Source organism: Camelus bactrianus, chromosome 20 (assembly GCF_048773025.1).
Source record: "Camelus bactrianus isolate YW-2024 breed Bactrian camel chromosome 20, ASM4877302v1, whole genome shotgun sequence".
Taxonomy (NCBI): domain Eukaryota; kingdom Metazoa; phylum Chordata; class Mammalia; order Artiodactyla; family Camelidae; genus Camelus; species Camelus bactrianus.
Genome location: NC_133558.1, coordinates 31,455,710 through 31,577,605, shown reverse-complemented (window position 1 = coordinate 31,577,605; position 121,896 = coordinate 31,455,710). Strand labels below are relative to the sequence as shown.

Here is a 121,896-nt window from a genome sequence, read left to right as displayed (position 1 = left end):
AGCCCATCCAAGGGAATGCTCTGGCTGTTCCTACTTCTGAAGCTGCACACTGCCTCCCTTTCTCCCCACCCACATCCCACAAAGGCATTTGGAACTCAACTCAATTTTTTTTTTAACACTTTTTTGGAAGAAGGGTGTTTCTTCTCTCTGTGATAATTTGATTCAAAACTCTGGGGATCCTTTATTTAGAAAAATGCACCTGCCCACATATTTCAAGGATTTCCAAGGCCTCTGGAAGGTCCTCCAAAGACCTAACTCCGCGGACTCTGGGTTTGGAATCTTTAGTCTGGATTTCCTTAGGTGCATTCTTTGGCCCAGAGGGTTTCAAATTTTGCCACACGATCTCCCCAAATCATCAGGAGAACTGAAAAAAAAAAAAAATCCCAATGCCCAGGCTACACCCTGTTCCGATTAAATCAGAATTTCTGAGTGTGGGACCACGCATCAGCTTATGTTTTAGACTCTCCAAGAGATTGTACTGCGCACTCAAGTTTGAGAACCAACTCGTGGTCTCTTCACGGCACGCAGTAGATCTAAATGTTTTATGTTCTTTGGCTGTCTTTAATCATTATGCCAGAAACAATAGAAAGGCGTCTGTCGCAGAAATAATTTACTGAGAATCATCTTAGAAAAAAGAAGGAAATTTGGGTCAGAAATACGTATGCATTCAGAGCGTTTTCCCTGGGTCATTAAGCTGCTGCAATCTCTTCAGCGAACGGCAAGGGGCACCCTCTCCCTCCTCGCTCCACCTGGAACGCCTTCCCATTTCTGATCGCACAAAGAGCCCGGCCTCCTTCGAGGTGACATCACAAAGGGCCGATCCCCCGCCCCTTCGGCGCCACCACGTGTGTCCCCGCGCCCGGCAGCCACCCGACTTAGTCCCTCGCCGGCCGGTCTAGGCAGCGGAGGGTGGTTGGCAGTGGCTGGAGGCTTCGCTATGGGAAGTTGTTCCTTCGCTCTCTCGCGCCCAGGCCTCCTCCCTGGTTCTCCGCAGCCGCTGTCGGAGGAGAGCACGGGGAGGCGCGGGCTGCAGCCGCGGCTGCTTCTCCCCGCCCGGGCAGCCGCGCAGCTGGGCAGGTGCTGAGCGCCCCCGGAGCCTCCCTCACCGCCTCCCTCCTCTGCCCGGCCGTCCGGCTGCCGCAGTGCACATGGGGTGTTGGAGGTAGATGGGCTCCCGGCTCGGGAGGCGGCGGTGGATGCGGCGCTGGGCAGAAGCAGCCGCCGATTCCAGCTGCCGGGGGGCCACTCGCCCCGGGCGCCCCTCGAGCTCCGGGCTCAGCCATGGGGACCTCCGCGAGCAGCAGCACCGCCCTGGTCTCCTGCAGCCGCGTCGCCGGAGCCGCGATGATCGCGGGCTCCTTTCTCCTGGTGAGCGCTCGGGGAGGGGGAGATTCTGGGACCGCGGCCGCGCCGGAGCAGAAGGCGGCGGCGAGCCGGGAGCGGGGCGGCTCCCCCGGCCGGGGCTGCGGGGGGCTGGGGTCGGGCCAGCGGGGCGGCGGGGGTTGCAAGCAAGGGAGGGCGACACAGCCGAGGGCTCCGATCGGGTCATCTGGAGGAGCTGCGGGGCTCTACCCGGACTCGGGAATGAAGGCGAATTGTTTTCCTTGCAGTCCGGCGGCGCTGCGAGAGGCGCTAGAGGTGGCCGCCGGGCTTCCTGCGCATTTCAGGGCTTTCCCCTTCCTCGACCCCTCCAGTGCCCCCATCTCCTCCATGCACCCCCACAGCCACCAGCCGCTGCCCCCTCCGCGTGGCGTGGGGCTGGGGCGGCGGGTGGGCGCCGAGGCTCGCGGCGGCCGCCGCTTTGTTGCAGCTGCAGTGTCATGTCGGGATGCTACCGCAGTGGGGGACCGGTGCGCGCCCGCCACCGAAACCGCGGGGTGCGTCCGCGCCTCGCCCGCCCCCGGGGCGCCGAGCCCCCTCCCCCATCTCTCCGCCTTGGCTGGGTGGGTCCTGGTTTCCGCACGCCCAGGGAGGAACCCCGAGACCCACTCAGGCGCCTCCGAAGCGCCTGCCCACAGCCAGCCAGCCAGCGTGCCGGCACTTGCGTGGGGGGAGGGGGACAGAGCTCTACATAAAGGAAGCTGAATTTTCCAGTCTTTGCCATCCCTCGCTTACCTGTGGCCAGGCAGGTGAGCCTGCAGGGTGGGGCAGCTGCCTTCTTCTGCACCGTGGCCGCATTCAGCTCCAGGGCGTGCCCTATAGCTAGTCCTCTCCATCACTTACCTGGTCAAAGCCTGAACGCACCCTTGACCCAAAACTTAGGCCCAACTTCCCCAGATCTCTTCCGCTGCTTTTCAGATGTTGGTGGGGATGGGATGAATTAGGTGGAAGAAAATTTATTTGGTATCAAACCCAGGAGCTGCCCTAAGCTTCCCGTGCCTTTTTGTCTCCGCAAGGAAGGTAAGAGATTCTTAGCTAAGAACCAAACAAAAACAAAAAGCAAGAGCCTGTTTTCAGAGCAGGCCTGTGTCAGGGGAAGGCAGGCTTGCTGTCTCCTTCCCGAAAAGGGCTTAATGCCTGGCCAGCCAAGAGCTCTTAGATCCCAGAGCACTGTAGTTGCTACGGCCTGGGAATTCATCCTACAGACACTCTGGTTCCCTGTGTGAGTGTGTGTTTTAAGGGGAAGAGAGAGACTAAAGAAAAGTTTGGTGCTGTTAGCATTTCTAATGAGGCAAGTCCCAGTCTCCCTTCAAAGCTGCTTTCCTGCCCGTTTTATAGTAATGGCAAAGTCAAGATTTGTATGGGTGAAACCAGGGTGGTGGGTGGTGAGCAGTAGAAGGGGACAGTCTCCTTCAAGCAGTGAACCTGCATTGACAGTCGTGGTGGGGAGAGAAGACCAGCTAAGTCCAGGGGAACACCGATCCTAGTATCAGTGGAGTTAGGTCATCCTTGAGCTCTGTCCTTGCAGCCTCACATCTACTACTGTACCTCCCCTGTTGTGTGTTGAGTCCTTTCAGCACATCTGATTGCTACGCTTTCCATAGAGTTCACTCCTAGGTTGAATCTTCAGTCAGTGCGATATTTCATTAATTTTATGTTTCTGCATGAGATAGTTGCTTAAAGTAAGGTCTCCATGTAGTCAAAGCATGGGTCTCTTTAACCAACTGAGAAAGAGGATTCTTGTTCTTAAATCATTAAGTTCAGTTGACCTAAAAATTGTGCCCTGCATTTACAACTGAAGACTTGAGAATTTAAGTTTGGCTATCTTTTTTTTAAAAAAGGAAATTTACAGTGGAATTTAGAAGCAATCTCCAGGTGTTAACTAAAATCAGAATCCTTATTCTCCTGATAATTATAAAAGAAAGGTTGCACTTCAGTTCATGGAATGGCCTGGAGCTGACCTCTTTGCCCTGAAGGGAAACTGGAGGGGGTGGGCCAGGGGTCACCAGGGTGGGAAGACAATGCCTTTTATTTTTCCTGCTCTGCAAGTTCCAGTCCTCAGGACAGGCATTGTTGGCGTATAAAAATGATGATTTTATGACGTTGTTATAAGGATTCTTTATCCCACTGGGATTCTTGGCCATGTGAAAATGGCAGACGCCAGGTCCTGGAGCCCAGGTAGGCACCGCAGTGTGTGCAGACCGCTGCTGGGGCCAGTGGCGGGTGGCGACCTACCCCGTCATTGCAGTTAGCTTAACAAATAATAAACCCAATAAAATGTCCTGTTTATTATGGCTTTCGGTTACCCCTCTTCTCTCAAATATCTCCTTTTGGTGTGACAATATTTGTTATTATCCTCATTTTGGACACTTTTTTCTTGTGATGACAGGCTAACTTAAAGAACTTACTATAAACTTTAAAAAACTTACAGAAGATATGATATATAAACATAATATGATATTATATATGTGTGTGTGTGTGTGTGTGTATATATATATATATAAAACCATATGTCAGGTGCTTTATACAGAGTATCTCTTTTACTCCCAACATCTCTGGGAAGCAGGTGGGATTAGCTCCATTTTACAGATGAGAAAGTGGAGGCTGCAAAACTTCATTGTCCTGGGCCACCCAACTCTCAAGTGATAATGGCACTGGCACCTAGGACTGCCTGCCTCCCCTTCACTCCTCACTCCTGGGCCACTCTGTGATTTCACAACTCCGAATTGCTGGATGATGAAACGTAAGAGCAGAGAAGGCTTTCTGGGGGAGAGTTGAGGTGGGTGGTTTGGCTCGCTGTGGAACGTTAATGAGACTTACATGAGCGCCTTTGGACGAAAGTGTTCTTGCTGCTTGCACTTCTGGGTCTGAGGCGTGGAGGTGTCTGCAGGATACTGGAGAGTAAACCACAGACTGAAAAGCACAGCATCGTGCGTTCCAGGCCAAGAGTCTGGAGAGCAGATAAGTGAGTCCTTGAGGTCTGTGCCAGTGTGAAGGAACGCCCTGGAAGGGCCTGCCTGGTGTGACACACACACTCAGACATGCCTGCTGCCCTCAGGGAGCTTGCTTTGCCTGGTCAGATAGAATATTGGCAGTGGGGCAGTCAGAAGGAAAAGAAGTCACCACTGATAGGGAAATGAGGTCTGAAATTTTGGAAACCACTAACCTGCACGTCTTATGAATTCCAGATAGAAGGACAGTTGTAGTCTGAGCCTTCAGCTGTGTGCCAGCCTAGAAGGTCCCAAGTACCAATGTTTGTCACTGTCATTGAGACTTAGACGTCGAGCTTAGTGCCACCTCCTGACCTTTGCTCATCAAAGTTATCTAGTATGTTGGCATTTGACTTTGGCTATTTGGGTAGATGTGGAGGGGCTGGTCAGGGCTGAAGTCCTGCATGGACTTGGTGACAAGTTCAAGGAGAGCTCAGAATTCAAGCCGACGTTCTGTCCAAAAGATTTTCTCCTTTCTATATACCTTAACTCCGCAATCCTAGAATGTGAAAGCCGGAAGGGAAAACTGGAGGGAATAAAACAGCCTAGATTGGGGAAGTACATTATGTTTTCATGTTGACAAACCTATGTTGAGCGCTTACTCTGAGAGAGGCACTGGACTAGGTGGGGGCACACAGGGATGAATTAGTATTTGAATCTTGCCCCGCGGATACAGTTTATCTGCTGTATGAAAAGTACATGGCTATCAGTTGTGCTGGTTGGGTTTCTCGTGTTTAGAAAGAATCAGTGGATAAATGTACTACACTCAAAGTAATACACAAAATGTAATGGATGTTAAAATCTTTAAATTATTTGAAGTAGTTTTGGCTTTTAGCCTGAAAGTCTGAAGAAGAAAACTCAGTGCCAAGACTCAGAGTAACATACATTAGCCTCGGTAGGAAAAGTGACTTACAAGCAGAAGAATGGGGTGTGCAGACTTGAACTGGGGGGCAGAGTTTCTCACTTACCCCGTGAATCTCCCATCTCTGTTGTCAAAATGTTTAGAATGAGATTGAACTTTCTCATCTGAACTATTTCTAAAGGCATATGGCTGAATCGGCCTCAGGTTTGGTCCAAAACAAATAACCTACAGTATAAAGGAAATACACAAACACACCAAATCAGCAAGAAAAAAAAAATTCCTTGTGATGGAATGTATATACTACCTTAAGTTGAGAAAAAAACACCTGAGACTAAATCAGCATAGATCCACCAACTGGCTAAATTACATATTTTTGTGTGGCTAAATTTGGATGAAGTCTTTCCAGTGGGATGCGGCCAGCACAGTTAATGCTGAATTTGCCAGCACTGTTTGCAGAAGGCCCTTCGCTCCAGGTGTGCCCTTAGTGGATGGGGTGAGCGGCGTGGGCTGTGGGACTGGCTCCAGCAGGTGCTCTGTGTCCTGTCTGCTTATGGATCAGAATGCAGAGACTTTTTTTTTTACACTTGACTCCATCTGTAAGGAAGAGAGGTAAAGTCTGTTTGGAGATTCCATAGACAAGTTACAAATTGATTTTGTCCTCAGCTGACCCTCTGTGAAACACGTAAACTCTAATTGGCTTGAGTAAACTTTTCGGGGGGTGTGTGTGATGGGAAAAGGTCAGATGCATCATTAGACTATTCGGGGCCAGTGTGAATTGAGTGACTTTTCTTTTTGTAAACAGCAATGCCTGTTTTCCAGTAAGCACTAGCACTCAGCTGGCCCTCTTCCCCCAAGCAGGCCTGGCAAATTCCAGTGATGCCAGGTCACTGGCAACTTCCTGGAAAACTCAGATGCTTCTCTTGGATGACAGGTGTCTCTCCTCAGCTTTGGGCGTTTCCTGGATGACTGTTTGGAGCAGATGCGGTCTAGACCATCAGGCGCAAATCTGTCTGCCTGGCCAAAGGAGAACTGAGGTTGCAATAGGAGTCAGCTGGTCCCCCGGACTGAGTTCCCGTTTAGTGATGGCAGGACACTGGGCTTTGTTGCTGCTGGAGCGGCAGTTGCTGAGCTTTGCTTCTTTAGGAATGAAGTGACATCATGAATGAATCCTGGCCTCGCCCCCGTGTTTGTATTTGTCAAGTACCAAAAAGTTCCCAGGCATCCTAAGTGGGCTTGTGTTATGCTACCTGGCTTCTCTACCCCCTCCCATCTCCAGCCTGAGTCCCAGAGGAGAGGAGCCGGGCAGCGGTTAGAAGTAGGGAGGAACCTGGCAGACATCAGTGTGTGCTGAACACTCACGGGGCTGCAGAGATGTGGGGCTCACGGGGATTTAGACTCTTAATTCAGAGCAGTGGTGACCTCACTCTTCTTGAGGGATGCTGAAGGCCGCCGGGAATGGTCCATTCACTTGGATTCTGGCTATCTGGAGTTTTCCCACGTGTCAGCACTCTGGCCTTGGAGTGACAGATGTGTGCAGTGGTGGGAGAGTTGTGCTAAAAGAGCCCTCAGGCAGGGTGGGATTGGGCAGGGCGTGGATGGGTGGGTGGGTAGTCAGGGCCCCGAGCTATAGCCCCATCTTCTCTTGAGACTATCCAAACATTTTGTCTAAGGTGCTGTTCTAAACTAGAAACTGAAACAAAATTTAAAGAAAGGAGAGGGGGCTTAGTAAGCAAAATCACAGCAAGCCTCATATATGATCGTGATAAAATCTCCCATTTGCTCTTCTGCCACCAGGACTGCTTGGGGGCTCTGTCCCCGGGGTGGGTGCCATTTGCAAATCTGTTTTGGGAGAAGGAACATGGGTTTCATGGATTTAGGAGAGAGGAGAAGAGTGAGCCCTTGAGTCCTGGATCCAAGTGAGAGCAGCTTTGCATTCAAGAGGGCTTTGGCCCTGATAGCCCAGAGGGGAGGAATATTAATGGCTGTTAAATTAATCATAGATGGATACTAGTAAGCTCCTCTTTCCTGAGCACGTGCATTGACATTTGGTTGAACGCCTTCCACCAGTGATGGCAGGAAATCTTCACGTCCATGAGGTAGTGTCATTAGCCCCATGTTACAGGTGAGGAGATGAGGCTGGGGAGAGGTTCCAGTCAGGCAGTTGGCAAGTGCCAGAGAGAGGATTCAGATCTTGGTCAGCATGGCTTTGTACACACCACTATGCCTGCCAAGGTGGGGGGAGGAGCCGAGGAACCTGCACTTACTGGAATTCTGTTTCCCGTTCAAGGAATGATTTTCCCTGAGAGTTGAATATTCTCTTTCCATCAGGTGAGCAATTCTGCTCCACTGGAAGATTATAAATTAAGGGCAGCGTGCGTGTGTGTGTGTGCGTGTGTGTGTGTGTGTGTGTGTGTGTGTGTGTGCGTGCGTTGACGGGGGAGCGTGGAACTACTGGCATGCGTTTTCCTCTGGCGTGACTCTACGGGGCCATGGTGCCATGGCTAAGATGGAAAGATACTCTTGCAAATTGAAGTGTTATAAATAGGGAACAGAGGCTTTGCTTTCCTGCTACTTGGGTCATTTTGAAAAATATTTGCTTAGTGAGTAAGAGAATGACAGGGTTTCTGCTGAGCCGTGTAGTTTCAACTCATCCTCAGAACCTGAGGGCCTCTCAGGCTATCCTCTGCTGCCAGCCTGACTATTTGTGTAGGATTAGGGCAGGGGCTTGCATCATCCGTGACTAGTCTTTTCTTTGTGAACTTCTCATTGCGGGTGTCTCAGAAGCCGGCTGAACTCCATGATGTGCACAGTCTGATGTGGGATGCGCCTGTGTGTGGCTTACCATGCCGTAGCGCTCTCGGGAGCCGGCTTTTCAGCATATATCTTCACAGACTGTAGAAGCTGAGGAGACCTGAGAAAGGCAAAGGGCGAGAAGAGATTTCATCATTGGTTCTGGTTCCCTAAAGAACCCTTCTGAGACAAGACCATTATTTGATTTCATCATAGGTATGTCCAGGTCGGCTCAATCAGGCTTAAGAGAGGCAGCGGGGTTGAAGGGGGCAAAAGGTTCAAAGGCAAATGGTGATGGGTTCCCAGAATAATCTAACTGGTTATTAGTCACTTTTTGTTCTTCCTTTACTTCTGGAAGTCCACGGCCCCCTCTCTCCTCTTTGGTTGACATCCTGTATCCCTGATTCAGGAAAAGTCCCAAATCGGACAAAGTTTGGGTGTGTTTCCCTTCTCACATGGAATGCTTAGGGCCAACGGTGTTCCTCGGTTTCAGCTTCTTACAGACAACGGACAATGTGCTGTTCATCTTTGCGTAGCTGGCTCAATGCCCCGACATGTAGTAGTTAAGCAATAAACGATTGTTGAATGAATTCCAGAAGGATTTTCCTCTCAACTAACTGTTCATTCATCCCAGGCAAGTGGGGGAGTAGTGGGAGCTTGATCTCCTTTTCAGTGTTTGAGCTACAACTCGAGGGCATTGCAGTTTTTAACGAAGAGCATTTTAAACATAAGCAAGTTGACAGGCTGGAGGAACCTAGCGGGTACAGAATTCTCTTTATGTGTCTTCCCAGTTCATTCTTATGCTTTGATGGTATACAAACAGTTCTGGATGGTGAAAACTAGTATGTATATACTTGCCTGTGCCCTGTGTTTCTTTGTGTAACTATCTTCTGTGACCCTGCGGACATACAGTTCTATTTTTTATTCATTTAGTAAATATTTATGGCACATCTGTTAAATGCCAGGCATTTCTAGACTCTGGGTTTATGATAGTGAAAGGCTAGTAATGGTCCCTCCCTCTTGGAGTTCATACTTTATCAGGGAAGACAGAAGGGCTGATGTTTAAGGACTGAACTTAAAGAGCAGAAGGAAGAATATTCTAGGAAGGGGGAACAGCACGTGGGATGGCCCAGAGGTAGGAAAGAGGCTATGTGTTCAGAGACTGGAAGGAAGGCCACTGCGGTTGGTGCTTAGCAAACAGAAGGAGTGTGGATTGGGGTTGAAGAGGTAGGCAGGGGCCGGATTGTACAAGACCTTTAAAGATGTGACCACGTCAGGATATTATTCAGAGTACAGTGGGAAGCAGGGTTATAATAGTTTAAAAAAAAAAAAAAAAATTTAAAGATGACCCTGGCAGTTCTGTGGGGAGTGGGTTAGAAAGAGGAAGCATAGATGGAGGAGACTAGTTGGAGTCGTTTACCATAGTTCAGGGGAGAGATGATGGGTCTGGGCTGGTGGCAGTGAAGGTGGGGGTCATCAGATTTGGGATTTTGGAGAGAGTTTACTGATGGTGAGATACAAGAGATAAGTGAGGTGAAAGGAAAGGAGTCATCAAGGCTGACTCTTGGCTTTTTTAAAAATTAAGTTGAAAAAACTTTTTTTGGGAGGGGGAAGGTAATTAGGTTTTTGTTTATTTATAATGGAAGTACGGGGGATTGAACCCAGGACCTCATGCATGCTAAGCATGCACTCTACCGCTGAGCTATACCCCACCCCCCGACTCTCTGCTTCTTGAGCTGAGCCTTTGGTGGTCTGATTACTTTAAAGGGGAGACTGGGGAAGGGGTGGGTGGAATTGGGGAACCCCAAGTTTGGATGTGGTTTGAAGTCCTTTGATTAATGTCAGTTCAACCCTCATGCCTGCCATTTTTTAATGCCACCTCGCCTCTGGTTGGCAGCGCGTTGAGTCATCCTACTGTTTGTTGGACACTTGGGTTGTTGTCATTGTCTTCCAACTGCCAGTAAACAACACTAACAAAGTTGTCGTTGTACAAAACAATTGCTCTTTTTCCTTTTGGGTTGTTCCCAAAACTGAGGTGTATCTGATGTGTATTCCCCAAAGCGGGATTGCTGGGTCACAGGAAATGAATGAATGGCTTTCTGACTCTTGCTGTGTGTTGCCAGACTGTCTTTAGAAAGACTGAATTCATTTAGAGCATCACAAGCAGCTTGTAAATGTTCCTTCTACCCCACAAGCTTGCCAACGTTGGAGTTTATCACTTTAATTTATTTATGCTGCTTTAATATAGATACGGAAGTGTCTTTGGTTGTGCAAATTTACATTTCAGTAGTTGCTAGGGATGTCGTAAATGTATTCACGTGACAATTGCCTTTGTAGTTACTCTGCCTGAACTATTGAGTGGAATTTGTGTTAATTTTATTTGTATTAATTCTTTACATTTTCAGTTATACGCCTTTAAAAATTAAAAAAAAAATTTGATTGAAGTATATTTAGTTTACAGTGTGTCAATTTCTGGTATACAGCATAATGTTTCAGTCATATGTATACCTCCATATATTCTTTTTCGTGTTCTTTTCCATTATAGGTTACTACAAGGTATTGAAATAGCTCCTTGTGCTCTACAGTAGGAGCTTGTTGTTTATCTATTTTATATATAGTAGTTAGTATTTGCAAATCTCAAACTCCCATTAGTTATAAGCTTTTATTAGTTGTATATGGCATGTATTTTTGCAACCTACTTTTAATATTGTTATATTTCATAACGCAAAAATTCAGGTTAAGATTCTTTTTTTAATTGAAGTATAGTCAAATTACAATGTCATGTTTGTTTCTGGCGTACAACATAGTGATGCAATTATACATATGTATCTTTGCATAATCTTTTTCATTAAAGGCTATTACAAGATACTGAATATAGTTCCCTGTGTAGGTTAATATTCTTAAACCCATTTTCTTTTTTATGTCTGAGAGTATCTTCTTTTTCGTTGTTGATTTTAAGAGCCCAAAATTGATCTTCTTACAGATGGGCTAAATAAACGATTCTTATTACTTTTCTGGACTTCAGCATGGGTGGTGTGAGCACTACATCACTCTGTTCTACAAGATGGTCATATTCCTTGTGTGAGTGAAGGGTTTCATGGTCAGATAAGTCTGGGTCCAACTGAGTCACCGTTTTTTTTTTTAACGAAGAATAGTCAGTTTACAATGTTGTATCAATTTCTGGTGTACAGCACAATGTTTCAGTCATACACGTACATATATATCTGTGTTTTCATATGTCATCTCTTTCTACAGCTGTCCTGCTGGTCCTCCTGGACCCATCATCAGGCCACTGTGAATTGTGTCTCTCCAAGAGAGGGCTGCAATTAGAGCATTTCCTAAACTTTTAGACGAGGGGTTGATAAACTTTATCTGTCAAGAGCTTGATCATGTTTTTGGCTTTCTGGGCCCTGCCATCTCCATGGAAACCACTCAGCTGTCACTCTGTGCTTTGAAAGCAGACCTCGGCAAGGTCCAGAAGAATGGGCGTGGCTGTGTTTCCCACTAAACTTGACTTGTGGACACTCAACTCTGAATTTCAAATAATTCTCATGTGTCACAAAATTTTATTCTTTTGCTTCCCCCCCAACAACTATTTAAAATGTAGAAACCATTCTTATACTTGTGGGTTATTTAAAAAAAAAAAAAAGCAGGCAGCTGGCCGGAGTTTATTCAGCCGTGTTTTAAACCCTAGAATCATTAACATCTTGTGGGACTAGATCTGGGGAACTCACTCTGGAAAATGCTTAGTTAACTTCTGCTCCACTTGTCTACAGTGTACTTATTAACAGCACATCCTTTCTCCTCTTGTGTTTTCTCATTTGCCATCTACTAAGTTTATATTCTAAATCTACGTGGAAATGCCAGTTGGCCCTGGCTTGTCTTTTACCGCTGTGCTGTTCAGTCTGTATTTTTCGTTTTGTGATGGGCTCCAAGCCTTGTAGCGTATGTTGTTAGGATTACAGTTTTTTAGAATCTGAAGTCTTTGACTCCCGTGTCAGGAGTTGGATATTTTGCGTTTTTAATTGGGCTGTTTTAAAAGGTTGTATCATCCCAAGGGAATGAAGCTGAGATCGGGTGAAATAATAAGGAGAAGGAACGATGATTAAAATACATTCACGGAGAACTTCCTTGTGTCATGTATGTTCTACGGGCTTTATCTGTTGTCACAATTAATTCTGAAAACAGTCGTAGGATTGTTATGCTAAGCATTATTTTTATCATATTATTATTTTAAATTATCTATGTAATCTATTATTTAATTGTGTTATTATTATATCCATTATACAAATAAGGACCTGGAGATACAGATCAAGTCCCCTTCCCCCACGCCCCTCCCCTGTCCCCTCCTCCCCAGTGAGAACCTGGTAGAGCTTGGCTTGCTTAGCACACTTCAGACTAAAATAGGTTTTGTTTATACTTTCAAGCTGGAGTTGCTGCCCTGGCTGGTGTCGCCAGTTTTGCCTTGGTTTATTTAAGGATTCTATAAATTCTTGGCAAGCACAGAAGTGTAATCTCCTCACACCTTTACCCCTGTCTTCTTTATAACATGGCTTCTCCATGCAGGTGGAGTCTTGGCCTAAGCAGTAGCCATGGTGATGGATGGAGGGGGATGCAGTTCTGTGGTCCAGGGCCCGAAGGCTGAGTGCACACACTCTTCTGCGTGGTAGGTTCCAGGGAAGACAGCATCTGGCTTAGTTCCATCTTGCCTGTTTTTTTCCCGCTTTTCCCCCGTGTCCTCATAGCTTGCCTCCCTCCAATCATGTCATCAGCACGTTCCAGCCTTGGCATTCTCTGTCTTCACCAGCTTGAAACAGCAGTCCCTGCTCTTGCCCTAGCAACAGAGGCTTTTTTAAATCAGACAGGAGAGTAGGAAATGCCAAAGCCAACCAAATTTATATAACATAACTGGAAACAGCCCTGCCTGTGCTTTTGTAGAAGCTTTCTCTTGGGCGCCTTCCTCTTCGTGCATTCTTTTCTCCCTTCGAATCTAGAGAATTTCCAGCAGCCGATGCCTTGCGATGCCACATTTAATGCAGTGCTAGAAATAAAATGGTCAGAAATTCTGGAGGTGTCTACGCCGCCTGGCTTTTGCCTTTTGATCATCTATTAGCAGGTTTTATCATCACCATCTCAGGAATAACTTGGTTCCCTTTTCTTTGTTATAATATCCACAGTAACTGAGATTCCTTTTGACCTACTAGTTTCATGCAGCATTAAAAAACTCTCTATCTCAGACTCGCAAGCGGTCTTCCTGCTGGTCCATGAGGAATAGACAAAAGTTGATCACTGCCTTGAGTGGGCTCATTTTCTATTAGAAATGATGGGAATTTGGTAAGGGACAGGAATGATGTAAACGTGTTGTACTTAGAAACGGCACAGGATTTTTTCCCCCCATTTATTTGAAGGATGAGGTCATGGGATAAGACTTGTTAAGAGAGAAATAGACAGCAGCATCCTACATTGCGTCAGCACATCTGGGGGCTTCAGTCAAGTCCATCTCTGTGCCCTAGAGTAGAGGTGATGTAACAGGACAGGTGTGGTCACCAAGGTGAGTGTGGATACCTGGGAAGTCTTTATTGCTGGTCATTTTGGAGCTGCCCTTGGAAATTTGCTTTCTCCTGTGTTTTATCTTTGACTCACTCACTAAGCATTTGTAGTGCTCCTATATCCCGCACAGTTTGGGGTGGTACACTTGATATTTGTTCATTTATCCATTGTTGTTGGTGAAATAAGTGTCCTAAGTAAATGAAATTTTTCAAATAACTGAAATTTAAACTAGGATGGAATGTAGATGACTTCTGGAAAATAATCTCCTTATACTGCTTATAATTCTAAGCACCAAGTTAGGGTAATCTTTTTTTTATTTTTTATTGAAGTATAGTTGATTTACAATGGTGTGTTAGTTTCAGGTGTACAGCAAAATGATTCAAGTATACATACATATTCTTTTTCATTATGGGTTTTTATAAGGTATTGAATATAGTTCTGTGTGCTCTACAGTAGTTCCTTGTTTGTCTATTTTATATATAACAGTTAGTATCCGCAAAGCCCAAACTCCTAATTTATCCTCCCCCATCTTCCCCTTTGATAACCATAAGCTGTTTTCTATGTCTGTGCATCTATGTGTTTTATAAATAAGTTCATTTATATCATTTTTTAGATTCTAAATAGAAGTGGTATCATATGATATTTGTCTTTGTCTGGCTTATTTCACTTAGTGTGATAATCTCTAGGTCCATCCATGTTGCTGCAGATGGCATGATTTCATTCTTTTTTATGGCCATGTAATATTCCATTATACATACCACATCTTCTTTATCTAGTCTTCTGTTGAACATTTAAATTGTTTCCATGTCTTGGCTATTGTAAGTAGTGCTGCTATGAATTTTGGGGTCCATGTATCTTTTTGAGTGTAATCTTTTTTATCAAATGAGAGGGGATATTTTAAATTCCCCATTACATTTGCTAGTCACCTCAAGCTCCACACTGAGCATAATTCTTGTAAGCCAGTTATGGTTCTGTTAAAACAGAGTGATATCCTCAGAGTATTTGGAGGTGAAATTCTTTGCTTTTACTCTGAAGGATCCCAGCCTGCTGAATCTCCTACATTATTGTGGCTACATGATGGTGGCCTTTTGGCTTCCTCACACTTGCTTCTATACCTGTGTCATCCCCGGCAACCTCCTCCACCATCACCCTTTAATGTGCTGCTTCTAATTAGTGATGGTCTGCAAATGCATTCATTTATTTTGTCAGCAAACCCTTGTCAGTTACACTATGCATCAGATACTGTACTCGAGGGCTTGGAGAGCATCCGTAAAGAGATTCTGTTCTTATCCTCACAGAGCTTGTGCTCCAGAGGGGAAGACACACTAAGACAGATGATTGTGTAACTACAAAATTATGGTAGTCCTATAGGAAAAAATAGGGAATGAGGGGAGAACGTGACACCTGCTTTAAGTTGGGGAGGGGAGGGCAGGGATGGCATTTCGGAAGAAGTCCTGACTCTAGTGAGATTTTGCATTTCATCCTAAGTCATGAGTGAAGCCACTGAGAGTTCTACGCAGGGGAGGAAAGGATCAGATGTGACGTGTGAGTTGGACTGGGCATCAAAAAAGGAAGCCACAAGCTCACTACTCTTTGCTAGACTCTCTGAGGAGGTCTGAATGTTCCTGTGCGTGAGCTCCTGGTCCCTGCATATTTTGACATTTTTTTTTTGACTGCTCAGCACAGGTATTAGCAGGCTTTTTTTCCCCCTATAAAGGGCTAGATAGTAAATACTCTTGTTTGCAGCCATATGGTCTCTTTTGCAGCTACCCACCTCTGCTGTTGTAGCGTGAAAGCTGTCGTAGACAATACCTAAATGAATGTCTCGGTTCCCATAAAACTTATTTACCAGAACAGGTGGCGTGCGGGATTTCGTTTGCCGACATTTGGCTCAGAGGATGCTTTGTTTATCGTTTCTGTGATCTTCATTATTGAGGTGCTTGAGCAAGGGAGGAAGTGCAGTCTATGTGGTTGTCCCTGGCCTGGAGCTGCTTATAATCATTACGGGAAGATAAATATATACAGTTATGAAGCCATCAACAGACATTACATGGCAATATGTAATTAGGCACCAAAATGATGGACAAAAACAGGAAATATGATGGAGAGTTTGCTCATTGGCTTGGAATCTGAGTGTCTAGAAATGGTTGTAAAGGCTGCCTGGAGAAGATGGAACTTGACAAATGATCACAGATACCTGGAAGGTTTGAGTTGAATACAACCTAGTCCAACCTGCTAATTTAACACACATGTAAAGCCAGGTCCATTTGATCTTAAGGCAGAGAGTCTGGATAAGAATATAAGTCCTCTTTTCTCTAGATCTTTGCCCAGTTGTTCTTCTTATTTCAGGTCTGGTCCTCCCGCAGGCTGGAAATATGTATCTAGTAGAGTCATAATAATAATAGAGGAGGAGGGAGAGGTTCCAAGCTAAGGGTTGAATGGAGACTTCTTTTGTTCTTGAAGGAAAGGGGTCCTCAAAAGACTGAGAGCAGCCTGGGTGTAGCTGTCATTTGGGATGAGAAGGAAAGCAAAGAGAAGCTGGGATGTAGAGTGGGAGCAGAAGGAAAGCAAACTTATTTTATAGAAACATTCCTGTGCACACCAACACATGGACAAGGAAACAATCCATGGGGCCTCAGGAGGAAGAAGCTCTAAATTCTTCAACATGGGCATGTTCAAAGTCATAGCCATACTATTTATAACCTGACTGTTATAAAGAAGGAAGTAGCCTCTGTGTTCCAACATAGAAAAGTTTCAGTGATGTAGTATTAGGAAGTGAACAAAAGCAGATCACAGAACAGTATGTATGACCTGTCCCTGTTATATGTGTAAAACCAAACCAAACCAAGAGTGGCTGGAATGGCCAACCGGAAGTGTGTATGTGTGTTTTATGTGTAAATGCTCAGAAAATGGTCTGGAAAGATGCACAGTGAAATGAACAGTGAGTTTCTGGGGAGTGGGTACATGTGAGCAGAGATTTAAACATTTTTACTCTATTTCACAATTAAGAGAATTGCTACAAGAATGTGTATTTTTGTTATAGACATGATAATTTAAAAAGAGCAATATGAAAACAGTAAAAAGGTCCACACTGGGTGAGAGGCAGAGGGAGGGGCTCTGACCGTGGAACTGGGCTCTGATTCCCAGAATCAGAGGTCATTAGAGACCGAGGAGGGCTGTCATATTAGTTCAGGGGGGTCCCAAAACTGAGTTGGGCATCAGAATCACTTGGAAAACTTAACAACAGAACAAACCAAAACCCTGAATTCCTGGCCCCGTTGCAGAGTCACATGATCTCAGGTGATGGGCTGGAGATGTGGATGTTTAGAAAAGCTTCTCAATTTTTTGAATCTGCATTTGAGGCCTGAGGCTTTGTTTAAAACTCTGGTTTAGTTTCCCTGCCTCTGTGCAAAGGAGGAAGCAGGGCTCTTGATCAGGCAGAACGAGCTTCAGGAATTCTGATTCCTATTCTCTTGAACTTTTTTCAGTGGCTCTATCTCCCGATTCAGGTTTGTTTTCCCCAAGATTAGCTTTTAAGTATCATCTGAACTTGTTTTCACATTTTACAGGAAATGTTCTTCAATATTGTTTTTGACCTTGATTGCTGTCCCCCCATCTCCCCATTGTTCACCCTTAGAATCGTCTTTGAGGATGATTTTTTACATCATTTTGATTTTCTTAGAAACCAGAGGGTTGCCACCCATCTAGTGGGAAAATCTCTAATTTTTTTAACTGAAGTATAGCTGACTTACAATGTCATGTTAATTTCTGGCATACAGCATAGTGATTCATTTATACACACACACATACATATACATATATTTCTTTCATATTCTTCTAATTTTAAATTGACTAAAAGGCCTTAGGAAAATAACTTTTCTCGGGTGCCACCTGCATCTCTGTTAAGAGAAGGGGACATTGCCACCTCTTCGTCTCAGCAGGGTTTCTGTGACATTGAAGAGCCCAGGGAGCAGTTTCTCTAGCTTTGTAGCTCAGATGGGTTTAGCTGTTAACATTGAAGCTGGGAGAGCTCTTAGAAGTCTCTCCAGGGCAATGGTTTTCAAACTTGTTTTAGGACTGAACCTTCCTTCCAATGAATTCTTACTTGGACCCCCCCCCCCCCACCCCCGGCAGATTGGTAAATCAGAGCTGCTGTGTCTGAGGCAGAAATGGGGGCGCTTAGAGCCCTCCTTCCCGTCCCCGCCCGAGGGAAAGCCCTGAGAGCTGTGCTCTGCGACGTGCTGTCTTGGGTCCAGCTTGAAAACCGGTGACTTCTTCCCCTTTCTTCTTCCATTGGCCATTGTTCCCCATATCCAGCTGATCTGACTTCTCAAGCCTGCTGCCTTCGCCTCTTTTCACGGCCACCACCTGAGTCCAAGTCACCCCCAACTTTCACCTTGGTCTCCACCTTTTAAGTGGATTTTCTTATCTACTCCGCTCACCCTAGAACCCCTTTCACCCTCCTCTTTGCAGCCAGATAGCATTTTTATTCACAGATGTGATTATCTGCCACTTCCCCCCATCCTCCAATATACACATGTCATGACCTCATTGCATTTTGGATTAAGATCAAAATGTGGAACCAGGGGGAGGATATAGCTCAGCGGTAGAGCGCATGCGTAGCATGCACGAGGTCCTGGGTTCAATCTCTAATACCTCCTTTAAAAAAAAAAAATGTGGCACTTCTCCAATTTTAACTATGGCCACTGTAGTGCATCTTGAGGTTTCCTCAAAGGCTTTCAGAAATTTCCTTCTGTTTCAGACCTTCACTCTGAGGCTCCTTCTGCCTCATCTCCTCTGCTTCCCCTGCCCAGAGTTAGGTACGGCTTCTCCACCCTGCAGCTCCGTAAGTTCAACTCCATAAGGGCTGGAATAGAGTTCTCAAGATTCTGTGGTCAGCTCGTGGGCCCGGTGCCTGGTACACACATAGTAGGTCTTCAGTAAATATCTGTCCAGTGAATTAAGTGTCCAGTTTTTACACAAACCTCATTTCCAGTGTTCAGCCCGGGTTTGGCTGCATCTTAGCTCTACTTGTAGGCGCTGGATTTGCCTCCGGTAGCAGGAGGTGATTTAAAGGTCCGTTTTTAGAGCCACGTTGTCTAAAGTGGGTTACCTAGTGGGATGCAGTTGAAAGATCCCTGAGCTTTGCTTTAATTAGAAACTTACCCAGTTATTCTAAATGAACAAAGAACTGAAAAATCCATGGAATTGAGTGGGGAAACGTGTGGGTGTATGGGATCTGGAGGTGGGTTTTGTGTGGGGCGAGGGCAACCTCTGGGAATCAGACATCAGGAGACTGATGCAGAATCTAGTAACATCCCCGAGACTAGGTTTAGATATGTGTACCCTGGGGAGACATACAAAGCTGCAGGAAGCCTAGCCCCATCCCCACACCCAGGCACACCTGCAGTGAACTCATGACCTCTGTGTTCTGCCGAGCCACCCCCTGGGTGTGTGACTGGCTGACTATCCAGCCTTCCTGCTCAGATAGGGGGCCAGACTCCAGTCCCACAATGAATCAGATTGATGTTGGTCCCCGATCACTGCTCTCTGACCAGATTGGCCGTTCCATTCTCTGCGTTCATGTAATCTGCGCAAGTGGAATAACCTGTTATTTTTACATGTCTCAAACTTCCAGAGCACTGTGGTTATCCAAAACTGCTTTTACACTTAGAACTAGATTCTAAGCGGCTAGCAGAAGTGCGGCACAGAGCCACTCTTGTAGCCTCTGGATTGGGTCCTTAGATTTGGGGAGACTGGGACAAGATGTGTCCTCATGGACTTGCCAAGTGGCACTTGGGAGCCCAAGCTGGTAATAGGTTTTCTTCCCTCAATCTCATGCGTCTGCTGTGCCCAGAAAGGGGAGGCTGGGGCTGATTTTGCAACTAGAAGGAGCAAGATAAAGAAAAGATAAAGCCAGAGAAAGGGAAGATATTATAGAATTTATTTATTTATTTATTTTTAAACTTTTTTTTTATTGAGTTCTAGTCATTTTACAATGTTGTGTCAAATTCCAGTGTAGAGCACAATTTTTCAGTTATACATGAACATACGTATATTCTTTGTCACAGTTCTTTTTCCCTGTGAGCTACCACAAGATCTTGTATATACAGGATTTATTATGATCAAGCAAGAGCAAGATCCTTTTTCTTTAGAGCCCAAGATGAAGTTAAGTTTCTTACCAAGAAAATCAGCCACTGTCCCTTTTTTTTTTGGTCTCAGTTTAAAGAAAAGATGAATCTATGTTTATCAGCCGAAAATTTGTTTTTAATATTGTCATTTGACTGGAGGCATTGCTGGGACAGGCCGAAGGACTTCACGGGAAAAATTTGGGGCTCAAATAGTTAAATTTTGAGGCGAAGGGGACTTGAATCTTGGGTTAAGTTTCAGGTTGCTGAGAGGACAGAAACTCTGTTCACTTAAAAATTTTATTTTTATTTTTTGCTTTATCCTCTCAGTGGCTGGTATAGCGGCAGATTTGGAAGGAATTTGCCTCGTAGGGTGGCAGGCAGTTTGAGACAGGCATTATTTTCTTGACATATAACCTTTCTCCATTTTGAAAAGGACAGTGCAGACTTTCTTGTTGGAACCTCTCAGTCTTCACTCATGCAGAAAATCTCATTTTTAATATTCATTCTTAAATGTCTCCCCCGCCCCTGCTCTGCAGGACCTCAGGATTTTGAACCACAGATATAATTTCCTTTCCCTCAAATTTTCTTTCGGGAAACTAGTATAAAATCCTGTCTAGCTGATGAAATTTCTGTTCTATGAACTAAATCGAAATATTTATTGAATTCTTGCCGAGCCCAGTTTTGGGCTTGGGCTCCTGGGTAGCTGCAGGTCATCCACACTGATGACACGGCCTTCAGAGGCTCGTCAAACAGGATGTGCTTCTAAAAGCATTAATTCTGCTGTTTAAAGCACATTAAGAATGCCAAGGGGCTGCCTCTGTTTCACAAAATAAAAGCAAAAACAAGCAGGATTCAGCTTTGTAAAGATGAAACTTTTGAAAAAATCCTGCCATGTCTATTGGGTAACTCCAAATGGGCCACCTGGTCTTATGGAAGCAGCAGCTCAAGTATTTGCCATCTTGCTTCTTGGTTGATTTGTCCTGGTATCAAGAAATGGCAAGGCATGGGGGGAGGGTATAGCTCAGTGGTAGAATGTGTGCTTAGCCTGCACGAGGTCCTGGGTTCAATCCCCAGTGCCTCCATTAAAAAATGTGTGTGTGTGTATCTATCTATCTATATATATAGATATATAAACCTAGTTATTTACTTACTATATTTATATTAAATAAACCTAATTACATCCGTCCCCCACCAAAAAAAAAAAAAAAAAAAGAGAGAGAGAGAAGGCAACAGTTGGGCCACGGAAGGAAGACCCTGTTTGGCAAGTTATTTTCTCTTGCAATAGGATTTAACATTAGGATTAAAAACGTGTAGCATTTTTAATGTAAGTCACAAAGTGCTTTCACGTTCACATTCTCAGTTGAAATTCTAATTAACGTGAGAGGTACCATCCGCTTCATTTTACAGACTGGAAAAAGGGAAGCGAGGCTAAGGTCGAAAGGCAACAAAACCAAAGTTCCACAGCCAGCAGTTCAGGCCCCATATGGAACTGGGTGGAATTTCTGTTTCTCGCTTTCTGTTTTGTTGCAGCCCTAGTGTCAAGAGGGTACGGTCCTGGTCAGACCTTTAGTAGGAAGGGTGATGGTAGGGTTGGGATTGTCCCATCTGTCCTCCTCCTCTTCCTGTATAACACCTTCTTGGGTTTTATTCCTCCCCCGTCCCTTTCTTTCTTTCAGCTTGGATTTCTCAGCACCACCATGGCTCAGCCGGAACAGAAGGCCCCGAGTATCCCTGGCAAATACCACCATGTTGACCGTGTCACTGGCCAGGTGCTGATCTGTGACAAGTGTCCGGCAGGAACCTATGTGTCTGAACACTGTACCAACACAAGCCTGCGTGTCTGTAGCCGCTGCCCCGTGGGGACCTTCACCAGACACGAGAATGGCATAGAGAGATGCCACGAGTGTACTCTGCCATGCCCCTGGCCGATGGTGGAGAAATCACCTTGTGCTGCCTTGACTGACCGAGAATGCACTTGCCCACCTGGCATGTTCCAGGCGAATGCTACCTGCGCCCCCCACACGGTGTGCCCTGTGGGTTGGGGGGTGCGGAAGAAAGGGACGGAGACCGAGGACGTGCGGTGCAAGCAGTGCGCTCGGGGTACCTTCTCTGATGTGCCTTCCAGTGTGATGCGATGCAAAGCCCACACAGATTGTCTGAGTCAGAACCTGGTGGTGATCAAACCGGGGACCAAGGAAGCAGACAACGTCTGCGGCCCACTTCCGTCCTCCAGCCCAGCCCCGCCTTCCCCGGGCACAGCCATCTTTTCACGCCCCGAGCGCACGCAACCCCACCTCGTCCCTTCCTCCACTTACGTTCCCAAAGGTAACTTAACCTCGTGAGTTACGTGTTTGTGGAAGGCCTCGAGCCCAGCGGAGGTGCCCAGGATGGGCTTGGACCCGGGATGTGCTCTCCATTTTGTCTATTTGAAAGTCACTCCTTGAAGAAGGGCCTTGCATTTTGTGGCTCTTTAAATTCTGGCTCCTTTGGACCCATTAGAGACATTTAGACTCAGAAGTTATCTATTGGGGGGATCAAGTATCTGAAAACTAGGTTACCTCCAGCTAGAAAATAAGAACACAGAGAAACAAGGTCAGTGGGGGGCCTCATGTAAGTCGCTGAACTTCCTCAGGCCTTGGTCTCAAACTTGGCAATCATAAGACACAGTAAATGAGTGGTTTACATGTTTTAAGGTCCCTTCCAGTTGAAAAGTTTTCCAACACCCAGTAGGTCCTGGAGAGACACAGCCTGAAGGTCAGAAAGAAGGGGGGAGAAACACCATGACATCTGGAAGGGAAGGGATGACTGTTGGGTGTGAGGTGGGGCAGAGAAAAGCAAACTAGGGCAGACGCTTCAGGAAACAAACATAGTTGCGTCACTCTGAAGGTTACTCTCTGGAAAATAGTTTCTTTTGTTCAGACGATTTTAACTTTATGTTCTCCATCAAGTATATCCCGGTTTCCCCCAGAATGCATTTTGAACCACAGGCAAGAATAAAATGTAGTTTTTTATTTTTAAATCCTTTTTGATTGGATTGAGTTTCCATGAGATAGCAGCCCAGCGTGTGGTTGGGCTTTCCAGCGAGCCCTCACGAGTGGTTACCTTTGACGGTCGTGTAAGGAGGGCCTTCCTGCGACCGCCATTTGGAAGCGAAGAAACGGGCTCGGAGGGCTTATGTGACCTGTCCAGGTTTCCTCAGGGGCTGATGCAGGACAGGCCTTGGGACTCGAAATCCCTGGCTTTCACACCCCTTCTGAAGAACACTTGTGGAAGCTTCTCTGAAAGTCCACTAAGCTGCCGGCCCCATCTTGCTTCTCTAATAATAGCACATAGCGAGCCAGCCCTGCCTTGCCTCACCGACCTGTGTCACCACACCTTCCGCTGGTCACACTTGGATTTGAGTTTGAGCTCTTTCCTATACGCTTAGTTACATTCTCCATTTTACGATGGAGATTTATTTCATGATGGGGTCATGAAATAGCCAAAAGGTGGGAGAGGAGGAATAAAGGAATTAAAGGACAAAGGAATTCAGCTAGAACTAGTTCTCTGAATAATCGAAACAGTTAAGAGTGGACTCAGTGTGTGCAGAGCAGGACAAGCTGCTGTGACGCTCACGTGTTGGATTCCTCAAGGATGCCCTTGGCTTTAACATGAGGACATGAGTTTAGCTGTTAAGTTGAGTTTCTACCTTCCACATAAAGGTGCTGTTAGGGTCTTTATGAAAACATGCATTGTCCTTTATTCTTAAGCTCTGAAGTTCATCTCTTCTTTGATTATCTGGCCTGGTCTGGAGGTGACGAGGCAGAGGAGGGAGTGTGTAGACCCCACCTATAGAAAAGCTCTTCCCCACTCCTTACTCTTTTTTCTAGGCACGAACTCAACAGAATCCAACTCTTCTGCCTCTGTTAGACCAAAGGTGCCGTCGAGCGGCATCCAGGAGGGGACCGTCCCTGACAACACAAGCTCAGCGAAGCAGGAGGAAGGCAGGAACCAGACCCTCCCCAGCCTCCAGGTCATCAGCCACCAGCAAGGCCCCCACCACAGACACATCCTGAAGCTGCTGCCGTCCATGGAGGCCACAGGGGGCGAGAAGTCCAGCACGCCCCTCAAGGGCCTCAAGAGGGGCCACCCCAGGCAGAACCCCCACAAGCATTTCGATATCAATGAGCATCTGCCCTGGATGATCGTGCTCTTCCTGCTGCTGGTGCTTGTGGTGATAGTGGTGTGCAGTGTCCGGAAGAGCTCCAGGACGCTGAAGAAGGGGCCCCGGCAGGACCCCAGCGCCATCGTGGAAAAGGCCGGGCTGAAGAAGTCCATGACCCCAGCCCCCCAGCGGGAGAAGTGGATCTACTACTGCAACGGCCACGGTGAGCCTTCTGTCTTTTCTCCTCACTTCCCGATGCCCCAGCCTCTCCCTCCCTAGTCCCCGCTGGCAGAAGGAAAGGAACATGCAGAGTTTCTGGAATCTCTTCTGTGCACCAAGTGCTGGCTGATCTAGTTGCATTAGGAAAGATGAGGTGGTCAGCCTTCGACGCCCTGCGTTCAGGGAGAATCACCCCTCTGCCCCTGGTTCTCCTGGCACGTTTAAAAGAGAGTGTTGTGGGATCAGAGACCTGTGAATGACCTCTAGGGGCTTTGTTCGACCTTGTCATTTAACAAGTGAGGGAATCAAGTTCAGAGAGGTTTGGCTGCACTGACCCAGGGTAGTCTTTTTTTTTTTTTTTTTTTTTTTAAATTGCAGTATAGTCAGTTTACAATATTGCGTTAGTTTCTGGTGTATAGCTTAGTGATTCCGTTATGCATATATATACGTTCCTTTTCAAATCCTTTTTCATTATAAGCTATTATAAGATAGTGAATATAGTTCCCTGTGCTCTACAGTAGGACCTTGTTATTTTTCTGTTTTACGTATAGTGGTTTGTGTCTGCTAATCCCAAACTCCCAATTTATCCCCCCATTTCCCCTTTGGTAACCGTAAGTTTGTTTTCTATGTCTGTGAGTCTGTTTCTGTTTTGTAAGTAAGTTCATTTGTGTCACTTCTTTAGATTCCACATATAAGTGATGTCATGTGACCCAGGGTAGTCTTTGGTTCAGGACAGATGGGACTGACTCCGTGTCTCCCGACTTTGGAGTCCTCACTTCCTCCCACGAGTCTGCTAAGAAAATAAGAGGGAGGCAAAAATAAATACAGTTTGCCTTAAGTTTGCCTTTTTGAATTTGAACCTTGCTTTTAGATTCCTAGCCCTTTTCTCACATGTACTTTTCCCCTCTTACATTTTTAGGACCCCATTTCTATCAGGAAGATAGGAAGGTCTCTTGGAGTTCAGACACCTGAACCTTAGTTTACTGATGATCATCTGATGCTGGGTTCTGTATCTTTTCCTTAGTGGTCAGTGTGTGTGGTGGGTCCAGCTGGAAAATCTCAGTTTTTCCTCTTTTGAAAGCAAAAACTAATTTCTAGAACTTGTCTTAGCAGCTAAGTTTGAGTTGAAGGCTGCAGTTTTCAGACTGTGGCAGTAACTTCCCTTTCCTTAATATTGAATGAGATTTCAGCCCAAAGTTTTGATAATTCCGTTTGGGATCTTTCTCCTTAAAGATGAAGGCTGAGGCTTACCTTCCTGAAAAGTGGTTTGGCCTTTTGTATTGAGCCTTAAAAATCTTTATACCTTTCAGCCCAGCAGTTCTATTTTTGTGAATCGATCAGAAAGATAAAAACCAGAAACACACACAAAATATTTAAGCACAAAGATCTTGAACTTTTTTTTTTTTTTTTTTTTTGAGAAACCTTGTACTTTTATTCCATTCCTCAGACTATTTACTGGTCTGCTTATACTGTCTCCTGATAGTAACCATATATTTGCTTTGGGATTTTTTATTTTTGGAAGTATAGTTGATGTACAATGTTGTGTTAGTGTCAGATGTATAACAAAGTAATTCAGTTATCCATCCATATATACACACACACACACACACACACACATATACACACACACACATTTTTCAGATTCTTTTCCATTATAGGTTGTCACAAGATGTTGAATGTAGTTCACTGTGCTATACAGTAGGTCTTTGTTTATTTATTTTATATGTAGTAGTGTTTACCTGTTAATCTGAAGCTCTTAATTTATCCTTCTCTCCCCTGAAGATCTTGAACTTTTAATTCAGCATTACGTATAATAAATAGAAACTGGAAATAATCAAAGGGCCAGTTTTAGGGAAATGACTAAGAAAATTATGGCAGCATCAACATCTTGCTCAAATATGTGAGTATTTGGAACACTCTTCTCATTATTCCGTTCATTAAAGAAGCCACTCCAGTCAGTTAGTAGCTGCATTTATGGATTAGGTTACGGTCAGCTGTATTCCCTTGCAGTGTAGTTTTCAGATTTCTTGAGACCACAGGGAGTTGTAGAAGTAAATCTGGTCCAGCCTCAGAAAGCAACTTCACACAACGGTCTTAGGCATAGTCATGGCCACTGTAACCTTGTAAACTCCTATGCCTGTGTCCTTGAAACAATATTCTCTTTTGTAGAAAGAATGAAAGTGCCAAACAAAACCTGACCCTGCCTTCCTTCAGCAACACACTTTTCCAGCTAAATCACAGCTGTTTCATTCAGGTCTCTTCCGGTAGTTTAACTTTTTCCCCCCAAGATTTTTGTATTGGGATGTTTATAATTAAGGTTGTTTTTTTTTTTTTTTAAAAAGGAAGTTCTCTTCTTTCCAAATTGCTGTTCTCAAAGGTACAACCAGGTTAAAATCCCATCACAAAGAGAGGTTCTGTTTAATAAAAACCATTCCAGGTACTCAGAGAGGCCTCTGGAAACAATACCTTGTTGATCTGATTGCGCTCAGTTCTGGGCAGCAAAGAATCCTGTATAATAAGATCTTTCTCTGGTCCTTACCTGTTTCACACTGAGTTGTTCATGAGGGTGAAGGTGGGGTTAAAATCACCTAGATGTGGGTGCTCTGTATAAGAGGTCACGTAAGACCTCACTTAGCTTTGCTCACCTTAAGCAGACAGTGCTGTGTTCCTGAATGCCATCTAGACCCCTGGCACTCTGAAGCCAGGCCAGGGGTCCCCATCTTCCTTGCCAACAAGAGCCTCTTTATTTGGCTCCACTCTACCTTCTCTGCCTTCCATGAACTTAGGGGTTTTTGCCCTTTTTTTAATTGAAGTATAGTTGATTTACAATGTTATGTTAGTTTCAGGTGTACAGCAAAGTGATTCAATTATGCATATACATAAACAGATATATATTCTTTTTCAGATTCTTTTCCATTATAGGCTAGTACAAGATATCGAATGTAGTTCCCCGTTCTATATGATAGGTCCTTGTTGTTTACCTACTTTATATATAGTAGTGTGTATCTGTTAATCCTAAACTCCTGATTCATCTCTCCCCTCCCTCCCTGGATTTATGGTTTTCAAGTCGAATTCCACAAAACTGCTACCCTGCTTTCACAGAATCCTAGGTGGTGGAAACACAAGATGAGACCTTATGTGGCCAGGAGGATCGGATTTCTATCTATTTCAACCCAAGTAGAAATCCATTAAGGGTCACATGTAATGAGTTATAGGGGCTGGGAGAAATGGCTGCAGGGAAAAACCTGTGCTGGGAACTTTGACCATAAAATGCCTTGAGGTCTGATGGACCAGTACAGAACCAGCTAGAATAGAAAATGTGGCCCATGGAGTCTGGTTCTAATTGATCTAGGAAGGAAGAACCTTTGGTCACTTTACCTGCTCTTGCAAATATGAGGAGCACCTGCTGAGCTGATTTTGAAGCCTGGGAGAATGAGGGGAAGAGAAAGACCCTGGGCACAGGGGAAACCGGAAACCTCAGGAGGAAGCGCGATTGGCTGGGAGAGGGAGGCTGTGCCAAGGGGACCTTGTGGGGCCTGGTTCTGCTCACCTGTCCAGTGAAGGTCTTGGATTCAGATATCTCTAACCTTCCATTCTAAAATCCTATTCTTCACTGATGCAAAACCTGAAAGGTGAAGTTGAAAACAACCCACAACCTTCCTTTGCATATCTCAGGCTTGAAACCTGAAGACTGAATTACAGACCAGCTGGCTTAGTGGTTGAACCTCTTATTTGCATAACTTTTAAAACAGTTGTAGTTGATTTACAATGTTGTGTTAGTTCCAGTTGTACAGCATAGTGATTCAGTTATATGTAAATATATGTTCTTTTCAGATTCTTTTCCATTATAGTTTATTATAAGATATTGAACATAGTTCCCTGTGCTATACAGTAGGACCTCGTTGTTTATCTATTTTATATATAGTAGTTACTATCTGCTAATCCCAAACTCCTAATTTCTCCCTTGTCCTTCCTTTCTTCCTTGGTAACCATAAGTTTGTTTTCTATGTCTGTGAATCTGTTTCTGTTTTGTAAATAGATTCATTTGCATCATTTTTTCAGATTCCACATTATAAGTGACATCATGATGTTTGTCTTTCTCTATCTGACTTACTTCACTTAGTATGATCATCTCTGGGTCTATCCATGTTATTTGCATAACTTTGATGTTCTAATCTGTACGTGAAGACTGTTCTTAGGGAAAGCAATCCTGCTTAAGAAACAGGACATAATTTGCTTACTGCACTTACTTAAAAGGTTCTGGCACTGTGCTTGCTTGCACTGAGCTATATTTTAGACCTTGAGTTTCTGGTAAGATATTTTTTATTTCTTCCGTCCTATCCACTATGACATCATCCCACCTTACCTGGCAAACAAGCAGAAACGCACCTCCTCTGATCTCTGTTGTCTTTACATTTTACTCAGTAACAACCCTGTTCTCAGTTCTGGGTCCTTACGCATCCCAACAACAGGTTGAGAAAAAATGTTTCCTTTTTTCCCCAGTTGTGCTTCCTCATCTATGATTGATCCAGTGTGGGAGAACTGGCCTTTACTGGGGCGTAGGAAGGAAATGCATCTCCCAGATTCACAACTCTGTAGATTTCATCCTCCTTCCAGGGGAAGCAGCAAGGTGCAGTCTAATGGTAGGAGTGGAGCTGTGATTGTGTTTCTAGTACAGATATTTCCCCAAAGTTGCAAAGGTTAACTAGGGACAGGTGCTGAGTAACTGGAAACTATGTCCTTGTTGTATATGAACAATAGCAATACACTCTCCAATCAGGTTTCAGGGATGGCTTAAGAAAACACTTCATTTTTTCACCACCATATGCAGTGTTCAGGAATACAGAGCAAATGAAGTGCGTTAGGAATTCAGCAGTAAGTGCTTCTCCACTTAATTTTTTTCCTAGAGTGAGGTTATTGGGAGCCTGCTACTGCCCATAGATGATCTGGGGGGGGCAGAAGATGATGACTTACTAATATAATTTTCTAACCTCATGCGAAAGGTTTCTGCTACCATTAAGTTTTCATTGCCTACTTAATTTCAACAAAGACTTAATCTCATACTTATTAAATGCCGTAGGCTGTTCTAAGCATTTTTATAAATATTTACTTAATTTTCTGAACCCCATGAGGTTGGCCACAATCATCACCATTTTGCAGGTGGGAAAACAAGTACAGAGAGTCACTTGCCCAAGGGCACACAGCTAGAAAGAGGCAGGGCTGGGTTTTAAATTCAGACACCAGTCTGACTCTAGACACTGCCTCTTGATTCTTAGCATTTGGATTTATAAACATCTGGATTTTAATTTTTCAGTGTTAGAAATTTCTAGGTGTCCATGGTTGATTTTTCTTTTTTGTAACCATGCTCCATCAAGAAAAATTTATTTCTCTTAGCAAAACCCAACTTGTTCTGAAATAAAACAACGACAACACTGTCATCAAATGGTGAGTTTTCCTCCGTAGAATTCACTCTGATTTCCTCCTTTTTCACTTTTTTCTTGGAATGCTTGAAATGGAAAACTTCTAAAGCCAGATACGCAATGGCTGAAGGCACTGAGGGCTGTTTGAAAAAATTAAGGCTGTTTCAAGTAAGTCAGAGGTGATGGAGTCCTGCTAATCGGAACTCACATCTGTTGCACTGGGGGGTTTTCTCAGCCCCAGACGGCAGCAGCAGCCGCTGCAACCAAAGAAACTTTCCTTCCTTTGCCAGAAGCCTCCTGGACTAAAAATTCCAGACAGTCATCCTGTCTGTCAGCCCAAATTTCCTAGGGGAAGTAGCCTTGAAGTGTTAACACCAGGAAGCTGGGCTGAAGGGAGCAGATTATTCCTTTTAAGAGGCTCCCGGGTTCTTGCTCTGCCCGTGGGGCTTCTGTCACTTTACAGAGAATAGGCGGGGACAGGCGGGCTGTTTTCCACCCCTTGCCCCACCCCCTGGCTTTTCCACCTTTGCTTCCAGTAATGCTATTTCCAGTAGACAGCACCGTTCGGTTCCACCTCTAGGATGTTTGAGGGTTATAAAGCCCGCAGACCCATCGCAGGAGAAAAGCCTCTTATTTCGACGGCCTAAAAAGCATTATCTTGTGCACCAAGTCTCAGGAGACGTGGCCTTTGCCCGTGGGAGGCTGCTGTTGTCCCCAGGCATACCCACTGCGGGCTGCTTCTTCTCGGCTTTAGAGGGCAGATTTTTTTTTTAATGTATATTTTATTCCCTAGTTTATCTAACTAACAGCTTTTGAATTTAAGCTATTTGGGATGTTGAAAAACACATCAGCATTTTCCCCCTGGTAGGGCTAAAATACATGTAGGGAAAAAAAAGTTCTTGCAAATTAGTGTCCTTGAATCAACCTGGTCAGGTGTTACGTAAGCAGATTTTGCAGAGGAGGAGGAATTTCTAGAATTCTGTTGGTCATTCTTCACAAGGAATTTGTTGTGACCGTTGCCGTGTACGTACAGAATCTGACATATTAGGTGGCTGGTAATATGGCAAGTGGTAAAAAGTAGGTGGCTTCAAGGGTACAAATTTGAAAAATAATAATTCTTATGATAGTTTGTCAAATCTAAGACACCACTGATTGTGAGATGGATCTTTTATTATATATACACAACAAGGGAAAAAAACACTGCAATCGAGCTATGGAAGGGCGTTGATTAAAAAGGCATTCAGATGTCTTAGAATCAGTGAAACATGTCAGTATGTTAGCCCCAGTCTTGCCTCTTTTCTACATAGTCTGACAACACAGTTCTAACTGTGTTGTTCAGTTCTGGGTTTTCCTCTACTTGACACACTGGCAGCCCGGATTCCCTTCTTCTGGAAACACTTTCCCTTGGCCTCCCGGACACCACCCTGTCTTGGTTCTCTTCCCACCTGCTCCTTCTGTCCCTTCTCCAGCTCCCTGGCTAGTTCCTCCTCTCCGACCCGACCTCTAAGTAGTGGAGAGCCCGGGGTCAGGACTCGCACCTCTCTTCTACCTGCGCGGTCTCCATCCCCGGGTTACCCATGGCTTTAAGTACCACCTGTCTGCTGCTAATTCCCTGTCCAGCCTGGATCTTGTACCTGACCTTGACACACAGATAGCCTCCCACCTGCCTGACAGACCCAGGTGTCCAACCGGTGCCTCCCACTGTAGCTGCGTAAACCTGAATCCCAAACCATCCTTCCACATCCATTACCCGATGTGGAAAATGGGTCCTCGGGGCTTGCCGCTGCTCAGAGCAAAACTTTGGCACCATCCTTAACTCCTTTCCTTTTTTCTCACCCTGTATTCCATTCATTAGCAAATCCCATCAGCTCTCCTTTTTTAAAATTTTTTTTGGGGTGAGGGAGAAGAGGTAATTAGGTTTATTTATTCTTGTATTTTTTTTAGTGGAGGTTCTAGGGCTTGAACCCAGGACCTCGTGCATGCTAAGCATACATTCTACCACTGAGCTCTATACCCTCCCGCCTCTACTTTCAACATAGGTGCAGAAGCCGACCATTGCTTCTCATTTTCACTACCACCACCCTGACCCAAGCTACTGGTACCTCCCTCCTGGATCGGTGCCATGGCCTCTTAACTGATTGTTCCACTTCTGTCTGTGCCCCTTTTAGTTTATTCTTGACACAACAACCAGAGTGATCCTGCTCAGTGTAAGTCAGATCGTGTCATTCCTGTCATTGAAAAGTCAAAATCCCCGGTGACTTGCCACTGGCACACAAAGCAGTAGCTGGAAAACCCAGTGCATCTATACTCCCCTCCCGGCCCTCGTCTCCAAGCTCGGACGCATACCATGCGTCCCCAGTGCTCACCTGCTCCAACTGAACCGGCCCCCCTGCTCCTCCTTATCTCCACCAGCATCCTGCCTCCTCCGCACCTGCTGTTCCCTCTTCTGGGCTTACTCCCTTACCCCGTTAGGGCTTGATTCCCACGTTAGCTCAGTGGAGCCTTCTCTTAGACTTGGGGAAGGGGGCCCTGTATCTAAAATTGCAGCCCTGCCCGCTCCATCCCCTTCCCCTGCTCTCCTGCTGTCATTGGCCCTCCCCACTAACAGATGAAATACTTGATTACTTCCCGCATCCCGCACCAGAACACAGCCTTCACCAGGAAAGGGTTTCATCTTGCCTTGTTCACTGCTGCGTTGCTCAGTCCATCTATGTCGAATGAATAAACAAACACCTTCAAACACAGACTAAGACAAGGAGGGAGGAGGCATTTTTGACTTTGTGGGTTTTTGTGTGTTTTCTCCCATGGGACGAAATAAAAGGTGGTTAGTTTTCCTCACTGCATCAGTGAAATTTATGTCTCCCATCTGGAAAACTGTCTCCTGCTTTGATAGAGTTTGCCGTCGGTCAGCAGTCCGTCCATGAACCACGAGACCTTTGCGTGGTGGTTTTTGGTGGCTCCTGAGGTCTGAGCTTGCTCTGATTGCCCACCGAGGCTTCAACAAGACCATGATTCAGTCTGCTCTGGAAATGACTTTAGGGGTTTGAAATGAAAACTAAGCAGTTCCTTCCATTTTTCACCTCAATAAGAAAAGAGTTTTTAACTTGGGGCAAACCAAGTTCCTGGGTGCTGGGATGCAGTTTCCTGCATGATGACCTGAGGAGTGATCACTGGAGATACAGTGTGTTTTAACCATCCTGTGACATGCTGGTTCCCAAAAAACACCCAGACGTGGGGGTTGGTTGCTTTTAGGAGCATTTAGTACGTTATCAGGCCAGACAGACGGCGGTAGAAGGGTTTCGCCGCAGGGAGGGGTGGGACGTCTCTGCCTGGTGAGCTCTGGGCCCTGATGGACACAGTGGACCAATGGGAAGAGGACGCCGGCAGAGGGGAGGGCTCTTGCACAACTGCTAGGTTCCTGCACCAGAAGCCCAGGTTCCCCACATTGGCCACCCGTGGGTCTGCCTTCTCCTTATCGTAGAGACTGTGGATCTGGCAGGACCAAGCGACAAGGGTGTGATGCATATGGTCCCTCATGTTCTCAGGGCCTTCAGTTACAGAGGATGTAACTTCAGTTAACGGATGATAAATGGGGGGAGGGTTAGGCAAGAGGGGAAGGATGACAAAAAAGGCTCTCATTCATTCATTCATTCACAGATACTCTTTGTACTTTCATTGTGTGCTAGGCTCTGGGAGATAATCAGAGTAGATATGAGGCTTGGGCAGGAGGTGGTCAGCAAAGGCATCTCTGAGGACATGACTGCTATACAGGGAAGAACGTCATGGGATGCTCAAGCCAGGCTTTTCATCAGATTTCCAAACTTGACCTATGTTTTATGCATTGTGTCCATCTTTGCCCTTGTGTCTGTAGTTTGCAAGCCGGAGGTCACAGCACATGCTGATGAAGAGCATGTCTGGGATGGGGGGGTCAGGGTGGTGGCAGAAGGAAAGCGTTTTTGAGCTCATGTGTCCTGTTTTCCACATGGACGTCTGGGGAGACTGCTGTGTGTGTGTGTGTGTGTGTCTGTGTGTGTTTGTGTAGAAACCAGCGCGGGGATAACTGTGGAGTCGTCTGTCCTGGGAGGAGTTTGTGGATTAATTGCCTCCATGGGAGTTCTCTCTCATTATTTGTCCCTCCACGTCTTTTTTTCTAAAAGAATAATGAGAACTGCCATTATGTTTAACAAGTACGGGAGATGCAGTGGGAATACTTGAACCTTTTAAATGATGAGAACGCGGTACTAGCAAAAAGCTTCTATAAACACATCCATCTCTTCCCTGCACCCATTCTGTACGCAGCGTGAAGCCCAGCGGGCTGTGTTGTGGGTTCCAGGTGGCCTTCGTCCTCATCACTGTCCTTCATGCACCTTCCGGGGAAGGCTTTAATATGGGTTCTTAATGATGGTGCTCATTTCAGATATTAATCTCCAAAAGGCAAGAGCTTTAATATCTTCTCTTGTTATGAAGGTCAACTCAAGCTCTTATTAAAAGAGGAGGAATCCTTTTTTTTTTGCACACTGGCTTTGACAGTGAGTGTTAAAAGAAATGAACCTCAAAGGAGGGTTATCGCCCAGGTTAGATCTGATTCGGGTGTTTTAACGCACGGGAAAATGCCCTGCCTTCTGTGATAGCCCAGCTGCTCACCTCATGCCTTTTTTCTTGAGCTCCCTCGTGGTGGATCAGGGCAGTGTCTGCTCACCCAGAGGGGTGCTGTCATGATGCCCTGCGTGTGACAGAGGGGCAACATTGTCCTTTCAATGTGCCTTTCTTTGGGTGATGCCTCTTGTGCAGTAATGACCCTTCAGACACATGCTAGTGAGGCTAGGATGCTGGTGCCTGGCTCCACTGTTCAGCACCTGTAATCGTGCAAAAACCAATGTGTATGCAGAACTCCTCCCACCTTTCAGATTCCTTGCCCCAGTGACTCTTGTCCACACAAAAATGGAGGGGACCAAGGAAAGAGAACCATGATGCTTTTTGGCTTGACCCCATACATCTCTGTACCCAGCCTATGAGATAAGAGGTGGTACTTTCGCTTTACCCATGTGGACACTGAAATCTTAGAGGTCACTTGCGCAACGAACAAGTCATGGAGTTTGAAACCATATCTTGTGATTGCCAAGTTCATGATCTTCCTACTACCTGCACCTTGGAAGTGACAAGTCATTTCCCTTGACACAGGGCCACCTTCTCAGACACAGCTCCCGGCAAGTACAGCCCCTGGTTTAGAGGGCTTGGCTCCTTCAGTGACTTCTTTAGAAATCCCAGCCATTCCCCAGAGCTTCAGAACCTGCCATTACAAGGAGAGCAAAGTTAGGCTCATCGCCCCGTCAGTCAGCATTTCCCTGAGTTGAGGGTTGTGTTGCTTTTCAACCTAAGAAAACAGACACTTGGCATCCTGTTAGGCTAAACAAGTCAGATTAATTCCGCACAGTGTCTGTCTCCGTTCTAGATGAAAATTCTCAGAACTCTGATGGGCGGATGATCAGGGCATCCTGGCAAGCAGAGATTTGTTCCCTATTTCACTTACTGTCATTTCACACTGAGGTTTATAATTGGGTGGGAACTTTCATTTTTGAGGGTATCTGTGTTTGTTTGGTTTTTTTTTAAACATGATGCTTTTCTAAATCTTTTAGCCACTTGATCGTCTAGTTATGGCCTCTCTAAGTTGCTAGCTACAGGGGCTGTAGCACCTGGGCCTCTTGTGTTGTCTGTGGTTGCTTTCACGTTCCAACAGAAACTGAAAATATATAGTCTTAACCTGTACAGAAAAAGCTTGCTGAAACTTCCTTTTTTCTTTCTTCTTTTTTTTTTTTTTTAAAGGGACCGTAGTTTTAAAGGAAAGAACACCACTTGCTAGCCCCAGAGAGAAACTTACCCAGCATCTTCTTGGTCAGTAATAACAGGCCAGGAAGAAGCACAGACATCATGGCCAACCCAGAGTGCATTCACACGTGGACTAGATGGCTGTGTCCTAGGACCATAATCATGCTCCTCTACGATACCACATCCCCCATTAACCACAACAGAGGTACCACTAACTCGCTGGGCCACCTTGAACTGGTCACTAACCTTTCTACAGGAAGTTCCTCCTCAATAAAATTAAACACTTAAAAAAAATTATATATCCCACATAATAGTATGTATATATAAAGGATATATACATACATGTCACATATCAGTGAGTCATATATATATTATATGCATAGTTTTAAAAGGAATAATAAATATCAAATACAGTAATAAAATAAAAAGAAGACCCATTTCCCCACCATCCAGCTTAGGAAATGGAACCTTGTGAAGACCTTTGACGTCCCCTCTGCTCACCTGTCCGGTAACGTCTCCCTCCCTCCCGCGAGGCAGGCATCTCAGTGTAGTTTAATCATTCTGTTGCTTTTCCCTGTAGCTGGACTGGTTAGTTTTGCCCCAAACCTTTTTCTCAACAGAGAACACTTTCCAGTCCTGTGCTTCATTGGTGTTCCTTCATTCTCTTGGTGATAAACTCTTTTGTCTTAAAATCTCATCAGTTTTCAGTCCAGCAAACACAGGGACACACAGTGCCTGCCCAAGAAATACTCCTGAACTATTCCACAAGGGTTTTCTTTTCCCTTTGGTGGCAGTGGTGTGGTGGGGACCAGGTCTGGGCAAACTCATAGGCTAGTTCAGACTGGTCCTCCCTTCTCCTGCCTAGGTTTGTGATCATGTGCTAGGCTGAGAGGCTGGGGTCTCTGCCATCTCTAGATTGATCAGCTCTGCAGTGGGAGGGGGCAGTGGCCAGGAACCTTGCGGACCCCTGGCTGGTTCCCGGGAGTTGACTCCATGTTTACATAGTAAAAGAACAAGATGAAACCTGATGTGTGGGCCTTAAATTTAGCTTCCAGTCAATTTTAGTTGAAGGAAAATCTCGTTGTATCCATTCTTTGTGTTTTTCCCTTTTTTGGGGAGAAAAATTTGTGGCTGAAAAAGAGTATAAAATACTGGGTTATGGAAGAAGGAGTTATTGTTAAGCGTAAGCCTTTTAAACGCTGTAATTACTCTATAAAGGCTGTGCATTTGCATCAGAAATGCATGTAGTTTTCAATTTTGGTGCCCAGTATATGGAGCATTTGTAATGATGGGGTACTTCCAAAAATAAATCGACTCTATAGAAAATGTTAATCAGCCCCATTCCCCAGGGCCCGGAGTGAGTATCTCCATTGTACCAATGAGGAAACGAACATGACAGTTAGTGGTTTGCCCAAAGCCGCACTGTCACTGGCACTACGAAGATGTAAGCAAAGGTCCCATGTACAAGAAAAAAAGCGCAGTCATGCAGGACGCTGTGAGCCTCCGTTAAATTGACCTAAATTAAGATCCAGGGACTAACAAGCCTTTTGGTGTTTGGAAGAATCTACCACATCAACCACAGAGAGCTGGCTTACTCCTGAAAAGTTACCTGTGGGGTTTTAAAGAGTGCTTTTTTTTTTTTTTTTAGGAATCTGTTTGCTTGAAATTAAAAGCTCTGTATCTGGCTAAACATTGCTATGAAAACCAAAAAGCAGCGGGTTCAAGTATGTTTCGCACTGCCAGGGAAAACAGTGTGGGAAGTACAGTAATGTCTCAATTTGTAGCGTTCTGCTTTTACAGCTGACAAGAAAGCAGGAACTTCCTTTCTGAAACCATTTGCAGGGGTTTGGTTCAGGAGGTCCACGCCGTCCTCCAGACACCATGTGTCTCAGTAAAATTGCACAGCAGAGAAGGGGCTTCCACGGAGGAACCACAAAATCCTCCATTTACAAGGAAACTTCTGGAATTCCTAGTGCTCCTTTCTTAGGCAAAAATTGATAGCTCATTTAATAAATATTTTCCCCCAACAAAGGATTGGAGCAAAAAGTTTTTTTTTTTTCCTCCTGACTAACCTCTAGTTAAATCAAAAAAATTCAGTTAACCATCACAACAAACTCCTTTATCCTTCTCTTTTATTCTCTTAAGCTTCACTTGGGAACTTGACTCCATTTTGTTGTTGTTGTTGTTGTTGGAGTAATAAATGTTTTCAAGACATTGTTAACTATACTAACTCTGGTATCTGGGTATGTAAGTATGGCCTCATCCAAAGCCATAGTATTGACTCATGAAGACTTATCCACCTATTGATAAAAAAACACCAGAGCTCTTACTGTGAGGTGATATATGCACTCATGGATTAATTTGGGCAAAGCCAATGCGTCATTGCACGGAGAAGGCATCTTAAAGAGGAAGACACACTAAAGGGTGACACTCAGGGAAACCCTCACCTCACGGAGGGTGAGTCCCAGGTGCTTACGATTTTGGCATTTCCCCCTCTGTTCATCAGGTCTGGGGACGGCAGAGCCATGCTGAGTTTACAAGGAGCAGATGAGCCACAATAACAATATAGAACATTGGATTCAAAACCCAACCCACATGCCTTGGTGGTATTGGGCAAATAGCCTACATTTTCTGTGGTTTTTTTTTTTTTTTTTTTTTTTTTTGTCCCCTTACCTGAGCAATTGGAATGTGAATGCTTTGGAAAGATGTTCCATGAGCTAGTGCCTTCATGAAATACCTGGGAGATAACAGCTATTGTTTATGTACTGTAATGTGGTTGTCTTCGTTATAACTGTGCACGTCAACTTAGGAGACTGAATACTAGATCAGAAAAGTGCTTGTTGAGCAGAGAATTTCATTCCTTGAATTTTATTATCAGTGAAGGTACTGGGGATTGAACCCAGGACCTTGTGAGTGCTAGGCATGCGGTCTACCACTGAGCTATCTACCCCTCCCTCCTTCCCCCACACGCACTGTATCTTAGAGACTGAGAAGTTAGATGTTCTTCAGGAATGCCTCCACTGGGCAGGGTCAGCTGGGTACTTCGTCAGTTGGTATAATGGACACTATAGCTAAACTCTGGACACCCTTTACCCCGACAGTGCTGGATAAACTCCCCGCAGTTTTAACCTGTGGCTTACTTTTTTCTAGATTTTGTGAAGTCACCACTTTCTAAATCTGGGGAGCCTCTAAATTATTTGCTTCCGTTTGTTTTTAGCAGCAACAAAGGAATCACTCTGAGTGGTTTGGGTTTGGCTTTCAAAACATCCTCTGGCGGGGTGGAGGGTATAGCTCAGTGGTAGAGCGAGCACTTAGCATGCAGGAGGTCCTGGGTTCAATCCCCAGTATCTCTATTAAAAAAAAAATCATTTTATGTACATTTATTACTATATACTTCCAGGTTTCTCCTTCTTCTGGTTCTGCATTTGCTGGAAAGTACCAAACTAGTCCCCAGGATGAGCTGCGTGTGCCAAATGTTTTTAAAAGCACTGCATCCTTTCGACAGATGGTAGCCGTGAGAAAGCCGGATGCTTTTACTTCGTGCAGACAGAGCGGCCTGATAGAGAGACCTCCCCTCACACGCCTGTGTTTGTTTTCGGCTTGATTTTGTCTCCGGTACAGGTATTGACATCCTGAAGCTTGTAGCAGCCCAAGTGGGCAGCCAGTGGAAGGATATCTATCAGTTTCTGTGCAATGCCAGCGAGAGGGAGGTGGCCGCGTTCTCCAACGGCTACACGGCGGACCACGAGCGGGCGTACGCGGCGCTGCAGCACTGGACCATCCGCGGCCCCGAGGCCAGCCTGGCCCAGCTCATCAGCGCTCTGCGCCAGCACCGGCGCAACGACGTCGTGGACAAGATCCGAGGCCTGATGGAAGATACGGCCCAGGTAACGCGGCCCGGCCCGGCTGCCTCTCCCACTGACCCGTAGGGCCCCGTGCTTCGGTGTGTCCAGGCATAGGGAAGAAGGAAAAAGAGCTGGTGGAAGGCGTTTAGATTCACACACCCAACTACACCCGCATCTCTCTTACGGAGCAGTGCTTCTCTGTGGTTTTCCATTAGAATCATCTCGAAAACTTTTTAAAAATCCTGATATTTGTACCCCACGTAGGCCAGTCAAATTAGAATTTCTAGGGAGAGGACTAGGAATCAGAATTTTTAGAAATCAGTATTTTTTTAATTAACTGATTAATTAGGCTACTCGTCTATTTTTTTAATTGAAGTACAGTTGATTTACAAGGTTGTGTTAGATTCTGTAGGAATTCCAGTGTGCAAAGTTAAGAATCATTGTCTTTGGGGTAGATTCTGGCGTCAGACTGTACAGCTTCTTCTGTTCTTTGCTACCCAATTTACAGTCTCATTTTGCATGACGCACTTTGAACCGAAGCAAGAAGGAGACTTTTTCTTTTGCGTTCCCTTCCCCCTCCGGAGGATGGTTTCTGTGATGTGGTTTTAGGAAGGCTCCATCTTGCCTCCTGAGGACGCAGGTGGTGCTGGCAATAGTAACAGGACTGATGTTTCTCCTTGGGCTCGTTCAATCAGAACCTCTGATGAAACCAGGGGGACCAGGGGTGTGGTTTATACATAGTTGTTGGTCAGTGAGCCCTGGCTTTGGAGTCGGACAGCCACTTAACTAGCTGGATGGCTAGGGTAAGTTCCTTCAACTTTCTGTGCCTCTGTTATCTCACTTGTAAGCCACATTTAGAGGATTAATTAAGACTAGGAATAAAGTATACGCAGTGCGTGATGCACTGAAGGTGTTCTCCAGTCGTAGTCATGGTTATGACGTAACTCATTTTACGTAGCCTTTCCTTAATCATAACGTGCTTCCCTGAAAGGCCATGAATTAGGTACAAATTTGGCTATGGAATCATTTCCCACAAACTTCTATTAAAGTTTTGCAGCGAATTTCCAAAGTAAAAGTGCTACCGCTGAGACTTGATAAAACCCACTTAAAATTTAAAAGGCCGTTCTGCCTGTGTTATTTTTCAGTGGTTCAAACTCCTTGCCTAAAAAGAGCAAGGGAGAGCGAGGGAGAAATTTTTTCCCCCATCAACTCTAACCCACTATCTTTCTGCACCAAATTTTGTATATCAAGGGACTCAATTTTATAGATTTAGGAAGTCCAAGTGCTTTTATCTTTGTATACTCACAGTCTTGTGTTTCTTCATTATTGAAGTAAACATTCATCAGGTAAGTCTTTTATCTAAGTGACTGGATAAAAATTTATAGGTGCTAATTGACTCTGAAGGTAGTCTTTCAAGCTCCTGGTGTATTTTTAACTTCTTTGAAATGTGGAATTTCAGAAAAAAAATTTACTAATAGATGCAGGGATAAACATTCAAAGGCACGGTGTCTTGTGACTTTTTGAGAAACGACTCAATGAAGTATGGTTCACAACAAAAACAAGGCTTCAAGTAGCTGGATTTGGGGAATGGAAAGGGAGCTGTCTGACCTCCAGTTAAATAAAATGGCTGCAGTTCAAACAAAGGGACTCCAGAGGCAAAACATTATTGTGCTTCCTTGGAGTGTTGGCTTTAAAGGAAAAAGCTGGTAGGGCAAGCAGCAGATTTGAAGAAGGATTTAGACACTTGAGAATAAGCCCCTGGCTTTCCTTGATAAAGCCTACAAGAAAGATAAAATGCAACTGATGCAATGTTAGGGTTTGGTTCAATGGAATATTTAATAAAGTGGAAGGATGATTGTGATGTTATTGTTAAGGGTTCAAAAGAAGCTTTCTCATTAGAAAAAAACAAATACAAGCATAGGAAAATGAAAATGCATAAATATTAATGTCATGTTATTGAATATGTATCCTTTTCAAATAGAGTTTTCTCTGGATATATCCAAGTGCCAAACTCTTGTTCCCTTTAGTTCTTTCCTCCCTTTATCTCTTCTATATACAAAAAGATTCTAGTATATATTTTGTAAGAAACAGTGGTATCAAGACATCCTATAGCTTTCTCCTTGGGTCTAGTATCTATTTTGTAAGAAACAGTGGTATCAAGACATCCTATAGCTTTCTTCTTGGGTAGCCTGTGTGTCTTGATGGAGACCTTGTTATGATGAAGGACATATTAAGCTTCTTGTTCCGTGTTTCAGTACTGTCCACCATTGTGCAGCAACGCTGTGGACCCAGCTCTGACTCTGATTTTAATAGCCAGCGAACATGGATTTCTGGCTGCCAGCTCTTGTTAATCACAGTTTGTTCATAGTTCATCTCTGAGATTTGTCGAGTCAAACAAGAGAATCAGAACGCGGGGGGCATAATCTTACGGTGGATTTGTATTCTGTGTGTATTGTGGTACTGCTGGTGACTTGAGACTTTGCCCCAGGAGTTAATGGACTCTTAATGTGTAAAAATGACTCTGTGTGTGTGTGTGTGCGTGTGTGTGTGTGTGTGTTTAAAGCAGTTAATGTTTTTTCCTATTCATGAGCCTGAGAACACCTATGTTGTGTTCCACTCAAAGGACGGACGCCAATGTTCCTTCCAGTTACCTCTGGCAGGAGCATCTCATCCATTATTAACCATAGTGGCTCATCTGCCATTAATTAAACACATCCAGAGTCTGACTTTTTAATTTTAATTTTATGCATTAACAAATTAGATAGTAAAATTCACTTTTTAGTGTACTATTCTACTGTTCTTGGAATTTTTTTCAAGACAGATTTTTTAGAGCAGTTTTGGGTTTAAGACAAAATTGAGGGGAGAGTTCCAGAGATTTCTCATATACTCCCTGCTCCCACATGTGTGTCGCCTCCCACGTTATCAACGTCACTCACCAGAATGGTACATTCTTTACCAAGTGTAGACCTGCACTGACGCATAACATAATCACCCTAAGTCCATGGTTTACCTCAGGGTTCACTGTTGGTGTTGGACATTCTATGGGTTTTACAAATGTGTAATGACATATGTCCATCATTATAATATCATACAGGCTATTTTCACTGCCCCCCAAATCCTCTGCGCTTCACTTATTTTTCTCTTCCTCCCTACCCACCCCTTCACTGTCAACCACAAACCATTTAATTGGCTCATGTAGTCTTGCCTTTTTCAGAATGTCATATGGTTGGAATCATAGGGTGGGCAGCCTTTTCAAGTTGGCTTTTTTGACTTAGTGCTGGGCATTTAAGCTTCCTCCATGTCTGTCTAAGAACTTGTCAGTGGACTCGTTTTCAGCACTAAATAGTATTCTGTTGTCTGGATGCACCACTGTTTATTCATCCATTCACCTGCCTGACTCTTTCCTTATCTGAGGTATGAGCTGGACTTTTCAGTGTGCTCTTCTTTGAAGTTCAACATCCAAACTGAGCCCAGCCTTCCAGAGTCTTACCTATTCTTCCCCTCCAGGGCATGAGCTTTTGGGGGCCAGTAGCAAAGCAGTGGGACAATCATCGGAAGTTACTGGGACTTTGCCAAAACTATTTAAAAAACAAAGCAAAACCCTAATACAGCTTTCCAAATCATATGTTAGCTCTTTTCTTCCCCGTCTTTTTAAAACAAATTTTTATTTTTATGTTTTTTTAATTTTGGGGGGAAGTAATTAGGTTTACTTATTTATTTATATGTTTTTTAGAGGAGGTACAGAGGATTGAATCCAGGACCTTGTGCATGCTAAGTGTACGCTCTATCACTTGAGCTATATACTCTCCTCCCTTTTTTTCCCCATCCTTTCACTTTGACTTTTTTTCCTGTGGCTTTATTTAAAGAAAGTCTCTTGTAAGTAACATATATTTAAGGTTTTTTTTTTTTAATCTATTCTGATAGTTTTTGTCATTTAATTGGAGAATTTCAGTGAGGTTACATTTTAATGTAATTGCTTATATATTTGGTTTAAATGGTTTAAATCTACCATGTTATTATTTGTTTTGTATTCATCCAATCTGTTCTCTCCCTTCCTTTCCTTTTGGTTAATAAAATATTCTTATTATTCTACTTTTCCTGTCCTATTAACTTGTTATACATTTTTTACTTTACTTTTGATGGATACCCCAGAGATGAGGACATGCATACTTCAGTTATGAGCCGTTTTATAAATGTGTCCTTTTTACTATTTTCCAGACAATACAACCGTCTTAAAAGACTTTAATTCTGCTTAATCCTTCTCTTGCATTCTGTTTTTGTTGTCATACGTTTTGACGCTATACATTTCTTAACCCCCAAAAGGCATAATTACCATGGTTTTACACAGTCAGGATGCACATAGATTTACCTGTTTATTGATCTTTTCTGTTGTTCTTCACTCCTGCCTGCAGCCTCCACCTCGACCCGAGATCCTTTGTCTTTGGCCTAAAGAATACTTCATGTTGTTTTCCAGCAATAAGCTCTGTTTTCCTTTGTCTGGAAAATGCCCAGTGAATACATTGCCTGATTTGCCTTTTTGTTTTTGAAGGCTAGATGGGAACCGAGCTTGAGCTGGACGGTTATTGTTCTTTCAGCACTTTCTCGCCTGGGTTTAAGTTCCCCCTGCTAAACAGCCAAGGAGAGGATGCGGTTTTATTTTTAAATTTCTGTTGCATAACACATTACACGCACAGTCCTATACCGGGCACTTTGGGCAATGCAAAGACAGGTAAGGCAAAGTCATTGCTGTCAGGGAGGCTCACCACGGAGGGGAAGAAACGTGTGTATCTTTCATCTAAGGGAGTAAATCCACAAGGGGAGGGGAGGGCAGTGTTGCACGTACCACTCATCAGCGCTGAGGCTCCAAATAGGGACGTCGGGGTGGAGACGTGTGCCCGGTTCAGTTCCTGTCCAGGCAGCGTATCACACTGGCGACGTGATGGTCAATTACTCGGCCTCCTTGCCTCAGTTTTTCCCTGAGAGAATGGGAACACCATTGGCACCTGTCCAATGTGAACGTGACCCACAGGAAGCACTTGGTGAATGTTTACCATGAATAGCTGCAGTTATTCCCAGGCTCTAGAGGCAGGCGGGCCGGAATAGTGTTCCTGAGCAGCTCCAACTCACGTAAAACAGCCTTCAAATCCTGAGCGCCAAGGGTTACTTGGTGTCAGGTGGGGACGGACCGCCAGTTCCAAGACTGCTTCACGCAGACGGGTGAGCACAGGGTTGCCATCCGAGTTCAGTGCCCAAGAACTGGAAATTCCAGCAAATTGTAAATATTTATTCCTTACTGCCTGAGTGAGTGTTCCTGGGCCTCCAGGGATGTTTTTTCAAGCAAAGAAACAGAGGTGATGGTACGTGTGAGGACAACGGTCCGCTCTCCCAGTAGCTGTCAGAAAAAGGACACTAAATTGAGCAACCGGATTTCTAGGTTTCCCTTTTATAGTTTCTATTTTCTCTTTTCAGGATTGTGTGTATTCAGATAGCCTTGCCCAGTGCAATTGTTTTCTTGATACCCTCACCTTGGACTTGATTTTTTTCTCCATAGGAAACCTTGGGCAAATGATTTCTCTGACTCAGATTTTTCTATTTAAAATGGGCATTCAAGTGTTTCAGAACGAAATCCGGGAATCACTTGTTAAACTGTAGGAGATGAAAAAGCGAGGCATTAAAGTGATGCTTCCTGGCTAGGTTCAGAAGTAGTGGTGATACGAATTTTCCAGCATTCCTTTCTAGTTTCATTTTGGAAAAAAGGAGGAAAAAGGAATTTTATGTACATTTAAAAATGATAATGTTCAAAAACAGCCACAATCATTTAAAAGAATATGAAGTGTTACTTTACCTATCTGCCTTTGACCGGAGATTCACAAATGCAAAGAATTGGTGTTGATCATGCAGGGGATTTGGGTATCTCAGCCCTCATCCTTCCCTCCCTCTTTCCATGAGATTAGCTAGATTCAGACTATGCTGTAATATAATAACTAGTGGACCCGAAGCCAGTGTTGTTGTTTTCCTTAATGTCTGTGTGATAGAATGATTCTTTGTTAGAGACGCTTCATCCTTTGCTTTCCCAGCTGCATTTGTCTTTATCAACGGTCCAACTGAGATCAGATATTTTCAGAAATGGAATATAGTGGGGGGCGAATTGCAGCAAATACCAGCTGTGCCTTTAACTGTTGGCTTTTGGGCTATTCAAATTTGCCTTTGTCTTTAATTGGCCAGTTGATTGGCTCTTGGGAAATAGGGATTATTGTCATAAGGCCTTAAGATGTTAGCTAAACTCGCATGTATCAAGGCCCTGCCTTCTGCTGTGTTCCCACAGCACAGAGGGTCATTTAAGGTGACTTAACTTGCAGGGTGTGACTGCAGGCTCTGGGGGACTTGGGTGGTGGTGAGAAGGGGACGTAAAGAGATTACTGACACACGAGAGGCCCGGGTACATTTAGTGATGCTCGTGTTGAAGGTGGTGGTTGTGTACAAAGAAGCCATTTGTATGAATAAGCCTTTAGACTTTTAATGACATTTCCGGCCATTCAACTTATCATTTTCCAAAGTTTCATTCAGTAAGTCAACATCTTTTGTCAAGCACCAGCTGTGTGCCTGGTACTATGTAAAGAAGGAAGGTGTGCGCCTTTCAATAGCTCACTCACCGAGATGGAAACATGAGTGCAAATAATGACAGTTCAGTGGAATAAGCAAATGTTATAATAGAGGTGTGCACGAGGAATTATGGCACCAGAAGGCAGGGACACTCATCCCACCAAAATAGACCTAGAAAATAACACACACAACACATGTATGTATTTCCATTGGAAAGTCATTTCTTAAAAAAACAGACTATAGCTTCTTTCAAGACTGTACTGTGGTCTTCTGCAAGATTTTCTCATCTGATTTCTGCCCAGGGAGCTACCTGCTTTTTCACGCTAAGGGCATCTCAGAATTTTGACTTGGCAAAGAACGTCTGTTTTACTTAGCACCTTGTTTTGTTTGCTTCAGGAGGAAGCTTATCAGAACTGCTCACTGTTCTACAATATTAAAGGTACAGGAACGAGGTTCCAATGTCCCACTTCATGTCAAGTGCTGGAGTTAGAACTTTGAATCCCCAGGAACTAATCGAAGGAACTGACATAGCCAACAATTTGACTTTTGGCTTCTGGAACTGCTCACTGTCTTAGAAGCATCTGGTAAGATTAGAGACAGGGTGTGTCTGCTAGAAATGATGGTTGTAAATGCCCAGTCCTGCCTCTGACATGTACTAGGGGGCTCAGGGAATCTTAGCTACTGTTTTCTATGTTGGCATTTGAATTCCACGCTCTCCTGTTTTTGACCCAGGAGCAACATCACTCTACTGTCTGTACATGCACGTTAAGGAGAAAGGGAGCCAGTGTTGGCTGAGTATCTGTTGTGTCCCAAGCACTGTCTGGGTGCTTTGCGTTTGCTTTTATTTAGAAAGCTTCATGGTCCTGTGAGACAGCAGTAGGTTTTAGAATCAAGATATATCGCTGTATTTTGTTGAATGCCATGTACATTGTGTATGTACCGTTTTTATGGGTACCATTAAGAAAGCAATAAAAACAGTTGTAAGATACATCCCTATTTCAGAGGTGCTAAAATGTGAAAAAAAAATATGCACCATGGAATTAATGAAATACGGTAGTTGCGCTTGAAGTGAACGGGTTATAAGGAGAAAAGTCTGGGACACAGATGACTGAGATCCTGGTATTGACACACTCCCCCTCCCCAACACACACACACTCACACGTGCTTTTTTTTTTTTTTTTTCCCAAGTATTCTTTAAAGATAAGATGGTTTAGGGGTGGGGGTGGGTAATAGCTCAAGTGGTGGAGTGCATGCTTAGCACACACGAGGTCCTGGGTTCAATCTCCAGTATCTCCATTAAAAAAGAAAAAAAAGAAAAAGATGAGATGGTTTGACACAAGCAATTTCTGTAGCAGACATTAATGGGACACCTATTTCATTTTGAGCCCTGCACCAGGCACTGGAGATCCTAAATGAAAGCACACAGTATATACTGCTCAGCCATAAAAAAGAAGGACACGTTGCCATTTGCAGCAGCGTGGATGGACTTTGGAGGGATTACGCATAGCGGAACAAGTCAGAGAAAGACAAATATTGTATGATGTCGCTCATAGGTGGAATCTAAAAAAATACAACAAACTAGTGAATGTAAGAAAAAAGATGCAGACTCACAGAGTCAGGACAAATGAGTGCTTACCAGTGGGGGTTGGCGGGGGCAATACAGGAGTGGGGGAGTGGGAGGTACAAACTACAAGGTGTAAGACAGGGCTAGAGGGATATATTATATAATGGGGAATATGGCCAATATTGTGTAACAACTGTACTTAGAGTGTAACCTTTAAAAACTGCATATAAACACACACACAAACACAAAAACGGGATCATCCCTGAAGACACCGGCAGTGTTACAGGAAGGCTGCGCACATGCGCCGAACTTTAGAATATATTTCTGTGAAACCGCCATGTAGAGGAGTTGCCGTGAGTTTTTCTTTTTTTCCTGAGGCACCATGTCTCAACATTCAGAAAAGCTTGAGTCTATTAGTTGGTGACATATCCAGCCCTTTAATCCACCCCTTCTTGGCTTTCTCAAAAACTGCATGGGAGGGAAATCAGAATCCATATTGTGAAAAGAAGCTTGTTTTCTCCATCAGTCACCAGTGCTGGAGATCATATTTTCTTTTTCTTTTTTGTTTTAAAGCCAGAATTCTTCTTCAGATAAAGCTTCGTAGCTGTAAGTTTTGTCCTAGCATCTTGGTCCTATGATTTTGAGACTGTGTCTTGATCTGTTATAATCCAAGTGCCAAAAGCATGTATGCTTACTGATGAGGAATTACACTGTGGTCAGCAGTAGGGTTTTTTTTTTTAATTTTTTAAAATTATTTTTTATTTTTTGGAGGGTAGATATTAGGTTTATTTACTTATTTTTAATGGAGGTACTGGGGATCAAACCCAGGACCTTGCATGCTAAGCACACACTCTACCACTGAGCTATACCCTCCCCCTTGCAGTAGGTTTTATCGTACACCATTTAATTTCAACACTTTAAACACTTATTCGTCACCGTTTCCTTGGGAGAGACAGCTGTCACTCCTGACTCCCCCCCTCCTTTTTTTTTTTTTCAGAAGGAATTTTGGTTTATCCACAGTTGGGCTGAGTCAGGGGACAGGCTGGAATGACCAACCATTAAGATGACTTACCACCAGAAAAGTGCTGGGGAAAAACAGGGAGGTTGTTTTCGTTTTTAATAATCACAGCAGGAGGTAAGGCTCTTCTGAGAAAGATTCATGCAAGATATTCAACTCCTTAACAATAAGTATACAAGCCACAAAACACCATATGCAAATCAAAAGACAAAATAATAACTGGGGAAGCTATTGGCCTCATAGAGTTAATTTCCTTTAACGATGAAGAGCTTTTGCAAATTAATTAAGAGACCAACCATCCAAAAAATAGCTAGTCTGTGAACAAGACAGTGCACTGAAAAGAAATACTGAGGGCTCTTAAAGGTATATAGATTTTTTTTAACCTTGCTTAGAATAAGGAAAATTCAAATTGAAATCTACACTGAGATACAATCTTTTAAAACATGTAAATATTTATTTGAGATACAATTTTAACCTCTTTTACTGGCAAGGAGGAAAAGGTACGACACCATCGTTGTGTCGTGAGGGACTAAGAACAGCACCCATCGCTGGTCCATGTGTACGTGAGCCACGGAGGGCCATCTGGCTTCATCTCCCACAGTACGTGTCCGCTGACCACTGACATTCCACTCCTAGGACTATGTCCTGCATCTGTTCTTACGTGCATCCCACATGTGTGCAGAATGATGCAAGTCCAAGTGTCCACTGTAGCATCACTTGGGATCACAACAGAGTGGAAGCAACACAAATGCCCTTCAGTAGAGGACGGGTTATGTAAGTGAGGGAACATCCACACAGTGGAACAGCATGCACGAGTCAAAACCAGTGAGACAGCTCTTCACATGCTAACCTCAAGAAGGGTTTTTAAGTGGGAAAGGGCAGGGTGCAGAACAGTGTGTACCTAGACTGTGCCACCCTGTTGTTAAAAAAAAAAAATTGTTAAGGGTGAAAAAGAAGAGCTGGGGTGGGGTGGAGAATTATTTGTACCTACTAATTGGCGTAAGTATGGATGGACTATTACTGGATGAATACACGGGGAGTTGGTAAAATTTAACACTCTGAGGGGAGCTGAGTAGCCGAAGTCAGGTTAGTAAGGGAGACCTGTTTTCAAAGTCCCCACTGGTACCTGTGGAATTGTGTGCCACGTATGTTCTCATTCGAATGGCAGAATTCCAACTAAGGCTTTTAGGAATAACACTAATTTAATCCAATGTGGGAAGTTCAGAAAACTTGAGTCACAAAGATAAGCCTGAGCTTTCTCACCTCAAGAAAGTTTCCTATGAAATTATTTTCCATCCTCCACAACTGTTTTTTGGAACGTTCTAAAGCCTTTAGTCTGGAGTTGGCTGGATAAATACCGTAAGATTCATGTGCCCCAATGAACGGGGCGGAGCTACTGTACAGTCGGTCTCTGTAGGTCTTATCTTCAGTACACAGGTGCCAGCCTGGAGCACACAAGACCTCCTTTTATACAGTTTGATCTCCCTTCTTGTCTTCAGGCAAGCATGTAAGATACGTGCAACCTCTTTTCATGGTTAGAATTGTCCAAGGTTGTGTGGGGGTGGGGGTGGGGAAGGCTTCCTAATAGGTCTCTTTGAGTGACATTTAGGGAAACTCCTCATGCATGGATGAGGCTGAGCTCTTAGCAGGGCTGGCAGTGTATCTGACTGAGTGGGCTCCAGCCCTGAACCCAGGGAGCCCCTGACCCACTATCCTCACTTCCCTTTTTGAGGAAGCTAGTCGGTGAGTCAGCCCAGAGCCGCAGCCTTAGGGCTGATGTCAGCAGCGGGGACAGCCTGCAGACACACGCAGGCAGCTGGGCAGGGCACGGGCAGGGCACGCCCTCCTCTGCCCTCCGGAGCCAGCTGGTTCTTACCAGCTTCGGCCACTTCGCACAGCCCGACTTGTCCTGACTTCCTGTGGCTTGTCCCCTGTGCACCCTCCTGCCTTAAGTTTTCTTGCTGATGGCGGGGACTGGCCACCAACAACACCCTGGTTTACACCAGGTGGATAGATTGGTAGCCTTTGGGATTCAGTTTTGAAACTTAACTCTTAGACGTGATCAGAATTAGCCGATGACACATACACACAAGACTATCTAGCAGCTGCCTTAATGGGGGCTCGAGGTACTTCAAGGAGAAACACACCCTGGCCAGCTAGCCCGGGTTAATATTTAAATACAGTCTTCGGTAAAGTTGCAGCTGAAACAAAGCCCTCCAATTATCCTATGCTTGGGCAGACCTAGGGTGGGTGTGGGGTGTCTTTTAAAATAATTCCCCAGTGGTTTTGGCATTTTTTGGTCAGGTTAATCCTGTGAGCCTCCTGCGGGGAGTTTGTTTAGCCCCCAGCTCCCCTGAGCAGTGCAGAGTCAGCATTCACTCAGCTCTGTTACCTCTGTGGTCTTGAGTGGGTTCCCAGGGAAGCTGAATGGGACGTCTTGGCCTTGTTAGATCTGAAGATCTGAAGTCCTGTTCCTGCTCTGTCCCATGACCTCCCATGACCCCAGGGAGATCTAGACAGCCGAGACCCACCTGCCAATGACAACGTAGATTTACGTGTTAGCGCTGTCCCCTAAGCATGCAATGGAAGCACCTCTTTGTCTCCGTTTCCTGTAGTCTGGGCAGGAGAACGAGGAAGAAAGAAGGACAACAAAAAACTAAACAGTCAGACGCTTAGGAAAAGTTTGGGGAATTTTTGTCTTAAGGTTGTTTGGCTCTAAGCCCTTTTTTATTTCTTTTCCTGGATTTTGAAAAGAAGACTTAGGAAACAAAAATTAAAACACAGTACAGCAGACACCCACAACCTACTACCTAGATTCAGTAATTACTCCTCTTTTGACATCCTTGCTTTTATCTATATACGCGTGTTAATATTTTCAGTCCTTGTTCCTGTTTCCAAGACTTCCCTCCAAGTTTCTTAACCACTGATAATCCTTCTTTTAAAGGTTTAGGAATCAGCGTCTTCTCATTTTTCTCTTAATTTTTTTTTACTTTTTGTTTGCAAAATTTTTTATTGAGTCAATTTAGATTTATTCTTTTCAAGTCCCGTTACTTCAGGTTGGCTTGAACAAGAACTCACTCTCAGAAGAATAAATGAAGTCATTGTTTCGTATCATCTGGAGCTTTAAGGAAACCTGCTTCTTTTTCTCCTTTTTGTTGGGGGTGGTGTTTTTGTTCTAATTTTTTTTTTAAAGAAGAAATCACCGTATACAGGTATTCTTTAGTATCTGAACTTAGGAATTGAATAGGTTCAGATACATTTTTGGAGATAGGCCTGGTAACTTTCATTATATGAATCCTCATTTAGATCTGAAGTCCTGGAACAATACAGCATTTCTTATTATCTGAATTCCTTTTCTCTAAACGTAGGGACCGTATCATGTGGAGATTCTGATATGAAGAGAGATTTATCTGGCAAGGAGGCTAGTGCTTGCTTTTATCAGCCCAGTGTTACATACCTACATGGACCTGCTGGAGGTCATGAAATCCAGTTTTGTCTCGATTACACAGGCAGTTGGGAGGATGTGGGAAACAAGCTTGAGGTAATAACATCATCCTTAAATAGTTGTAGTTGCGTCTTTATTTGTGACTGTAATTCTTTTGAGATAAACCTTTAGTGGGAATTGAATTTGTTTGTTTTTAAATAGCAAAGTTGGGTTTGTTTGGGATCTGAAATATTTTCAAATAGAAAACAAAGTTATTGGCTCCAGTTGAAGTTTTTACATAATCTCTCATCTTTATCTCTGGGCAATCACCCAGCCAGCATGCAAGATCTGCCTTTGGGTTATAGGTCCTTGCAGACCCTGCCTCTGGCCCCTTCACTCTGGCTGCAGGACCAGGGCAGCCCCTGGTGGCCAGATGACGTCTTATATTGAGTTTACAGTGTTTGCCAATTTCTCTAACCTTAGTAGGTCCAGATAAGGAAGTGACTTGGCTCAGCAAAGAAGATTACTTGGAAACTAGACCAGACCAGATCTCGAATCCTGGCTTCTGTGACCATAGGGAGGTTACTTAAACCTCTGAGAGTCTCGGTTTTCTCTTCTGTAAAATGGAGCTAATAAAAGCTACCTTAACGTCATCTGGATTCCATATATTTCATGCTGACTCGTTTAGCACAGTATTGATGATGGCTTATTTCTTAAAGTCCCTTTTTGTTTATTGGATCTGAGTAACAAACTGGTCAACTCGGATGGAATAGCAATTAGTTTCCACTGAATTTAGCAAATGAGTTTTTGAAAACCATCATTAAAGTGATAGAAATTTTCACAAATGTCACAAAAGAACTCTTCCTTCTTTCTAAGTGTTGGATGAGGTCTGGAGGGAAAGTTCAGTTGAAATGGTGTCTTGATTGTAAGGAGCTTTCTTCTTGAGTCTATCAGGCATATCTGGCGATAGAGCAGAGAGAAAAGGAATCTTGTGGAATCTGAATGGGTGATGCCAGGAGCCAAGGGGTTAAGTTGAACCATTTTAGCAGATTGGCAAAGGGGCATCTGGGCTGGGTAATTAAGGCTTCATTTCAGGGGATCACTGATGCATCAAAGTTGTTAATTAGTTTTATGAAAACAGATTGTGCAACCACCGGGAGATTGTAATTGGGTAGTAATTGAAAATAATTCGGTGGTATCTTAGTTGAGTGAACCAATTGGGGGTAACTTGGAGGGAGAAAGGGAATTGGGGTCCACAGGTGGGGAGGTGGCATCATGAAACAGGTATGATAAGCCAAACAATATGTAAGACATAATTTGAGGAAGGATGACCTAGAGTAATCTTTTTCTTTAGAAATGAGGAAACAGGGCTCAAAAGGGGTGTGGTTTTCTGCCAGTGGTGAGTGTATCCACTGTCCCCGACCACACAGCTAGTTGGTGGTAGATTTCTTTTTTTCCCTTGCAACGATGTTCCAGGACTTTCATGACTTTGATTCTTAGGAGCTGACTGTGAAGAACATGAAACTCATGCTGAAAAGAGGCTTCTGAGGCCGGAGTCCCCTGCCCCTTGCAGTTTGCAGAGTATGCTCAGGACTGCTGCTCCCTCATAGGAGAGGAGCAAAGTTGTCTCAAACCCTGTTTCCTTCATACACCACCTTTGCCATGACTATCAGTCCACCATCCATGGCTCCACCATCCCTGGGGCTGGAGAAATACTCCAGCCTTCCACAGTGAGTCATCCTAGGAAGGGCCAGTCAACAGGGAAGTGCTTTGGGGGGGTTGGTATTTTTGAGCTTCAGTTTCAGGTTGTGACTGAATTGAGCACCCAGAGTGGGCACTTCAATTTGGGGAGGAATGGAGGGTTTCCAGAACACACCTGAAGTTGGCTCATTCCAGTACAACGCAAATACAAGTGAAATCATTGTTCTCACCAACACTACTCAAATCTCGGTAGCCCAGAGACGTTCAAGCCCACAAATCGCAATCCATACCTTGTTTGCCTCATCCGTTCCAGCTGGTTCCTAACTCAGTGGTTCTGCTCATCAGAAAGGAAAGCAGTCAGGTCAGCCATGGAGCGATAGGTGTGATTCAGCTGCTATCGAGTAAGGTGAGCCATTTATCTCTCTTCCCTTATCAGTTCAGGCTAATAAAGGATCCGGAAGGACGAAGTGTATGGGCATGGAAACTGATCAGGAGGACGTTGTTGGCCAAAGTAAGCTGCCTGCTCTTGAAGTTCACACGAGGGGTCCGGGCTGTTTGAGGCTGCTCAGAGAGCTCTCCCCTCCTTATCCCTGCCACCCTCCACTCTTTTTAGTCTGTCTTACCATCTCTCTGCCTTATTTCTCAAGTGAGTCTCCCAAGTTAACATGGTTAGCTCACCTCTGCAGAACAAAGAGAACTTGATTTTTCAAGTTTCTCCAAAGGAGCTTCAGATATCTTGCCTTCCCTGGCCAAGTTTTTCCCTGAGACCTCTCTTTCAAGTCTTAATATTTGCCTCGCTGAAGTAGGTTGGGGAGGAGTGTTGTCCTTTTGTGCCCGTGAACACTTGGGAAAAGTATAGAGGGGAGTTCAGCCAAGTGGATGGTCTTCCAACTGCCCTGTGCCTTGGCTCCCGCTGTAAATAAGAGCTGCTGCGGCCACAACATTTGCAAGCGAGGAGAGGGAAAGCATACTTCTCGGTGGTGACAGCTTTTAAAAATAATTTATTGTTTTTCTAATTACAAAAGTTAATATGTCCCTGTAGAGAACTTGGGAAGCTTAAAGAAGAATCAGGAATAAACTAAGTTACTCATGATCTATGTTGTGAATGTTTTGATAAGTTTATGCTCAAGAGGATAAAACCCTCTTTTAACGGACTTTCTTGTTTAGCACATGTCTTTTTTTTAGTATCTAAGTCTTATTGTATGTGTTCTTTACGTGCTGTGAACTCAGTACTGAACCATGAACTTTTCTGAACTAATAAAATAAAGAATTGCGAGGAAGGGTGTAACTCAGTGGTAGAGTGCCCGCCTGGCATGCATGAGGTCCTGGGTTTAATTCTCACTACCTCCATTAAAAAGTAAGTAAGCCTACTTAACCGCTCCCCACAACCACAAAATAAAAATAAATTAAATAAAAATAAATTTAAAAACAACGATTAATTTCATCCACATATCTTGAGGCTTCAGTTACTCATTAGAGAAATCACAACTAACACGATGCTTGAGTTGCGGGGCTGCAAACCAATTTTGATGGATGGTGTCAATATTAAGTTAAAGGGAGGAAAGAACTAAGTTTCTAGGAGCATTTTTTTTTTCTTCTAGAAAATAAATGCAAGTAACTTTAGAGAAACCTGGAATGCAACCCACTCCTGAGTGTCCTCTACATAGTGATGGAGAGCTATACTTAGCAGCTGAATGGATTTTCTAGAGAGATGGTTGTCAGATGGTCTCTGGCTCTCATGGTGGTGGAGATGCTAAAACCATTCCTACGGGCATTTTCACATTCATTTGACTCACTGTTAATTATAAGACAGCATCACTTTAGCATTCTGTCTCTCCAAATTATGTCGGCCATCATGGCCTTCCTTTCCACCGATAAGATCCTTTGGCAAAGGTAGGGGGGGAAATGAAATATTTAAAGGTTTGAACCGAGTTCAGGAAATAGGTGGGTGGACTTCTTAGCCTGCCAGCATGTGATTTGTGGGCGGGAATTAATTCCTTTTGTAAGCAAGAACAGGGCACTATATTGACTGACCGTGTCGCCCAGTGTACTGTCCCTGAGAACCAGAGTGTAGACAAGTGCTCTTTGTCTCGTGGAGTGAATGAAAAATGTGTATTGGCTTGAATGGCTTGTGCATTTTCAGGGAGGAGGGGCACATGCCTGGGTCTAATGAATTAAAATCTTAAAAGCCATAAAACTTGTCTGTGGATCAGAAGGGGCTGGTGGGAATGCTTGATATCCAAGTCTTAAACTTGCACAGGAAGCAGAGGCAGGATGTGGGTATGGGGGAAGGCGCTGTTGGAACATTAGACATGGTGTCATCAGAGGTCTTCAGAATCTGCAGTCAGTGGCAAGAATTTCTCAGGCCTTACAGGTTGTAAAAGGCAATTGCACTTTGCTTTGTGTGTTTTACAACTGGGCAACGTCATGCTTTGAAATGAGGGTCAATGTCTGTCTGATTGAGGAACTTGAAAATGTTTCGCTTGACTTCTCATGAGGGGAGTCATGTGGTTTCTAATGAGCGGTGATTAACAGCTCCGAGAGGAGTGTATGTCTCTTCCTGAACCCTGCCCCGTGTCATCTGGCCACCTGGCTTCCAGCTATTCCTCCATCCCAGAAGAGCCAATAAAAAGATAAAGTCAACTCAGTAGGAGATGCCATGAGTGTCTGCCAGAGCCCTGACATGTAGTGTCAAAGGACAGGGACAAGCAGACGTGTCCAGCAGACCTGAGTAGAGCACTGGCTTTCTCCAGGGTCTGTGTGTCCTCCCTGGACCTTAGTCACTTCACCTGTACAATGGGGTGATACCACCGATCACCTCTGCCCGTCTCCACTGGGCATCCTGGTACGAACTGTGATTATACCTCACCTGGCCACTGTAGCAGCGTCCTAACTGCTCTCTCTATGTTGATTCTTGCCTCCCTCAAATCCAGTCTCCACACACCAGCCAGAGTGGCCATGAAGCTGGCTCTCTCCACCTGTAACCATCTTATTTGTTTGCGTTCTTGTTATTGTCTCTCTGACCCTCACTCCACAATGCAAGCTTCATGGTCTCCACTACATCCTTACGAGCTGGTCCCCTGGCTAGGTGGTCCTCCCTCTCCTTCCAGCCGCTTTTGCCTCCGGTGTTCTCCTGTCCTCCTTTTTTCCAGCAGTTTGATTTACTTCCTGAGCTAGTTTGAGATGGGAGTCAGGAGATGTAGGGTTTAGTCTGCGTTCTGCCTCTTCCTGGTTGGGTGCACTGAAGACAGTCACTTAGCCTCTCTAGGTCTGTTTCCTTACGTGTAAAGGGAGGGCATATTGGTTTGCGAAGGCTGCTGTAAAAGAGTGGGATGCTTAAAAGTCAGAAGTTTATTTTCTCACAACTCTGGAGACTAGACGCTGGAGATAAAGGTGTCTGCAGGGTTGATTCTCCTGGGCTTCTCCTTGTGTCTTCACATGGCTCCCCTCTGTGTCTGCGTCCTAACATTTTCTTCCTATGAGGACACCAGTCATATTGTATTAGGGCCCAGCTGTACCTTCATTGCCTTGTTAAAGGCCCTGTCTCCAAATACAGTCATCTTCTGAGGCACAGGGAGTTACAAGTTCAACACATGAATTTTTGAGGGGCACATATTTCCACCCGTCACAGAGGATAAATGCTGGGTGTTATCTGAGACCATTTCCAGTGATACAAAATTATATTTTAAGTTAGAGATCTGCCTCTTCACTTCCTTGTCCAGTTTCACTCCTGTCAGGTAACAGCTTGGTGCATATGCCTCCTGATTTTTAATGTTCATACGTATCCTCACGTATGTTTTGTAGAGCTTAACAGTGTGTGTGTATCTAGCGATAATATGTTATAGACTGTCAAATGGGATAATTTATAAAATATTAAATGAAACCAAAAATAGCATCTGCGGAGGGCTTTTTCTTTTTTTTTTTCATTTTTTTCCTTCATCATTTAAACAATTTATTTTACTTTTTTATTTTATTTTTATTGAAGTATAGTTGATTTACAGTGTTGTGTTAGTTCCTGGGGTACAGCAAAGTGATTCAGTTATACAAATGTACATATAATCTTGTTCAGATTCTTTTCCATTATAGTTTCTGTAATTTTCAAAGTCTGTAATTGAACGTTGTTTGTTGCCGTCCACAGCTGGAAACGGACAAGCTGGCCCTCCCGATGAGCCCCAGCCCCCTCGGCCCGAGCCCCATGCCCAGCCCCAACACGAAACTTGAGAACTCCACGCTCCTGACTGTGGAGCCCTCCCCACTCGACAAGAACAAGGGCTTCTTCGTGGACGAGTCCGAGCCTCTCCTGCGCTGCGACTCCACGTCCAGCGGCTCCTCGGCCCTGAGCAGGACCGGCTCCTTTATAACCAAAGGTACAGGTGGCTCCTGTCTCACATTCATTCTTTTTAAAACAATTTACTGAAGTATTGTTGATTCACAGTGTTTAAAGTGTACAAAAGAGTGACTCAGATAGAGGTATGTGTATGTATTCTTTTTCAGATTCTTTTCCACTGTAGGTTATCACAAGTTACTGAATATGGCTCCCTGTGCAACACAGTAGGACCTTGTTGTTTATCTACTTTATATACGGTAGTGTCTGAAATCCCAGACTCCTGACTTATCCCTCCCCCCACATTCATTCTTAAGCCTCCCCCATTAGAGCCCATGGGATTTCTCCCTCCATCAGTTCCCCATTCCAGTAGGAGTTGGGTCATTTGATTAACTTGCCCTGGACTCTGAGGTGAGGCTGGCCTGTGAGGAACCGCGTCATTAGCCAGTCGGGACCCGCCTAGAAAATCTTTACAGCCCCGGCTGTCTGGCCGGGAGCCTGGGACCGGGAGTATCGGTCACCCTTTATCCTCACGATGCTATCAAACGTGTGTTTTGGGGAAGGTCCGATAACATGTAGTCTGGCAGGTTTTTTTTTTTTTTGCAAATTATTTACCAGACTTACAGAATCCAGGGCTGTAGAGTATAAGCTATCTTCAGAGTCTGGAGTATAGGTTTTAGTGACGCAGATTAAAGTTCACTCTGTTAAGCTTGGTTGCAAGTAACAATATTTTAAACATCGTGGATTGGGACTTCTGGTAAATAATTTGCCACTTGCAGTTTTTAATAGCAGGGTAGGAAATTAGCATGTACACCATATTGATGACAGATTTTTATTCGAAATTTCCTAGTTTGCATAATACCAGTTATATTTTACTGAAAAGGTTCTGTTTTATGTTGTTATATTTTATATATGGATAAAATATGTTCTATTTTACATGTTTATATTTTATACTTCATATATTATATATTTTATATTTTTTGGTTTTGTTTGTTTTCTTTATATTTTCTAGGTGACTTAATTTTTTAGTTGTTTTTTTTTTTAGTGGGGGGAGGTAATTAGGTTTTTTATTTATTTATAGAGGAGGCACTGTGGATTGAACCCAGGACCTTGTGCATGCTAAGCATGTGCTCTACCACTAAGCTATACCTTCCCCTCTATATGTTTATAAAAGATTTACATTTTAGTTTATAATTTATGTTACGTATTTTATTTTAGAGAAAGCATTTTATAATGGTAGTAAAGGTTATAGTTCCTCACCCCACTGCAAGGTGTGACCCAAGAAGCAATGTTTTCTTGTTTATGAGCTTTTACTCTTCACAATTTAGTTTTGAAATACGGCAACGTAATTAGAAAGTCAGATAAGCTGATTATTGGCTTGGAAAGTTTGAAGGGAAGGGCTGAGCTGATGTGTTTGCTTACACAGTACAGATGGGGAAAGTAGTGAATTTTTTTTTTTAAGTTTAAGTATTTCAGCATTCTCCTGAGTTGCAGAAGAATGTAAGAGAAGTCATGTAAGTCTCAGCAAATGTCAAGTTACATCAACAGCCCATTCCAGCAGATCCTTGTCTGATCTCTATTAGGCGAATCTTGTTTGTTATCTTATGCACGTTGTGGGTAAAAACAACTGGGTGGTTTAGCATTTCCGGGATGTTCACTCACTCACCTTGGTGGGGTGGGGCAGTGACAGCCTGGGGAGAGGGTCGCTGTCACTCTGAGCTCTCCTCCTTCCCCTGATACAGTCCCTTTACAGCTGCCCCCTTCCCGCCCCTCTCTTCCCTGCAGAAAAGAAGGACACAGTGTTGCGACAGGTCCGCCTGGACCCCTGCGACTTGCAGCCTATTTTTGACGACATGCTCCACATTCTGAATCCCGAGGAGCTGCGGGTGATTGAAGAGATTCCTCAGGCTGAGGACAAGCTGGACCGGCTATTTGAGATTATTGGAGTCAAGAGCCAGGAAGCCAGCCAGACCCTCCTGGACTCTGTTTATAGCCATCTCCCCGACCTGTTGTAGAACTCAAGGGACACCGCACTCTGGAAATTTACTCAGTTTAGTGGCAGGGTGGTGTTTTTTCTCTTTTGTTTTGTTCTTAATTTTTGTTTTTGGGGTGTGTGTGTGTGTGTTTAATGTGTGTGTGTGTTTAACAGAATATATGGCCAGTGTTTTGAGTTCGTTCATTCTTTCTTTTCTAAAACCCTTCTGGGAAGTTAGCTTATAAGCCTTTTCAAGATGTAACTTTTGCAGAATATCCACCACTACAGGTTTTTTTTTAAGGTTCCGTATTTTCTTTGCTTTGCCTTCTTACGTATTCTCAAAATCATTCTGTGCACTTTAAAGTCACTTAATATACCACAAATGCAGTGCGGGCGAGGCTCTTAATGTCTTAAAAGTGTCATGGCATCTTGTGAATTCTATAAGTGGTCTTCACATCTCAACATCCACGTCTGCTTTTTTTTTTTAATTATTATTACTATTTTATTATTTGTCATTTACGAATTTTCTTAAGGGTTCAAGCAATGTATAAGACCCGTTGAGTTACTGTAATACAATTAGATTTTGAGTTATCTTTTTAATATGCCTTGTTGTATAGTTCATATTCATGGCCGAAACTTGACCACACTGTCGCTGATTGTACGTTTTCACCTGGACACCGTGCAGAATGCTTGATTACTTGTGCTCCTCTTATGCTAATCTGCTCTGGGCTGGAGACATGAAATCCTCACAAGCCATCACGACTTGCTATTTGAGTGGCTTGACAACTGGGCCACCAGCGAACTTGAACTTCATCTTTTAGGGATCGAGCTGTCCTGGAACATATTGCTGCACTTTGGAAAGTCGCAACTGAGTGGCGGTCACAACCGGCACCTTTTTTCCAAAGGGGATTTGCCCAGCTTTGCTTTAAAAGATGTCTTGTTTTTTTATACACACATAGTCGATAGTTCCAGTCTGCCCTCTAGGCTTTGGTCTTAGTGGGTTTCCTTCATTCAATCACTTTAATTAAAAATGGCTGCAGCTCTAAGAACTCTTGTCTGATGTATTTGCAACTACACTCCTGTTTAGCGACGTGCTCCCTAATGCTCGGTTGCCAGATTCTAATGCAAAGGTGGTGTGGACTCCCTTTGTGTGGGTGGGGTTTGTGGGTAGTGGAGAGGGACTGATATCAGAAAAATGCCTTGAAGTGTACTAATTTATTAATAAATATTAGGTGTTTGTTACTTGAGTAGTTTGAGTGTATTTAATTCTTACCTTAGCCATGTGCTCAAAGTCTAACTCTTTGATTAGTCTCTTGGAAAAGTGTGTATCCTAAAAACCTCAGCCATGCTAATCTGTAAATGAAGCCCATGGGCAAAGGTTTGTGTTTGGAAAAGTACCTGGAGATTGGTGGTGAAGGACTGATAAGCACTGAAGATGACTAAGCATTTTCTAGTCTTTGGGGGGTAAATCTGAGGCTTCTGCTTTTGAGAAGGTCCTTATTTTGGAGCTGGAGAGGTACACATGCTGATTAGAAGTTGGAGTCTGTTCTTACTCGTTTCCATCTGTGTATTCAGGACGAGTAACCAGCACTCATTTGTCAGGTTGAAACAGCGGACGCAGAGATCACAGTAATGAAATGGATCTGGGTTCCAAGGAAAGCCCGATACTTACACGTTCAATAAATAACTGTGAACGTATAGGAGTGGGGGGGAATCTATACAAGTTCACCGGCTTCCATATGAAACCTCATTGCCCCCAAATAACTTCATGGGGGCTTTCTTCTCAGTACGGCAGGGTAACGTCTTATGTTGGTGCGATATGCTACATCGTATTTTATTACATCTCTATTATATTATGTGACATTTTGTATTTCATTGCATGCCCCCTTAGCTTGGGAACCCTGACTCTCCAGAATTCTGACAACCAGAACCTCAGCAATTTTCAATTCCTCTTTCAGTGAGAAACTGGAACTAGATACCCTGTCTGAACACCCCGACACCCATGTCAGTGACATGGAAGGGGCTTTCTGGTTTCTAGAGAGCCAGCGTGGGATTTGGTTTTATGATTCTCAGGCCAGGTTTCCCTTCCTCTTTTGTCGACAGAAGACGGAAACTCTTCACCAAAGGAAAGCCAACCAGCATGAGTCATAGATGCTGGTGGAGGAGACAGATTTTTTTTTTTTCCAAAGGATTTCAGGCCTGCCACTTATTTTATGTGGGGGTTGACAACATCAGAAATGCATGACTCATCATTACGGTTATTAAGCTTGTAAGTTATTCATAGCTTTGGATGCTTTTATTAATCATTTACATAGCTTTATCATTTACAAAGTGCTTTTTGCATTATTTTATTGAATCTTCATAACTGTCCTATAAAATAGGAACTACAATTGTGCCCATTTTATAGATGAAAAACAGGCTTATTTATTTAAAGGCTAAGGGGCGTGCTTAGCAATCGGACTTGAATCTGAATCCAAGACTGTTTGTTCAGGACGAGTAACCAGAACTCGTTAGTCAGGCTGAAACAGCGGGCGCAGAGATGACAGTGATGAAGCTGATCTGGGTTATAAGGGAAGCTTGATACATTCAATAAATTTGTGAAAGTAGAGGAATGGGGTGACGTCTCTTGATGTTCCGGGGGAAAGGGACATAGGAGTTAATGGTTAAACAGAAGCTTCATATTGAATTCACATGATACATAGCTTTTCTTAAAAAGGCAACCTCCAGCTGCATTATCAAAACATAGAATGTTCTGGTCGGAGTTGATGACAATCTCATTTGTATACTGTGGTGCTCACTTGGAGGTCTTCTCTGGTCGGAGCTGCCTTACTCTGAGGGATCTGGTGAACTGGGAGGTTTTCAGTGTGGGGTTGAGGGGATAACCGGAGAAGTAAGAGACAGACCGGGAGCGATGCTGGGAAATCTCAACCTGACAATGAACGTCTGTGGAGGTAATAACCATCTTCAGTCATGTGAAGGGCTGAGGAAGAGAAATTGTTTCTTTACGGAGTCATAGTGTCTCCTCTAGGCCAATTTAGGCTAAATGCAGAGGAGCTTTTAAACAATTAGATGGGGCTGCTTTTCCAAAGGGAGAATGATTCCTACCCCGGGGAGAAGTTAGGCGGACGTTAGCACTTCTCAGCCCTTCCTGTAAGAGTCACCAGGGGGTGAGCAGGCTGTGATAAAGACAGAGTTCCAGAGAGTTCCATCCAGGAGGTGTGTGGGGAAGTGGAGAATGAGCCCCACACGATTGTTCGGGAAGCCCTCACTGGGCTGCACTTTGAGGAAAGCTCTTTAGATCCTCGCCACTGCGGAGGGGGGACCAGCGGAAGCACAACACCTGGGAGCTTTTTAGAAATGCCTAGTCTGAGGCCACTTTGCTGTGCTCCTTAAACTTCAATGAAACACTTGGGGATCTTGTTAAAGCGCAGATTCTGTTTCAGTTTTTGTGGGGCCGGGTGCCTGGGTGACGTGGATGCTTGCAGCTTCCTGATCACATCGCACAGCCTGAGACGATGCTTTGGTTTCCTGTAGAGTGATGCTGATGTGGGACAAGATGTCACTGATTCCACAGGAGAGAAGGGAACAATTTCTGGCAAGCCAAAGAGATTCCCAGAGTCAGGCAATCCTGGTCAGACTCTACAGGGAGCTTGGAGAACTCCAATGTCCAGGCTAAACCCCAAACCTATTATGTCAGAATCTCAGGAATGGGACCCAGATATTTGCATTTTTTAAAGCTCCCCAGGAGATGCCAGTGTGTCGTCAGCTTGGACAACTGCCGATTTAAGAGCATGTGAAGAGAGTGCTTCTGAAGTCTCACCCCAGATCTGATCGATAAATCTTACAAGGAGTTCAGCTGGGGAGCTCCAGTGGTGATTTTGCCACAGCCCGTCCCCCTCAACTCTGCAGACTTGCTTTAGGGCCCATAATCCGGCTGTAAAATTTTATGTGACTGCTAGAATTGATACACTCCCAAGCACAGTTGGGGCAACATCTTAAGACTTAATTGCATTGATGAAGCCACCTGCACCTGATCAATTTTTCGTGGCTTTGCACATATCAGGTATGATTAAGAATATTTGGGAAGTGAAGTTATTAAGGCATGATTAAACAAGAACACTTGGAAAGTGATGTTATTCTGATTTATGGTTCTATATATATTTGAAGGTTTGCCATTTTTGAAGAAATGAAATAAGATATAATGAGTCATAAAACTTGCACTGACTGTATATCATAGAATCTCAGACTTTTTGCAACACCTGGGCCATTGGGGCATCAATCTCACTGTGCAGTCCTGTGGATGTGGCAGGAACCTATCTTGACCTTTAATTTGAGGAAAGTAAATGTGATCTTTTGTTAGCAGAATGATGGCCCTTACTTTTGTCAGGAACCTTGGAAGTCATCCAGGGGGCCTGTGGTTTTCAGGTGGGAAGTTAGGGCCGTATCTAACTAGCTGCCGGCAGAGCCCTGTGCTCTGAGTCCCCGCCAGCACGCTTTCACTATTCCAAGAGACCTCTTTTGTAGTCTTCTCTTGAAAATGAAATGAATGAATGGAGCCAGAATTACTTGGATTAGAAATCTGAAAAAGTTTTCATCCTTTTTTGACTTCAAGTAGCTGCATGTGTGAGACACATCTGGATGCCGGGGTCTTACTATTTCTAAAATACTGATATTCATAAAATATTTTACAAAGCTATACAAGAAATTTGCCTCTAGGGAGAGGAATGGGTTGTCAGAGAAGAAGGATGTGTTCTTTTCATGATTTTTTTTCTTTGGAATCTTTTAGGTTTTATGCCACGGGCATATATTGTTGAATTTTAAAATTTAATAAATTTAAACTAATTTTTAAAATTATACATAAAATCATTTTTAGACTTTTTATGACATCCAGGGAATGTACACTTATGAAGACCAAGGTAAGAAAGATGTGAGCCAGAGTGGAAACATTAGTGATAGCTTTGCGAGGGCCATTTCAGCAGAACCTGCAAAGGGAAAATCAGCCTCTTGCCCTGCTCTTGGGGAGAAATGGCACCACCACCCTCAACCTCCACGATCTTGGAGATCTTAGATCCTTTTCCTGGACTTGGCTCCCAGACGATCTTAGGGTAACACGAAATTCAAATGGAGGGAATTCAGACGTAGAAGTTTAGAAAGGGGGAACATAGCAGCTACATTATATTTCTCAATACACGAATCACTCGTAATTAACATCTTCACGAGGAAGAAGGTCAAAGATTTCTAAAGGGTCTTTCAGGGCTTCTTCATCCTTCCAAAGGAGATGCTTCTGCCCTGCCCTGGCATTGACCTGTCTTCATTCACCTACTGCTTTATCCACAGTGAAATGCCAAACGGGAAATCTATGGGTGAGGGAGAAGAGGCAAAAAGGTAGCTCATTAACAATAGTCCTAGGACAATTGTTTCCATTCTCTCTAGAAGCTTAAAATAGCCATTTTCACACCAGGTTTTGGTCCATAATATTACCAGAACCAGGATATCGACATGAATACAATATTATTAAACTACTGATCTTACTCAGCTCCCATCAGTTTTCACATGCACCTTTTTTTTTGGTGTATGTACTATGAAATTTTATCACATGTGTTGATTCATATAACCACCACCATAATCAGAATGTAGAAGTTTCATCACCACAGAGAAACTCCATCCTGACCCCACTTTAGAATGCTAACTTTCCCTCCACCCTAGCAACTGCTCTCCATCACTACAGTTTTGTCATTTAAAGAGTGTTATGTAAGTGGAACCATACAATATATAACCTTCTGAGATTGGCTTCTTTTTCTTCTTCCATTCAGCATGGTCCCCAAATACCTGTGAATATCAAGTTTGTTAATTTTTACTGCTGAGTAATGTCCCATGGTAGGGAGGTACCACTGTTTGTTGAACCATTCATGCATTGGAAGACATTTGGACTGTTTCCAGTTCGGAGCTATTGCAAACAAAGCTGCTATGAACACCTGTGTGCAGGTTTTTATGAGGAAATAAGTTACATTTATTTAAGGTGAATACCCAGGTGTAGGATTGTTGGGTAGTATGGTAGGTGTATGTTTAACTTTATAGTAAACTATCAAACTTTTCACAGTGGTAGTACTGTTATGTATTTCCAAAGTGATGTCTTAGAGATCTAGTTACTCTGCATCCTTGCCGTCCTTAATATTGTCAATATTTGTGCGTTAGTCATTCTGATACATTTGTAGTGGGAAAAACTTGGGTTTATAAAGTTATGAAGACACGCAAATAAGTAAGAATTTTAAATTGAGAAAAGGGCTACCTCTCTGATGCTCACTTCTATTTAATTGCTATAATTTCATTTTTTTCTTTTTCCTTTTATTATGTTTTATTATTACTTAACATGAGATCTGCTCTCAAAAAATTGTTAAGTATCCACTACAGTATAACTGACAATGTTACATGACAGATCTCTAGACATGATTCACCTTGCTTAACTGAAATTTATGCCCTTAGCTTAGTAACTATCCATTTTCTCCCTCCCTGGGGCCCCTAGCAACCACTATTCCACTTTTTGATTCTATGAATTTGGCTATTTTAAATACCCCATACAGTTAATTTCTTCCTCTGACTGGCTTATTTCACTCAGCATCACGTCCTTAATGGTCATCTGAGTTGTCACATACTGCAGAATTTTCTTTAAGTCCAAACAATATTCCATTGTATGTATAAACCAGATTTTATTTGTTTATTTATCTGTCAGTGGACGTTTAGTTTGCTTCCATATCTTGGTTATTGTGACTAGTGCTGCAATGAACATGGGGGTGCTGATATCGCTTTGAGATACTGATTCAATACTTTTAGGTAAATCCCCAGAAGTGGATCACATGGTAGTTCAGTTTTTGACTTTTTTTTAAAACACTTTTTATTGATTTACAATCATTTTACAATGTTGTGTCAAATTCCAGTGTAGAGAACAATTTTTCAGTTATACATGAACATATATATATTCATTGTCACATTTTCTTCTCCGTGAGCTACCGTAAGATCTTGTGCATATTTCCCTGTGCTATACGGTATAATCTTGTTTACCTATTCTACATTTTGAAATCCCGTCTATCCCTTTTTGAGGAATCTCCATACTGTTTTCCATAATGGCTGTAACCAATTTATATTCCCAGTCATACTGTACAAGAGTTCCCTTTTCTCCACACCCTAACCAACACGTGTTATCTTTTGACTATTTTTTTTTATTGAGGTATAACTGACATACATTATATTAGTTTCAGGTGTACAACATAAAGATTCAATATTTGTATATGTTGCAAAAAGATCCCCACAATAAGTCTAGTTAACCTTTGTCTCCCTTGAATTTTTTATAATAACCACCCTAACAGGTTTGCAGTGATATCTCACTGTGATTTTGATTTGCATTTCTCTGATGATTAGTGAGTTTAACCCATCTTTTTAATATATCTCTTGGCCACTTATAGATCTTCTTTGGAGAAATGTCTGTTCAAGTCTTTAGCCTATTTTATAATTGGGTTATTAGGTTTTTTGCTATTGAATTGTAGGCGTTCCTTACATGTTTTAGAAATGAATCCCTTACCAGGTATATGGTTTGCAAATATTTATTTTCCATTCCACTGGTTGTCTTTTCTCTCCATTGCTTGTTTCCTTTGCTGTGCACAAGCCTGTCAGTTTGATGTCATCCCACTTGTGTCTTTCTGCTTCTGTTGTCTGTGCTTTTGGCATCAGACCCATGAAATCATTGCCAAGAAGTTCTACTGTGTTTTTTCTTCTAGTAGTTTTATAGTTTCAGGCCTTATGTTTAAGTTTTTCTTACTCCATTTGTAAGACAAAGGTCTAATTTTATTCTAATGATCATGAAGACTTGATCCATTGATGTTCTGTCAGAAGGAAATTTCTTCAGGTGGCTCCAGGTCAGTGTCTAAGAATGGATCTTAAACCACTCAGCAGTTCTCACATGGTGTTCTGAGGAGCTTCTGGCAACACGTTTAGAGTATTCTGCAGAAAAACACTCTGTAAGCCAATAAATTTGAAAACAGCTGCATCCTCTCTGCCCTTCTCCCCCATCCCTTGAGTATTACAATGCTCTTTAGCATATTGGAGGACCTGAAAAATCATGTAATGAAGTGACATGTTTAACACATTCCTAAATTCATGTGATCATGAAATATACAGATACACACTTCTAATTAATTTGTATTTGCAAATGCCTATTGTCTCATGGAATAGCAATTTTCTGCAAAGCAGAGTCTAGAAGGCACTGATATAAATCATACCATTGTGGCATCCTAAAAAATACACTGGATTTGGGGTCAGAAGTCCTCAGCCCACAGCTGCTATTGGTTAAGACTCGGAAGGTCTGAGCACATTTGAGCCAGCTATCAGAGTAAGATAATATCCCAGTGGCTAAAGAAGCTTCCAAGGAAGCAAGAGGCATAAGGCAGACACTGTTACCACGGTCAGGTCAAGTACTGGGTCAGAGACCAATGCGTGGACATATAAGAAAGAAACTTGATAGGAGGGAAAAGCAATTAGAAAGTGATAATGTGGTGCTGATAGCTGAGGCAAGGCTTGGGCAAAGCCAGAGATTTCACCCTCATCTTCTTCTTGGTCAGAAGCCAAGTCCTGGGTCATAGGCCGGCCGGGGCTGGGACAGACGAAGGAGCTGTGGGATGATGAGCCCAGCTTGAGCTGTTGAGTCAAGACAGAGCCTGAAGGTCCATGTGGGAGCCCAGTGATGTGATATATGGGGATGGATTCCACAGGGTGTGTGTCCCCAGGATCTAGAACTGTAGGTCACTTAGGACAGTTTTCAAGTCCTCCCAGTTTAAAACCCAGTGGCCCCAAGCAGGAGTTGGGTGGGAGATGAGCCAATGTCCAGAGAACAGGATGTTAGTACTGAGAAGGGCAGCAGCATGGGTTGGGCAAGCAGCCCCTCAAAGGGTGGAAATAGGGATGGAAACCCCACTAGTGACGGTCTGAGAGTGGGGGAACTTAAAGACAGATTTTTAGGCTCCACATATTCCCCAAATAGCCGCTCTTCTCCTAAGATCAGATTCCCCTGGAGTTGGGGACACAGTTACCATTATAGATGAGGGTGAGAGGTGGGTGGACGGCAACTAAGCAAGATAATACAATCGGCATAAAAAACCATGGGCTACAAATAAGGGAAATAGGTGAGTGAGCCCCTGATTCCAAGAGGGAACAAATGAGCAGAAATGAAGTCACGTCTGGATGCAGGAGAACTGGAGTGGACCTGGAACAATATTCTTAGTGGTCCCAGAATCAAAATCTCATAAAATATGCCGCTAGATCTCAACATGGTCAAAGTCTTCCTTCCACCACTCAAACTGGTCATCGAGTCATCTTCCTGAAGTTTGCTTAACTTTATTTTAGAAAAAAATTATGGTAAGTTTAGTGGCTCCAGGTATCTGTGGTCCAAGGACTAGACTAATGTGCAAATAGAACATTAGAGGTCACTTACACTTCTCACTCCAAAGCGCTCCATTGCATACTTCGCTGCTGTTCAAATTCATGACCCTTGAAACTTAAAAACATCCCTCCAGCACTTGATCTCTAAAACCAGTCAAGTGCAACAACTCAAGTGCAAAGTGTGGGCTTTTCAACTGCCAGGCAAATTGGGGCAGTGGCAGCCAGAACAGATCATTCCATGGCAATGACCGTCTACTCACTCCAACTCAGTGGTCAACTGGCAGCTCTAGTAGGTCTCATTTTGAATTTACAAATCAAACTCAAAGCCTCAGCTACACGATTAAAGAGCTCTTGAGCTACCGAAGTAAACATCTCCAAATATATTTCCACAGGTGCATTGCAGATACAGTCAACCTAACAAAAACAACCAGCATAAGAATGATTTATCTACGTTACCATATTTCCATCCCAATTAGAATTTCTTTTGTTGCCTCAAGTGAGAGAAATATGTAAAAATAATAAGGCCGAATCTAGTTTCTGTTTTGAAAATATTTTCAGGGGAAACATATTTGCAATTAAACAAAAGTGCATGCCTTGGATAATATGGCTAGTCTGACATGGAGATTCTATATCAAGGAAAAAATCTTGGGGGAAGGAACCAGTCTTTATGAAACTATTAAAGAACTACGCTAGTCTAAGGAGAATTTGTTCTCCCAGGAAACACTGTAGAAGATGAAGAGATGCTTGGGAGTGGATCTTAGCTGTGTCTCCATCATATCGGGACTTCCCTCTCCCACAGGCCTGTTCCAATGAGCCCCCTACCCCAACAATCAGTCCTGTCCTCCAAGGACTGGACTGTATTTAATTCTACATTTTCAGCCCTTATGATTCTCCTCCTTTATCCACTCAAATTTATTGGTCCAGCCACACGGTACATTTTGCAGCTCCCCAAATAGGCCCCCAATTTCCTTCATAGACCCTTGTCAGGCAAGGACTGCTTCCTCTGCTGAAAATGAAAATGATCTCCCTGCCTCGCCCCACCACTGTCTCCCATCTCCCACCTCCTCCTTCATGAGGTAATTCTTTCTTACTCTTCAAGATTCGGCTGCACTCACCACCCCCTGCCAGCTCTCAGCCTCCAATGGTCTGCGATGTGTTCCCATCTCATTTTTATTTTGTCTACTGTATGCCGGGAGCCATGCCCAGGAAATGTGGGTGGGATTAGTGAAAGGAAGTTGGGAAGTTATTAGGAGGTTAGGAGATGGGTCAGGGTGGAAGGCAGGATGTTAAGAAGAAAGGGAGGTAGGAAAGTAGGCAGATGCCATCTGGAGCCCTAGAACACACAACATTAAACTCAGCAAGAAGAAAAAGTGGTTTTTGCTAACCACGTTTCCAATTCAATTGGAGTTGATGAAGAAAATTCAAGAGAGAGCCTTAAAGCGGCACATTTCAGGGCAACATACCTAACGACAATGATAAAGAATAAACAGGGGAAATGTAAAGTGGAGAAGCAATTAAAAAGGACTTTTTAAAAAAAGGCTAAAAAATAAAATAAAATAAAATAAAATAAAAATGACTAGATTTAATCGCTTTCTGCTCATCCTGGCTCCTCATTGCTGTACCCCATGCCTTGTTTTAGGAAAAGTAAAATTTATGTAAAATGTATATGTCTCTTCTCCCTTTCCTTTTTAAAATTAAATTAAATTTATTTTAATAAGGTACTGGGAATTGAACCCCAGACCTCATGCATGCTAAGCACACACTCTACCATTGAGCTATAATCCCCTCCCCTCCTTTTTTTTAAAAAAAAATCCTCATCATGAAATGATGCGGTGTTTTGGATTTGCCTCAAGATAATTTGGGTTTGGATGGGGAGAGAGGGGGATATACACGAAACAAGCCAGGCCATGAGTGGATTATTGTTGAGTCTGGGTGATGAGTACACTGTGGTTTATTAAGCTTTCCTGCTTTTGTATAGATTATTCATAATAAAAAAATACAAAATAAATCCTCATGGGGAACAGGGGTGCTGCTCTGGTTAAGTAATTTACCAGCTACACTGTATCCCAACTGCGTGTTTATACATGCCTTCAATAAAATGTAATGCTCACAGGAAATGTGTCAGATATTTGACAAGGCATCAGATATTCCCTGGGATAAATGCAACTGTCCCTGTGTTTCCTGCTTCCTCCTCAACCTGAATCCTGGCTATCCTGACCCCTGACTCCGTTCAGGGATGATTTATTTTGGGGGAGATGTAAGGGTTACCAGTGGCCTCACAGCTGAGAAATGGTCATAGCTTTGTCCTCTCAGCAGATGCCACAGAGGGCCTCTTACATACTATTTATCCACCAAATATGGGGACACTTACCGCTGCCATGCTATCTCCCTTATACGGTTTCATTCACCTTCTATCCTTAGGGAATTTAAGGCACAGAGAGGTTAAGTACTTTGCCTGATCTCACACAGCTAGTAAGGGCCAAATTGAAGATTTGAACCTTAGGGTGTCAGACCCTGAAGCCAATTCATTTAATCACTAAGAAATGCCTGAGTCAGCCCTATGACGCCTCGGGTTCCACATCCACTTCATTTGTTCTTGTACCTTCTCATTCTCTTTAGGGACAATGTTCTCACACCCCTTCTCCCATTTTGGAGGATAATTTCTCTCTCTCTTGTATACCTGATGCCTGGATTGCCTTAGGCTAAATCTGATTACTCTTACTCCTCAGACATAATTTTCCCCCACAGCTACATTACTTTGGGTTCTAGGATCTTTGAAGTTGCCAGTTATGGAATGTGGTGATGGGATGGCAAAGGAAGAAGAAGAGGAGGAAGCAGCTGCTTAAGTCAGTTGCTGTCCTAAGAAATTACTGACACCCTTTCCTCTTTCTGGAGACAGCTCATCAAGGAGGTGGTGGAGGCGCCTGACAGTCATAGCTAACATTCAGTGACGGCTCGGTGGATTTGAATGCTAAGCACTTTCTATCAGTTTTCTTACTGGACTCTTAAAATGACCCAGTAGGCTCTCCACTTCAGAGATGAGGAACTGCAGCCAGCAGAAGTCAAGCAGTTGCCGCGGGTCCCACAGCCAGCGGGCAGCTGACGAGGGGTTCGCACCAGGGCTGCTGTGTGGCTCTGTGTATGTGGGGACATCTCTTTTACTGGGCACAAAGATGCCACGTGGACTAGTGGGCGCCCCTGTGTGACTCTGCCCCGCCTGGGAGTCAGACCACTGACTCTTGATCCTGCTGCCTAAGAGTCAGCCTGGGCTTCCTACACAGCACGTGGTCTACACTCCTGGGGGTACACTGGCTTGTCACCATGACATTCTGAGAAAGGAGAGATCAGTGTGGCTTGGCAAAGAAGGATTCATGGGAGAAGTAAGCTTAAGCTGCACTTCGATGGATAAGCAGATCATTCTTTTTTTTTTTAATCGAGGTATAGTTGATTTACAATATTGTGAAGCTTTCTGGTGTACAGCATAGTGATTCAGTTATATGTATATATATTCTTGTCACATTCTTTTTCATTTTAGGCCTTTACAAGATACTGAATATAGTTCTCTGTGTTACACAGCAGGAGTTTCCTGTTTATCTATTTTATATATAGTAGTTACATCTATGAATCCCAAACTCCCAATTTAATCCTCCCTTTCCCCTCTAGTAACTATAAGTTTGTTTTCTATGTTTGTGAGTCTGTCTCTGTTTTGTAAATAAGTTCATTTGTGTCCCCCTGCTTTTATTTTTAGATTCCACATATAAGTGATATTATATGTTATTTTTCTTTTTCTTTCTGGCTTACTTCACGTAGTATGACGATCTCCATGTTGCTGCAAATGGCATTACTTTATTCCTTTTTATGGCTGAGTAGTATTCCATTGTATACATATACCACATTTTTATCCAGTTGTCTGTTGATGGACATTTAGGTTGCTTCCATGTCTTGGCTATTATAAATAGTGCTGCTATGAACACTGGGTTGCATGTATCTTTTCAAATTAGAGTTTCCTCCGAATATATATGCCCAGAAGAAGCAGATTATTTTTAAACAGAGAGAGAAGAAGGCACGATTTCCTGGGCAAGAGACAGGGGGGAAAAGGCAAAGGAGTTAGGAATGAGCGGGAAGAGTGAGGAAGCTGCTTTGAAGAACATAGGAATGTGGGAACGGGAGGGATCTGAGGATGCAGAGAGAGTCAGGGCTGGAATGGGGGTTCCTAGCTCAGGGCAAGGCCCGTTGGGACTTGAAGCAGGAGGCAGTCTGGAGCCAGGAGGGTGAGTTGATCTGGGGAAGGGTGAGATGAATGCATTTTTCAGGAGGATTAGGCTGGCTGAGGCATAGGATGTCGTGGTCTTAGGCAAGTTCAGACCAAAGGTTGATGAGAAGTCCGGAAGGACATGTCCTACTCCAAGACTTGGCCCCGCTTTGGCCTCCCAGGTGTGATGGCAGCCTCCTTGGGAAAGCTGGAATTGCCCAGGGCCCTGACTCTGTGTCTCTGGGACTCAGCCTACCCCCAGCTTTGCCTCTCCGCCACCCCCTCACCTGACATTTCCAGGTAACGTAACCCAAAGGACCCAGCAGGCTGGGGATTCCAGAGGCAACTCCCAGAACATGCCTGGCCCTCGTCCCCTGCAGAAAGGAGAACACACATTGCTCCACTTGGCCTCTGTCATGAATGTCCATGGTTGACCTCATCTTCCCTTTGACTGGGCTCCTGTCCTCCTTTTCTGGGTGTGGCCCTTTTCTTACCTGTTCATTCATTGCTCTCGTTTAAACCTTCTCAAACTTTCTCTGGCTCCTTCCCATGGAGACTCCGAGGAGAAATTCCACTGCCAGCCTCAGGGGCAAAGTTTGGAAAGACACGGTATGCTGCCAAGCCTAGGTCAGCGACTGAATGAGAGGGTGAGGCTCATGACTCCCAGTCCTTGTCATCGGCACTGTTTTCTAGATGACACAGAAGGCTCGCGGCAGGCATCTGTGCCCCACCCGCGCAGGTCAGGAGCGGGGTCTGAGCGGCAATTCTCGCTCAGCCGGAGCCTGGTCCAAGCTCAGCACTGTCTCCCAGCCCTGCTTCTCCACTGTGCAATGGGGGCTTGGGTTTCTGGCTCTCTAAGTCCTTCACAGCTCCAGCCTTCAGGGTTCCCTGGGGACCTTCCCGTTCTCAGCCCTGGCCGGGGTGGAATCCTGGCTCCGAGCAGGGCTGTGGCTGCCCATGAGGGTACATGAATCTCCCCTGACATGCAGAAACCACCCCTGAGAGCAACAGTTACACACATGCTCACACACCTAGACACACACACACACACACACACACACACACACACACACACACACACAACTTTGCTTTCTGTGACTCGGACCCCTCTCTCTCCAAGAGGATGACTTTGAATTACACGTCCCTCAAGAAGCTTCAGTGAACATATCACCTGTTCCCTTGTCACTAGAATCCCCCTGCACTGTGTAACGGCCCTTGGTTGAGACAAAACTAAGAGAAATTTTATACATTTAATGGGATTTTGTGGTCCCTAAGTCACAGCATCTCCTGGGCCCTCTGCTCTGGGCCATCTCCTTGAATCACCAGACCCTCTCCTCTGCTCTTCTTGCTCCAAAACAGCAATAGTCAACAGGAGCTGGGTGCCTCGGGTGCTCAAGACTCTGGAATGACCCATGGCGCTGTCCCAGACCAGGGCAGGCTGCGGTTTTAGGTTGAAGGAAGATTTCAGTCTGTTTAAGGGAGACAGGTAACCAGCTCTGCAGAGAGGTTTCCGTGGTAACTATTCAGTGAGAGGAGAGGCTGTCAGTCCCACAGAAGGTCTCCTCGGCTGACAGGTCCAGGGAAGGTTCCTAGGGCTTCCCCCTGCAGTGTAGATGGGAGGGCTGGGAGGACGTGACACGTGGACTGGACACAGGAGATGTCCCCGGAGAACATGGGCCAACATGCATGTGAGAAACAGGAGGTTCGAGACAAGCCTGGGCTTGCCCTTTTGCAGAGCTTCGTGGGCAGTGGGAGATGATGTTTGAGAGAGAAAAGGAGGTGTCAGTCAAGGACACGGGGGAGGAGCTGAACAGCCGGTCCCTGGAAAGATGAGTCCAGGTTGTGCGCGCAGCTGCCGAGAAAGGTCAGTTGGCCGCAGACTGAGTTCTGAGTGAGCACCGCCGAGGAACCCTAAGACAGCCTTGAGTGGATGAGCACCGGCAGCCCTGATACTTGGATGATGGCCCTGCTATTTCAAATCAGGGCTAAATGAATGTCTACCCAGTACTTGCCAGCTGCCTCTCATCCTTGGATCCTCCAGGAATTTTAAGTCCAACTTGAGCTTGTCCTTACCCTTACTCCAGAATCACTTGGTTTCTTTCTTAACTTATTTTTGTTTCTTCCTTGGAAACTGAAGGAATAACTCTGACCCACGCGCTCACGGGGCAAGTAGAGAAATTGGGTGACTAAGAATGAGTACAAGGAATTCTTTCCATTATTGAATTCTCCAGTTATTTTGCACAACCTGGATATTTTCCGTCTCCTTTGAAGGCATGAAACATTTCACACCAACAGGAAAGAATGGAGGGTAGGAAATATTGTAACCAGCTGGGTAGCCACTAGCCAGTTTTGTCAGATATTAACATTTAGCCTTAGTTGCTTCAGAATTTTGTTTTTTAAAGAAATGGCACTTTGTCCTTTCATCCCAATTCTATTAAGTGGCCTAGAAATGAGTTGGCTATTTCTGTGCTTTGTCTTTAAAATGTGGTGAAAGGTGGAACTTTGAGAAGGAAAGGGTAACAAAAGTTTCAGATTCTGTCGCTGAAGAATTATGAAATTAGGCTTAATGGAAAATCTAAAATATTTTAAAGCTGGAGTGTATCAATTGTATGAATCAAACAAGTTTAAGTAGATCTTAATTTCCCCAACTACTACAATTTTGGAAAGTTTTGGAAAGTCTTTCTGTCTACAGCATAATAAGTTCATCGATCATTCTCTTGTCCTTGCTTTCTTCCAGTGAGACACATCCAAGTAACCGTCAGGTGCTTAGACTTTCAGAAGATGACTTATTCTTTTGGTTTCAGTCTTTAGAAAGCCAAAAGTTCAATGTCACTTTTCCATTTTGGCTTGGTTTAACATTGCCTAGGTTGTTCTTTGGAACAAGAGATATGTGTGAATATTAACTCAACTTCATTAATGAATTGCTACTTGAGTCCTCTGAGTTGAAAAGTTGAGTTGGTTGTTCTCCTTGAAGCAGAAGGTCGGTTTGTAGAGTATTCCTTCCAGCAGAGAATCAATCCGATAATGATTTGAAGAATTTAGAAGACATGAAGCATGTGCATAATAGTGGAAAGGTTTTGAGAGGTTAAAGATGACTCTAGCAAATCCTAGGATTATAGATACTATTAAAAACCATTGTCTCCAAGAACAAAGATCGTGTGCTTACATCACTGCAAGACAGAGAACAGTCAGTAGAGTTTAATTTGGATGACAACATGGCCCAACGCACTTAGAAACTATGAGAGGTTTGAAGATGACTAGTAATAGCTAGTTCATCATCAAGTGTTGTAGTCAGGGAGACAGGTGTGGACAACTAAACACACATACTGTGCTCCAGCTCTGGGCTCGCCATGTGGTGTAACAACAACAATTAGATGTGGTCTCTGTCCCCAACCAGCTCCTGGTCCAGTCCATCCTTTGTTAGATTTCTTCACTCTTGTGTCTCAGACTTATATCTTCTACATCACCATGGGCCATCTATACTTGTATTTTCAAGTTGAAAAGTTTAAACATAAAGGACCAGAATTGGATTTGGCTGGATATAGAAGAACTCCAACCACAGTGGCTTAACCAAATTAGGGAGTTGTTTTTCACGTAATGAAGAGACTACAGTTAGAAAGGCCAAGACAAGGACAACGGCTCAAAGAAACAGTCTCTTTCTTCCCTGCTTCTCTCCCACCCTTAGCATCTTCATGGTCCAAGATATTTGTACCCATGCAGCCATTTTACCTGGTTTCCAGGCAGAAGATGGGGGTGGGGAGTGGGAGGCAGAGGAGAACTGAAGGAAAAATGGCACCTGCCAGCTGTTTTATTCTTTTTTATCAGGAAAACAATAGTTTTCCCCAAATTCCCATCCAGTAGACTTTCACTTACATCTCGTTAGCCAGCACTGGGTCACATGCCACCCATAGCTGCAAGGGAACCTGGAGGATGAATAGTTTTAACTGAGAACATTGCTACCTGAACTTGTGTTGATGAATGAAGTAAAAGAGTGAGCTAGTCTGTGCAGCTGGCACGATCTACCGCCAGATCCGTCTAACTCAGTCTCACTTAAGAACTCTTTGTATAATCATGCACTTAATGGGCCGGTTGTACTTCCTGGGTCAGTTGCCCTAAGGCATGTTAAAACACAAAACAAAAAATTAAAACGTGAAATGCTGTGAAGGATTTACATAGCAGACTTTGGAAACTGGTCTCTCAGTACCAGCCGTTTTCTGGATTGTTTCCTGGGGATGTAGAGTTTGCTGAATTACCTCCTGGGGCCACAGGGCTGGCTCAGGCTCCGGATGAGAGATGATTTCCAAGGACATGTGGCAAAAATGGGCTCTGGGATGCAGGAGCAGGCATTTGAAAAAGTTTTTTAAATTGAGATATAATTATATACAGTAAAATGCACAGATCTTAAATGATGAGTTTTAACAAATGTATATTCTTTGAAACCAACACCCCAATCAAGACCTGACTATTTTCATTGTCCCCCCAAATTACCTTGTGCCCCTTACTAGTCAACCTTCCCTCCACTCAGGGGTAGTAATCATTCTCGTTTCTATGCCCATAAGTTTTGCTAAACAGATGTCTTTGAGCGGCAGAGTGGTGAGGGTAAAAACAGTTTAAGTGAGGTTAAGATCATGTGCAATATTGAGACTGTGGGTATGATTATTAATAAGCTAATTCCCGAACCCTTTCCAGAGCTTCAGAGGGATGAACAACCAGTGAACATTTGCGTGGCCAGCAGGTTTGGTCTTCAGGATGAGAAACTGTGTGAGCACACAGCCCCCAGAGACCAGGTGCCCTTGGATGAGTCATCGGCCACAAGCAGACATAACACAATGCACATTCATCCACTTTTTCTGCCGGGGGAGCCCTCCTGCCCCCGCTCCAAAGTCTCCCTTAATCCCACCCCCGCAGGGCTGAGAAGGGTTGCACTTTTGCAACCAAGATAAGGTTAAAATTACTGCTGCCACGACCCAGCTCCTCATCAGGAAAGCGTTTTCAGAGTTGGCGCCATCATGGATGAGCTTGTTAAACTGCTTTTCTCTGTTTCTAACTTACAACAGAGATGCACGCTGTTGTGGCTTTGGGGGTAAAAACAAGCACAACGTGGACATGGTGCCTGGAATACTGTTACGGAGCTGAAGCCAAATGCAGCTTTGGCCAACAGGATGCCATGGGCTTGCTTGGTTCCCAGTCACACGAAGTTCCAGGTGCTGGGGATGCCCACACAGCGTATGGGCTTGGGGTGGTGGCGACTGAGAGATTCTGGCCAGCTGACCCGCTGCTCTCCTGACCCTCAGTCCCAAAGGTTCTGGAATCCCACTGTTAGCTACGGCTTGGGCGTGTCATGTCCTTGGACGGTGACATCTTTCCTATTCTTAATTAAGCCCCATAGGACTCAGCCTGGCGTTCTGGGACTTGGACGTCTGTTCCCAACCAACCCTCGTCACTGGCTTCTACCCGGAGCAGACCTAGTTCTCCTCTCACTGGGAGGATGTAACAGGCACGGACTCTGGAGACAGAAAAACCTGGCTTCGATTCCAGCTCAATCCATTATTCTTAACCAGAGGGAAGTACAGTGTGACCCTTCCCCACCCCCGCGCCCTTGTCACACCATTACCTTGGCCTGAAATGCCATCTCCGCTCCTTCACATGCAGGCAAACCCTATTCACCCTTTAAGGTCAAGCGCAAATACCGCCTGACAGCCTGTCCTTAGCCGCACAGCCAGGTGTGACCTTCTCTTGGGCGTTATCTAAGCATTCCATCTCTTCGCATTGTTTATGCCTTGGTTTTAATTGTTCCCAGAATTGTCTCTCCTTCTGCATTCTACTTTGAATCTCTGCCATGAAGCCTATTACACAGCAGGGTTGCCAGATAAAATACAGGACACTCAGTTAAGTTTGAATTTCAGATAAACAGTAAATTGGTTTAGTATCAGTATGGCCCAAATATTACGTGGGGAATACTTACAGTAAAATGTTTCTGTCATTCAACTGAAATCACAGTTTAACTGAGCACGCTGTATTGTGTTTGTGTGTGTGTGTGTGTGTGTGTGTGTGTGTGTGTGTGTGTGACGGGAGAAGAGATAAGTCATGTTGGCATCTCCTGATTACCCAGGCTCAGTTGAATGGGTGGCCATTAGCAAGATCACTCAAGTCTGACGTACTGGGCTAAGTGCAAACCCCGCCCTCCCTGACTTTCCTGGTGCCCCTGAGCTCTATCAGGCTCGGTAAGACACTTGGCTTACAGTGTCCCATTGAATATGCACAAGAGCTCATCAGGGAGATGTTCTCTCAATTTTGTGGATGAGGAAACAGAATAAAAGAGATTAGTACCTTGCTCTCAGGCCACAGTGCTGGTAACTTCCAACTGCAATTCAAACCCAGTTTCCTGACTCCAACCCTCTGGCTCCTTCCCCAAAGCCAGTGGTTCCTCACTCTGGCTGCACATTTAGAATCAATTCGTACATCCAACGTACTGATGTCTGGACCCCATCCTCAGAGATTTGGATTTAATTATTTTTGACAATCATTGCAATTAGATTCTGTCTCTTTGTCCCGTTTACTAGGATGTAAAACAAAAGGACCAAACACAGTCTAATTTGATCCCCCATCATCCCCACTCGTAGAACTTGGGCCCTAAATCTGTCTTATGATTTGTCTCGGCTGCTGTGATTAATCCTAGGTGCAAGTGTGCTCTGCGTACCTGTGTCTGCGTGGACACGACCGCTCAGATAGTGCCGAAGCAGGAGCGGCAGCGTGGCCTGCTCCTGTGCTGTGTGAAAAGACTTCTTAAAAAAAGACTCATTGGTGATTTTTTTCACCCAAGTTGATTTCACATGGCTTTCTTTGGGAATCTTTTGCTGCAAGTTGCCCAGTTTTCAGAGACTTGTTTCTTCTTTGTTGATTTTCACTCTACATCTTTTTCCAGGCCAGGATGGCAACAGGCTGAGGCTGGGCGCTCCATCTTCTGGGCTCGATTGCTTTTGTCTCCTTTTTTGTTTCCATTTTGGTCTAAGGATCTCGCAGGTTGAATTCGCTTTTCTTTTGCCCTCGGAATACCTTAGGAAGTCTTCCCCTCCAAGAAAATTGTCATGTGCCATTCATGATCTACATTTGGGGGGCAGGGTATAGCTCAAGTGCTCAAGTGGCAGAGCGCCTGCTCAGCATGCACGAGGTCCTGGGTTCAATCCCCAGTGCCTCCTCCAAAAATAAACAAATAAACGTAATTACCTCCCCTTCCAAAAAGAGTAAGTAAAAATTCAAAAAATGTTTAAAAAATGATCTACATTTGAAGTTGATCTTTGCTTCAATACCGCTGGCCTGCCTGTTTCTTGTCGTGGATATTATGTGAGAACTGTTCTACAAGGAGAAGTATTTTTGAGGTATTTCTGGGAGAGGGTGAGCTCCGTGTCCTTCTATTCCGCCCACAGTCTTGAAGCCTCCCCGCCCCCTTGTTATGGAAAGATGTAATAAGAAAGGTCTGATAAGTTTGAGAATATGTGTCAAATTTCCGCAAGTTAAAATGGTTTGGAAATTTGGCTACAGCGTAAACCTGTAGGTTTTAGGTTTATGCACGTGTAAATAACCAAGAGTTCTGGTAATTTAAGGAAATATGAGTATCTTCTCTGGCCTTAAGGGGGCTGCCAATGGGCTGCAGGAAGACTTTACAAAGGAGGGAAGGAGCCCCCCCTGCTGTGGAACCAAAGGGCCCTGGGTCATCAGCAGCTCGTTCAAGAGCAGTTGTGACGCCCAGCTATCTGACTTCCTTCTGTATGCACAAACAGAAACACTCTGCCGCGTTTAGTAAAAGCAGATGTATTCAGTATCAACACGGAAAACTGGTTCAACCAGGGAACAAATGGGCACGAAACACACACACACACACACACACACACACACACAAAGAGAGGATGAACAGGAGTCTTGAGCGAGTAATGGGATCACCTGCAGGAATCCTAGCCAGAGAACAAAAGCCCAATCAAGTTCGTAGCCAGGTACAGTCAATCACGCAGGGAAAGAGCAAACAATACTCACTTCCTCATGTTTGTTCAAGAAACAGAACCAGCTCCCTGCCTGGGTTCTTTGATGCCTCCTTGATGATCCCAGGATCTAAGAGAAGGGCCCAGGGCCTTGTGCTTTGGGGTAGGTTGCTGCCGGCAAAATCATGTCACTCTATACTGTGAAGTGCTCCAGGTCCTGCTAGCCACTGAACACCCTGAGCATAATACCCATGGCACCTTCTGGGTGGATGAATTACAAAATGTGCTCCTTCCTCTGGGCTGGCACAAGATTTGGGGAGGGGAGTGGTTGATGGATTTCACCCTCCAGCTCCTCCCCTGTTGCGGGTCCCTTGGTAGAAGGACCATATTTTGTAACTATACTTGGTGGCCTTGGAAACTTCTTAACTACTCCACTCTAGGTGTACCCTCCTTTTACCAATGAGGAAGTTAAGTCCTAGAAGATGAAAATATATTTAAGGTTACAAACTAAATAATCATTGACTTTTCTTGGGAGGTAAACCATTCCCAGAGTGCGCCATCATCAGCACCATTGTGTGAGCGCTGGCTACGTGCCAAGTCCTCTGCCGGCTTCTAGGGTGTGGACTGACATGGATGCCTACACGTTTCAGATCTAGCCTTGAAGGTAAGCGGTGCAGGCTCTGTGCTGTCTGAGCTCTGTGGACGGTGAGGACAACAGGAACTGACAAGAGAGAAGGAACCTTCAGTTACAGAAGATTGCCCTGAGGTGAGAGTTGAGTTATGTGAAGACAGGGTAGGACTTAGAAAACCCAAGAAGACCAGGCGGGATTGCAAGAAAAGAAGACACTGAGTGATGGCGTGGGGAGAGTCTGCGCTCCAGAGACCCTAGTCACTCTGTGTCATCACATCACCCACACTGGTTCCCCCAAAACAACAGGCCTCTCTGAAGAGCAGTCTTCACTCCAGATCACAACACCTCTTCTGCAGAACTCACCCGTCCCACCCATGCATGGCATGTCTGAAGGGTGGCGGTGAGTTACACAAGAGAATCTGGGGTTAAGTCTTAATATATCAATGCACCCATGGAACAGAGACACATTTGAATGAGGAATTTCTAGATGTATTGCTCTGAAACATTTCTAAACTTTTGGAGTTACATCTAGAGCAGAAAGAATTTATATTTGATATTTACTACTATGCAGTAAGTTTTCCCCAAATTTAGCAGCCTTAAACAATAAGCGTGCATCTCATGCAATTCCTCAGGGTCAGGAATTCAGGGGCTGCTTATAGCTGGTTGGGTCTGGCTGGGGATCTCTCATGAGGTTGCAATCAAGATATTAGCCGGGGCAGTGTCATCCGAAGCCTTGACTGGGGCTGAAGGCTCTGCTTCTAAGCTCACTTACGTGGCTGTTGGCAGGAGGCCTTGGTTTCACAGGTCTCTCCATGTGTGAGTGTTGTCACAGCAAGGCAGCTGGATCCCCCAGAATAAGTGATGGAAGTAAGAAGGGGCAAACAACAAGCTCAATGCCTTTTAAGACTGAGTCTCTGTACGCATCACTTTGGCAGTATTTTATCGGTCACGCAGACCATCCTTGATACAGGTGCAAGGGAATTATACCAGAAGGTGGGACCACTAGGGACCATCTCAAATGCTGGTACCATTGAATTCATATTTTGGGGGAGATGAGAGCTTTCAAAACACATACGAGAGGTAACGTGGTGATCTGGATATCCTAGTTTTTCTTCTTTAAAACAGCTACAACAACACCACCACACACACACACACACACACACACACACACACACACACACACAGAGCTACAATTTCTAAATAAACTATTTTAAAAATCTTTCAAAATGCATCACTACACCGATCAGAAAGTAAGAGGCAAAATAAACAAGCTGGTGAGGAAGCTAAGAGATAAGTGAGTGTTTAAGGTGAAGACTCTCCTAGGGCATCTTTCTACCCTCAAGTGACCCAGAGAGTTGGTTTTAATATCTGTACAGCCTAGTTGAGACAAAGTCCGGGGACATGAGAAGTCAGACCAGAGACCCTCTGATAATGTACCTTGATCTCAAAGGATATCTCCTGAGTGGCAGTTGAAACCAGGAATTTCTGCAATGCCATGTCCCCACTGAAGAGGCTAGAAAGTAAACTTGCCTGTCTTAACCTTGACTCCAGAGAACAGGAGGAAAAAGCTGAAAATTTATAACTACCAGTTAACCTTTCTGCAGGTCTGCTGCCAAATTCACACTTTGACTGTAGTTTCAAAAACCCTAGTTGATAATTTTGTTTTACTGTGGCCCCGTGTTGGTTCTACTCTCAGTCTAGAAAAAAACCACATCCTCACTGAAGGAATCACCATTATCATGGGCCTCACAGGTTTGCAGATATAAAATTTCATTGAATTGAAGCACACGATTTAAAAAAGGATCACAGGGAGCTTGAGGAAACAAAGCCTCGAGTAAACAAAAACAACAGACACCAGACACAGGCTGACAGTCGCTTCGGCTATTTGGGTATTGATTATGGAATAAATTGAAGTTTATTTAATATGCTCAGCAAAGAAAAGATGGTATCGAATGGATGAGTCAAGAATAAGAGACTATTGAAAATGAGCAGGCCAATTTGACAACCAAAGAGAACCTTCTGAAAACAGAAAATGAAATTAATAAAAATTTAAAAAATGATTGCATTTGAAAGGGTTGCATAAGTAGCTACATGACTTCTTTGATGTTGTTTCTTGGTTCATAAAGGCTAAAATATTCACTATCCAGCCCTTTACAGAAAAGCTTTGCCGACCCTTACAGCAGAGGCATTTGCGCGGGAGACCCTTGGTCAGCCCGAGGTGACAGTGCAGAAAGCAGCCACACAGATAGGGCTGAACAGTGCAGAGGGGGGACGGGAAGGAGTTGAATGAGGGAGGCCAAGGAAGACTCGGTTGGACACAGTCTTGGGTCTCACAACACACGGGAGGCTGGCTTTCTGTGTCCATTAATATAGCCAGATGAACACTTTGAACAACCCGGAGCGGGTTGGAACCCAGAAGACTTACCTTCTTCTTCTTCTTTTTTTTTTTTAAGTAAAGGATAAAGTATAATTTTATTTCTGAAGTCAAATATTAATACATAAAATCTAAATAAATTATTTAATTTTTAACCTCTATAACGAAAACTTTTCTGAGAGACTGGTTAATAAATAATGTAGTGTTTCAACTAAAATTTTGTAGTTCTTGTGATTTTCAACGTAACTTTTTCATTACTGACTATACAAACAATTAAGAAAGCTTTCTAATTATTTGAATATATATTAATGGAAATTTCACATGAGAAATACATCATCCTTGGTTTGTAAAAAAAAAATACGTGACAATATAAAGAGGCTTCGCTAGAATTTTTGGAGTCTTTGTGAGTAACTGTACTTCCTACTAATTCTTCCTCCATTCAGAGTACAAAAAATCATTAGTACCACCAGAAAAGCCTTTTGTGACATCAATAGCATTTTTCTAGACCTGAGATTTAGAGGACTTACCTTCTTCACTTGGATGTATGGGGCGGGGGATACATCTTAGCTGCCCTGGAGCCCTGAGAGTTGAAAGCCTGAGTGTGGGGAGGTTTGTGGCAGGAAGACAGTGGTTCATCAATGTAACCATTAAGCAATAATGGATGGCATTCCGCAAACAGAACAAATTAAGAAGGAAAGGATGAAGGGGATTTCTTTGCCTGAATCCTGTGTCTCAGCTGCATGCCCTCCGGTGCTCCCTGATTGCCAAATGTGGATCCAGGCCAAATGTTTTTTGTGGTCATTGGCTGCATCCCGACGGCCCTCAAAACTGTTTCTGAACACCAAGTGCTGACATGTTTTCCCTGGGAGGCCTCAGGGAGGGGCGGGGATGCTGGCAGGAAGATGACCCTAGGGTGGTATGAGCCACAGGAAGCCAGTGGGGGAAGTGATTTGGGGAAAAGAAAGCAAGAGGCTCTCTATGCCCCAGGGTGTTCCGCTGAATACAGACACCACACCCAGGCTGTCCAAGGCCCCCCTGCGCCCTGTCTCCCGAATGTGAGTGCTCTTCTCCCCGCTGTGCTTTTGGAGTCAGCAAGGATGGAGTCAGAGGACAAGAGGCCTGGCTGTAAGCAGCCACTTCTGAGCCTTTATATACGCCAGGTGCTTCACACATCAGTCTCATAGCGTAGATGTCAGCTTCCCCATTTTGTAGATGAGGAGACTGAGGCCCAGACAGATGCACTGAGAACTGTGTCCAGGGCCACAAAGAGAGTTAACAATGTATTCAGATCTCCCACCAGTAGGCAGGTCTCCCTCCAAACTCAACTCTCTCTATCCTCATTTTTTAGCAATAAAATATTTTTTATTTAAGCTATGTACATTTTTTAGACATAATGCTACTGTACACTTAATAAACTACAGTTTAGTGTAAGCATAACTTTTAAATATGCTCTGGTCGACCAAAACATTGTGTAATTTACTTTTTTGCAGTGGTCTGAAACCAAACACACTGTCTTTCTAGAATCCTCCTAGGTTTGTGGGACTTTTTAAAATTAATTTTATTGAAATATAGTTGATTTACAATGTTTCAAATGTGCAGCAAAGTGATTCAGTTACACACATATATATTCTTTTTCAGATTCTTTTCCACAATAAGTTATTACTGAGGTGGGAGCCCATAAAAAAAGCCGGCAGGACCCCCAGGCAGGGCCACTACTCTCCTGCCAGCACCATCCGGTTCCCTGGCCCAGCGGCTTTATCTCACTTTTTGCCTCTGAAATGGCTTACTTCTGGGAAAGTGGAACTTACCTCTAGAATTCTATTGGTCCCCTGAGCTAACTCCTGATTGGTCCATTTGTAGTACTTCATTTGCATGGAGCTCACTCCTGATTGCTTATTTCTCTCCGTCCTGATTGATCTATTTCTACAAAGCTTGTTCCTAAGTCAATTTTTGTTATACCTTATTTGCATATGATGTCACAAAGTGTAAACTGGCAGCCTATAAAGGCCTGTGTAAACCTACAGATGGGGTCCAGAGCTTGGAGTGTTAACTTCTCTGGGCCCGCTGGTGTAATAAACCTGAGGTCTCCAACTCTGCGAGTGCTGCTTGGTCTCTCGCCTGGATCCAGGTTGCTGTCACAACTGAGCTGTAACACTGAGCTGTCACACACTTTCCTGCAACATTTCAAGATACTGAATATAGTTCCCTGTGCTACACAATAAGACCTCGATGTTTATCTATATATACTGATGTGTATCTGTTAATCCCAAATTCCCAATTTATTTCTTGTCCCCCTAGGCTTGTGTTTTGAATATGACTGACCTATAAAGGGATTTTTCCCATGGGAATTTGTTCTGGCTCCTAGATCACTGTGCATTAGAGCTTTGGAAACCGGAGAGCAGAAAAGGTGTTTGGGAATCTTTGTAAAACAAAATGTTAAATTGGTACTCTCCTAAGAATAGCAACCAAAAGAAATTTGCCAAGTTTTCCATATCTTAAAATAAGATGTTAGACTACCTAATTCGCTGTTTCCTTCTGGACAACTCGATGGGGACCAGTAACTCTAAATCAAAAGGGTGAAACATTTTTTTTCAATCATTGTGAAGGAAATATGTGATGATAATGAAAATACAGATGAGCAGAAGAAAAAAAATATCTTTAATTCTTTGCACTAGAGTAAATTGTCACTAATGACTAAAAGCCTACATATAATAATAATGGTATCTTGACCAGGAGAACAACATTAACCCTTGGTTAATTTTATTGTATTATGATCTTATTATGTATATTATCCCACATCATTTTTAGCTTTCAATATAGCAAGCACTTTGGCATGTTATGATAAACTTCTTGATATAAACAGAAAGTTTGGCTTCCCACAACTGGGTTTTCCATCCAGCTGAGAGTTCTGTGACCTTGGACAAGCCCGCTCACCTCTATGAGCCAAGTGTTCCTAACTGTAAGGTGAGCTGGTTAAACCAGATGGGTTCCAAGGCCATCTTCAGTTCTGAAACTCAATGATTCTCAGGCATGTGTGGTCTAGCATGTGCCCCCTCTCCAACCCTTGTTATCTGATTCTCAACCCCCGCTCTTCTTTCTCATCCACCTCTCTTTCTGTTCTCTTTCTGGCCCATCCCAGTTCACGCTACAGTTCCTGACTGAGCACACTGCCTCCTGGCACTGTTATGAGACCCCCTACAACCCATTCCAAGCCCTTTCCCAGAAGCCTGCAAGTAATATATCCAGGGTGGTTGGGACAGGGTCCTCTCACAGCCCCTGGAAGTGGGCTTGTTTTGATGCCCTCTGCCTGATGGAGATCAGAATGAAAGACTGTTCCTGATGGCTCACATGATCAGGATGGTAGCCACTTCATGTAAATCTCCTCCGCTGTGCTCTCCAAGTCCTCCCTGGCTTAGAGGGAATTCTAGTTGGTGAACTCCAGGGCCAGTCGCACACGCTTTACATCCAAAAATAGCAGCACCTCACACATGTTTGATCCTGATGAAGGAAAGTTTCTAGCAGTTCTCTTAAAGCTATAGAAAGGGAATCAATAATAAATTCAATAGAGGAACCTGCCTTCGACGACTGGGACAGCTCTACAAAGTGATAGAGAAATCTGAGACAGTTTGAAGAGGAAAGGAGCGAGATGAGAGTAAACTTTTCTGAGCATTGGTCAGTAAGTAAGTTTCAAGTGTCAGTGGGATTGAAGGGGAGGATGTAGAAATGACTGATACACCTAAGCAGTTTATAAAGTCAGAACTCTAAGGGGAGAGAGGTGGGGGTATAGCTCAGTGGTAGAGCATGTGCTTGGAATGCATGAGGTCCTAGGTTCAATCCCCACTACCTCTGATAAGGGGGAGAAAAGTTAAAATCAAAATTAAAAAAAAAAAAAGAACTCTAAGGGGAGATGAGGCTCACTAAGGGAAGGACAGGCAAGGGGTGAAGTCCAGATTGATACTAGGTGTTGTAATGACAACGAGCAGATAACATCAGAGTGGAGCTCTCCTTCTAAAGGAAGGGAAGGGGAGATGTGACTTATCTGAATAATGGATGATTTGGGTAGACCCAGAACTCATGGAAATTTGATCTTTGACTATGGGGGGATTTCCACTGGAAAATCTGGAAAAGTATGTTAGGAAAACAAACACCTAAGCCCCAAATAAAAATGAAATGGAAATGAGAATATAAATACATTTGGCCAAGGAACCAAGAATCCTTGAATTACATACCAGACAATAGTCATTCTGTAGGAATGCTGAAGGAAATACATTTATATAACACTTACACCATGCTAGGCACTGTTCTAAGCACTTTGGACTTACTAAGCTAGTAAGTCCTCATAACCGATGTCATGGAAAGAGGAGGCTAGCATGGTGGATGAGTCATCCACTTGGGAACTCAAGTTAACCTAAATGATGGGCAGGACATGAGGCAGAAAGGAAAATGGCGGGCCAGGAATGAAAATCCACGAATGTGGAAAAGTCACTAGGGGACTGATAAGAGGCAAACATGCAGAGAGGTAGAAAGTATCTCAACTAACTCTCTGAATGATCACTTGGTCACTCATGTGTTCATTCAGCGTTTATGGAGCTTTGATATAGGGCGTGCCGATGCTCAGCTTTAACGACAGTGCCAAGTTATTGTCAATGGTGCTGATGCTTCTACTCCTACCAGCAGTGTATTCGAGATCCTATTGATGCTCATTGCGCCAACCCTTGATCTTGATAGACCTTTTAATTCTTGACATTTCAAATAATTTGATACCTAATGATCTTATTGTGTTTTCATTTTTATTTCTCTCATTATTCTTGCAGCTGCGTGCCAGTAGACATGCACAAAAATGATTATAGTAGCATCATTCATAATAGCAAAGACTCTGGAGACAACTCAAATGTCAATGACAGTAGAATGGATGAAATATTGAGGTATTTATATGGTGCATTAGTATACAGTAATTAAAGAATTACTGCTGTACTTAGGAATATGGATGAATTTGATCAGAAAAAAGCAAGTTCCAGGAGAATGTATAGAAGTATGATATACTTTTTATAAAGTTCAAAAGCCAAAACAATATATTACCTATTACCTATATATGTATATAATAAAACAGATTAATATTTTTTAAGCAAGAAAATGAGAAACAGAAGATTTAGGGTGGAGGTCATCTCAGGAGAGGTAGGGATAAGGGAACATACAGAGATGAGGTTGTTGACAATTTTCTCATTCTTGGCCTGGTTGGAGGTTCGTGGATGTTCATTACGAAAATAATCAAATTCAAGAGAATATAGAAAATGAAAGAGGGACACGTGTGGATGACTACTGATACTGTCTCATGAACCAAAGATTACAAATGCTTCAATTCTGTGTGCCTGGTTCAAGAAAACAAAACAAAACATTTACTGAGCTCCTCCTGGGAGAGGGCCTATGCTCTGGATTTATTCTGCAGTAACGAGCAACTCTAAACGCTCAGTGAGTTACAGCGGCCACCAGCTGTATCTTTCTCAGCTCTGGGTCAACAGAGGGTCTTTGCTCAGGGATCCAGGTTGATAAAACAACAAATACCCTGAATGTCAGTGATTTCTCTCTTTACCATTCAACACATTCTCAGCTTTTCTCCTTTAATTTCTAGCCCTGGGTTCAACAAATGGAAAGAAAGGAGTTGAGAAGGGGCAGTTATGAGGACTACTAAATACCAAAGAAGACATTAGAGTTGAAGACTTAGGTTGAAATGTGACTAGATATGAAATTTTCAATTTCCAACAATACCTTATTCATACCTAGACACATCCTCTCCTGCGCACTGCGGTCACAATTTCCATAATTTGTTCAGAATTTCTGGCTCTGGTCATAGTCAATTAAAGGATTCTTAACGGGTAGCTAAGCTACCTGTTAAGCTCCCATTAGATGCAAGCAAACGATCTCTTACAGGTGATCTGAATTTACGCAGGTGTCTCTGTTGGTTCATTTAACTTTCACTTGATAATCCCATCCAAGAAATTAGTAACTGGCTAAAGGCAGGATGTATTTGAGTTTTCAGGGTTTCAAGCCAATTTAGAGATCTCTCAATACAGGTAATTAGAGGATTATAGCCCTGTTTTTTTTTTTTTTCCCAGCCAGATTTATTCCCTGATAAATGTGCACAATCAGAGTTTCTTTCTTCTTCTTCTTCTTCTTTTTTTTTTTTGACTTAATAGGACCCTTTCATTCATCTCTTAATTGACCCATTCACATAGTTCCATTGCCAGTTTCCAATTACCTCCAGATGACTATTCAATTATTGTTCAACCAGTCATTCAATCAACATTGGAAATAATACTTTTCTAAAAATTACGTGTATAAAACACAAAATCTATAGTAGCATGGCATTTAGTATGTGCTTAATAAACATTAATGTTATTATTAAGCACAAATGGAACTAGAAAGCACTTAGAAATGATCCCCACTGACCACTGTTTTGACGGATTTCATGAGCTTCCCCACTCCGGCATTGAAATTATTTGTCCTCGAGTAGCAGAAATTGTGAAATAAAAGAAAAGGAGTCACCCAGAGTTTAGTCTGAGATTGGGGAAACAGGATAGAAAAAGGAAAAAGTTCCTGGAGAATTTGTTGAAAATGAAGATCCCTTCCTTTTTCTTTCTTGCTTTCTTTTTTTAAATATTGAAGTACAATTACAATGTGTCAATTTGTGGTGTACAGCATCACGTCCCAGTCATGCATATACATACATATATTCATTTTCATATAAGACCACCTCCTTTTCTATTCCTCTTTCTCACAAGTTGCCCACCTATTGGGCACAGTTGGTGCCCTAGGAAAATAACCATCCATGGAAGTGATGGAGAAGTCTCTGAAAAAGCCTTTGCAGATGTTTGGGGAGCAGTTCTTTTGTCTGTTATAGTCATTCCTCCCCTTTTGAAAATTTATCCTACTATCCTGCATGTTAGTGACCCTAAGATGCAGGAGGTAATCTCCCATCAGGAGGTGCTCTCCCTACTCTGCACAGAGTAGATAAACAACAAGGTCCTACTGTAGAGCACCGGGAACTATATTCAATGGCTCGTAGTCACCTGCAATGAAAGAATATAGAAAAGAACATGTGTTTATTTGTTTGTATAGTTGAATCACTATGCTGTGCATTAGAAATTAATGCAACATTGGAAATCAACTATACTTCATTTTTTTTTAAAGCTTCCTATATCCCTTCAAAATAGACTTTTGGCTTGTGACAAAAGGAGCAAAATGTCTACCTTTCCTTTCCCACTTCGGAGACTCCCATCTCAGGGACAAGAGCCTGACATCTCTGCTTTGTCCAGCTTCCCCACTCTGACCTCATTTGCAGTCCCCTGGAGCTCTATTCTGCAACTTTCCCATGTGAAGTTATCTATCTTCCTTAACTGTCAACTCGATTTATTCCGGGAGAATGTTCCCCCCAGCTCTGTTGATAATCTATTCCAGGGCCAAATTACAACTGTAATTGCCAAGTGCCTAAAATAGCTGAGGTTTATCGTGCAGCTGCAATCACCTCTTACCTTGCTCAGAACCTTCCCTGGTCTTCCCATTGCTTTTGGTCTAAAGTCTAAAAGCCTTAATGTGACCTTGGAGGCCCTGTATGATCCAGCCCCCATCTGCCTGTCCAGCCGCATTTGGGGCCCCTGCTCAACTCTGTCATTCTCGAGACTCCAGGCTAGTTCCTCCTCCTCCTCCTCCTGGAATTCTCTCTTCCTCTACCCCTAAGTAATTCCCATTCTCACCTTGTTCTTGTTTGGTTTCATCATGGTCAGTTACCAAGGAGCACAATTATTGGATCATCTAGTAGTTGTTTAGCTTTGTAAGAAACCATCAAACTGTCTTCCAAAGGGTCTGTACCATTTTGCACTCCCACCAGCAATGAGTGAGAGTTCCTGTTGCTCCACATCCTCCAGACCAGCATTTGGTGTTGTCGGTGCTTTGAATGCATACCATTCTAATAGGTGTGCAGAGGTACCTCGTTGTAAGGTTATACCTTTCATGTTGTATCTAAAGAGTCATCGCCACAACCGAGGTCATTTCAATCTTCTCCTCTGTTATCTTCTAGGTACCTCCTTCATTTTCAGATGAGGAGACTGAGGGACAGAAAAGTAGAGTGACTTTCCCAGTTACTTCGAAGTTGAGGAAGAAAAGGCCAAAATCTTTGTCTCTTGAATCACCACGCAGTGACTTTCCTGCAGCTCACCTCACTGTCTCTCTGACTCAGCAAACTTCCCTCGACTTATTCCACAGTTTTTCTGAACCAAACAGCCCTTTTCTGGACACATAGCCTTCCAGGGTGAGCTGTTGAAAGCCTGCCGTCTACAGCTTCCCAGCCCTCGTTAGTTATCCCATCTCCTTACACAATGACCAGCTGTAGTGGATGCTGTGATGTGTCACCTAGGTCCTTTGGGAACACTGAAGGACCCTGTTCTGCCAGCCCCAGGTAGCACTGTCCACAGAGCCCTCAGCTGTCAATCCCCTTCAGAATTATTTCAAAAGGGTCACCTTACTCATCTCCTCCGACAGTCCTGGGCAAGAAGCAGGCTCGGCATTTTTTCTAACCCCAGTCTCCGAACAGGAGACTGAAGCACAGGCTTGCCAGATGCCACACAGGGGGCTGTGATGACAGGTAAAGGCCATAGTCATTGTCAGCTCCCTTTCCCAATCAGTTAGTCCCAGAGCTGGTGGTATTCCAGTGGAGAGGACGGGAGGGCTGGGTCACTCAATTCTGCCAGTGGTGACCGGGACCCAATCCTACAAGGCTCTGGTGACTTGGCCACCCCCTTTCTGGGATCTCTAGGTGAGATGCCATCTGATATTCACCTTGCAAGTCTCAGCTGGAGCAGCAGCTCCTAAGAGAACATTTGTCTGAGCTGTCAAGATTGGACCAGGGTCCCCCCATACTGTCTGGCCTTCCCTCAGTGCAACTTCTCACCTTGGGGTCACAGGATGGTCAAATACATGTCTTCCTATGCCCCCATGTTATCTGCAGCATCTGCAATGATTGATCATAAATGGTAACACCTAAAAACAAAACAAAACAAAACAAAACTGTTCTCAGATTAAGTGTTTGAGGAGAAAAATTATAAAAGTGTAAGAGGATTCTGAATTTAGATTGTTCTGCAAGTGTCTAAATGACTGGTGCATTTCAAAGAATCTGAAGGACAAACTGTGGAAAATGTCGGACATGGTTTAAAAATTATAAATAAATGTTTCAGGCTACAATATGATGTTACTTTGTCCATGAAAAAAGGAAAAAAATAGGTGGCATATTATGGTATGCCCTGGCTGCAGAATAAAGAAGGGAAGAGAAACCAACATTAAAAAAAAAAAAAAAAAAGGAAAGCAATCTGTATGATCCAAAGAAATCAGGTTTGTATGATTACAATGCTGACAGCAACTGTTCCAACAAGAAGTCATGACCTCTCACCTAGTTCCAGATATGAGACAGTTTGCAAACCCAGAACCCACTGACTGATGCAGAGGACGGTACCCAGGAGGAAGGATTCTGCAATACAGCAATGAATTAGCAGATAATGATTTCTCCGGTACTTCCCCAAAGGTATCTATAAACTCTTACTCAGGAAACCACGCGCTGGGGAAAAGGGAGTGTTCAAATAAAATGGAGCCCATGTCTGGATTACAGTGTGGACTCAGCCAGGAGTCCTTTTTCTGGTCCCTGATGTATAACTGGAGATGATGTACTTGGTAATAGGCACAACCTTGACATTGGTTTCTTAGCCTGTGCACCAAAAGCTGCCATAACAGGAAGGCTGGATGGAAGAAAACCTCCGAAATTGCACCCTTCTCCCCTGGCAGGGCAGTAAGTAAAAGGAATATTACATCCTGGGGGAACGAAAGAAATGAATGTCATCCCTGAAATTCTTTCCCATCCTATCTCCATCTATTTCACCGGTGTGAGCCCTGAAAAAACCAGATGGCTCCTGCAGGATGACTGTAGATACTACAAGCTCAAGCAAGTGCTCATGCTAATTACAGCTGCTCCCAGAGTGCATTTTTTTTTAGATCAGAGAAGCATAGCTCAGATTCATGAAATGTAGTCTGGCCAACCCATTCTTTTGTATCTATCCAGACAGAAAAATATATCTGGAACACTACAGATTTACTTGGGATAGACAAATGTATACATTTACAGTCTTGCTCTAAGGCTGTGTTAAGTCTCAGAGATCTGGACCAGCTGGGCAATCCATAGAACATTCATTTGTCCACTCTTTGGATGGAATCATGCTAATTGGACCAAATGAAAAAATAATGCTAGTTCATTGGAAGCCCCTTTCACTTCAGAGGATAGGGGAAAAAAAAACAATGAAAGTTTAGGGGACCCCATATTAGTAAAAATTTTAGGTGTTTGGTTGTTTAGGGTATGCCAAAACATCTCTGCAGCAAAGGGCAAATTGTCTCCTCTTGTGCCTCCTGGGACAAAGAAGGATGTTCAACATCTGATGGGTCTCTTGAGGTTTGAGAAGCTGCACAGTCCACACCATGGAATAATGCTCCAGCCTAGTGATATGGAAGGTTATCAATTTTGACTGGGGTCCACAGGAAAGGGTCCTGCAGCAGGTCAAGGCTACTGTGCATTATTTGGCCCTGGCATTTGGCCGTATGCTCTAGCAGACCTGTGATATTAGACACATTCCCAGTGGTGGGAAACGACTCCATAAAGAAGTTATGCTAAGCACCCAAGGAGAATCACAACCCAGACCATAGGATTTTGGAGCAAGATCATGCCTATTCTAACAATGTCATACCTTTTTGAAAAATAGCTTCTGGCATGCCACTGAGCCATGGTAGTTAGTGACGGAAATGACTGGTCGTGAGACACCAGTGATTGCAGAGTCAAAACTGTCCATCGTGAGCACAGTTCTGTTGTACCCACTAAGCCATATGGTTGGACGGGTCCAACAACCATCCATCGCAAGATGGAGGTAGCACGCAAAGGCTGGCGCATGAGCAAGGCCAGAAAGCACAAGCAAGATTTCTGAGCAAGTAGCCCAGACAGGAGATAATAAGGATGACTGTTGCAACAGAATCTCTCTCAGCACATACCTATCACCGTACGGAGGATCCCTGACAACCAGCTGACGAATGAGGCAAAAACCTTGATTCAAAGATAAGTGGCTGCATGGAGACAGCCTAAATGTCCATCAATAGCTGACTGGATAAAGAAGGTGTGGTATATTTATACAATGGAATACTACTCAGCCATAAAAACCAACAACATAATGCCATTTACAGCAACATGGATGTTCCTGGAGAATGTCATTCTAAGTGAAGTAAGCCAGAAAGAGAAAGAAAAATACCATATGAGATCGCTCATTTGTGGAATATAAAAAAAACAAAACATGAATACAAAACAGAAACAGACTCACAGACAGAGAATACAAACTTGTGGTTGCCAAGGGGGCAGAGGTGGGAAGGGACAGACTGGGATTTCAAAACTGTAGAATAGATAAACAAGATTATACTGTATAGCACAGGGAAATATACACAAGATCTTATGGTAGCTCACAGAGAAAAAAATGTGACAATGAATATATATATGTTCATGTATAACTGAAAAATTGTGCTCTACACTGGAATTTGACACAACATTGTAAAATGATTATAAATCAATAAAAAAATGTTATATTGTTCAAAAAAAAAGAAAAAAGAAAAAAGGAGAAAAAAGAAGGAAAAAAAAAGAAAAAAAAAAGGTGGCTGTGTATGCGAGCTCATGTCATAGTCCAACAGGGGAGATTGACCCTGATTATCAGGAGAAAGTATGGCTTTTGAGGTAATTCCTGGCGGTGCCTCTAGAAACTCCCTTGTTTACTGATAAAAGAGGGCAGCAGCCGGTCTGATAAGGGCAGGATGACCGGGGCCAAGATCCCTCAAGGATGAGGGCATAGGTGATGCCATGGAGTAAGCCACCAAGACCTGAGAAGTGGAGGCCAGGAGGCAGAAGAATCTATAATGTCTGAAGAGGAAGGAAATAATGAGTCTCGGTTGTGATCCTGAAACCAGCCAGAGTGCTCTGGGCTAACCATCCTCTTCTAAGCTTTCCTCAAAAGAATCCCCCCACCACTCACAACCCACCCCGGAATTCTAGGGGAGATGCTTCCAGAACTTAAAAGTAGTGGATGCAGGCAGCATGAAGGAAAGATGAGTGTGTGTTGTGATGCACGGCTTATGTTCCCCGTCAGCTGTCAAGAGCCTATTCTTCTACCTGCTGGGAGTGCTGTGTGCAGATACCCTCAGCGTTCAGCCCTTTGCAATATTTACCTTGGCTCAAGAGAGGTGGGCACACGCTCTCTGCAGCAGCCCACACCCAAAGACTGAAGGTGAGTGCTGAAGAATGCTGGTGTCTTAGTGATGGCTGTGTCCTCACAAGACAGGAAACACTTTGCACCTGGTCGTTTATCGACACGTCTGCTTATGTGAACTGGGAGCGAGTGAGCAGTGAATGTCTGAGTCTTTACAGTTAACACCAAAGGAATGTACCAGCTGGCCTGGCAGGGATGCTTTCAAGCTCCGAGCTGGCTTTAGGGAAGAAGTAGGTTGAGGCCAAGGAATTTAATGAGCCCGATTCGGCCTCCCCATAGCCTTTAAATCAATTCCCCTCCACTCGGAAACCTTACAGCACCTGCAGGTGTAATGCTAGAAAGTGTAATCATTGAATATTTTAATTGGCTCATTCTTGTCTCATTGGTGATCATCTTTTTCCATAAAAATATAGAAACTCTTTCAGCGTTAAGGATCGGTTTTTAAACATCTCTATTTTCTGCAGCACCTGGCGTGGTACCAAGGACTTAGAAGCTGAGTATTTGCCAATCAGCTGACCTCAAACCCACCTAGTGGGTATAGTTTATACCCCTAAATTTCCAGGTGTGGTGGAAAAGCAGTTTTTACTTTAATGTGTTGAGTATCTGTCATACAGAAGAACACGGAGAGAGAAAGATGTCACAGATGAAGGGGAGAAAAACCCACCGTAAGATCCCAGAGGCGGCATACTTCTGTCTCAGTCTCCTTCAAGTCTCTCTGTTTGGATTTCTTCACCAGGAGTAAAAGATTTCTTTGTTGCTTTTTTAGATCTGGAGTGAGTCAGCATTCGTGTTTTTGTTTGTTGGTTTGTATAGCAAAACCGTCTTCCATATTCCTAGAATTGTGAGATCTTGGCAGAACACACTTAAGTGAAAAAAGAAAAAAAGTTGAAAGGAAGCCTCCTTCTCTGTTTTCTTCCCAGAGTGTTGAAATTGATTCAACGCATGACATTGGGCTGTTGCGGTTGTTTAAAAAATCCCTGATTTATGCAAATAGGGATAACACTGAATTTTGGGGGAGGACTCTGGAATTCCCTGTGTTTTCTGGCTGCAGGCTTTTCATTTATAGCCCAGGAAAAGTTTGTCTAACAAACCATGCCTGACAGTGTGAGAATTGTGCTTCCTTCATTTTGCTCCACATTTTAAGGCCTTCCAAGGCTGAATGTGATTTTCCTGTCGCATTCTGCTGGTGGTGTTACTGTAGGATATATTAAGATGAATGAGACAAGTCTGTGCTTCAATCTCTAGGCTTGTCAGCTAAGGAAATTATTTTTACAAGGGACTACATGAAATGAACTGGTTTAAGGAAAAAAGCCACCATCCTCTACATTTCTCTAAATACTCCAAAGCAAAAGCAAACACCCTGGACTTTAAAAGATAAAATCTTGGTTTAGCTGCATTTTGTGATGTTGTGTGTGTTCTGAGAAGGCTGATCTTGTTCACAAGTTTCATTTTACCGTAGCAGAAACTTTGAGATCAAGGGTTGCGGGTTTAAACGATAATTCTGCTAGATGTTACCTATATAACTTTGATGACTTGTTCTCTTACTGGCTCAATTTTCTTATCTCTAAAACTGAAACAAGAGAGATGCTATGGTAGAGTTGTGAGAATTAAGGGAAAAACTTAAATTATCTAACACAGAGCATAGCGCATACTGGGAACTTGGGAAATGTTAGTTGTTTATTTCCCACGCCTCTTTTTATTCTTTTCTATGAAGAATGAATCAATAATGGTCACGATGGGGTGACATCTGCCTGTCTGCTTGAGCTGCTATAACAAAATACTGTAGACTGAGTAGCTTAAACAGATGTTTATTTCTCACAGTTCTGGAGGTTGGGAAGGTCCAAGATCAAGGTACTGGCAGATCTGGCTTCTCACTCTGTCCTCACTTAGGAAGGGAGGGAGAGAGAGAGAGAGAGAGAAACTCTGGTTTCTCTTCCTCTTCTTCCAAGAACATAAATTCCATCATGGCAGCCCCACTCTTGACCTCATCGGAATCTAATTACCTCCCACAGGCTCCATCTCTAAACACCATCACGGTGGAGGTTAGGGCTTCAGCATGTAAATTTTGAGGGGCACAGACATTCAGCCCATCCCCACATCTGCAGTGCATACCCACATCTGCAGCGCATACCCACATCTGCAGCGCATACCCACATCTGCAGCTCATACCCACATCTGCATGACAGGCAGTGACTGAAAAGACCGCAATGTTCTCTGCTGCCATTCCTGGCTGGTCTCATTCGTAGTCACCACCTCGTGCTCATTAGTAGGGAAGATTCCACGGAGAGGATCCTAAACCCCAAAGGACCCTGTGAGGTTGTTGAACTTTGAGGAGCATGAACCCCCCAAATTTCCCTAGAGCTGAGAGAGGGAAGGCAAATGGGTGGAGGTGGGAGAGGTGGAGCCTAGTGTGCCCACCACACGATCCGCGGCCTCATTTTCTGCAAGGAGGTCTCAGTGGCTTGTGACTGGTGATGCTGGAGCTAGAACGTAGGCTTCACATTAGGCAGTTAGCAACTGCTGCCAGCTCCACCCGGGACACCAGGGAGGGCAAAGCTTATTTGCAGCTCCGCTGTGGGGCTTAGGACAGCCTTGGTCCTCGTCTGTCATGAGGTTAATTGCCCCAGGGCTGACAGCAAGCAGAGCCTGAAGGAGATGCACTCAGGAAGAGTTTGGAGGGAAGAAGGTTTTGAGTTTCCCTGGAGGCAAGGAGACTTGAGTGACTCAGGGAGGATGCAACAGGTTTACATGAAGAGGTGGACGTAGCTGGCAGCAAGCCACAGTGGCTAAAGGAAAAATCATGCTCTGAAGCACCCCACCAGCAGGCAAGATGGAAATGGGGTACCTGGTAACAATAGGCACCTCCTTTCTTCCATGGGTTCTCACAGGCTGCGTGCTGATTTTGAGATGCACATACTGAAATGTTATCTATAGTGCTTTCATTTAAATTACATTTTAGTTGTATAAAAATGGTAAGATGATTGGATAAAGAAGGTGTGGTATAGACATATATACAATGGAATACTACCTAGCCAAAAAAAAGAATGAAATAATGCCATTTGCAGCCACATGGATGGACCTGGAGATTATCATTGTAAGTGAAGTAAGTCAGACAGAGAAAGACAACTATCATATAACATCACTTATACATGGAATCTACAAAAAAAAAGACACAAATGAACTTATTTACAAAACAGAAACAGACTCATAGAAAACAAACTTATGGTTGCCAAAGGGGAAAGGGGGTAGGGGGTAGGGGAAGAAGATAAATTAGGAGTTTGTGATTAGCAGATATAAAGTACTATATATAAAACAGATAAACAACAAAGTCCTACTGTAGAGCACAGGGAACTATATTCAAGAGCTTATAATAACCTATAATGAAAAAGAATATATACATATATACATACATACACACACGCACACACACATATCTGAATCACTATGTTGTATACCAGAAACTAACACAACATTGCAAATCAACTATACTTCAATTAAAAAAAAGAAAGAAAGAAATGGTAGGAAGAGGGAAAGGAGAAAAAAGCTAACTGTGAGATAGCCCAGGTCTTCTGATGAAGTTGTGGGCTGGGGGAAGCGCTGAAATTGGAGCAGTGCCTCTGGACCCCACTTATGGAAGAATGTTGAGTTGGATTCATGTTGATGAGATTCTTTAACCTCGCTGTTCATTTTCATCTCCTGTGAGAGGTAAGTGAACTAGCTTTTAAGGGTACGCAGAGGCAGGCAGATGATTAAGTCCACGAAAGAATTCTACTTATGTTTAGCATCAACTTAGTTCCCTCTTCCATTCTTCATGTGAACATTGCATTGTAACTCACAAATGGTGCATTGCTATACAAGCCTTGCTATAAGAAAATACTTGTTGAGAATCCAGGTCCTTCCTCTGTAACCAGCATCTGGTAAAAACAAACAAACAAATCACAAAAAAACCCTGTTCTTCAGGAAAAGAAAGAGACACACCTGACACCCACCTGGGGCATCTGCTTAGTGAAAAGCAAATACATTTTTCTTCTCGCTCTTTCTTTTGTGAGCATTAAAGAGGCTTCTGAGTTTTCATGAGCTGGCCAGGCTCTGCAGTGAGCAGAGCCACAAGCACCGGTCCCACGGGCGTAACTGAGTGAGTTTTCCTTTTCCTCCCACCATGGCTGACTGAAGCAATTCATGGTTTTTGGTTCCTATTTAATCTCCTCTTTTCCTCTGCCAACCCTCTGAACTTCGCCATGGCCTGTTTGAAGATTCTTGGGTCAGCATCCTTCTGCTCTAGGACTTGGATCCGAAGTCGTGTGTGTGCGGTTGGTGTTGCCAGGGTGCCCTCAGACCTGGGCTCTGTCCTGGCACTAAGCTGACATTTGACACACGTCTTGAGCAAATGACAAAAGGGCAGTGTGACCTAACACTGCAATTCCCAGATGCCGTCTCTGGGGACAGGAAACTGGGTCACTCCTCCTGAGCTGGACACTTTGGGGAAACGTGCAGTTTGTTTGGGGCCCTGGCAGGTGAGGGTGATGGCTGAAGCTGGGGAAGCAGACAGAAAGGAGGAAGCTGCACCAGCCGGTGTGAAGAAGGCAGTGTCTCATGGGTAAACTGCAAAGCCCCAAACCCCTCCATCAGCAGAGCCAGGTGGGCTGACGAGCATCCCCATCTCCTGTTTCCTCCAGGCACCCCACAGACCACATGTCACTCTCTTGATTTCCACAGCCACGACTCTCTTTTAAAGAAAGTTTCAGCTACTACTATTGTTTAAAAATGCACAAGCAAGTGATGGATCGTGCTTCCCTGGGGAACTGCCCAGTTAGGGACCTTCTTGCTGGATTTCCTTTATTAAGGATGGTGACAGCCCTTTTTGGAGCCCTAAATCCACTCCCCCATTCTTTTACATTCTGCCAAGTACAAAGGGACAGGAAGTCTCTCTTCATAGCCCTCCTATGGCCTCTGGTCTCCAGGGGAGGGGAGACAAGCACAGGCTGTTCCTAGCAGGCCCTTGGGGCAGGCTCTGTGGGACCATTTTCAGATCAGGGCAAGAGCCTCTGTGAACATCCCTGTTCCATGTGGACTGGTGTGAACTTACCGTGATGCTGCTGATGGCAGAGTCACCGCAGCAGCTCCAGGTCCTTCCTAGAAAGCCCTTCTATGACTGCTGTTCCCGTTTGAAGGAGAAGAGAGGCAAGGGAGGTAGTAGATGTGGGCTGAGAGGTCCTTCATTAAATACCCTTAAGAACGTTTGGCCCCATGCACAGGTTCCCAAACTTTGGTGTGTTTCAGGCTCACCAGGACGGCTGGGTAAGACTCACATCACTCGTTGGGGCCACCCCCAGAGGGTCTGGGGTGGGGTCTGAGAATCTGCAATTCTAACAGGTTCCTGTTAAACTCACTGATGTGGCTGGTTTGAGGGCCACACTTGGGGAAGCCTGGTGCCTTGCTTCCTCAACCCAGGGTTGGCTCCACAGCGTGATGGAAGGACTATGGGGTTTGGAACCAGAGAGGTATGAGCGCGAAGCTTGCTCCTAGTCCTCGTTATCTGGATGACCTTGAGCGAGTTACTTAACCTTGCTGGGAATTAGTTCCCTTGTGTGTAAACACACCCACCTATGAGGTCATTTCTGTAAAGCCGGTAGGCGCAGTGCTTGGCCAATGGCAGGTGTTTAAAGAACGATCACCCTTTTTCTCTCGCTGCCTTCCTGAAACCCTGGGAAAAGTCACTTGAAGGGGAATGCTGGCCAGACTGATGCTTCCAAATCCAGACTGTGCACCAGAGCCCCCAGGGAGAGCTTGTATGATGCACACTGCTGTTTCCCTGTCCACTAGCTGAATCACAGCCATAGGGGGTGGGTCCCGGCAAGGAGAGATTCTCAGACGTGCAGCACTGCCTAGCCTCTCCAGGGTTCTCACTGCAAGATTTCCACCCACCTGACTGGGGGACTTTTAATCTTTTAATTAATCTTTTAATCCCTCACGAGGTTCCCAGCTCCTTCCTGAGAGGGGTCTTTGCCCAGATCCTTCCCTCTGCCTCTTCCTCTCTTTCCTCACCTTCAGTCTGATAAACCCCTATCGGACCCCGTGTTCAGATCTCAGCTCAGTTACCATTTCCTCAGGGAACCTTTGACCACCTGTCAAGGCCTGCATATTGTAAGCTCTCATAGAACCGTGTACATTTCCTCCTCCGTTCATGCTTGAATAAATTCTGATGAATATCAGTATCTCTACTGACTCTATGACCTATGAAACTCCGAAGGGGTAAAGCCTTTTCCTTATACTCTTTTCCTTATCCTGTGTGGTCGGTCGATGTTTATCATGCAGGTGGTTATCCAGTAGCTTTGAACCACCTTTTAAAATGTGGTCAGTTCTCGTCATTTACGAGTCCTGCGTCTTTAAGAAAGGATGCAGAACTCGTGTGCCTTCCCCTTGCAACTAGAGTCCTGGCGAGTCTCCCAGGCTCTAGCAGCCACACTAGCCTGTGTGAGAGTGACTGAGGAGCGACCATAGGAAGAAGCAGGGTCCACGGGAAATGCATCTTAGGGCTGGGATGGTGGTGAAGGCATCGAGCCTTTAGAGGACCGTAGTGGTGGAGGCTCCGGCATCAGACATCCAGCAACGTGCCGGACACTCTGTTGTGTTCATGCCCCTTGCGGGGCAGTGTGCTCTGCCTGGTGGAAGCCCACGCTTGGACTGGGAGTGGTTCACGGGTCAGTAGCCTCTAAATCAGATTCTCTGGCCCTCCCTGCAGATTCTGGGAGATAGCCAATACACATGAATTGTTCAGTTCTTCGGATTAACCTGGCTAGAATAAATTCCTAACTAAGAACCCCTGTCATTATGTTATATCCCTATAGCAGGTGTTCTGTGGTGTTTGTTGAATGGAATAATTTAATAAGTCTTTAATATGGTTAAGCACTGTGCCTAGGAAGTTGTATGGGTTTATCCTGACAAAACTCATTAATACCTTCTACTCTGGTAGGCTGTAGACTCCCTCAAGATATTTGCTGTCCCTCTTTGGAAGGGTTACATTTATCTGCCTCATTGATGTTGGGTTAGCCAGGTCTTGTTTTGGCTGGTGGTGAAATCTGAGCAGAAGTGATGTGCAGCACTTCTGAACAGAAGTTTTAAGAGCCAGCATGTGAGCCCCTGTGTCCTTTTCTTCTCCCTCTCTGCTAAGAGTCAGGCGAGAGCCCACAAAGAGGCTGCTCCATTGACTGGGGTCCTAGAGAATGTGCCACAAAGGGGGGATGAAGCTGACCTGCAGCGATCGTGTAATGTGAGTGATGGAGCAGCAAGTCAGGGAGATGCTGGCCTTGTTTATTTCCATGGCAGGTTTCCCAACCTGGCCTAATGGATACGCTCATTTACAGATGAAGACACTAAGGACAAATGGTAATTGAGACAGGATTTGAATCCAGGTATTTCTCAGAGCCTTTTACATCTTACCCGGATGCTGACCCCTTCCTAGCTTAATGAAGAAGATGAAAGAAACAACCATCATCAATCATGGATATACTTATAAATGAGAAATTAGAAATAACCACACATTCTGAAGACATCTAATGCATTATTAAACAGCACCTTGCTAGACAATATGCAAATGTATTTGGAGTGCTCTACCATGGAGCTGGATCTTCCCACCCCATTCTGTGCAACTCTTAATTTACTAACAGCATTCTTACGCGTGGACTGCTAACTTTAACTGCAGAGAATGTTCTCAATTCCAGTTACATATAAAATGTCTGTTTTCTCCCAATAGTGGTTTTTCTTAAAAAACTCAACCTGGAATATTTATTCAGTGTCCTTTTATATCTCCTGTACTCCACTCCCCTACAGAACTGACTTAAGGATAAAGTGAAACAGGAGCATATGGTGAATGGCTCCTTTCTCTTCCTAGCATATTGAGGAGCTGTGTGTGCATGTGGGTGTGCGTGCGTGTGTATCTAAGGATCTGGAGGTCAAGGGAAGGGACTGCGCTTGTGTGAAGATCTCACCGTTTGTCAGGCTCACTGCTATGTCTCTTACCCTTTGAGACAGGGATTTTTATCCCACTTCAAACAAAGGCACAGTGGCACGGCACTGAGCCCAACCCAAGACGGCTAGTCATGGGATTCAATGTTGTTCTTTTTTTTCCCTCAATAAAAAGTTAAATATATTTAGCTTCATGGAAAAAAACATCACATTGAACCTTGAGAACTGAACACAGAACTAAATCAGGTGGAAAGGAGGGGGTCGTGAAAGAACACAGGACACAGGAGGACGGGAAGGAGAAAGTGGGTTGAGTGAAGTGGGGGTTGTCGCATGAGCCCCTGTCTTAAACTCTGTGTCTTGTCCTACCTACCACCGCAACTTACAATGAAAGCGACTCCTCAACCACTCTGGTTCAAGGTTGCTCTGATTGCAAACCCACTCTCTCTGCTTTACCAAACTGCCTTGCCAGAGGTGTGCTGCTTGGACTTTGCAAGTCTGGCTCCCAGCCACGCATCCTCTATTTGAAGCTCTCCTCCGTGCTCCCAAGTTTCATTTTCCTGTGCTGTGTATCCCCAGCCTCTAGCTAACCCCCTCTGGAGCCCTTTCTTGGCCCCACTGCCACCTTCCCCCTTTGCATTGTCTGTGCCTCTTGCAATATTCTATTCAGGACCCTCTCTTGGGACATCTTTGAACCTCCTCAAAGGTCTTCTCCCTCCTCTGACGTCTTGTGTCACTGACAATCAACTCTGCTGTTCATGGGGCATCACATCCTGCCATCTGTTAAGTGTTCCCTGTCCTACAGCTCAGGTTTACTTAGATCCTGCGTTGTCCAGTATGACCCTTAGGCCTCTTGGAAAGTCCTTGCTTCAAGTATAGGACTTTGAACAGAGTGGTGTTCAGTGAAGCCTTGTTAAACACATTCATGAATGAAACCCTTTGCGGGCTCCGTCTCCCCACTGTTCATATGGGAAAGACTGTACCTATTTCATCAGAATCCCTGCAAAAGGGGTAACTTCTGGTAAATAAGATTTTTCCTAGACATGGATGAGTAACCAAGGGTTAGTTTATTCCAGTGTTCCCAGGAACAGCGTATTTGCTTTCACCCCGGGGTCTGCGTTTTTGCTCTTAGGGAAATAGGTGGGGATTTCTGATCAGGCTGAAGGGGAAATGATTTATTCAGAGGTGGGTACACTCTGCTTGTGGGGAGGCTCACAGGAACCACCGTGCTCAATCCCGCCGGAAGCGGGGCTGCCACAGCTGATGCCACCGGACTTACTCCGCGTCTCCTCGCTTCACCCCCTGCCCTTGGGATTCTCTGGATCACTCTGTCTCTCCTCCCTACCACCCTTTTCCCTCTGTCTCCCTGCGAAGTGAGGCCATGTGGGGCTGGCCTGATCCCAGCACCTGGATCTGCCCCTTTCCAGAATGTCCCCAGAAGAGGAGAGTCCCAGCCAATCCTGCCTTTCCATCTACCCACCTCCCATAACGACGGGCTTGGCTCTGCCACTTCCCGGGTATTCCCCACAACAGGAACTCTCAGGGTGGTCCCGCAAAACCCGGGTCAGCCTCTGGCACCGAGACCCTCCGCCTCATTCACTTTCATTCCGTTCCCATCGTTTCCAATCCATTTCTTTCTGAAGTACCACTTACAGACACATAGCCGCCTATCAGTTTTTTAAATTTTTTTCTCTTTGGTTCCAGGAATTGGATTTCTTCACAGGGATCATTGCCCAACTTCATGTTTAAGTGATTTAAGACAAAGCTCTTCAATCTCACATGATGGACTTTAAGGGAACAGGTTCCAGTTTTCTGTGCAAAGAATCTGAGATCCCTGGGCAGGACAGCTTTTGCTGGCTACCCCCTCACCCCCAAGAAGGAGCTAAGCTGTTGAGAAGCCGCTCCTCTGGGCTCAGCCCCCCTCCCCTATCAACAGCTTTGCAAATTAGAGTCATCTGCATTCCTACAGTCTCAAGCCATTCAATAGAAACCTCCCATTCTGCCTTTTAAAAGCCAAGTAATAACGTTAGATTAACTTGGCAGTGAAATGACGTTCAGCTCTCAGATTCAAACAAGGCAGTAAGGAAAGCTGTTAGTCTCATATCCATCCTTAGAGAAGAGGGTGGTGTGTCTTTAGGGAGGGAATAGTTCCATTTTAGAAATGATTCAAGTTTCTTTCTGATCCGTCGTGCTTAATATCAATTATCCATCCTTTCTCTTTGTGCTAGCCTCAGAATTCTTCCTGACTCAGAAGCTAACTTTAATCTTCTACTTTGTTTCAAGGCCTGTATTTAATCAATCTCTTTTTCTTTCTTTTGGGAATGACTGATTAGCAAACAGATATTACATTTAAAAATTAAACTTCTCTGTACAGTGGATTTTCTCAAGCCTGCTAGAGCTTACTGGTGATGAGACAGACAAAATAGTCTTTGGACCACTTCATACATAACAGAGACCAGGTGCTGTTAGTCTATGCTTCTGTCCCTGCAGGACAAGACATCAGTCGTCTTGAAGTGCAGGAGCTTGGAAAGAGGACAAAAATTTTTCCAAGTCCTGAGTACAAAGGAATTTGATAGGAAATACTTCTGATAATTGTAGAATTCAAGACTAAAAGGGTCCAAGTAGACAATTTAACTCCTTCATTTTAATGATTAAGAAAATCAGATGCAAAGCTCATTATGGGTGCAGCCAGCAGGTTTATACAGGGCTGGCTGGGTTTCCCGTGAGGACTGCCTCTAACCGCCATCCTCTGAACACGGGCAGTGGAACGTATGCTCTGGGTTCGTTCAGCCTGTTCTGAATTTCAGTTAATTGCTCCTTCTTACAGGGTGTTCCTTCCAGTGTCCCCCAATCCCATTTGAGACAGGAGGGAAGGGGGCAGGGCACAGCCACTCAAGGAATGACAGCAACCAAAATGGTGGAAGGTTCACCTCCTAGTTGGCCTTAATGATTAAGAGGTATGGCTTCTAGTAGACCTTGAGCTTCGTTATATGCGCATTGTAACAGCATGATCAAATAACATGCCCGCGGGCAACATGACAGCCCCAAGGCTAACCACAAAAGGCCAAAGAATGGGCGGTGGCCCAGTCCCTGGGAATCCCAGCCCCTTCCCCAGGGCAGTTGGATTGATCCCACCTTTAGGCATGTGAAGCTACTGAGACCATAAAAAGTGACATTACCACGCCTAGTGGCCCTTTGCGCTCTCTCTCCCCTTTGGAGACGCCCACACTCTGTCCGTGGTGTGTGTACCTACTTTTACTTTAACCTGAGCACCCAGTTCCCACACCTCTTTCCTTGCCTTTCTGTTGCCTTACACTCTATGCAGCATCTCTCTAAATAAATCTACCTTTACTCAACATTGGCTCGCAGTTGAATTCTTTCCTGCGCGAAGCCAAGGACCCACACTTGGCGGGGCACGTCCCAGGGGCTCAGTCAAGACCTGGAACTTGGCCCTCCTCACGCCCCACATCCGTTTTCCTGCATCACCATAGTCCGTTCCTTCCTGACATCTGGGGGTTTTTTGCTTTGTTTTTCCTATCTTCTTTTCTAGCTTTTATTTTTTTTTCCTCTCTGATTGCTTTCACTTATTAAAAAGGCTAAGGTTTGAATAAAGAGCCAGGTCATCGATGTAAGAGTCCTGATAAAGTTGATGATACTGGTACTGATAGCAGTACCTCGCACTCCGTTGTTCTTTCTAGCTGGCAAAGCTGTTTCAGTATCATGTTCTCTCCCCATCATCACACTCCCGGGAGATGAGTTAGGTTGGTGTTATTTTTGTCATCTTATACGGAAACCAAGGCTGGGGTGAGGGAACTGATGTGCCTGAGGACCCCGCCCCAGGACAGGAGATGAACTCGGGGTCAAGCCTGTGTTTTAGGACTCTGAGCTCAGAACTGCTCTGCTTCTCCGGAGTGCAGTCCACTCAGAGGGTGAGTCAGAAGACATTTTGCTGCCAGGAAGTACAAGGCGATTAAACTATCACCAAGGTTTTGGGTAAACGTAAGGGGAAAACAAATGTCGACAGGTCAATAAAACATGGGAACCATTTACTGAAGGAAACTGTGTAGTCACTCCCTTGATGGAGGGCTTACCTGAAGAAGCAGGTTCCCAGTTATTCCCCGAAGCATTCCAAAGCATGTTTCCAGAAGACAATTTGGCAACGTGCATCAAAAACAGTAAAGACATGACTAATAGTAATCTTGGGTGATTACTCAATATCTTCAAAATCGGTTTCTTCATCTGGTAATAATAGGGTTTGGGGGAGGATTAAATAAAGTAACGTTAACTATCCTGGCATAGTGAGTTCATTCAATAAATATTGCCAGTGTTTAACCATGACAATATTTTCACTTGTATAAGGAAATAACATGCACAAAGATTTAGTGATAAAGACATTCTTAGCTGTGTTTTTATAAATAACACTAAAAATTTGGGGAAAAACAAATGTCCAGCAATAGAGGATTGGTAAAAATAGGGCCTGCTGGTACAGCTAGGTGCTGCACTATTAGACAGTCATTTAAATGATTATAATATATGTTATTCAATGGGAAGATGTTTTCAATTTATTGTATTTCAAAAAAGCAAATCATAAAATATTAAGGATACTGGGGGTTTTTTTTGTTGTTAAAGTGTATGTATAAGAGAGATAGAGACATAGACAAAAATCTGGTTGGATTTATATCACTGTGTTAAATGGATGTGGAGCATGAGGAGGGCCGGGTCCCAGGTCTGGGTTGAGCCCCTGGGACATGCCCCGCCAAGTGTGGGTCCTTGGCTTCGTGAAAGAATTCAAGTGCGAGCCAATGTTGAGTAAAGGTAGATTTATTTAGAGAGATGCTGCATAGAGTGTAAGGCAACAGAAAGGCAAGGAAAGAGGTGTGGGAACTGGGTGCTCAGGTTAAAGTAAAAGTAGGTACACACACCACGGACAGAGTGTGGGCGTCTCCAAAGGGGAGAGAGAGCGCAAAGGGCCACTAGGCGTGGTAATGTCACTTTTTATGGTCTCAGTAGCTTCACATGCCTACAGGTGGGATCAATCCAACTGCCCTGGGGAAGGGGCTGGGATTCCCAGGGACTGGGCCACCGCCCATTCTTTGGCCTTTTGTGGTTAGCCTTGGGGCTGTCATGTTGCCCGCGGGCATGTTATTTGATCATGCTGTTACAATGAGCACATAATGAAGCTCAAGGTCTACTAGAAATTAAACCTCTTAATCCACCATTTTGGTGTTAAACTGCTGTCATTCCTTGAGTGGCTGTGCCCTGCCCGCTTCCCACCTGTCTCAGAGGTACCAGGGACTGAACCCAGGACCTCGTGTATGCTAAGCATGGTGCTCTATCCTCCCCTAACTTTCTTATTTTCACTTATGTGTTTAAAATTTTTTTCCAACAATGACCATGCAGTTTATGGGGGAAAAAATGTTATATTTATTTAAAAAATTCTAAGCCTTCTTGCCGCCCATTCTCTTCCTCAGCTTTGCTGCCGGGCACTAGAAACAAAACATTCACTAACCCTCACTTAACAAGTCTTTTTTGACTGTCCATTCTAGGCCAGGCACTGTTCTAGGCACGGATGGCAGAAGTAAACAAGATGGCCAAAGCTGCCCTTGAAGAACTTACATTTTAGTTGAGGGAAGCCCCAAGATAAGCACATAAAGGAGGAGGGTAGACCCCACATCGGAAGAGGGGTGCATTGCTGGGGGAGCTGCCCCTCAGAGCAATTGTCCCAATTTCCCCCCTGCTCCTCCCAGCACCCTGCAGGCAGAGTCCTAACCTCATTTACTTGGATAAAAGTTGCTTATCTCTTGTCCCAGTGAGTGAGCTCCTTGGTGGGGGAATGCGCTGCGTCAATGCCAGTGACTTACACCTTCGTATGAGTCATTTCCTGGGAGTAGATTATCTGACCTTGATGGGGAAAGGGGGAGGAAGGGAAAGTACAGCAAACACGAGATGGGAGTGAAGGAGTCTGACCTCACCGCCCCGCCACCTTCAGAAAAGCAGGCGACCTGGAGGTGGGGTGGGGCAGGCCTGGGTGCGGAGTGGGCGTGGAAGTGGACAGGCGAGTGGGCCAGACTTCCTGCTTTTTTCCAGGTTTCCATGGACTCATCTTGGTTGTGCTCAGATCTGAAAGCCAACAGCAATTTCTCTTCTCTTTCCCTCTCCCAGTGCTTCCCTTCTACTGTTCAGAAATGAATTCATGGTTTTTTTTAAATTGAAGTATAGCTGATTTACAATGTTTCAGGTGTACAGCAAAGTGATTCAGTTAGACATACATATATATTCATATATATATATATAGACATACTATATTTTTTTCAGATTCTTTTCCACTGTAGGTTATTAGTAGATATTGAATACAGTCCCCTGTGCTGTATAATAGGTCTTTGTTGTTTATTTTAAATATAGTAGTTCGTATTTGTTAATCCCAAATTCCCAATTTATCACTCCCCTCTTTCCCCTTTGGTAACCAAAAGTTTGTCTTCTATGTCTGTGAGTCTATTTGTTTTGTAAATAAGTTCATGTGTATCATTTTTTTAGATTCCACATGTAAGTGATATATGATATTTCTCTTTGTCTGTCTGACTTAATTCACTTAGTATGATCATCTATAGGTTCATCCATGTTGCTGCAAATGGCATTATTTTATTATTTTTTATGGCCAAATAATATTTCATTGTATATATGCACCACGTCTTTATCTGTTCATCTGGTAATGGACATTTACGTTGCTTTCAGGTCTTGGCTACTATAAATAGTGCTGCTATGAACACTGGGGTGCATGTATCATGATTAAAGTTTTTGTCTTTTCCAGATATATATATGCCCAGGGTGAATTCATGTTTTAAGTGTATTTTAGATCTTATCTCTTCCAGGGCTTGATCCTCTGGATTCCCTGACACCACTTTATAAGATGACATTTGTTCATGTTTCTCCTATGCAAGGATTAATTTTTATATTGTGTTGTAGTTAGAAATGTAGGCACTGTACTTCTCTTATAAAAATAGATGATCATAATGGACAGGGCTTGTGTCTGTGATGTCTATGTATCTTATAAATACTCTCTTCATGGTGGCACAGTCTGGGCTACATATCAAGTGTCTGATAAGTATTTGTTGGGTGAGTTGAGTGAATGCAAACTTTGCTACCTACGGGTACCCCCTGAGTCATCCACCCTGGGATTCCACGCAACAGTAAGTTGCCATGGCAACAGCCAGACTGGCTCCTCTGCCATTGCGTCCCATTCTCACCCTTACCTCTGGGCTACAACATGTGGAAAGAGACAAAGTCTAGATCTGAAAGTATTTAAGCCATGAGGTTGGTACTTAGCCACACAGTGAAACAGAGAATCCAGCTGCCAATCTAACTGGCTTGGTGGAGCCAATACTGTGGTAGTTGGCCATAACGTTGCATAGATGGAAGGGATCTTTGATTTTTCTGAGGGAAGGGAAGAGCCAGTAGGGAAAGAAATATGCTCACATGGCAAGAAATTTCAAATACCAACTAGATGTTTAACGGCTTAGTTGCGTTGCATATGATTCAGTTGAATGCCTGCCAGGAGTCTTCCCCCCAAGCCAGACCTGACTGCCTTGTAAGGCTCTTGAACTTCAGCAAGGTGAGAGGCTAGAACCTTTGGCGTGTATATTTATAGACCATCAGAGACAGGCGAGCCATCACAGTAATTCCTGGAGTGTATATCTTCCCCTCCCATAATCTAAACAAACTTCACCCAGCAGCGTGGGGATGCTAATCCCTGCGAACCCTAACCATATCCCTTGTCCTGGAATGTTTCCCTGGCAACTTGACCGTATAGGGAACGGTGTGGGGAGGCTATGGAAGGAGCCACAGTGAAGATGATGAATTAGAGCGGAACTGTGTGTGGCAGCATGTGGAGTGGAGGGCGGCGGGGGTGATCTGCCCTGGGCTTTTCCTGTGTTTCTCATCCTCATCTCTCCCAGTCCCATGGGCCGTATAAATTCTCACATCTGCGCCAGCCAGACAGGTGAGCATTAATAACTTTCAGTTTGTAGAAAGATAGCTCAAAGGAGGTGAAGAGTGACTTTTCCTAAATCATGAGGTTTGAACAAAATTACTTTCAGAAACTTTGCATTTTTATTCTGTTATTATTATTTGTTTCCAGCGTTCAGATGGCATCACTGAGACCACCGGTCCCAGGCGACAGTCCAGAGAGAGTGCTGTTCACTATATTTTAAGATGTTCAGTCTTAATATATGATACAGTTGAGGCATCGGATCCCGCTCTCGACAATGTCCTCATTCTGCTTCACGTGTGGAACTTTATGTCTTTGTCCGGATCCTTCTGTCAGTGCTGTTGAGTGAAGGGTGAATCACGGACGGAACACACACCTATGGAGAGTCAAGCAATGATTTCCAACAATTATGCAAAAGTCGTTTCCCTTTATTGTTCAACATTGATTGTTCATGAGCTGTGCTCCAGGCACCGACCAGAACCTTTGGAATACCTAACAAACCGATGAAAACCTCAATCTACATTTAAGTTGGGGGAGAAACAGTACCTATAGACCCTATGCATTAAGAAAATTATACACTACATTAGAGGTGACAACTGCTGTGAACAGAAGGTAAGGGAGGGAGGTAAAAGGGGGAGGGGGAGTGGGGCATAGCATGTCAACGTTCAGATAGGGTGTGCAGGGGGGGCCACACTGAGAAGGTGACATTTGACCAAGGAGCTGAAGGAAGTGAGGGGCAGGGGCATTTTGAAACCTGAGCCAGGGCATCAGAAACAGAGGAGGCCAGCTGCGGAAAGGCCTTGGGTTGGGGGCTGTGTCACTGGTGCCTTTGAGAAGCACGAGCAGGGTCCAGGGATCAGGCTGGATCACAGGCTGTTCTGGAAAAGGAGTAGGAGGCAGGGGGCTCAGATATAGGAGTGGGGCCGGTGGGGAGCAGGTAAGCACTTTAGCTTTGACTTTGAGGAGACTGGGGACTTTTAGAGAATTTAGGCTGAGCAAGGACGTGCATCTTTTGTTCAAAAAAAAAAAAACAAAAACAAAACCCTAAAGAGAACAGGCAGACCCCTTAGGAGGCTACAACAGTGACCCAGGCCGGAGATGGTGCTGCTCAGACAGGGGTGGGGACCGTGGAGGGGGCAAGTGGTCAGATTCCAGATGTTTTGTGAAAATACTGCTAATAGGACTTTCTCATGGGTTGGAGTAAAAAAAACAGATCTCGATATGATACACACGTGTATGCCTTGTTCTACTAAAGAGTGGGACGTGGCATCCATACCAAACTGTACATAACTGTTACCTGGAGGGTGGGGACGGGTGGGAGGGAGAGATTCGGGGCTTTATACATGTGCTTTCATGTGTGTACCTTTCAGGGGGGTTGGCCCGTTGTAAATCCTGCTGTTGCTTTCTGTGGTTTAAAAACAAAAACCAAGAACTGATTTGTAAAAACAGTGCATCCTGGTGCTCCTCTGACTTGCCCTCACCTGCCTCTAAATACTGCTGGGGCTCCCCGAGCGATCTGTCGCTGGCCCACGCCCCAGTCCTAAATGCAGGGCTTTGGCTGTCCGTGTCGGTGTTTGTCACCACTGCCAAGGGCTTGGAGCGGCTGGGAATAATGTGCACCCTTCAGCTCCACTGATATTACACACAAATTTAAAACAAGAATATATCATCTCTGAGGACCTCTGCTGTGTCTGGCGGCACTGGGGGCTCGAGAGAGGCACCTCGGGCAATCTGGGTGGCTTTGTGCCTGTGGCTGCAAGTTGCTTCTTCACATCTGGTGTCATTAACACAGAAAAAAGAATGAAATGTGATGGTCTCTAAGCCAAGAGCCCAGGAGAGATGATCAACTCCCCACTTCCCTTTCTTGGCATTTCTTTCTCTTTTCTCGCTCTTTCTTTTTGGCTATCACAGGTCTCACAAGGCAGGGATGACAGTCACCGGAGACAGCTGCGGCTTTGTCCTGGGCCTGCCCTCCACACGCATGCCTGCGCGGCTCACAGAAATGTCCTCATGGAGAAGGGAAGGAACGCTTTCTACAGTGCAAGGAGTTATGTAGCTTTTATTTATCCCCTTTCGTGGCGGGGGGCGGGGGTGGAGGGAGGACGGTGCACTCCATATTTGGCCTAAAAATATCTCCAGTGTGCTTCAAAATATTTGTCACCCACACAGAGAATCCTGCATATCCTCGCCACAGAGCCTGGGAAAGAACAGAGAGAGGTGCGCTGAGAAGGACTTCCTCTCACCGGTCTCCCAGCAGCAATTCTAGAGCGCGAAGGTCTTTGTCTTCTAAGGCCCAGATCTTGGCTTTCTGGGTGTCTGCCTCTGATTTTGCTGTGTGCTCTGCTGACTCTGCGAAACGCAAACTTGAATGAAACACTCAGCATCACTTCCCCATGAATCCAAGATGCTTCCGGGCATGGGTGGGAGGGCACATCAGACCCAGGGACAGCTCTGACCCTCCATCAAATTGGCCAAAGGGTCCCAGGTACCACTCTGTGGACAATGCTGTTCAGCCTCTCCGCGGGGGGGTTCCCCATCCAGGTCCCGTCTGGCACCCAGGTGCATGCTTCTCCTGATTCTTCTCTCAGGGAGCAGAAGCTCAGTTTGTGGAGTTAAAACACTTCCTTCTATGAGTGTAAATGACTCCTATTTATACTTGAGTGCCTTTCCCAAGACGGTCCCACTACTGGGTCTGAGGCCAGCATTTCGGAAGTCCTCAGCTGCGCATCTTCAGACTTGAGGGCACAGAGGCTGGTGTCACCCGCCCTGGCTTGTCTGTGAGACTCACAGCGATGCACTGGTCTCCCTTTTCTCTTTTGTCCTTTGAACATGTGCAAATGCAATTGTTGCCAAATCCCTGAAAGCAATGTTTCCCTGACTTCTCGTATGTGTGATGAGACTTCCCTCAGCTCTTTAGATGTTACTTCTGTTTTTGTTTCTCTTATTAATTGTAAACATTAAGAGAAACCAAAGGGCTAGTTCCTTCTCATGTCCATTCTAACAGAGGATGTATTTCTCCTGTACTCAAATCAAATCAAACTCTGTTCCTAAAGGGTAAGCTGGTTTGAGAACTGCTGATAACCATACAGTTATGCTCTTGGGCGTGACTGATTTTGACTCCAATGGTCACTCATTAAATTGTTCGTTGGTGACTCAACTATTAGATCATACATCCCTCTGGCTCCCCCAATTTACTGCTTTTGACCTTAACTCTACAGCTGATCTGTGTGACGTTGGTAAGTTATTGAACTTCTTAGTCCTAGAATGTAAAGTGAGGATGATAATGGTACCTACCCTTAGGGCCATTGTAGGATTGAGCAGGGCACCCATGTATAGTACTCAACGTATAGTCAGTACCCACACGGGTTAGCGCTCGTCACTCATCGCTCATTTTCCCTCTTGCATTGAGCAAGTGGAGGCATTTCTGCCTCAGAGGGTGGAGACTAGCTCAGTAATATGCCTCTTTTTCTCTTGCTTGCGGCTTTGACTGCTTCAGGCTACATTCTTCTCAATCACCAGATCTTTGGAAACAGTCCTGCCCTCAGCCACTTAAGCACTAGGGACCTTAAACAGCTTTTCTGTTTTCTTCTCAGTTCTATTCTTCTCCCCCTGCTTTCCCACATCTTCCTTCTTCTTTTTCACTCTCCCAGTCCCTTTCCCTTTCCAACGTGACCCTGCTTCTTCCTCTGTCTTTCTCTTAGTTAGGGTACACGATAAGCTGATGTAACAAAAAGACCCCCAGGTTGATATGGCTTAAAAACAGGGTAAAGAGTTTGTTTCACCCTTTGAACTGGTCCAGAAGCAGTGGTGTAAGGGGTCTGTTCTCTACCAGGCCATTTGAAGGTCCAGATTCCCTCCTCCATTTGGTTCTCCCATCTCCTACGATATAGGGTTCACCTGCATGGTTGAAACCAGCTCACTCTGCATTTACATCTTCCAGCCTGAGGAAGTGGGGGCAAAGGACGTGGAGGGCAAGCAGATCCCTCTTTAAAAAAATGTATTCTGGAAGTTGGCACATTGGCCAACACTTAGCCACATGGCCATGCTTAGGTACGAGGGAACCTGGGGGACTACGTGCTCTGCAAAAATCCAGAGGAGCTCCGAGTCCTACTCCTAAAAGGAAGAAGGGGAAAATGGGAGACAATTCTTCTCTTTGCCATAACTTTAGGTCTGTTAGTGAAACTCACAGGGCATGGAATTTGAGGCTTTAGTAGCATGTTTCCCAAACTTTGCAGCAACTGAACATGTTCTCTCTTCCTCCTGCCTGAAATGCTCCCATCACGAAGCTCCTCATCTTTATCTGGTCACCCTCGTGTGAGGTTTCTGTGCCTGGATCTGAAGCACTCCTGCCACACTCAGGCGTGGTGAACCCAAGGAGGGAGGAGAAGAGGCAGTGGCCTGCAGTGTTCCCCACCCAGCCCTAGCCCTTCTTTCTGTGCCTGTTTCTGGCTTTCTCATTGCTTTTTTCAGGGCAGGTAGCCTCTGACGCCCTGGCAGTGAGAGGAGTTTCCCATAAGCCCACTGGTCTGGGCAGGTCACAGCAGGGCTGGGATAGCATCAGTCTTAACAAGTCAACTCTTCTGATTGTAAACAAGTGCACTTCTAGGGACAGCAGAGGGGAAAAGGGTGTGGATTAGGCCGGAGAGTGTTTCACTGAGGTACTGTGATAATCCTTTAGGAATTCATAGGTGGCAAGCAACTCAATTTAGTTCACTTAAATAGATTTTATTAGGTGGATATCAACGTACTCACAAAGGTTCCCCTCTGCCCTCTTTATGATCATGCCAAAATATGTCACTCAATCACGCTAATTCTTTAGCTTATACTCCGTGGGAAACATCATTTTAAGAGGGAAATGGTATGTTAAATGACCTTCGTTTATTGCTCTATTTGTGTCAAACCCCAGAGTGATTCACATGCTTATGCAACCATAAAGTAATTGTGATGTCACCACACTGCTGATGTCTGAGGAGTGACCTCTCCTCGCCCACTGTCGACATCCATGTTATGGATTCTCAACTTTCCTTTTAGTCTTAATCTTTGATCTCGGGCTAGAAAGTTATTTTGTCATGAAATCAAATGAGAGCCTCAAATTGAATACTTTATCATTTTTGTATTCTAATTTAATAACATAGACATACTTTTTTCTTATCATGAAATAGCTCCTTACGTATTTCTTCAATCCAATGAAGTTCATGAAACAGGCATTGCAAAAAGATTTTTTTAAATTTTCAGTTACTTATATAATATAATGACTTGCTTTCTAAGTAAATGAAGCTTACATTTGATCCTGGTGAATGGACCTAGAGGTTATCATACTAAGTGAAGTCAGACAGAGAAAGATGAATATTATATGATAGCACTTAAATGTGGAATCTAAAAAAAAATACAAAAAATAATACAAGACAGAAACAGACTCACAGACATAGAAAACAAATTTATGGTTACCAAAGGGGAAGGGGGGAGGGATAAATTAAAAGTATGGGATTAACAGATATACACTACTGTATATAAAGTTGATAAACAACAAGGATTTACTGTATAGCACATGGAACTATATTCAATATTTTGTAATAAGATGTAATGGGAAGAATCTGAAAAAGAATATATATATATTTATTAACAAAATCACTTAACACAATACTGTAAATCAACTCTACTTCAATTTAAAAGAATATAGGATTCTAAAGAACACAGTTGAGAAGGAAAATTGTATCATCTGCCACAGTGACCTTGGTTTCCTTCCTCCCGAACTCAATATTTTTATCAAACATTTGAAAGAAATCTTAAGTGGCCTGATTATTAATTTGGGAATAACACAAAGTTGGGAAGGATGGATTCTGAGAAGTCAGAAACTGGAGTCAAAGAGGTCTCCATAAGTGAGATTGGCAGGCATCTACAATCTATACCGTATAGTTTAACATGGGTAAATTTTTGCCTTTAGTCAGACAAAAGCAAAACAAAACAATCCAAACAACTAAATAAATATAAAAGAATTTGTTTGGGAAAGATAAATGGAAAATAACCAACCAAAAGGCAATATAAGTCAATTGTGACCACCATGCTGCTGCTAAAAATCTTAAGTGGTCTTAGGTTGCACTAAGGGAAAAACGTGGCCAGCACAAGGTGGATGACAGGTCTGTTAACTTTTTTTGGAGCATACTGCATTTAGAGACTTTTCTATAATTCTATATGATACATTTTCAGAGGCACAGTGGCAAACTAGAATGTATTCAGAGGAGAATCAGTGTTGAGGGTTTTGGAAATAATCATGTACAAAAACACTTGATGGAACTGGTGACTGTTCTACTGAAAACAGGTGGCTTGAGAACTACTCTCAAATCCTCAGATTAGCTGAGAACGCAGGGCTGACTTTGGGAGAGGGATCCTGTGACAAATAAGAGTACCACCTCCCTGACCTTAAGTGTTCAGAGTTTTATTTATCTGATGAGACTCCTCCTTTTTGGATTCAGAACAAAGGTCTAAACATCCTCTAAAATGACTCCACGAGACTGCTCTCGTCATTCCCACACCCTCTCCTTTCTTTGGTTCCTGATTTGCTTACTCCATCAGAGGTGAAACCTCAGTCATCCAGCCTCAAAACCACGAAGTCCATATATGTAAAAAACAGACAAACACATACATATACACACGGAGTCACCTTCAGCTCATTCTTGGTCCTGAGATACAACCGATTTTGTCCATCACACAGTGGCCTGGCCCAACCCAGGGACATTGACCAGAAACTTGTGGTTTCTATATATGTGGCAATGGTGGATGTGTTATCAAAGGCGTCTGTTAAATGCAAAATAGAGATTCTGCACATAGGAGGGAGGCAAGGGAAATTTTAAGGAGCAGCTCCCCGTTTCTGATTTTCTGACTCTGCATCAGTTTGTACAACCTTGAAAGCTTCCTCCTGGAAAGGGTCTGGCAGACGTTTAAGGGAAATCACATTCCCAAAGCCACGAGTGTATCCCATGATTTGAGTGTAGTTCCTGAGAGCCGGGGGGATGGCTTGGATGATCCCTAGAGTCCTCCCCGGCCGGAGAGATGTGACTTGTGCCTTGTGACGTCCTGGCATGGAGAACAGCTGCAGATTTGACAGGAAATTGTAGAAGATGGGAATTCACCATGAGACGAAATGTCTTTGTTGTTCTCAGCCTCCTGGGTCTTCAGGGCTCAGGGCCAAAATGTTGGAGACTGGGAAACGCAGGGGAATGTCTGTAGCTCCATTTTTTTTTTCCAGATGGAGACTTAGATAATCAGCTTCTAACATCTGTATTATGAAGAGTTTTCCTCCACTAATCTTGTGGGTTCAGAGTGGAGCCAGAGGTCACCAGGTACTACATTTCTTCCTCTAAGGGCTGAGGTACAGCCCTGGGCATCCAAAAGAGCAGAGAGTTGGCTTCAGGGACATCTGAAGTTCTCTCCCTCGCCTTTATAGGTGGTCTACCTGGAGCAGCTCAGCCAGGAAGTTAGCTTTTTAATAGGGCTGGTGAACTGGGGGCCGGCTTCCACATCTCCCTAAGGGCCTGCAGACGTTTAAGGAAAATCACATCCCCAAAGCTGCTAGAAGGCCTGGCAGGAAACTCTGGGAGCTGGGGACATGGGTGATCGCTTATTCTTGCTTCCTGTCCACCCAGTTCATAGTTCTGGGAATGTAGGGTCCAAGTTGTGGAGTCTGAGGACTCCTGGGTAACATTGTGGAGTGTGGGGAATCCTGGGTAACGCTGTGGAGTCTGGGGAATCCTGGGTAACGCTGTGGAGTCTGGGGAATCCTGGGTAACGCTGTGGAGTCTGGGGAATCCTGGGTAATATTGTGGAGTCTGCGGACTCCTGGGTAACTGGGGTCTGGGGAATCCTGGGTAATGTGGAGTCTGGGGAATCCTGTATAATGTTGTGGAGTCTGGGGACTCCTGGCTAGCGTTGTGGAGTCTGGAGAATTCTGGATAATGTTGCAGAACACAAACTGCTACGTCCTCCTCTTCCCGCCTCCGATTTCTGCTTCCGATTACCACGTTTCGAGAACCTCTCCCCAGCTGGTGTGGGGAGTCTTCAGGGACACTCCTCCACTCAGCCCCATCCCACTGCTGACAGTGTGCTTTTCAGGACCTGTCAGGAAGGGCAGGTAAAGCCCTCGGACCCCTTGGCTCTGGGGAGTCTGATTGGAACAGCAGGCCAGTCACACCAGAAGGTCCTGATGACCCCTTACGGGATGTTCACAAGGTCACGTCTCCTTCTTGGAGGTCGTTCCCACTGCATCTGGTGACAGGGCTGGCTGTTCACTGGTGGGAAATTCTTGGTGGGACCGGAAGTCAATTTTTCCCTCTGTTATGTTGCCAGAGTCCTCTTTCTATCCAGCATTATGGGATCTGGCTTTTGTGGGGGGTTTTTTTGTTTGTTTGTTTTGGCTTTTTGTTTGTTTTTTTTGCCATTTCTACTGTTTGATCAGAAAAAAAAATTTAACATATCTATTAATAACATTGTTTCAGTTTCTAGTTTCTAACAGAGACAGATGTTATTGGTGCCCTGTTCATATTGGCATGCATGTCAACCCTATTTTTTTAAAGCTTTTTTGATATGTAGTTGCTATTTTAAAGAAACTGCATATATTCAATGTATATAATTGAGGGGTATGAATATATACATACACCTGTGAAATCGTCACCACAGTCGAGATAATAAACATTCCGTCACCTCCAGAAGTTTCCTCCTATAGGGATTCTGACTTTGGATTAGGACTCTTATGGCAATAATAATAATAATAATTATTATTATACATAATAATAACAATTATTATTATGTATTGTGTGCTTGCCTGGGACCAGTGAGTGGGCTAAGTGTCTGTTGTGATTATCCTCACAACGATGCTGTGAGTAACATGCTATGAAATAGCCTCAGTTTTCTGACACAAAAGCTGAGGCTTAGGTAGGTAGGGCAAGGCACTTTTCTAGAGTCACACAGCCACAAAATAACAAAGCAAAGAAGGGCCAGGTTATCTTCCTTTTAATTATTCTTCCACCAAAAAAACCAGAAAACAAAACCCCTGTTCTCCTGATCTTGCCTCTAAGGCTCAGCTCTGAACACACTAGCTATGATGAACTCTCCTACACAAGCTCCTTGAAATTTTGAGAAGCAGAAGAGGATAATTTTTTCTTAAGCAACTTAAAAAATATCCCTCATCTCATAA

The 121,896-nt window shown here is 44.2% G+C and overlaps 1 protein-coding gene and 1 non-coding gene across 2 annotated transcripts; both read left to right on the top strand.

Annotated features, from left to right (window-relative positions):
• Positions 1–839: 839 nt before the first annotated feature.
• TNFRSF21 (TNF receptor superfamily member 21) lies at positions 840–61,013 on the top strand. Its single transcript, XM_074348867.1, has 6 exons — positions 840–1,368; positions 21,380–22,028; positions 23,573–24,070; positions 38,934–39,199; positions 57,606–57,834; positions 59,577–61,013. Exons 1-6 carry the CDS (start codon positions 1,282–1,284, stop codon positions 59,804–59,806), a joined length of 1,959 nt encoding a protein of 652 aa, XP_074204968.1. The 5' UTR covers positions 840–1,281; the 3' UTR covers positions 59,807–61,013.
• A 27,192-nt stretch (positions 61,014–88,205) lies between these two features.
• Positions 88,206–88,277, top strand: TRNAS-GGA (transfer RNA serine (anticodon GGA)). The gene has a single exon. It is a non-coding gene; the product is annotated as a tRNA-Ser (tRNA).
• The last annotated feature ends 33,619 nt before the right edge of the window (positions 88,278–121,896 follow it).

Coding starts and splice junctions, on each gene's coding strand:
- TNFRSF21 (XM_074348867.1), top strand. CDS start 1,282: ATGGGGACCTCCGCGAGCAGCAGCACCGCCCTGGTCTCCTGCAGCCGC. Junction 22,029..23,572: donor CTCCACTTACGTTCCCAAAG/GTAACTTAACCT, acceptor TCTTTTTTCTAG/GCACGAACTCAACAGAATCC. Junction 39,200..57,605: donor TGATGGAAGATACGGCCCAG/GTAACGCGGCCC, acceptor TGCCGTCCACAG/CTGGAAACGGACAAGCTGGC.